General features: G+C 40.6%; 3 protein-coding genes across 17 annotated transcripts in view; 1 reads left to right on the top strand and 2 right to left on the bottom strand.

Annotated features, from left to right (window-relative positions):
* Nucleotides 1–4,814: 4,814 nt before the first annotated feature.
* On the bottom strand, nt 4,815–89,965 carry rgs3a (regulator of G protein signaling 3a). Of its 8 annotated transcripts, XM_037265928.1 has the most exons (24): nt 89,790–89,965; nt 87,382–87,446; nt 85,280–85,330; nt 85,141–85,199; nt 84,463–84,557; nt 84,313–84,381; nt 82,434–82,494; nt 80,978–81,068; nt 73,751–73,818; nt 65,324–65,405; nt 64,104–64,209; nt 63,467–63,899; nt 62,517–62,556; nt 61,895–62,214; nt 61,736–61,813; nt 61,412–61,523; nt 58,602–58,645; nt 49,004–49,138; nt 30,271–31,224; nt 17,505–17,575; nt 9,232–9,333; nt 7,894–7,955; nt 6,641–6,807; nt 4,815–6,567 (listed from the first exon to the last, which is right to left on the bottom strand). In XM_037265928.1, the coding sequence occupies exons 1-24, from the start codon at nt 89,948–89,950 to the stop codon at nt 6,367–6,369; spliced, it is 3,627 nt and encodes a 1,208-aa protein (XP_037121823.1). In that variant the 5' UTR covers nt 89,951–89,965; the 3' UTR covers nt 4,815–6,366. The 8 variants fall into 8 exon arrangements, with proteins under 8 accessions (XP_037121823.1, XP_037121826.1, XP_037121824.1 ...); XM_037265930.1 differs by lacking the exons at nt 4,815–6,567; nt 6,641–6,807; nt 7,894–7,955; nt 9,232–9,333; nt 17,505–17,575 and adding an exon at nt 19,419–19,856; XM_037265931.1 differs by lacking the exons at nt 80,978–81,068; nt 82,434–82,494; nt 84,313–84,381; ... (3 more) ...; nt 87,382–87,446; nt 89,790–89,965 and adding an exon at nt 80,098–80,255.
* A 2,367-nt stretch (nt 89,966–92,332) lies between these two features.
* On the bottom strand, nt 92,333–95,708 carry hspa5 (heat shock protein 5). The gene is made up of 9 exons (XM_037265936.1): nt 95,557–95,708; nt 94,905–95,063; nt 94,595–94,826; nt 94,248–94,385; nt 94,059–94,171; nt 93,590–93,980; nt 93,279–93,516; nt 93,032–93,199; nt 92,333–92,926 (listed from the first exon to the last, which is right to left on the bottom strand). The coding sequence occupies exons 2-9, from the start codon at nt 95,018–95,020 to the stop codon at nt 92,370–92,372; spliced, it is 1,953 nt and encodes a 650-aa protein (XP_037121831.1). The 5' UTR covers nt 95,021–95,063; nt 95,557–95,708; the 3' UTR covers nt 92,333–92,369.
* Nucleotides 95,709–96,544: 836 nt separating this feature from the next.
* golga2 (golgin A2) overlaps nt 96,545–104,407 on the top strand; it is a 10,358-nt gene continuing 2,495 nt past the window's right edge. For 2 of the 8 annotated variants that reach the window (XM_037265526.1, XM_037265524.1), the window contains exons 1-24: nt 96,545–96,692; nt 97,895–98,053; nt 98,335–98,403; nt 98,852–98,995; nt 99,251–99,297; nt 99,449–99,512; nt 99,608–99,667; nt 99,879–99,959; nt 100,313–100,351; nt 100,435–100,497; nt 100,732–100,825; nt 100,910–101,016; nt 101,128–101,186; nt 101,297–101,438; nt 101,538–101,627; nt 101,734–101,841; nt 101,954–102,041; nt 102,312–102,454; nt 102,533–102,751; nt 102,918–103,031; nt 103,354–103,578; nt 103,656–103,755; nt 103,821–103,912; nt 104,276–104,407. The exon at nt 104,276–104,407 is cut by the window's right edge and continues 178 nt beyond it. In XM_037265526.1, coding sequence (XP_037121421.1) covers nt 96,597–96,692; nt 97,895–98,053; nt 98,335–98,403; nt 98,852–98,995; nt 99,251–99,297; nt 99,449–99,512; nt 99,608–99,667; nt 99,879–99,959; nt 100,313–100,351; nt 100,435–100,497; nt 100,732–100,825; nt 100,910–101,016; nt 101,128–101,186; nt 101,297–101,438; nt 101,538–101,627; nt 101,734–101,841; nt 101,954–102,041; nt 102,312–102,454; nt 102,533–102,751; nt 102,918–103,031; nt 103,354–103,578; nt 103,656–103,755; nt 103,821–103,912; nt 104,276–104,407 — 2,535 coding nt within the window. In that variant the 5' untranslated portion in view covers nt 96,545–96,596. The remainder of the gene's footprint in view (nt 96,693–97,894; nt 98,054–98,334; nt 98,404–98,851; nt 98,996–99,250; nt 99,298–99,448; nt 99,513–99,607; nt 99,668–99,878; nt 99,960–100,312; nt 100,352–100,434; nt 100,498–100,731; nt 100,826–100,909; nt 101,017–101,127; nt 101,187–101,296; nt 101,439–101,537; nt 101,628–101,733; nt 101,842–101,953; nt 102,042–102,311; nt 102,455–102,532; nt 102,752–102,917; nt 103,032–103,353; nt 103,579–103,655; nt 103,756–103,820; nt 103,913–104,275) is intronic. The other 6 variants (XM_037265527.1, XM_037265528.1, XM_037265530.1 and 3 more) reach the window with 6 other exon arrangements.

The following is a 104,407-nucleotide window of genomic DNA, read 5'->3' as shown; positions in this document are numbered from 1 at the left end:
CTGATGGGAATCCAAGCACAAGACAGGGGAAATAATTAGCTAGTCAAGAAGAAAATCCACGTGGCATTAAGAAAGATTCAGAATATTTTAATGTTTGGAAAAAAAAGCCTTGCTGGTTTACTGTATCATGTATATCAAAGATATGTAATTGTTTAGCTAGAATGTTTTCTTTAAAATTATTCTCCCTTTTTATTAGAAAAATCCGAACTGGCTCCGTAGTGTAATTCTAAGACCAAAAAGAAATGAGAGGTCTTGTAATAAAAATAAAGCACTTAAAGTTTGAGTGATAACTTGGAAGCAGATTTTTTTTGGAAGGGAATAAGAAGTGTTGAACGTGATAGTCCTAGTCAGATGAATTTCCTCTTCCTTGACAGTGAAGTTTCAAATATGGGGTACCACACTATACTGAAACTTTACAACTTGGGTAGGCATTTTTGGGGTAAGCAAAATTGAATTTTTTTTTTTCAAGTTTGTACTTATCAAGAGAAATAACTTTTACATTTTTCACTACTCTGATGGAATATAGTTTTCTTCGCAAAGGATTTACTCAAAATACTCAAAAACAACAAGTCATAGTAAGGGTACAAAAGCAATAAATTTAACCACAGGATAAGCCACCAAAATATTTTCTTTAGGATATTTAGGTCTACAAAAACCATCTGATGAAGTCAGTTGATTGCAATCCTATTTGCAAAGTGCATTATTGAAGCTCAGTACCTACGACATTCATCATTTAAAGTGTTTGGTTGGAAGGAAAACAGAGTCTGGCTTCTCCCTTTCGATGTCTGTGCTAAAAATAGATTGTGTGATTGTAAAAACAGGCCAAAATCCTCTTGTGGGCCATTTCTATGTCTCTGGGTTGAATGTCAAAACGCACCATGATTTTATCTCGACTCTTACGACCCAGAGCCATGTCAAAGTCAAAAGCTCCCTTGACGCATGCCGACTTCCTTACAGAGCTCCGCGCCAGCAATGGAAACTAGCGGACAAATGTTAGCGCTGCTTTCCAAGACGAGTGTGCCAAGTTGAAAATATTTCACAATAAATCTGAGGCCAGTGTTGTTACGGCCCCCTCAGCTCAGTCAAGCTGGGATGAATTTTTCTCCAGTGTGCCTGACTGAGGAAATCTGGCAGCATTTCATCCACGACTTGACAAATGGATGCCTTTACAAGAGAGGCGAGAAAAATTAATCACTGTTATCTGAGGTACAGCCTCATTGAAGTTGAGATTTACGAATTCTCAAGAGACATACGTTGCTTAGAAATTTTGCACACTCAACTGATTTGGGAAGGGTGCGTAATCTTCTCATTTTAAATTGCATATTCACATTCTTCTGAAATACTTGGCAAAGAAGAGGTAAGATTGTTTATTTTATTCTTCTCCAGAAAAATGACTCAAAACAAACAACACAATCACCCCCAAAATGCAACCAGTCTTACTGTGGTTATACAGCACAACAGACAATTTTAAATAATAAAATCTGTAGGCTACATATCATATTTAATGATTGCATAGTCTCACAGGAATAAGTCTCAGGTGCCTTTCATGCATGATGCTGCAGTGGGATGAGATGGCTCGCCTTCAATTTTGAGAAAAAGCATCTTAGACGAATAATTTTATATCCTTAGTAAAAGATTAGCTGGGCAGCACGGTGGTGCACTGGCTAACACGTCCGCCTCATAGTTCAGAGGTATGGAGTTCGACTCTGGCCTAATTGGAAACATGTATCCTTCCCAGATAACTAATGCTGTGCTATCAAACTTTTTCTCCTGCTAATGAGGGCTGCACATATTGAGAATTTCATTGCTGCTCTATTCTATCACCAGTGTGTTTGTATTGTTTGGCCTCGCTTTCTTTCTCTCTCTCTCTTACTCTCTTGTGTGACATATTACGCACGTTCTGAATCTTTTAATAATAAAAAAAAAAAGCATCACCTCTGAGTGTATTTACTGAGAGGTTCCTGTCAAGGTTGTTGCGAATACAAAGCAGCAGCAACACACACACGCACACACACACACACACACACACACACACACACACACACACACACACACACACACACACACACACACACACACACACACACACACACACACACACACACACACACACACACACACACACACACACACACACACACACACACACACACACACACACACACACACACACACACACACACACACACACACACACACACACACACACACACACACACACACACACACACACACACACACACACACACACACACACACACACACACACACACACACACACACACACACACACACACACACACACACACACACACACACACACACACACACACACACACACACACACAACACACACACACACACACACACACACACACACACACACACACACACACACACACACACACACACACACACACACACACACACACACACACACACACACACACACACACACACACACACACACACACACACACACACACACACACACACACACACACACACACACACACACACACACACACACACACACACACACACACACACACACACACACACACACACACACACACACACACACACACACACACACACACACACACACACACACACACACACAAAAAGGAGGATTTCCTCGCAGTGTAAACACAATAAAATATTACGCAACATTGAAAAGCTGCAAATAAAGATACTAAAAGCCAAAGTCATGGCATAGACCAATAACTGTTATAAGATAAGAAACAGCAGAGGAACCCCAATGCGGCCATATTTGGGTAAAAGACGAAGAGAAAAAGGAAAAACTCATGACAGCTGAATTTCCAAAACACTGGCAGATACGGCGCGAGTGTTTGCACAGACAACAGCAGGAAGGAAATGTGGACAAAGGGGATTCTGGAAGAGAATCTTGACACAGGAACTTCCCTCACTCATAAGTGTGACAATTTAAAGAAAAATAAAATAATGGAGAGAGGGTGAAAGAACACGAGCCAAAAAGAAACTGTGTCAAAACAGATGGCAGATGCTAAAGGAGATTAAGAGCAGCACCGCCACTTCAGACTAATCAACCCCCTCATTTTAAGACAAACACACACAAACACGTGCAATGGCAGCACACAGCTCCAACTGTTTCCGCTAATCCCACCCTGACAACACCCCAAGCCTTCTTGTGTCTCGGCCAATCGCCCAAATCGTACAAAAACAATAAGGAAGACATACAGTCGTTCTCAAACTTGCAAACCCTGGCGCCTGCACAATTAATTATCCCAAGTCAAATAAGGGAATTTTCGTGTTTAACTTTTCTATTTCGTGAATAAAATCCAATTCGATGTTGATCATATCACAACATTTATAATTCAGATTTTTTTCAAACTATTTTATTAATCTGACAAATTGGTTGGTTCGACTCATTCTAAACTTAAAAAGTTGTTGATTGGAAATGCAAATGAAGATTTAGTTAGATTTTCATCGTTTGTCACATTTTTAATTACATTTTTATTTGTCTCATAAGAATTTCAAAAATCATAATTAAAACATCATAATAGAAAAAACAGACCAAAATGTATTAATTTTCTCAGTGATTTCTTGTATTTTTTATTGTATTCAGTATATACGTAATTTTATTGCATTATAAAGCCTGACCAGGTTAGCATGTTATCTTAATCTACACATCTTCTGTTCATCACATCGGCAAATTCCCAGTTTTAAATGTAACAAAGAGCAATGGTGAGGAACACAAAACAGCAGCCCAGTATATAAATAACATTTCTCACTTGATCGATCCTTTTTTAGATTAATGATTGTTAGAAGCAAACAATCATGTCAAACTGTCATATAGTCTAAGAGCCTGCAAATTTTAATTCATAAAGTTGGCTCACAGTATTATTGCCAGAGCCTAATTGTTTCTTAGTTCCAACTTCCTCCTGGCAGGTAGCTGCTAACTTTATGGTGTGATTTAAACAACAAAACTCACCTGAGGATCCCACCAGAATATCCAAATTGAAGGATTGCCATTCCTTCCATATTTGGTGTTGTAGTACCAGGAAGGGGAAGTCAATTTCCCAGCATGCCGAGAAGCATATTAATTACTTCCCAGCATGCTGAGAAGGATTTTTATTAGGGGTTGTCTTGTATTGTTGTAGTGGCAGTAATTAAATGTCAATCATAATGTTAGATATATCTATATAATAATTGTGTGTTTTACTCAGTTGTTGGTTTTCATATTCATCCTGTTGAGTCGTAACTCGTTTGGCACAGTTTTCCCACTGAATGCCCTTGATGCCACAATAGTGGCCGGAAAAGAATTGTTTTAATAAAATGATATACACTATTTTGATGGTCATTTCGATTGGAAACTACTTTCGTGTAGAAAAAATTGTGAGAAATCTGCAGTCAGTCACTGTAAAAAAAATGATGAGTGAAATTTACTTAAAAATAACTAGTCCAGTTTTTCCGTTCAGAAAATTGAGAGTTTTGGAGTTTATTGAAAAACAAATGCTAATGAAGGAATAGAGGGCATGACCTCCGGGTTAAGAAACGGCTGATGTTAAGGGTTCAATCCTCATCACTTGTGTGTTTCTGTTTGTTTTTTAATAAACTATAGTAACATTTATGCAAAATCTCTCCTTGTAAAATTTGCTTAGAATTTCTGAGAGGAAAACCATTTTTTTTCCAAGTAAATTTCACTCACCGTTTTTTATAGCGTATGCTAACTCATGTCATTGCTCCAATGTTTGACCCATCTTGTTGTTTGGGATGTTAGAAGACATCATTGTAAAAACAAATAAAAAAAAGTAGTGCAAGGACAACACATGTTGACTTGTTCAGCTGATCGTTTTATTTTATCATTAGCATTGACACCAGATGCAATCTACTGTTTTCACTTGATACCACAGAAGATGCATTTTGACTTGTAAAGTGTGAAAATGATCGAATGCATTCAGAAAACTTCTTACAAGCAGTGTTATTCGTTATTCGACTGGAATAGAGAGAGAGAGTGGAAAAAAGGGCTGCCATTGTGCCCCGTTCTTGCTCGTCATCTATTTTGTTATTCGTCAACATTAAATGTCATCTTATAGTTTGAGTCTCTTATATTTATTTACATAAATACAGCTGAATCCCACCTTCACAGCCAGTGGCAACCTCCTGTCTATGTCATTTTTTTGCTTCTTTTATCACATCGTTTTTTTTCAAGAATTATATGTACAACCATAAAGTTCCCGGCGGCCCGCTGCCGGGGGGCAAACACACAGTTAAAATCATAACTTGCTTTAAATTCATGAAACAACTTATAGGTTTGTAGAGAGTTTTCACTGTTAAGTAAAACTTAGCGCTCTAATTTTCCTCTCCTAACATATAAGGTTAATCGAGAGCTAAAGCCACTTGTCCCCCCCACCAAAGTAAAAGAACAAACTCATAATAATAACAACAATAATAATAATAACAATAATAATAATAATAAAACATGAAAAATAAAATTATTGCACTTAAATTCAGGACAGCATTGGACCTGTTTGGTGGATAAGAGGAAAGCTTTGAGCCGAGTGCTTTTGTAGGTGTCCAGCCGGCTACCTTTTGACTCTAAATAAATAGGCAAAGTGAAATTTTTCCAAGTTATTTTGTTGTGTATTGCTCAGTATAAGTATGGGAGGAGTGCAAGTTGAAAAGCCTGGAAACAAAAACATCAGTCAGAGAAATTGAAACCATGTCCTGAGAGATGCTTCTTTGTTTATCAGCTACGATTATGTGTTTGAAGGGAAATGGCATTGAGCTTCTCCTCTCGGTCCTTTTGTTCTTGCTGTCAATACGACTTTTCAAGTCTTAAATAAGTCCACCCATGTGCATTCTTTGTCCATATTTCTCACAGTCATTGAGACGGGTCGTAGATGATCCAAAAACAGAGCTTCAATTCTCTTCAAGACGTTGCGGAAACGAAGAAGGGGCGATTTTGTCGTACCAACAGTTCGCAAGTGGTTTCACCATGGACGTTGTTGAAGAAACAAAAAGACTACAATACAAGAAATAAAAAGTGACAAACAGTACCGGACTGTCTTCGTGTCTGCAGGTTGTTGTTGTTTTTCAAAAACTCCGCCCTAAATTCTTCTTTCTTAAAAAGACAGTGATCTGACAAGCACTGAGCTTCTGCCCTCAATTAGTTTTTTTTTTCCATGTTTTTAGCAAACAGTCCATCCATTTGATGAGTAAACTACATTCTTTTGCAGTGCCGTTAGCATTCCTGCAACCACCCCAAAACAAACAAGACATTATAGCAAACAGGATGATAGACAAAACGTAAAAAAAAAAAGGCATGACAGAAGAAACTTGGCATCCCAATCACGCTCTCCTCTGGGGAGAATCGTTTTCCTCTTATGACGAAGAGGACGTCGAAGTGGAGCTGGCCTTTTTTTGGTTGATCAAGTCCAAGTAGAGTTCTGAACGCAGGAAACGGGGGTATGAGTCTTTCTCCATCAGCCCGTATATCCGCCTTTGCGCCAGCTCAAAGCAGGAGCGTGTCACATTTTGCAAGTTGTCCTTCGTGTGATCCCGCGTGTACGAGTCCAAGTTCACCTAAATCAGAAGAAACGGGACGTTAATGGAAAGAAAATCGAAAATCAAAGTGGATACTTGCTTCAATTCTCACCTCTTTACAAGACTGGATAGCGATGTATTCTGCAAAGATCTTCTTTGCTTTGGAAGCCATCTTGGACTGCGACTTAATCTTCTTGTACTCCTCGCACGCCAGCCAAAATTCCAGATTTTCCTCGCTGAACTCAGTACGTAAGAACGCTCTGAAAGCTGCCAGACCATCTGAAGGAGAGCAGTGAGAGAAAGGGAAAGAGGAACGATTATGATGAGGTGGAAGATAAACAAATGGAAGGTTGACTTGGACGCCATGACAACGGCTCCTTGGACTTGAAGAGCCCAAAAATAGATCTACTGGTTTGAGTCATGTGGTTGGAATAATGACACCTCGAAGGAAACAAAGAAAGCAATCTTCCAAACTACAGACCTAATACTTGAATGGTATTATTATCTGCACTCAAAGTGAAACCTCAAAACCTGCACAGAATTCCACGGTGTTAGGAAATAGTGACACATTTTCTAGCCTCAAAAGGTGAGGCATTAAAATTGTTGCTGTTTGTTTTTGTCGATAGAATCCCGAAACTTAAAAGCTGCAAACCTTTTACTGGGCCTTGCAGAATGGCACTAGTCATCCTGGATTTTGCATATTTTATGAAATAAAACATCTTAAGTAAGAACCTCAAAGCTGGAAAGTCTTCAACACGGGAACATTGGGCCTGATTCTTGAGTATTTGCACTAACCCCCTCTTCGACAAAAACAGGTTTTCATTGACCTTGTCCCCGGCAATTACCTCGTACAAAGACAGGGGTGTTCTACACCAACGAGACTGCAGCCTATACAGCTGGTGGACTTTTCAGCGCCGAGTTAATGATTTGAGGAAGACCGCATCTCCGAGAGAGAATGGCAGGAAGCCGAATCTGCCCACACCTCCCCGCCTGCACCTTTCCGTTCCCATGGCTCAAGCAATGGTCTTGATAAGCACGATCCAAGGCAGGCCGGGGTCTTACCTCACTCCGCGGAAGAGAGGAATTTACATGCGGAATGAGGAACAGATGTAGCGATGGATTTACGTCAGCTACTCTGCCTTGATGAATACTGAAAGAGGTGGTGGTCGGGGAATACTTCTAAGAGTCATCTCGGGTTTCTCTGCGGTGCAACCGGGATTAACTTGCTGGCCAAAGACTATGTTTCATGTGTTTGTGTTGATGATGCATGCTTCAAATTTGCCCCAAAGAGTGCACTCTTTGTCCTCTCACTGTACCCAACCACATGCATGAAGAGTTCAAGAGAAATGAATTAAAGTCACTCACATTTGTGCGCCAGCAGCTTGTCAAGCGAGTCCCCCCACTTGAGTGCATCCTCCGGGGTGGGCCTGCAGATAAAAGCAGAGCGGTTCTTGAGTAACCCCATCTCTGCCAGATTCCTCATGGTGTGACCCATTCGCCAGAAACTCTGTGCCACACGATTGAGCCAAAATGCTGCTTCCTCCCTTCCCAGTAACTTGAGTCCGTGTCTTATAGCTCTCACTTGCTGGTTTCTGGATTGTGAGTAGCGAGAGCAACGAGAGCCATGAGTCTGTCAGTTTGACTCCGCCAAGGGGAGGCTTTTATAATCTCAATGAATGGAAGTCGGGGAGGCGGGATAGGAGGGGCTTCCAATAGCCAATGGGGCAATGTTTTGGTAAAGCGGTCTCCTCCCTCGAGAGAATCTGTCTGCAACCTCCACTACAGGGACACTGCCTTTCATGCTCTCTTCACTGCATAAGGAGGCATGTACAGTACTGCAGTTTATCTTTCAACTCAACAGACAATCTGTCTCTATAATGACGAAATATTTGCTATTTGTGTTGGCAACATATTGCTTGAACTTAAATGGTCCGGCTAAATTAATGGCTTTATAAAATTGACAGAAATTTTGGAACATTTACAACAGCTATGCAAACAATCCAAATGTACCTGGTTTGAGACTTTTCAACAGTGATAGATGATAATGTGTCATTATTAAAGAAAATGAATGTTATGATTTTGGAAAACGACTTTGCCGGCACCCTGTTAGATTGACAGATCAAGATTAAGTAAATAAATGTGCGTAATAAGCAACAACACAAAGAGAGTCCAAATTTGGAATCGGGCTCAAAGCTATTAAATTACTTTCTAAAATTGAAATTAATATTAACATATTTTATAATGTTTTCTTTTGTCTTTTTTATTTTAATTTACCTAATTTGTACATTCATTTTATTGTCAGTCACAGTCAGGTTATTAAGACTGTGACGGAGAGGGTCCGAGATTCGATTATTGTAGTTTGTTTACTCCATACACGCTATAAATACAGTCAATGGAATCTTAATCATCTCACGAGAGGATTGCAAGTTGGCAATTGAACGTGAACCACCACCCTCACCTCAACTCTGTCTCTTACAGAAGAAGCAGAATTGTGTGAATATTAAGTCAGATGTTGCATAATGCGTGTAACAACGAGTTAAGTTATATTAAATAATGACAAATAATGGCACAAAGCAGGAAGTGCCTCCCATTCAGCTCCACACACATTTGCCTTTCCGAGACGGCCGTCAAGTCATTGAGACCAATTCTAGACCCGGAAAGGTGGCTCACACGCCCACACATGGTCAGGAAGTGGCCACTTACTTGACTGACTTCATGGTTTTGTCCAACTTTCCGGCTGGGTTGCTTCCCGGAGATTCGTTCCTCCGCCGCAGGAAAGCCAAGCGGTTCTTCATGTCTTTGGCCCTGTTTGGAGAAGAGAAAAAGAATCAGAAGAGTCCCCAAAACATGAGTCTGAGTACCAATCCAGTGTCCAGCGTTGTAATTCCAGTCCATGCAAAATATAAGCTACATACAGCAAGAAAAGATGAAGGAAATAAAGGCAGGCGTACATATTAAGTCTTCAGGCAGTTGCGCAGGAATGATAAGACAGGATATTCCGAAAAGGCGTGTTGTCACTTGCTGTTAGTCTCTCATGTCAGTCATATAGCTAACAAAAAAACCTTCTCTCCTGTAGATGTGCCCCTGACAGGTTCCTCGGCAGGGACTGAGCCAAAGTGACGGAGGAGGAGGAGGGAGACTCAATCCTCACTCCTCTGGTTTGATCACGCCATTCTTCTGTGTGCCCAGAGGGGATGCTGAGAGGGAGCTGACCTACAGGGCCAAAGCCTCGGCGACCCCCCAAATTCATCCGCTGCATCTCACAAATTCTCCTGACTGCCCACCATGACTGCTTCAACTTTTCCCCACTCTTTTACGCATACACAGAGAGAGAGAGAGAGAGAGAGAGAGAGAGAGTCGGGCTCATCACAAGGTATAATTCTCCCAGAGGCCGCCGCCGGAAATGTGCACATTCTCCTAATCCCACGGTGCATGTCCTGGCTTTTCCCGACCTGAAGCACATGCGCTGTAATTGGGATGTAACCTCACTCAACACCCATTTCCTGAGTCCCTGCTTTTGATTTCCACTGTGAGTTGGCAGGCCTGCTAATGGCGCAGCGTGGACGCCAACTGTCCTTCTACCAGCGACCGACCTGAACCAAGATTAACCCCCCAAGGGTTAAAAGGGTTGGGGATGGGAGACAAAATTAAAGAACCAGATTCTCACAAAAATGTTTGGAATTCAGAAATTCACATCCATGCAGTTTTTTAAGGTTTCACAAACAGACATCAACCAAACAATCAATGTTCATAGAGAGATGTAGACATACAAATCTTAAAAAATATGAAATCGTTTTAAGCAAATTCTAATCTTGGCCATAAATATAAAATAATTAAATGAAAACAATATGGCAGAAACTGGGTGTGCCATAACTTTCCATTTAATTCTGAGGCAAAAACAACTGAAGCTTCAACCTTCCCGGGAAAACGATTCACAATCAATTCCCTCTCCTACTGTATACCTCCTAATCCAAAGAAATACCCCAATGTCGATGCAGTGGCACACACGCGCGCACTGCGATGACTCATCGTCTGATTAAAAAGACTCTCATGGTGCTGCATGAATCAGCCTTAAAGCAGATGTGAAATGCAGGCTTGGGCTTTTTCTCTCTTGTGGAAACAACGGGGCACTCTGATGTGAACTATTCAAACTTGTCGTCAGCCTGAGGCATAGACTGTTACCCCGATAATAAAACCTCTTACTGTTAAACAAACTCATAATACACGAGCAGGTCTATTTTTGGGGGTGAGGGGTATGCTGAAATTCTCTCTCACTCCATCTTGCCTTGAAAATATTGTTCTGACCCAACTAAAGTGGATTTCGTCGCTGGTGAGAACAAGCGGTTCAGAAAATTGATGGATGGATTATTAGGAGAAGCTGCTTTAAGGTGGTAAGGATGTGAGGATGATGTCATGATTTTTGTGCGAAGCGAGCATGCTTTTGTTCTGCCATCATGTGGCTGTCAGCAGATATTGCACAATTTAATTTTAATTCCCCACCACTATCTCGGGCAAATCGGCGCCTCATAGGCCTAACAGTAAAGTCTGCATTTTTTATTGACTACCCCTTTTCATACGGAATCCAATATTGCTATTTAATGGAGGAGTTCACACAGTTGTGGCGACTTTGGGAATTCAGATAATTATAAGTGTGGCTAGTCAATGCTAGCCTCTGGAATGGCGATGACTGCTTTCAATACCAAAGGGGCATGGTCTAAAATTGTTAAACAGATATGTACCCCAGTCGGATTTGTATGTGTGTGTGTGTGTTAGAGAAGGGATTGAGTTAAGTATAACTGTGATCATGTGTTTGACCTTGTGATGTTCTTGGATTGTTCTGGATGCCACAAAAGTCTGCATCTCCACTCGATGGGATAACTAATTAAACTCTAAGAATTACAACTTTTGCAGGGCTAAACTAAAAAGATGTCAATGATAAAAAAAAATTAAACTGAATAGATTTGTCAAATTGACATTTTCCTAATTGTTCTGTTGAAATGCAGTGATGACAAAAAAAAGTTCTGGAGCTAAAGAAACTTTTCAGGGCATACTTGCAATCATCCCTGTATTACAAAGACTGGAACAAGCAATGACGCATGTGATAATTAAAACTCAAATCAACACAGCTATTGAGCGCTTGTCTACTCTCAATACACTAATGGCCGTTCCCCAAGTTCTCATTTTATCATAACCCCATTGCATTAAAGCGTTTGAGTTTTTCGTCATTGCTCCGGCTGAGTTTCCTAAAATAGCCGCATTGTCGTCTGATTTCAAACAACACCCCTGCAATTAGCTTAATCTGCTTTACAGCTGGAACATGACCTGTTTGCGATGATCACATTAGCACATCCTGACATTTCAACCCCCGCCGGCCTCCCTGATCGTATTTTCCAAACGTCCATTCATGTCGTGACACTGGACCGCCGGGTTTAGGGTCTGAGCGGGCTTCCACAATTATCTGATGGCTGGGGTCCGCTGTATTCCCTACTTGCTTGACTCACATTCGTTGCGCTAATGGCAGCGTGAAAAGTAGGCTGCACTCTCTGGGAGAGAGCATGCTGTCGATGATGCAGTAGGTCTTAAATGACAAATGTCGCAGTGCTTTTGTTTACGTGACACTGTCTTGAACTAAAACCTTAAAACTTTCCATCCTTTTGGCTATTTGTTTATATGACAACAGCACATTTCAAAGCGGAATTTTTTACAAAACCACATATCTGTATAAATGCTAAGAAATAATGGCTGTGGTTAGTTAAGGCATTTACTACAACAAAGATGGCCTGACATAGTTCTGATGTTTTTATAGCAACTTATACACTTCACTTAAAATTAGCTTGGAAGAAAATTTTTGGATTTCTAATGACCTCAAGATCTCACTAGGTAAGAAACAAGATTAAGTATGTTTTGTTTTTTACCTGATATGTTTTGGCTATACTGATTCCAAAAGGACCGTTAAGAGATGAGAAGGAAAATATTAAAAAGTCATGCAAACTGAGCTCACATTGAAGCAGTGATCAAAACAATAAATGGTAAATGAACTGCACGTATCTACTCTTTATCTACACTGTATGGGGCCCAAAAGACTTTACACCTCACATTCACCCACACATTCATACACCAATGAGAAGCTGCGGCCATGCAAGGCACTACCAGGTCCACTGTGATCAAATTAAGGTTCAGCAACTTGCTCAAGGTCAGCAGGGTCGAGGATCGAATCTACGTTATGGTTGGAAGACAACCACTCAACCACTGAGCTTCAATTCTTTTATTTTTATATGTCGAAACGCTATGACATGACCGTGGAATATTATTTAAATGATCTCCTGGCAAATCATTCCTCTCTGGCCCCATCTTATGCTTCTAATGTCATTTTTAATTATTATTTCCTCACTTATCATGACTTAAACCAAGCAATCAGAGACTGTAGGGATGCACTGAGGGTCTCGCTATGAAGACAATTATAGTTTCTTGGCCAATTATTAATTCCAGTTAGCAACTAAAGTTAAATTGAAGGATTTGAAAATCTCTCTACTTCATGTCAAGGGATATGAAGCTGTCTAAGGCGCAGCTGCAACCTCAGGCACTAAAGTAACTATTAAGTAACTATTTCCATCGGAGCGTGAGCTAAGTTTATCGCTTCTTGTATGTTTTGATGGATTGTACATTCCAAAGAATACTACATCAAAGCGGTAATTTTTGGCAATACTCCATCAAGCAATGTTGGCCGCCTTGCACAGCACCAACTACTGGCCTGAAATGTGTATTGCAGCATTAAGCAAAACACTTTTCGAAAACGCCAAAGCCAAAACTTTCCAGTTATTACTAGGTCGTTGTCATGTAAACATAGCTTTTATTTACAGAAGGCAAACGCGACACCGTACTCAAATCATGTTTGGGCCAGTGTGGTGGGTCAGTGACACTTTAATGATCATTGTTTGTCCTGTTCTTTGCAGACTCCTGCCTAAAGTAGCCAAGGGGCACAGCGGAGAGTGTAATGGAGGCATGGAAATCTAATCACGGCAGAAAGAAGGTCACTGCAATATTCCTAGAAGAACGGTGAAAAGGGGAATTGTCCTTAATTGTATCCCAAAATATCCCAACGCAGCCACGTGCTGCGCGCCTTTCCCTCGATTGACACCCAAAAGGACAAGCTCTATTTTCTGAGTCTCCTCGACACACACATACTCACACAGACCATGTGCATGTTCTATTCTTAAAATCCAGGTTGCTATGATGATATTAATAAAGAAAAAAGGTCTCTAGTTAGAAGTCAAAGCGGCTTCCTATATAAAATAGCTGGGAAGGCCTCACTGGGGAATTCTCCCTTTCCCTTGCTGAGACGGTCAAATGAGATCCACGGTGAGGTCACATAGCTTCTTGTCAATCTTCAAATTCCTGCAGGATGCTAAAAAATGCACACAAACATCCTCATTCTTACCTTTCCAGGTACTTCTCAGAGAAATCGGTCAATCGTGTGAAACATGGGCTCAGATTTGTTTGGCTTGACAGCATGTAAGTCTTAAGGGTGCAGGTTTATTTTGCAATCACATTCCTCTCACCCCCCTGAAGGCGCCGGTGGGAGTCTTTATAGCGCTTGGAGTCAGAAAGAGGCGGAGCCTAACACCACCCATTGACCTCTGTGTGTTTAGAGTGGATAGATTCTTTCCACTAAGACTGTATGTATAACATATACTGACAATGTATTTTGGGGGGTAAACTAATCACTGCGACTTTCAAAGTCTCTTCGGCAAGTGCAAAACAAGGATGCACAGTATTATCATTGCTTTCCACTTGAAAGTGATTTACTTGAAAGATGCCTGATGGGAGATTTGATCATCACGTTCTCTTGATTATTACTGAACAGATTAATATGAACAGATTATTATAATAACGTCTATGATGTGTCTTTTTCAAACTACCCTAAGGATCAAGATTAAATACACTTTTCAATCTTGTTTCTTTGGCAACTCCTACGAACGTTCAGTTTATTCTCATACTTTGTTGTTAGTTGTGAGAAAATGGAGCGTGTTTGGTTCGCTTTGCTTAAGGAAGAACAACACCTGGCCTGAGTCAACACAAAAGAAGGGGGAGAGTGGTCTGGGGTTAGGTTTTGGCAGACATACTGGGGACGGTTTCAGGAAAACAGCTGCACTCCGATGCCCCCAAAAATGAAACGGTTTAAGAAAACAATGAGGGGAATAAGTACAGGAAATGAGGCAGAGGAAGTTGGTCAGACGGGCCTTTACAAACATTACCATATTCCTATAAAAGAATCGTCTCAAATTACAATATGAATAATGAAAACAAAACCAAACAGCCTCTTTCCATTCAATTTTGGGGAAGGGAAGCACAGGTGCTGAACATTTTTAGGGAAATTCCGTTTCACGTCACGATTACCCCGTCTGTGGCTTCACCTAATTCTGTTGACCATACATAAGGATTTGCAAATTAAATTGTTGAACAGGTTTAACATTAAATTGTTTTCCAAGAGGTTTGGGAGGAAAAGAAATCATCAAAGCGCATCCAATACCACAGGATAATCACTCGGAACAATCTTATGAGGCATCCAATAATCAGGCTTTTGTAAACTTTAAATGGCAGCAAGGAAAAATGGAGTGGACTTGGAATATGTCTCTTGTTTAAAGTCAGCTGGGATAGACTTCAGCTCAAGATTCGAATAAGTTTAAGCGGTATAGAAAATGGAAGACGGGTATGATCCAATTCCATTTTTAGCAAGTAAAAACAGTACATAAAATAAAGTTGTAATGAATGGTGATTATGTACATGCTGAAATAAATCAAATCTTTAAATGAATATATTGTCTGGTTGAATTTTGCAGGCAGTTATGCGTTCTGGGAGGCGGTTACTACAAATTAGTCGACTAACATTTCGAGTTCACATTGTACAGACAAACAAAAGGTGTTTCACGTACTTCTCTGTTACCGGCGATGATGACATTATCAAGATCAATGCTGCGTATCTCTTCATTAGCAAAAGCGAGGCATGCGATAGATCAGCAAAAGCTGTTAAATAGGAACACAAGGAGGACAACAAAGACAACCATCAAGAAACCAACTGTATCCTCCGCCTTTATCTTAAAATACTCTGGATTAAGGAAAGATCAAAGTCCTTCAGAATAGAAGGCTTTACGTTGGAACTAATGGATGACAGCTCCCCACGGAGAGTCTAGGTGATTATCACCATCACTATGTAATGTAGCGTCACATGTAATTGGCATCTCAAAGACGTAGATGAAAAAGACACGTGCCTCAGTACCCATCCACTTCCTGCTTCTATTTCTGAACACGTTGCATACTGCGGAGATCTCGAGAATTTCATTTCCTCTAGGCTTTGAGTTTGTAAGATATGTTTATTTATAGCTGCAACATATAGTGCTTGTACTCAAATTTTTATTGCAAGCCTGGCTTTGTAGAAAATGGCTGATGGAGACAAGCAAAGCACTGTCCGAGTATGAGACGTAATTTATGATGTAATTAAAAACATGGGACACTTGAACTTAGTGACACAAATTCTCAAAATGATATTAACAAGCATGTCAAAACAGCAGAAGAAACGGGCCCACTTGTACGTGGAATTTATTTACAGACTCATAAAACCAGAATCCAGTTTTCAATGGGACAAAAGAAATTGGGCTGTGACTTTAAAGCACAAGTTTTAGTGCTTAGAGGACAAATCAAATTTTTAAAAACAAGGGATGTGCTAGATCAATCGTGAGTGAGGTGTCAAATGTATCAAGCAATTTATTTTTTTTAATTACGTATATACACATATAATGACCAGTAATTATTTATTTTACAAAAATATTTGAATGTATTATTTACAATAAATCAATTGGCTATTTAATGAGCTGAGTGAATGAAAGGGTGGGGTCAGTCCCCACACAGTGACAGTGTGAATTAAAAATGTCTCTGCTGTCTCCATATGTGCCCTGTGACTGACTGGCGACCAATCCTGGGAGTAGTCATGCGTTCCATTCAAATCACAAAATGCATTAAGTACAACCCGCAAAAAAGAACAAGCTCCACATCTTGAAGGTGATGATGGTGGTGTGGGTGGGAGTTGTGGAATCTTAATCACTTAATCTTCCTAAGCAAACACAGCTTGTGGACAAGAAGGAGAGAGCATGGCGCTACAAAGCTGCCACTCTGAGCAGATTTTATTGTCCTGCTCGAGTGTAAAAGTGCCTTGGTCTTGATGAAGTGGAGTGTGAAAAGGCTCATTCAACAGCTGATGAATCACTGAGGCGTCAACACACACATACGCATACACACACACACGCACACGAACAGTTTCACATACTGTTGAAAATGTGAGACACACATATGGACGACACACACATCATTTACCACTTAATTAAGTCCATGATGAGGAACCTTTATGACCCTTGTCCTTAAACATGCTTCTCTTCCTTCATTTTGTGCAAAATGTCAAAATACGTTTATTTGAAGAACGACCAAATTTGCCAATATGGAGCCATCTGAGTGAGATGTTTATTTTAGAAATTAATATGAGAACACATACTATCCCACAGAGCTTGAAATAAAAGTGGAAAAACTGTTATGTGCATGCCAGGCCATTAGTTGGCGATGTCACTTTGTCAAGATTGCAGCGATAGGTTTCACTACAAGTTGAGCATGCACAGAAACTGAAATGAAATGAAGCTGATACAGATCTGAATAAAGGAATACATAGATATAAATAGTTGATTGGTAGTATCAAGATTTACATATCTGACAAATGTCACTCAGTGTCCCATTAATAATTGCTGATAACCATTTCATTCCTGACATTGCCCTTTAAAGACAAATGAAGGTATTTGCACAAATCTATCAAGGTCTTGGACAAAATCCAGCTTTTGTGGGGGAGTCACAGCTATAACATACTTGCAAATTGAAACTGAATAAAAGAACATCAAAAGCATACATGCAACAACAAGAAACGACAGGATTACTTACAGGTTCTTGGACTTTTTCTTCTTGGTGCCGTCGGGGCCGACCTCGCAGCTGCAGGAGGATCCGGTGCTGAGCTGGGGGGAGAGGAAGGAGAGCACACACTGCATCATCCGAGAACCTCCGCACAGGAAGAATGAGGGCCCCGGTAAAGACAGCCTCGGTGCGCTCGGACCAATAACACGTTGTTGAGATCAATGATCATTCCATCTATATGATCCCCGAGTGAATATCCCACAGTTGGAAAAAATGTCTACTCTTGGTATGGTTAGCGTGTTGCAGCTGGTGTTTGCAAACAGTGCAAGTCCAGACTGGGCCGATCTGTGTGTGAGAGTTGGCTGTTGATTCTGCTGCACCCCTCCCCTCCTGCTCCTGAGGTTTGAAGTGTTGTGCCAAGACCCAAGCAACATCCCCCCAACAGCAGCCCCACGCCATCCCTCCTGGTTTCACGTTACACTTCACACCGAGTCTGCATTTCGATTGGTTTGGAAGGGAAGGGGAAGTTGCTTCAGGGTGTGGAAGGGGTCACCCACCGCTAATCTGATGGTCTGAAACTGCCCCATTGTATGCGAGCATGGGGTGGGCCGGACATAATGAGCCATTGTATTACAGGAAGCTGAATGTGAGCCCCTGGCCACAGCTGGTGGACAACATCGTGTGTATTATTGTGTACCTCGCTTGCCATGTTTCGGGAATCTCCCCTCTGTATGTTTTCCCCAATAATAATATCAGAAGTAGACCCCCTGCATGCTCATATTGAGTCACTTGAGTTCAAGGGAAGATGACAGGACTGAAACTCAGTTTATGTTACAATACTGTAAATTCAAAGAATTTGACTGATGGGTGGTAGAATGGTTCACAAAGCAGATTTTCTCATCTCGTTTCATTACTTTCATATGTTACAATATTGTAAATTCAAAGAATTTGACTGATGGGTGGTAGAATGGTTCACAAAGCAGATTTTCTCATCTCGTGCCAGTGTCAGGAAGGTTTGGAGGATTCCCTCCTAAACATATGACCACACATGCCTCACGGCTGTAGCTTGACTCCATGCTGACAACAGCTGTTTTTCTTCATTAGCAGGGAAGCTACTAACTTTTTACGGCCGCCTTTTAAGTCTATGAGCCCAGTGAAGGCCCCGCCGGACAAAAAAAACTTCTCAAACACCCAAACGAGTTAAGATTACATTTGTGCTGTTTTTGTTTGAGGCCCCTGTTATCAAATATTGACATCTTCTAAAACACCACTGACAAGGAAGCCAATGCTGAAAAAATCAAAGGTTTGCGCCTGTTATTAATTAAAAATATTAGGTTGTAAAAACTTGTAGTGGACACGACAGACTGTCGGAGCAAATGGAGGAGGGAGTGTTGACTGAAGCTCTAAAAACATTTTCAGACTCAAGTCACAGTTGAGTGTAAGAATGGATGTTGAAGGAGCCATCTAAAAATAAGGGCAAGCATTGACACAGAATATTTTTAGTTTGCTACAATTGACTCTGAAATGCATTTCCAACAATTGGTTAAAATAAAGCAAATCAAATTGATCCTATTAATCACGAAATTATTCAAACATACATTCTAGTCAATATAAATGTGCTTTCAAACCATGTAAATGGAACTTTTGTTGCTTGATTCTTAATACTTAATTCATACACATGCAGATAAACTGTACAACGGTGACAACGCCTCAGTAAGCTACAGCAATAGTTGTCGTTCTTCACAGAGGAAAAATGCTATAAACCTGTGAGTGTTGTTATATTGTCTGTCTACCTGTGTTGTTCCCCCATTTGTGTTCACATATTCATTGCAGGTTTTATAATATTGTCATGTGGCATTGACATTATTTGCTACACAATCTGTGTTGTTTCCAGTTCCATGTTAGCATTAGGGTAATTTTAAATTTCCGTGTGATTTTTTTTTACATACATTTTGTTTGCTTTGACAGTAAATATCAAATAAAAGCGCATTTAAAGCTCGTTTTGCTTTAATTTTTCTTTTAGTTTGATTTTACAATCTTTTGAAATCAGTGTAACATTTCTGTGGTGTCAACTCGTTTTTCTGATCCTCCAGCCTGACACAGTTTTACAGCATTTCATATGCATCCCCAAAGATAAGAAATAGCTAAATCACTTTATGAACTAGACAGCTTCGAATATGATATCAGAGGAACAAGGAACGGGGATCCGAACAGTGGGGGTTTGCAGTCGAGTCAGGTCAGCGCGTGTTCCACTGCCTGCGTGTGAAGACCCAAGGCTTTTTTGACACCGCACCGCTATGTTCCAGCTGGACGGGATCCAACGTGGATAAAAGCACACAGGATTCTGTTAGCGGTGATGTCCTCATTCTTGTGCTCTCATATCTAAATGCACACAATAATGTGTGTTATTATGTTGCCGTATTACATCATGAGATGACCTCCACCAGGGAAGTACTACTTTACATCACTGTCGGATGACAACCAGAAATGTCCAATTACGAAAGTATGGGGTCATAGGTAATGGTGCAAATAAGAAATCAAATAGTCATCATTTTAAACCTTATTGTATGTTTAGTAGCTGAAAGAACTTTTGTGTCAAAGCCAAAATCTAAGCAAACGTTTGTGGTATATTTATGGTTTAAGCCACAGGTGTCAAACCCAAGGCCCGGGGGCCAGATACGGCCCGCCACATCATTTTATGTGGCCCGCGAAGACAAATTGTGCATCAAATTTGTGTGTCATTACTAGAATTGCAAATTGTCTTCACTTTTAATAATATCTTTTTTTTTTTTAATATTTGACCAGTTTTTACTCGTCTGATTTGAAAACGAGTTATTTGTCAGTTTGTTTTGTAGCTTTTACTGTATAGAATATGAGGTGCTCATACATTTATTTGGGTTGACAGTCCTAATGGCTCTCTGAAAGAAGCTATGACTACAATGCGGCCCATGAAACAAATGAGTTTGACACCCCTATTGATATAGGCGATCATGAACATATTTTGCGGGGTATCAACCTATGTTATCCATGGGAGTGTGGGCTGCCTATTACAATATAAAAAAAAATTAGGGGAGAAATAAACGAACAAAATATTTTTTTGTCCCAGTCAAGCGCCAGAACAAAACAAACCCACTGCATAAACACTGACCAGTGAAGCATATAAAAGTCCCAGTCTTTCCTAAAAATAACCATCGTGTGTTTGTGTGCATATGTGCTGATTTTTACAGTCCGCTCACATGCTCGTTTAGAGAGCGTCACAAAACCCAGAACCTGCCAAAACGCACGCTGTGGCTTAAAGGGCCCCCCCCCAAGGCACTCTGCAGATGTTGACACGCCGTTAGGTGTTGCGGAATAGCACTGCAGATAACAGCTTGATCACATGCATACGCACACCTGGCTGTGAAAGAGTGTGAAACGTGTCTATGTGGACAATTGCAAAGTGTGCACATGTGAAGCCAAACACGTTTTAATAATTTGTTGGTCACTGAACACAATTGTGGGGTTAAAATGAGTGGTGCAATATATTATAGTCTTTGTAACTAATTAAGCATGATTAATCACTTTCTTAATGGAATAAAAGAGTTGACATCAAGACTTAACTCAAAGTGCTTTTGGTTTAGGCTTCCTACACAACTACATTAGTGGCTTTTTTGCAATAATGGGAAATATGAAAATATGATGAAAAGGTTCAACCCAAGCTGGCTATATTTAAGTATTTAAAGGAATTTTTTGTCAACTCAAGCATTTAAAATATGGTCAAAACATACTTGTTTTACTTTGTAAATATATTTCAGAACAATGGAAACCTTAAAATACCTCAAACTAAACAGTTTGATGCAAAATTGTACTAGTAAGGTCACATCTGTTTTTAAGCTTGATTTCTCCATCCATCAATTTCTAATTTTGTTCTCACTGAGATTCATAACCAACAAAATTCCGCCATGTATATGTCTTCTCTTCTTTCTGTCAGTTATTGAGGCAGACTAGCATTGCTTTTATTAAAAATGAAACTGTTAAAGGTGAGCTCTGCTGGTGCTGCATGTTTTGCATGAAGGTGATAGCGTAGCCTTGCAGCGCATTGATGATAAGCTAAAGCCTCTTTTTCACGTTGAGCCTCCAAGCTGGCATGGGAAGTTATCGGATTTCCCAACAGTGAGCAGAGCGAGACTTTTAAAACTAGTGAGCATTACATTTTGTGTAAAAAGTAATTGTTAGGAGCATTAAACTGGTGACATCACACACAGCTAATTATTTAAATCGTTCAGATATACTTCAGACATGCCAATGTAAATATTTGGTGAGTTCTTGTGTTTTTATATGCTGACTCCATCTCATGTAAGTGAACCAGCCTTATCATGCCCCCGATACTGCTGAACCGATGGCGAGTCCGGCTTTTGTTATCATGTAGACTGGGGGGCCCAGAGTGTGGGAAAATAAAAATCAAGCCCCCGTGATGGCAATAAAAGAATTTAAACTTATGGACTCAGCAATTGAATCGCTGCAGTACACTGCATGTCAACCACTAAGCATGCATTTCAATAATATGGTTACAATTTGTAGACATTCTCACTCACAAACCTGTGCTAGGGCAAAGGTTAAGATGAAGGTCAATGAGGTTTTCTAACAAAACTGGTCCAAATTACATCTGGCACAACAAAAACTCAACATTCTTATGCTGTTGCCTGCAACAACAAAGCCAATCAAAGAACAATATTTTAGCCGGCGCTCAGGGAAACATTCTTGACCCAGTCAAGCCAAAACAACGAGTCGAGACGTGAAGGAATGACTGTCCGTCTTGCCTTCAAACACGTCATCACACCTCCTCTTCCTTCCTCCTCATTCATTCCACTTACATTTGACCAAAAACGTTGGCGCCAAAGGACCCAAACAAATCATTTTGCTCCATATATGTCAGAAGTATTACATTGTGTGGCATCACGACCTCGACTGGTGAAACACAATAAACTGCCTATCATGCTCATTCATTGAAGTGTATTAAATATTTGCTCGTTTCACAATAGTGTGAAACAATTTCTAAAGGGATTTAGTAGGAGAGTGGCAACACATTCCTTTTTTTCACACCAAATTCATGTGTGAAATCCTGCCATGTTCATTGAAAAGAACCCACCATTGCTTAAAATGCTTATATTTTTGTGGTTTCGTATATATCCTATTTTAGTCTATCAGTGTAGTCGAAAGACCCTGCTGGGAAAAAGGTATTTAAAAAACGCGACCCCTGGTAAGTGCAACAATATTATTTTGCTCATACGTGCTGAGGTTTAGAAACTTTATAGGGCCTTTATTGCATAACGCGTACACGGATCGCGAATCTGAACAAACAAATGAACGCAGTTAGCGTCTTTGGATGATCGTAGCGGCCTCGATAAGATCTTCCTGGTGGATCTTGGCTCAAGGTATAGTAACGTTCTCTCTCTGTGAGGCCTTAACGACTTAGAAAATACAAACTAAAAGTCACTGTGTAAACAAGAAGACCCATCACCAGAAGAATCATCAATCGAAAATACCAACCGCCACCTGAAATGTTTTCAGGCTTGAGAGAGAGCACTCCCGGTGTGTTTGATTACATAATCGCCTTTCGTTGTCTTTGCCACAGGAAATATTTGTGCAACCATTCCAAATAAAAGCAAAATTAGGGGTAAAATAAACCCTTGAGTCCTGGCAAGTATACGGACACACAAACACACACAGTCAGGGGCAAAGCCATGACATTCATTGATTAATATTTGAGAATAAATCTGGTGACAGGATGCTGACTCATTCCATCATCAAGCCACATAACGAAGACACGAACAAAAGGTGCATTGTCTGCAAATTTCTCACTGTGTATGTGGATGTGTGTCTCCGGTTATTCAGGCCAGTCAGGAGATGGCTGCTTCCTGCGTGTCACAGGATGTAAGACATTTGTGCGTCACTTCTCCGAGCTCCTCAAACAAGTGATCAGGTTACCCGGCCCAGTCCCGGAACTGACTGATGCCATCCCGTAAAGTATTCCAGGCGTCTTTGAGGACTTACGCTGACCTTTGTGAGAAATTTTAAGGAATGCCAGTGTTGTCTTGCTGCCATTCCATTAATCCGACCATAAAACCGATTGGCATCAGTAGATTGGGTCGAGGTCTGAAGTTCAGATCTGGGTTCATGTTCTTTACATGCTTGCGTGGGTTTCTATCAGATACTCCGGCTTCCTCAAATCACAGCTAATGACCCGCTAATGACCTCAGCTTACAAACTGATTGGGTTAGCATACATAGAGAAAATAGAAGGCGTATAAAAAATGTACTACGTTGCATTACGCCGCCATCTAACATAAATAAAGGGTCAAGAATGTTGTACGGATGCTTTTAGCTACTTCTAAACAAATACTCAACACAAACAAGGTGCTGGAATCTAGGAAAAGCTGACGTTTCTGGGAAAAGGAGCCTGGATCAGATGTAGGGCATTAAACGGGGAATGTTGTGAACTGCAGACGCCGCGCCACTAATGCACCTGCTCATGTAAAGGTTGAGCTTTCACTGGGTGTAAACAACACGTACCAGTCACGGAACTTCTGAGTGTTTAGTGTCAGTTTAGAGGTGGATTTACAAGTCGTGTGAAATCTCTTGTATACGTACTGTAAAATTCTGAGAATAATAATCATAAAAATAATAATACAAATTTGGAAGGGGAAAGAAGATCCCAAATCAAAGGGGTATATTATGGCTTTATATATTGGCTTTATAAGAAACAAACATTTTTCTTATTGTTTAGATGTTAATACTTCCTGACAAAAACCAAGACTTCTGTTTGGAAGATTTTCTACAATTGTTTTTTTTTATACAATTTGAGACTGAATTGCGACATATGAATGATATCGGGCCAATTATCTCCATACTGATTGTGAGTTTGACCGATGCTGCCTGAAAACATTCATAAACCGAGCATAATTTGTTCCTGTTATCGCTCTGTCTGGATTCTTTGTGTTGCTGAATGGTGACAGAAAATCCAATAAGAGATAGAATAAGAATGAGAATCTTTATTGTTGCAGTGTTTGATCCAAGAGCAGCCGTGGTTGGGTCAGTGATGGAAGATTTCTTCTTTCACTTGTGTCTCCACGTGCAATGACGCCCTAACTAGTTTATTGTCGACAACGCTACTGACTGACCCATGCGAACGTCATGGCAACCACAGCGTTGTATTCACAAGCACTCAAACGCACATGACGCAGCAATGAGCACAACTGCCGTCTGGATTGTCTCTGGCAGAAGGTAAACATCATCGAGAAAAACCTTCGTTGTAGCAGAGACTGCAAAAGTGTCAGGCTAGTAAACAGCAACATATCAGCCCTTACCGCTTGGCTAAGGTTTAATGTGAGCTTTGTTTAACTGAAGTCTGATTAAATGACATTTGGAAGTTTTGTTGTTAAAAACAACGGGGTTGCCATTCAAGTGAATGAAATGTCAGGCATTAGGATTGAGCACTTTGAGAATCTCATGTCACTTACTTTCTGCTTAACTTTTGTACATTTTTTAAACTTGACAGAATTCCTGGTTTGCATCATTAACTCATATCAAATTACTGTTTGTACGATTTTGGATCAATTACTTGTTTTCGAGATTCTTCCTAAATTGAAACTACGATTTCCAACAAAGTGCTTCTTTTTGTGTTTGCATTTTCCAAAGAACTTTAAAAAAGGATTCTGGTGTGCTTTAGTTAAAATGACAAAAGTATACAAAAATTACAGCACACTTAACAACCATTTACTGGTTAAAATCACTTTGTTGGGGGGGGGTCAGTTTGGTGATTGTCTCTTGTAATCAGTTCCATTAAAAATGAAAGAAAACATGATTAACATTAATTCTACTTGTCTGGTTTCCAAAGACATCCAAAATTAGAAAGGGAGAGCACACTTAAGATGTTTACTGGACAAAAGACAGTTGGTGGTTGAATTTATTGCAAGCAGTGAAGTTAAACACCATAAATGGCCAAGCTGTGCAATTGCGTTTTTTCCAGTTTTTGCCAATAGACCCGGCTCACGGGACACTATGTTGACTGTTCGCAGAGTTTGTTCGTGTCCGTAAATATTTACCCGTTCACATTTAGTATTTTTGCGCTGCCCGACATTGATTTGAACTTTTGTCCAGTGTCGGCCTTCTAAGTAAACAACACGTGACTCTTGTGATTCAATTGATCAATTGACTGTTCCAAAACGTGCCGGGAGTAATAAGTACATCAACTCGTAGTTTTTTTTTTTTTTCTTCTTCCCCTTCTAGATCAAACAACTTTAACACTCATCTTCAGCAGGCTATTTCAACAGTTTCCATAAACTTCCAATGAAATGATGGTGGAAGTCTATTTTCATCTACCATCACATGCAGCAAAATGATGTGCAGAGCTAAACCGTGCGGCACATTTGTCTTCATAGAGCAGAGCTGCAGTACTTTACCCAAAAAGGACACTTTGTTAACTGATAATTTTGTTCAAAATAGTTTCCAGTAATTCCTCATTGCAAGTTGATTATATATAACGCAGCTTTGGGAATATATGCATGCAGATGTGTTCAAATTTCTGAACTCGCTTCCAAAAGTGTGTGTGTCGTGTGAGGGTTTTGTTTTTTTTAGACACAAGCAAAACACTTAGAGTATTGTGCAAATTTGAGTTAAACGTCTTGGATGGCTATTGCGGATGCACATTATTATCATTTACGGTTATTAGTAATAATTATTATTGTCAGTAATAGTAGTGGCAGTTCTAGTGTAGTGGTAGTGGTGGTAGTAGTAGTAGTACAGTAGTTTTGGTTAAGTGAATTATTTTAAAATTAAGTTCTCAAAAGATTCAAATAAACCCTTGGCACTGTCTGTATTTATATAAAAAAAAAGCTATAATAACTCATTGAAATGTTTCACCTTGTTCTGAGGCCTCAGAGTAACTGGAGGTTCAGTAATTTGCTTAAGGACACTTAGACACGGTCATGGTCATGGTCAAGGGTTGAAGCCACAACCTTCAGATTGGGAGACGACAACTCGACCACCTGAGATATGCCGCGCTGGTGGGCTGAAGCGTTGTGTGATGATGTGCTTATCACAAAACACGAAATACAATCCAGAGATTGCAATAAGCATCATGAAGTATTCTTAAGCAATTCCCCACTTGCTGCTGATGCTGTGTCATCAATAGTGTTAAGGCGCTTTGACAAGAAAAATGCTAATAAAAAAAAAAACTGTTTTACTCATATTCATTAATTTTGAGCTACTGCATTAAACTTAAAGAAATTATTGCAATCAGTTTCTTCAAACAATCTCAATTGAACTAATTTATCAAGTTATTTAATCAAAGTACCTCCTTCAAATAAATATCATGTACTGTGTTTGCAATAAATGTTCCTAGACACAATTTGCAGACAGGAAAAATCATACGTAGTTTTGACTCTAATATTTGGACAAAATGAGAGGTGGTTAATACGTAGTCACCCTGCAAATGCACGCATGAAGTGTTATTGCCGTATTTACATCTATTTAGTACCACTCATCCTGTGTCATGCCCACGCTGTACGTAAAACAAACGTAACTTACGGTATGCCCACTTGATGTTCCACCCACCTGTCTGGACCCTTGACACCACACGAGGGAATGTTAGTCACCCTTAACAACCTCAAACAGTTTCCACCGTGCATCTGTCATGATGTACGGTATTTACATGTATTTCAAACAAACATTTTACAGCCCATAAACAAAATGTTTACAGGCCATGTTAAGACGTCTCTGCCGTAAGGTCTCTGTGAATGCGGCGTCTTTATAAACAGGAGAGAAAATATGTGTTGTGGGTGGTTTTGTAGTTAGGCCGTATGAAGGCTTGGGATGTCAATGAAAATTTGTGCTACTGCTACAAATACTAAGAAAACCTGTCCACTTCTGCTTCTCCTGTCAAAGATTGTAAAGAGAAGGTGCAGAGAGGAAAAATACAAGGCAACAGAGATGACACTTGAAAAGCGAGACATAAATCAAAGCCAGAGCCAAATTTGCGGCCTCTGTTGATCTAATAATGGCAAACAGTTTATAAAACTTGGTGAGCCAATGGCACTTTAGCGTTTAGTGCAGCAACGCATTCTTACAATATAATTAGGAAAGTATAATACAGGACTATTTTTTTTAAGTAATTTTTCAAATATATGTAATTGCAATAAAAAACTATTCGGAGTCCTTCCTCAACAGACTTTTAAAGCTCTTGTTTGGAAATTCTAATATTTGACCACAGACAAAAAAGGTAAAGTGACATCATTTCACAGATCTAGTAGTATGTATAAATCAATACCTAATAGTACTTTAATATTTACTCAAATTTAATCATTGCTTCAATATTACTTGAATCACTATGTTTTTAATTATCCCATTATTTTATCAGTTATCAGAATTGCAAAATTGAGTCTTTTATTAGAATAAATCTACCTTGGTTTAATTATAAATCAAGCACATAAACAAAGTTGATCATCATTTAATGCATGCCATAGTGTTATATTTGCATGCAAACTGCATACGAGTATGGAAACTTTATACCCCTTTTAAGTACTGTTATTGTTCAAGCAAAATGAAAACATCAAGCTGCCTGCAGGTTGCCATGCATGCATACACACAAATACTGTACACACATATTTACTATCTGCCACAAGCTGTGTATGTGTGAGGGCGACAGATGACATTAAATAGTGGAAACACACTCCTCATATGAGCTGTGCCCATGACGCCAACTGGGGTGGTCCAGTTGGCCTTGGCTCGGGCAGGACCAATCGTCAAGGGCCTTGCGGGAGAAACTGCCGCTTGCTCACATGCACACTCACACGTATACAATCTCAATGCCATTTAAGGCTGTCGAATGTGCTGACAACTCAGCTTCAAAGCGCCCAGATAAGGAGGAATCCCCCGCCTGTGACTAATCCAAAGTGATGGGAGTGTCCACCACATGATGAGCTATTTTCTTGTCATATATAAGCATTAAAGCGACAGGCTTGAATTCACTTATCATATAGAGATAACGGGCTCGTAACAAAAATTAAGGACGTTGCAAAAACATACTAACAGAATAAAAACACAAAAGCCACCATGTTTAACATCTCAAATGGGCTTCTGACAAAAGAGGATGAGATGCATGGTGCCCTCTGTTGGACAAGTAGTGATATTGCTCTTGTGCTGCAGTATCTGCAGCAAGGAAATGCAGACCACTTGGTCAAAGAGGGAGCCCTATTAATATTATTAAATATATGAAATATTAAAGTCATAATTACAGAAAATATGTGACTAAAAAAATCACTTCTACGCTAAAATGAAAACGAGTACATATGTGCTGTGTGACGATTACATACGCCCCTGTTGATTAACTTAAAAATTTGCTGTCTCGAGCATCATGCAGCATCAATTTCCATTAGATTTCCATATGCAGTTAACTATAAATTGAAATATATTTCAATGCTTTGAATGGGCATAAGACATGGGCATTACACCTAAATGTTGTAATATCATTTTGTGTTTTGACGTGTTATACATTAAAATAAACAGTGCCAGTTTGTATTTCCTTTATGCACTTGCGCACTGTTAACACTAGATGTCACTCTTTTATTGAATCGAGAGACGTTCACACGGCGCAGAAACTGCATCAAGTTCAACTAACATATTGGAAATGCTTACCTCTGACATTTTATGTCGAAATTGAGCATTGCATGTTGGATATTATCAAATTATACTGGGGTACCTAATAAAGTGGCAATATTTCACATTGTTTTGTGTGCACGTCAGGGAAGGTTTGGATTTAAGGTTAGATTGAGGTCATGACTGTCTGTGCTTCAGCTGCAACGGGCTCAGGAAGGCATTAGATCAATGACGCATCCCTGCAACTGTCGGAGCACCAGGAGTGTGTGTGTTTGTGGGTGTGTCTGTGTGTCTGTAAAGGTTTCGGAAAGTGCATTTGATCAGCAAGGCAATGTAACTGCAGCAAGACAAGAATGTGTGATTTGTTTCGGAAGGCTGCCATTTCTGTGTGTGCACCTTAGATGAAACTCGTGACTGCTTGGCGCGTCAAATGTCAAGAGCTGAGACTCACGATTGGATCTTGTAAATATGTATTCCCAAAGCTAAATGAAACAAGGTTGCGTGTGTAATATCTGTGTGTGTGTGTTTGATTAGGATATACGTGTGCACACTTTTGATTAAACTCATTTCTGCTTGGTGTCAGGATGTCAGGAGCTTAGGAATGTCAATATGCATCATCACAGCTATAGTAAAATGAGATTCAGAGATGTCTGTGTTTCAGTTTGTGTGTTTGTGAGAGTGTGTATGCATTCACGCATATTCCAGTATGTGTGTGTGTGTGTGTGTGTGTGTGGACTATGACTTAAAATGCTTGGTGCTTCAAATGTGAAGGGCTCAGGAATGTGTTTCGTCAGTGAGGCCTCCCCACAACTATAGGTAAACAAGGATGTTTGTGTTTTATTTTGTACGTGTGTATATGAGGTTAAATCCATAATTGTTTGGTCCTTCAGATCTGAAGGCCTCAGGAATGTGTTTTGTCAATAAGCACCCCCACGACTATAAAAATAACATAATGTGTGTATGTTTAGTTTATGAGTGTACACACATCTTGTTCATGAGATTAAACCTGGACTTTGGCCCTATCTTGGTGGACTGGTGCCTGTGCGCTCTGTGTAGAAACGTGCAGAGCTTCATTTTTGTTACAGCGCAAATCTAGTCTACACAAGAATGAGGGTGTGCAGTCAAGGAGAAGCTCAAACAATCCAAAAAGTGGATATGCTTACCTTCCTTCCTGAGAAGAGCATGCACAGCTGATGCATGGAGCCTCCGTTCTTGGTCAGCTCTTTCTTCAGAGTCTTGGGTGATGGCAGTGTCCATCCGCCTTTGTGGTGCCCGCCGCCCGTCTCCAGGCAGTTGATGGCGTTGTCGGAGGTGAAGCAGGGTGTGCGGGGGTCCTGCAGCAGGCTGCCCTCACTGTGGGTCCGCCGGCGCAGCGAGTTCTGCACGCTGAGGCCCCCGCCGCCGTGCTTCTCGCAGGTGGCGCCCTCTACCATGGAGCGCCGCTTGCTGTCGCTGCGCTGCAAGTAGGCGTCGTCGCTGTCGTCCTCCTCTGAGTCATCGTCATCATCATCGTCTTCATCTTCCTCCTCCTCTTCCTCATCGTATTCTTCTTCATCGGTGTTGGGCGAGGAGAGGGCATCGGCGCTGAAGGAGCGGTCTAGGCGCAGCTCAGGGATGACGAATGAAGATGAGGAGGACGAAGGAGGGGCGTTTGTGTCGGGCAGCTCGTACACGTTGTCCTCGTTGGACACCAGCAGGTGGAGGTGAACTTCTTCTTCTTGTTCTACCAGCTCTTCCAACTCGCTCTTCCTGCTCGCACCCTCCTCTTCCTCATACTCTCCCTCTCTCTCATTGGCCTCTCTCCAGATCTCCATTTCGTGTCCATCCATGCTCTTCCAGTCCTCGCCCTCGGTTGAAGGCGGAGGAGTGGGCGGCACTCTGTGGCGTTCCTCTGACCCGCCTAGGCTACCGAGGGGCAGGTAGACCTCATTCAGAGGGCTGAGGAGCTCCGAGGGGTGAGAACTGCTCAGCGTCAAGGGTTCGGAGGGGCTGGACGGATACAGGCTGCTCTCCTCCCCCTCAGAACTGCGGGGCGGCAGGTGGAGGCACACGCCCCCTCGATCCACCCCGACTCCGCCCAGCTCACAAGAGGGCGCGTCCACCTTTGGTTCCAACATCTGCACAGACACACGAGACACTCGCATAAGAATTCGTACGTTCAGCGACATATCTGCTGCATGCGCCACATTCACAAATATGCACATTAAAGTGACAAGTGTCAGCTGCTTGGTGGTGAAGTGCTGCTAGCATGGGTAAAAATACAGTACAACTGTAAAAAAAAAAAGTGGGACGCATATACACAAAATTTGAATTCCTACCTTTTGATGTAAATACCCTCAAATTAAAGTCTGCAGATAAAGCAAATCTAAAATGAACTGTGTCGTCTCAGCTTTTGCGGACCTAAAATAGCCATCCTTGCGTGCATTTTAAATATCCACAAAATCACATTTTGTCTTCTTTTGTGGATGATTCATAAGCAATATAAAAAAAAAAGAAAACGCAAATGACTCACATTATAGCTGAACATCATGACGTATCTTAAAAGTAGAGTTCTCAATAAAAGAGAAGCCTCTTGTAAAGTTATGACAGCAATAAATGGTCAAAGTCAGACATCATCCATCTTTCTCTATGTGTTAGCTAGACTGAAGCTGTAAATCAACACACCCTCAGCCAAACCGTGCAAAACACAAGCACGATCAATCCTTCCAGCCATATTCACAAAGTGAGCCTTTAACCTCTCCCAGCCCACAGAGCTGTCAGTCGTTGCATTTGAGTGAGCCAACGAGACCCACATGGACCAACACGACTGAAGATGACACGTTTCTAATAAAGATGAATATTTAATGTTCAACACTGTTGTTGTGCAAGGAGGAAAAAAAAAACTGCTGATGCAACGACACCACATGGTGACTCCAACTTCTAAGTACCTCCGACTCATTATCGCTCCAGGAAATTAGATGGCAAACAAGGCATTTTTCTTTTGTGAACGCTTAAGGCGTTATTGCTCACTTGCTAGTAATGTGCATGGTGATTAGAATAAAGCAGTGGAAGATGATTGTAAAACTCAGAAGGTCTTCAAATCATGTGCGTGACCATTAAAATAAGCATGAAAAAAGTGCTGTGCATCAATAGTCACGAGTTCAAACGTTATTTGAAGTGATTTGAGACAGAATATCAAGTGTGACTTGACAGCACATTGGCTGTTGTCCACGGGGCAGCAGCAACTACTTCAGTCAGCATAACTTTAAAGGTATTAAAATCCAGTAGAAAAAAAAATGATGGGCAGCATGGGTTGGGAGCTTGCAAAGCAAAAATGCAGAATTAAAAGATTTCTTGGGCAGCTTTAAAATGGAAATATTGAAAAACTACTTTTTTAATGACTTGCAACCAAATAGGTCGCTGGGGTCATTTTCTTTTTTTTTTTATCTGCTTTGTTGGGAACGACTGAGCTATAATACAACTCAGAAAAATGGTTTACAAGAGTCCATATTTTAATTCAGACTTGATGTTTTATATGGAGGGAATAAAAGAAGCGTCGCGGTATTAAATCGACAACAAATCGATTATCAAATTAATCGCCTTGGACTTTAATAATCCAGTAATTGTTTGGAGATGTTTATAAGTAAAGATTGTCCAAATCTTCTCAGGTCTCAAAATTAATAATTCAGATTTATCTAATTCTTCATGAAAGCAGACTGATTTATCTTTCATCAAAATAAGATATTTGCATGCAGTTACTTTTACAGCCCTAGCGAGGAATGTAAGGTGCAATTGCACTTTTTATATAAAATAAAAAAAGTTTGCATTGTAATACAATTTTGCAATCTTTGAACGTAAAATTTGCGAATGCCTTTGAAAGGCCACCTGAGACAAATACATTAGAGACAAATACAGCTCCATCACCGTCCATTAAGAAGACCCACTTGTTATTTACTGGACTCATGAGTCCATGTATGAATGAATAAGTCTTGCACTGGGTCGAGCGAATCAATTCTCTCTTCTCGGAGCCTCGTGAAGGGGATTCATTGTGGCGATCAGGCTGACCCCTGATGACGCAGCGCGGTCACAAGATGCTCGGCTCTAATTGCGAAGAAGGGCTTTCTCTCATGGGACTGTACAGACTGCTTAACACGGCTCCAATGAGTTTCCCCCAAGTCTGGGACACATTTAAATTTCTTTCCTTTACCCTGCCTGCAGTGATTAACTTCATAGAGCATATTAAATTACACTACAAGTATCCATGGGATCACCTACTATGTTTTAAAAGCTTTTTAATGTATTTCAAGGGTCAATTTCCCCTTTAGTAGAAGCTATGTTATGTAAGCAAAGCATGGCATCAAAGTTTGATGATCATTTTGAGAATTCACCCTGAAAAAAAGGAATAATCAAATGATTGAGATTAGGAACCTAAAATGCATATAATTTGACATTTAACAACATTAACGCTGTATTTAGATACAACTGAAACAATATCCAACCATTTCCAGGGCTACTTTATGTCTTCTGGCTGTTGTCCCGTTTTACGTTGAATCTTTTTATTGTTTTGACCTCACAAGTTTACATTACATCTTTATTTATTACAAGTTCAGCCCCGTGTTCTCGCTAATGTTTGCACAGCACTGCGGTCAGCCCAGGTTGTTTTCATACGAGCTCATGTAAATCAATTTGATTCGATGTTGCGTCCTGCCAGCAGACCGCATAAATAAAACAACACCCGATCGCCACGATCATGCCCTAAAATGTTCACTTATTCTCGCGACAGTGCCTGTGATTTAGCAGGTAGGAAGGAATGTTTGGATTTAGAAGCAATGTCCAAGTAGTAATGTGAATACTAACCGTGTAGAAGTCAGTTTAAAGGAAAGAAAATCCCAAATGAGTCTGAGTGTGTCTGCTTGGGAGGTAATGTCATTACTTTAATTAATAGAAATCAAATGATTGTGTGCATAGCCAGGGTGCTTTTTTACTGCGACTCACAAAAAAGAAGAATAAGCAGATCTTATTCCTGTTTCCTGTTCCGCCTCAAGGTGATCGAGATCTTTCTTCCTCCTCAGCCCGCTACTTAAAGCCCCCTTGTGAGCACACTTAAAGGCTCAATAGTGATGTTACAAATGATGCATGGAGATGTATATTAACAATGAAGTGCACTCGCAGAAAAGAACAAAAGGTTCCTCCAGAGGAATTCAAGCAAGGCAAACGTTCCAGACCACTCATGCTACTTTTTTTTTTGCTTAGTTGAAATGATGCACAACGAATGTAACATAAAAAAAATTCCCAAAATGTTTTTTTTATTTGTACCGATGCAAATAAGTAAACTGTGACCTGTTTTGTGTAAGCTATAAAAGCGGGAAGCAATATTACAAAGTGGTCAATGTGATATTTAGATGTTCCACCTCCTGACCTTCACCTTTTGTCATGCCCTCACTAAAGAGCCTGGGACTGTTGAAGTTATGGTCGGAGACACAATGGAGCCACCTGTCAGAAACACTTGGTCCCTCTCGCACTGTTGCAACACTGGATGATTGTAACTCACGCAAGCTCATGTGAGTGCTCCTATTTTTAAATAGAAATTTTAATTCATATTCAGATCTTCATTTGTTTTTCATCCATATTTGGGAATTTTCTGTAACATGGCAAAAGGCAGATGTTTTGTTTTGTATTTTTGTGGCAAAATAATACAGTACTTATATAAGTGCGACAATGGACGGTTACTATCGTCAACTAAAATAAATTCCACAGTGGAGGGCAGCTGGTTGTCGTGTGTTGGGCGCCACACGTTCATATGTGCAATTTTAGCTAAAAGATCTTTTTTACCTAAAAGCTGTTTAGTGCATTATTTTTTTTAAAGGGCAGACATTTTCAAATAAGAAAGATGAATAGTAATAGGGAAGCAATACTAAAGAAGCTATGCTAACTGAGCTTTGTTCGGACATTTTTAGGGATTAACTGCAAGACAATCTGAGCGGTATTCTTGACAACGACGGAAGAGCTCAATGAGACGCTTATAAAACTTAGAGGGGTTGCACTTTTATGTTGATGGACTATTAAGAGGATGAAGGTCCTCCAACATACTAAAAGACTCGAGGTAATGATCCGATGCTGCGCCTTCGGAAAATAATCTTGAAACACGGGTCAGACTGAGTCCATTAGGAAATGAACGGTGATCACAACATCTCCTAAAGAAGACTTACTCTTTCCCAGGGTGCAATAGATCACTTGATTAGATCTGGATTCTTAAGAATATAGTCATGTGTAATGTCAGCAAATCTCATGAGACTTCAATTCTGTGAGGATCAAAACAAGTAACTCCATCTATCCCCGATTATCTGGAGCCCATCCCAGCAATATACGAATGATGGGCGAGGCACAAACACAACTTGGCGCCAAACAATCACAAACAGATTCAAACCCACGAGCTCTGTACTGTAAGGCAGACGTGATAACCAGTTGAGCACCGTGCCACAATATTATGATATTATATATGTATTGATATTCTTAGCATTTGGTCCATGCTGCCTTATGAGTGGGTGTTGTCAATATTGAATATTCCTTTTGATTTTCTGAAGGTCAAAGAACTTGTAACAAAAATAGAACCGTAGGGTCTCTCCCACAGACACAGACGCACACACACGCACACTCACACACACGGACATGTGACGTCATATGTCTGACCTCTGTCCTAGTTACCATGACAATGAGAGACCTATCCCAGGGGAGCAGCTGTGCTCTACTGTGCTGCCTCCAAATGTTACAACTCCACCTATGAACTGTCATCCAACTTCTTTCCCTTTAAATTATAGCGAGGCACCTCCAGTGTTGCCTTTTATTTCCTGTGGATGTTTCTGAGTCAAGCACAGTAAAGTACAGTAAGACGCATCACCACCAGCCCTCCTCCTTTCACTTTACTTACAGCAACATTAATGGTTTAATGTAGCCACATGCCAAATCTGTGCACAGTCTCAATAAATCTGACTCAACTCAATTAGCAAAGCAGTTCGAAATACAGTCCGCTGCCAAACATACGCTCTCCTTCCACTTCCTCTCGGCCATTGCAGTTGCAACCGTGAAGTCCTTCCCTCCCATACTCCACTTCCGTGACTCCCAGGTGGATTAGCACAAAACTAAGTTGGTTATCATGAATTTGGTTTTGTGATCAGTATAGAGGTTTTTGGACCCAACAGACGGAGTTTCGGAACCAGGATGAGCAGGCAAACTTGTAAAAAAAAATGTTTTAGTGTCAGAAGCTGAATTGTTGGTCCAGTAGCCGAGGGTTCAAATCAGGGTGTCAAGTGCTACTTTGAGTTCGCACAAAAAGATCATGAGACATGTTCATGGAATGCCAAGTTGGAAAGACCCCTGGGGCAGATGACACTCGAGGTTTTTTTTTTTTCAACCAAACATTTTTTTTTAAATCAGTTGAAAGTGCTATTTTGCCAGATGGTGACAGAAGTGGGGTCATGTGACCATCCAAGGTTTACCCAGTTGGAAGGACCGTTGGGACACGTGAGACTCCCTGGCGGGGTTGTCAACCCAGTAGATGAGGTTTTAAATCAATGTTCAAGGTACTACTCCATCAAATTCTGTTGAATGGTATAAAAAAATAAAATAACAGTGACTCCCCCTGATGGTATTTCACCCAAAGAACAGTTGACTCAGACAGACCCAATTGATTGGTGAGGTAATAAATTGAATCGAAACCAAGTTGAGGGTCTTACATTGGTAAATGGCATTAGAAGAAGACTCTCTCAGTTTGAGACTAAACGTGACAAGCCCAACTAGAAGTACTTTTGGGTAGGTGGCGCCAGACAAGCTAGGGATAGCTGAGACATTCAAAATATTGGAATTAAGTCTTTTAGTAGGACAGCGGATCGAAGATTGTGCTTCTCAAGAATTCGGTGGCAAATAATGTCAGAAATGGGATCTTAAAGCGAAATACCAACCCTTGTTATAGTTAAATGAAAGTATACGGCAACATCACGTCACACTTGTGTAAATTGCTCCAATCACTTGAAACTAACATCATCCCAAGCCATGTATACAGTAAATACAGCATGTTCTTCTACTGTGTATAAATATACCACAGGGTGTGTTGACATGGATTGTTCAGTCCATGTCAACAACAATCTGCACTCTGGTGATTTGAGAGCCATTACGGCCGTATGTAATAGTGATAACGCGCTATGGAGGGGCTGTATAGATGATCCGTATAGCGGATCCATCTCGGAATGGACTTATTATATGCACAGCGATGCACCGGCCTCTTTTGCCCCTTGATTTTCACGGACAGAAGAGCAATAAGGCAATCACCATCATTTATCCATCTCGGGCGTCCATTTGGATCGTGCTCAGTGGAAAGAATACGACGGGCAACGGAAGCAGGGTGCAAGAGAACAAGTGGTGAACGGGTCGATGGATCAATAAAAACAAGGAGCTGCTACCATTATTGAAGACTGACATCATAGTTTATGGGAGGGATGTATTTCATAAGCATTATATGTTCGCCGAAGATTTGTCATTCCATCACCGTAAAAGTTTGGGGTGGAGGGGTCCAAGTGGTGTTGGTGTGGTCCAGTGATGCAAAAGCATTATTGATAGACACTGAAGGTTCACTGTGAGAATGCCAATGACGTAACTTGGCTTAGCTACGCGACGCCAAGCAGCTGAGGACAATGTGACCACTGAGTGCGTCTGGAAAAGGCCCTCTTAGAAAGAGAGATCCGCATGTACACTAAATGCGTGTGTGCTTTCAATGAAGAAGGCTTTTGAATCCATCGCATTGATTTCCGGTGTGACATCAAACTGGTCTTCTTTTCATTACTGTCACAATGTTGACAGGATTTTACAGGTTATACAATTGGTCATGGGCGGCAGTAGAGCTGGTTAGCACGTCCGCCTCACAGTTCAGCGAGTTCGATTCCACCTTGCCCTCCCTGTTTGCATGTTCTCCCCGTGCCTACGTTGGTTTTCCCCAGGAACTCCGGTTTCCTCCCACATCCCAAAAACATGCATGGTAGGCTGATTGAGCACTCCATTAGGTGTGAGTGCGAGAGCGGATGGTTGTTCGTCTCTGTGTGCCCTGCGATTGGGTGGCGACCAGTTCAGGGTGGCTGGGAAAGGCTCCAGCATGTCCGCGACCCCGTGGGGACAAGTGGTACAGATAATGGATGATGGATGGACAATTGATCATACATGGGCACGTAATGTTGACTGCCTCTATCTTAAATCGCTTAAGTGTCATCAAGCGTGGTTTACTTGCATAAAATTTAGGCTCCCAGGCCTGCTTTTACTGGTTAAGAGATTTTCATTCATTCATTCATCTTCTGTACTACTTATTCTCACGAGAGTCCCGGATGTGATAGAGGCGATTGGCAGTCTTTGGGTAGTAGGCTGGGTACAACCTGAACTGGTTACCTGCCAATCGCAGGGCACACATAGACAACCAAGCTTACGAAAAGATAAAAACTTTATTTTGGGTTCATTAGAGGCTCTTTGACTCCCCTTTAACGTGAATTAGAAATTTGATTAGTTCATTTTGAACACAGCCATATCCCAGTTATATTCACTTGTGCAACCACATTATTTTTGTTGTTTATTTTCACTTTCCATCTTGAAATGGTATTAAGAAATCTGAATTGAGTTACACAAGTTACTGTTGGAAAAAAATGTTTTCAAATGCTCTATCTTGGTCAATTTTTTACATATAAAAAAAACCTGGCACTTGAAACAGGGTGTGTAGATCGCCCCGTCTCCTGGCTTTGGGGTAGGAATTTACAAAAAAAAATAATTCCACATGCCAGCAGGTGGTACTTGCTGCCATATGCCTCTGGAAATAAAGGCCTGGATTGACTTGTAAAGTACAATAAACCTGACAAAATGGGTCAAATCGAGAGGGAACATCTTTTCTTTGTGTGTGACAAATAGGGACCAACAGAAGGCTCCGAATCGTAACGTTCCAAAGTTAGCACGTAACAAACGGCTCATTTGTTCAAGCGAGCCAGGCGAAGCTGATAAATCACGCTGCGTGCGTGCATGCGTGTGTATGTACAACGGACAGTGTCTCCTATCGATCAAGGACAAGCGGAAGATGAAGGGAGGACACATCTCAGATGCAAACATCTCATCGAAAACATATCTTTGCCATCCATTAGTTGTCTATGCACACGACAAGCAACAAACACACCTTTTGCGAGTTGTCTGCGCCTCCTCAAATAAGAGAATAATCCCCATAATTCCCCTGGTGAGGATACTAGAAAGGCAATTACACCCAAGTGTGCTTCCTCTCCGTTTTCTCCTTCCACTCGCTTGGTTGGCTTTCTGTTTCTCTCGTGTCTCTACCACCCTGTGACATGTTTTAGAGTGTTTTTAATGGCTCTCTCTTAAACGGCTTCATTGTCCCTCGCAGTGCCAGATGGTCTAAATCCAGTGTCACTTGCAGCCTGAGCTGGGATGTAAACAGTTATGAGGGCTAACAAATCTTGTTTATCTCGAAATGAGGAAGAAATATTTGTATTATGCTAAAAAAAAAAAGTAGAGAAGAAGAAGACAAGAGGAGTGATTACATGATACATGCCGCAAACAAGTCTTTTCATAAAATAAGTAATAAGCCTTTATTGCTTTTTCCTTATCTTTTCTGCACATCTGTCCGGTCATATGAACAAACCACTCCCTGCCCGGCAGGGGCAAGACAACACTTTTTCCTCTTGCTCAGACAAGATAAAAAACATTCATTCAAAGGACACCCTTCCTACCTGGCGAGTGGAAGTCGTCCCAAGTTTTACAGTCCGCTAAAAGGTCATGAAAAGCGCTCGGCACGTCCCCATTCAAGTGCCCTACTTCCTTCTCTGTCAAAGTGAGCGTGGAGGTTCGGCTGTAGCTGCGTGCGATTGTGTCAGTGTGGGCTCCTCAGAGAGAGGAGAGGATGGAGAGAAGAGGATGAGGAGGAGGGGGAGCAAGGAATTAGAGGGAGGGGAGAGCGTGTGCCTGCGAGGCAAAGAAGGTGGACTCTTGAGTCTTGGTAACGAGAAGAGACAGTTGAGCACCGAGTAGAGAATGCGTGTGCGTTGTTTTTTATGTTTGGATGCCAACTGGTCTATAATGAACTCAACAGACGCATCCCTAAGGACCGTATCATTACATCCATTGGAGGATTCTTTATCTATCATCAATGTTTATTAGCCTTACATTACCAGCGCTGGTATTTTATTTTTATCAGCAGCAAGGTTGCATTGTTTTACTGGGATATATAAAGGGCCAATTAAGAAAAAGTGAATTCAATTTGAGTTCCTTGCATTCTTGTAGTAAATGTCAATAACTTACTGAAATTAAAAGAGTAGGCATTAAATAATTCATCCATCCAATTTCCATCCATCCATCTGTTCATCCATCAGTCCATCCATCCATCCATATGTCAACTGTTCACAAAATGTTAATCTTACAGTAATAAAGTAGAATAATAGATTTAGCTCAGAATTTGGTGCAAAATAAATGTGATGTAGAAGTTATTTTAAGAAAATTAAGTCATATCTTTTGAGAATAGTCAGAATATTGTGAGACCCTAACATTTTTGTACAATGTGGTGAGAAGTTATAAAGTCCTCCTAGTTTTACAAGAATTTTCAGGAAAAAGCCACAGTAACCAAGTCATAATCTCATGAAAATGAATTAACTTAAACTTGTGTCCTACCAAAGAAGCCAGAATGAGAATATTTGTAGTTTTGCAAGAATAAAGTCGGATTATAAACGGAAAAATGCATAATCTTAAGCGAATACTTCATTTTTCCTGAATAAGATCACAAGAAAGAATAAAACTGTAATACTCACAATAATAAAAATAATATTGTCATATATTAAATTATGCAGGACAAATGCAAATTATTGTGAATCGTCACAATATTTTGGGAAAAATATATCCATCAAGGATAATGGTAATAATGGCAATATTGTAATATGACTATAACCATAAACCAGATGAGTATGATGACTTGATTGCTTTTCTGTTACATAAAAGCATGTTACAATACAGTCTAGTAAACGTCTCCTTCTTCCTCAAGCTGTCATCTGAGCCATGGTCCATATGCATTGCGCAACTATTTATGGAAATGTCTGTAACCTATAATTGCACTGAGTCATAGGTTGCCACCATATACTTGACACGAATGAGCCATTCTGCTCCAATGTAAACAAAGCAGCAATCATCAACAGTGCTTTTCAAATAATAAGCTATAAGTTAGTTTTTGAAATATAGGAGACATATAAGAGTCAAGAGTGAACCACTACACTACCAATAGCCATATTTCCTGCATATGGCACAATTTCGCAATATTCACAATTTATACACTCAGAAATTAACGAATTGAAATCTAGTTTTCTATTAGTTGCATTATTATTTTTTTTGTAGAAGGAAAAAAAACCTCACAGGAACAAGCGCTCCTTCTGTGTCCAGTGACTCTGCACTTGTAATTTTCACTCACAATTATTTATCAGGGCAAACAACGACAATAACACTGACAAGTACTAAATGAACGCATGATCCAGAAAGGAGCAACAAAAACCTAAGAAGCTGAAACGCATTGATCTCTTAAAAAAAAAAAAGTTGCAGCTTTCACACACATTATAGTCCCATTCACTGGAATAACAGTTTTATCATCGTTACACCGACACAGAAGGTAAGACATTACCTTCGACACAGGCATCTGGGCGCACAGTTGGCTGACGTGCAAAGGAGATACACACACACACACACACTGATGTGCAGTTAATCCAGCGTCCCTGTTGTGTGCATGCTGTCCTTTTCTGATGTGCTTTTTGTCTTGTTGGGTTGTCCGGCTCAGGCGTGGGGATCGGTACCAATGTGTGCACAAGCGATAGTGAGAGAGCGAGACGGTGCGGTAAAGCTTGGTGTGTGTGGGGGGGGTCCGTGAAGGACGGAGCAGAGGAAATGAATAAAAGAAGAACAGATGAGGCTGAGGTGAGCGGGGGATGCTTAAGCATCTTGTAAACACAACGAGAGTGAAGGTTATTAAAAGATCAAATGCTCAAAGTAACTCTCCCGAGAGCAAAGCATCCAAGTGTCCTTGCCTCAGTCACCCTGTCTCCCTGTCGGCGAGCTATTTTTAGAAGTTGCAAATCAAAACCGTGAATCAAAACTCACCGAAGAGCAGGATGTTACGCGCGCCCACGAGAAACACATGTTGTCAAGAGTGAGACCCCGACCCGAGGGTGAGGCACGCAAGCTCTCCATCAGACCTTATCTAATCGTATCATGTGCTTGCATACAACGGGCTATTTTAAATTCGTCAATTACACAGTGCATGCTTTTGTTGCCCGCAAAGTCAGACTGAAAGACATCTGATGCCATAAAAGTGATTATTGTTATTAAATTGTTTTTTTCTTCCAGCACGTTGCACTGTCCTGTGAATTATTGTCAACATGTTTTTGATGACAGGGGAACTGCTAATGTGCAAACACATGAGCTTGAAGAACACAGTCGACCAGTTTGTTCAGGTTAAAAAAAGTGAGGTTTTTTTTCAGCTCCCAGAATTAATGGAATAGATTAAATAGATATGCTTCAAGGTCAAACTATTGCCAAGAACCTCATCAACTGTACATGTGTTTTAAAGTAGCATTCTAAAATTGTTAAAAAGTGTTAAAGAAATAAAAAAAGAAATTAACTGTCATTGGGTTGTAAGAAATAGTTAACCAGAATTAAAATGAAGTAAAGTAAAACTACTCACACGAGTAGAGGCATGGCATTTAAAAAATTAAGGAGGGTCAAAAAAACTGTCCAATTTAAAACAATCCAAGCAAAAGTGACTCACTAAAATGTTTGAATACGTCTAAAATCAAATTTTAAATATGATCAAAGATAACCTGTTCTAGGGGCAAACTGTAGCTACTATAACACCTCTGTCAATATTAGAACATTCAAATATTTGAAACTTCCGAGAGTTATACAAGTGCAAAAAGAAGTCAAACACTGCAAAGTAAAAACACATTAATATAAAATTACTCTTCCTCTGATGATGCCTGACAGAGGCCTAGCTAGTTTTAGGAAAACTAAAATATTATCCAATTTAAAAAAGGTCAAATCTGTTAACATGTTTTAAAAATCTAAAATGTTCTATGGTTACCATCACACTTTTTATCCATACTATCCCTGGCAGCCTCTTTTCCCAAAAACAACCAAAGGGGAAAAAAGTTGAAGTCTCACAAGATTTGCTGAAGTCTGGTATGAAATGCTGACCTTCTTACGCAACGTATTTGTATTTAAATGTTACGTTCTACTGAACTAGCACAAATTCAATTATTCCAGCTCAACAGCATGTTTGGCACGGCTTCATGTTTTTCCAGGGTGAAGAATGCATGTAATTAGAATTGAAAGTGGACCGATCTTGTGCTCAGCAACGCCCTCTCGGGGTCGAGCCCGCACGTCCCCGCTCCGAACCCACTCGGCTCGGTTACACAACACACTTAAAGTCGAGCTAAAATAAAGTTAAACGCCAGCCCACCGAAGGGAGGCCATTAATGTTTAAAGACGGTCGGGGGAATTAATCCACTGCTGGGTAACATAACATTGCTGTCCTGGGTTTTCTGTGTGCGTGCGTGTGTGTGTGTGCACGAGCATATTTAGGAAAAGCTAAACAGGACGAGAGACTAAGTGGGCCAAACGAGCAGGGAGAAGATGTCTGAGGAGATACTGTATGCGCTCCAAGCAATAGGAGGTGAACAAGAGACAAAACATTGAGGGATAATTTTGTCAATTACAAAATAAACTTCCAGTATATGTAACCACTGACATGTTCTTGCTAGGACAGAAACACATCGAGTTTGGTCTCACCTACAAGCTGAATTCATAACAATGGGTTACATATAAACCTTGAGCTAATTTCAGATGATTTGTATTCAGATGATTTGTATTCCTGTTTTGATTTTTAATTACTGTTATTAGTTTATTTAGCAGATCTGCCAGGAGTCACTGGTGCGGCAGAATGAATTGGATTGAAGCATTTAATCATGCCGCACAAACTGCTTCTTCCTTTGGGCCCTATTTTGGTAGGCAGCCCCTGTGTTCGGCGTAAAAATGGGTGCATCATCATTTTGGTGTCTGGGCAAGTCTAGTATAGCATGTTTGTGGATTTCATAGGTGATGCGGCTGCTGCGTGTCATGGCACATTTTGCAAAAAGGTGACAAAAAGTAGACTAAATTTTAGACTACCTAAAAGCATGTCTAAGTTGTGGCGCAGGTGACACATATGAATAATTTCATGCCAAATAGTTTTGCATTATTGTTTTCATGAAATAAGTTATCTAATATATGTATAATATATATAATATAAATCTAATATATGTATAAGTTTGTATTCATTGCTCATCATATTTGTATCTAAAACATACGTTTTGTTTGTATGTAATCTTTTCATACTTTTATGTTTGTATTTTTTATACAGATTTTGCCTTTTTATAGTACTTATGCAGTTCTCAACTCATCTTGTATCCCCACTGCATAAACATTATCGCGGTGTGAGGACTCTGGGGAGAAGAGCGGACTGCTTTCTCGAACATTTGTCTTCTTAATGAGCGCCATAAAACAAAAGTGGCCACGCCAGTATATAAACAACTCTGATGGATTGAATGCAAAATGAGAAAAGTTCTGCACTGCTGCTTCAGTGAACAAATGCTTTCGTCTTTTTTTTTTTGTAATGGCCAACTTATGAAGTCAAACTCAATAGTATGTAGTAGGACAAGAGTTGACCAGTTTGTTTGGATTTTAAACCTGGTTTTATTCTGATAAAAATCTTAAATACAAATGATCTATTCTCAGTTAAACCAATGGAAAGACCTACATAAAATGAAAAGCAAATTTTTTGAAGTAGCATTTTAACATTCCGTCACAAAAGTGGAACCTCAAGATAACCATCATAAAGTAAAATCAAAATAAAATCAAACTACCCTCCAAAATTTTTTTTGGGGTGATGTTTACCATTTCTCAATTAATATATATTCCAAGAGAGATGGAACATCTCGTCACACCATATAATCATGCAGTGTTATTATAGTTGCAAAGAAATGTGCATTCAAGTATTAACATGAAAGGATTTTTTTTTTTGCAGCAGCCGTTCCTCAGCAAAAATGTAAATCTAAACCTTGCATCCCCAAAAATAACATGCAGAGGGGGAAAGACGAGTGACGCTAAGCCAAATGCAATTCACCCATGTCTAATTAAAGACAATGAGCAGGAATGTGTGTCTGCAGGAGGGAGGCAAAAGACACTAAGAGGCATGCAAATTACATATTTATTGAGTAGAACAGATGTTTCGAGGGGTTTAATTATTATTTATGTTTCTATCTAATGAATAGCGGCACAAAGCCAAACAGAGGACCCCTGTAGTAAGCAGCAGCAGAAGCACACCTCAACAAAAATATATGAATTAATCGGGATGATGTAAATAGGAATTTGGTTAATTTTCAGAATAGTAATCATATAAATATTCAAAATTATAATAAACTCCCCTTATCCGGTTATATATAGTATGCACAGAGACACTTCAGAGCCGTCAAGATAAGAAGTGTTAAGTTACATCCATGGAAATCCTCTCTCAAGCATTACTCAATACAGATTTAAGTTTCATATATTACTAATGCGAAGGCTCCTCACGCCAGTTATTGATGACAACAACCACCTTGCAAAATGAAAATTAACAGAATGAGTGGAAGGCGGTCTCCAAGTGTCACAGCGACCAACTTTCCTCATTCATGAGTGGAGATAGTCTTGCAGTTCATTATAAACCTATTTTACACTCCAGTGAGTCACACCTGCTCTGAATTTAAAAGGAATAAAAGGTGGTGTTTTGACTCATTAGGAATCAAGTCTGCTCTGTTCACACCCACACCGGCGCAAACACACATTTTTAAATATGTTCTACAAAAATAGTAAAAGAATTCCACCCATATGTACTGTTAGATTTCACTTTGTACTAGAGTTGCACAGGGCATTCAAAAGGATCCACACATTTCTGGCAAGTCGGTAGAATTTTACAACAAAAACCAACGGCAGATGACCCCATGGAGTGGACACAGAGGCTTTCTCCCTCTGATTGTGCATGTGAATTGCACAGTGCTAAAGTTGACAGAACATCAAACAATTTGCCCCTAAGGTAGTGAGTACAAAAGCAATCAAAAGTGAACTAATTTGCAGAGCTGTTCAATATGATTAAGCAAACAGTTCCTCGCCCTGGGGACACTACACATTTAGATCAAATGAGATGTTTCAGGAAGAAAGAGGAGAGAATAATCAAAATGAATGATTGTATATGAGAACGGGCATATGATTATAACTATAAACCAATATCTCACTTGGGTAGTGAGGCTTCAAATGATCAATAAAATATTTATTCTTATAAACACATAATATTGTGTATAAATTTTGTTGTGCATTTTGGTTTTGTTTATGTGACAAGGACAGTGTACATCAATTAACATTTCTGTAGATTCACCAGACTTACAAACACTAATGCTGGTTTTTTTTCCCCTCAAAGCATCATTTGGTGAATGTTATTTTCACACCGACGTGCTCGGCCAATAACGTGCGATCCAAACAAAGTTAAAAGGAGGGAAACACTTCTAATATCGGAGAGCAGATGGCTAAAGTGTGTGAAGAAGGCTGCACGTCGTATGAGCTGGCGCATCCAAACGGATGTATGTTTAGCAGAGGAAGCAAAGGTGAAGTTAACGGAAATTGAATGAGCAAATCAATGGACATTGTCGACTGTTTACATGGCGTCGTAGTGTGCTATAAGACATTTTTAGGGGTACAAAGGTACCAATCTAATTTCACTTAATTTGTTGGAAAATAATTATTAATTATAATATAATTATAACTAAGTATCTTTGTTCACTCATGGCTTCCTGCGAGTATGTCAATGTTGTGTTGAATCAAACAAGACTAGATTTTAGATTTATAAAGTCGACTGAGAGATTATTTGTGTACAGTAGTCATAGTTTTTGTGACATTTTATTTTGTTGTGAGATATAAACCGGGTGCCTCTGCACAATTAAGGTTGAGAAACACAGCAATAGGCCACCTGTCAATATATGATCGATTTACACAGCTTAACATGTTTGCCTGGCTGCCAAGCACACGCTTTGTGCGCTGTTTGTGTTTGTGATTCCCAGCTTGTTGGACCTAAATGAGCCCCTTTTTGGGGAAAAGAACATGAACAGCCCCTGAGCCCCATTAGGTCGTCTACCAAATTTTCAAACACTCCAAACTGGACTCGCCTTGGAAGGAAAAGTAAGTAGCGCCTGTTTCTACATCCACCACTCTACCAAGATAAATAATACTCGTATACATAATAATAATGGTGATAATAATAATAATAATAATAATAAAATAATAATAATATGTATTCATGAGGGCTTTTCTGAGCAGTATGCTATTTATAGGAGTTCAGAACTATTTGCACCTCACGGGAATAAGGTTACAGTGTTCAGTGACAAAGCAGACCAGAGGTGCACGCTCCTCTCTTTCATGTGTTAATAATGTGAAGCGATTCATGATTTGCGTTAACCACCTCTGTGATAAGTGCCCCCATTGTATCAACTGATGAAAATCATTTGTGGTGAAAGGAGGCGTGAGCACTGGGAATGTAACGCAATTTGATTATCAGTAAGTGAAACTGTTCTGCGTTTTACCAAGTAAACTAAACCAAAGAAAATCTCGAGACAGTGGCTTGTGCTCACATTATATGCCCGAGGATGTCAGATATTGTTTGTACAAAGACGCCATCAGCTGATGCAGTTTCAGCTAATTTAGCCAAAGATGAATTTGATATGACTTCAAGTAGAGATGGAAGCGCAAAGCACTATACTTTGTAGTACAAAGGAAGAATTAAATGACAAGTAGCTTTTCATCCACCGAGAGCAGAAATCCTCGATTAAAAGTCATAGAGGTCTAGTTCTGGTCAATCCTTTCAAGTCGAGCTATAAAATGCACAATATATTTCACTACCTAATACTTTTACACTATATTTTTTCATGCATAATGTTATGATAAGTACCATATTTCATCTGTTGTCAAGGGCAATTGTTTTTCTAACTTTCCACATGGCACTACTAAGTGCGTTTTTAGGGGTCATGTTCGGAGCTTCTAGAATACATACTGCACATTTTCAGCGGGAGAATGAATTGTGATTCCAAGTAGACCATTGCCAAAGTTATACTTCTGGATAAAAGTTAGTGGTTTTAAAAAAAAAAAAAAAAAGGAAAAAAAATGCTGATTTAAGTCACAAATGATGACTAACCCCTGACAAATTTAACCTCTATTCATTCAATACATCCAAAATAGTTTGGAAATAAGACAGAATGTCAAGATGTTCCTCTAGTCCAACCCTTTTTCTTCACTGTTTTCTTTGAAGCCAACATCACATTTCCACCTTCTTCTTTTTTCACCACTTACTGTACCTGCCTCACACGCACCCAATTACTCCACTCACAAAGCTGCTTTGCATATGATTTGCTGAGGAATTATAATGCATGTGATTGGTTGGTGTATTTTCTGCTTGCATATATTAACTACCTCAGGTTAGACTGCAAACATCGGTGCAAACCATCTAATACTAATGAGATTGCACGGGAGCGGATTTGGACTGCAGTCTACCGATTGTGGACCTTTGGCCTAAAGAGGAAACACCACAGCTCGGGTCAAATCCGAGAAAAGAAAAAGACAGGAAAGAAGCAAAACAAGAAGATGAACGCAGGCCGCGTCACTCATTAAGATAACATGTGAATGAGCGTGTGCATGCAAATATATGCACACGCAGATGTTCAGATCTTCAGGCCCGAAATGAGTGGGGAGACCACTCATTGGACGTGCCAACGAGGGTTCAGCCAGGAGTGTCCATACCTGGTCAAAATGTTGAACGGCGGGCTCCCTCCTCTGAAGCTGGAGCTGCTTGTCGATGTTGTCCTTGAGGCACTGGCACACGCGATGCTTCTGCTCGGACGAGTACGCTTCCAGGCTGAGCAGGCAGTCGCACTTCTGAGGGTGGAGGGACAAAGAGAGAGAGACGATGGCGAGAGGTGAGCAACAAGACGGGCGGAGGAATAAGATGGCATGCGACTTTGAAATAACCAATCTTGGGAATTCAATCTGTCTCAGCATTTAAGTCAAAATTGACTGACTGTATTTTATAGCTGCTATCAAAGTGAGTTGGTGGGGTAAGATTAAGGACTGGAACAAAAAAATTTGGTAATTCTGTATTCACACCAGAGTGCAAATATTTTACATTAATAAAGAAGCAACTTAGAAAAATCTAGTTAATTCTTAGCAAAACAATACCCCGGAAGTTTGACAATTCCAACTGTCATCATGCATAACGTCACGTGAGACTTCAATTTGGCCAACCATCATTCATTCTGGGCGTAGTTTGCTTTTTCTTTGTCTTTTTTGAGGGTTTCTCATTATTGAAAAACAAGCAGCGTCAACGACATGAGAATAAGCATAGACATAAGCTTTTGTTTATCTTTTCATGTGCCAGTTGAGAATGTTGAGGTGCAAGTTTGACTCGCTAACTGCAAACTGCTAACTGTTATTGCTTATTTCATATCCCATCGTATTCCCATTTGGGCTCACTTTTTATGACACAGCAGCTTGGGTAGAATCTTTGGCAAAATGTGCAAGCATTAGTGAAATTAGATCATGGCCGGAGCGCACTTGAAACAGAATTTGATATGTGGGACCAACAAATCAATAAAGCTCTGCTGGGAAAATGCATGAATCTACGTATTTGACAATCAGTGGTCAAGACAGGGGAGCTGGTGGTCTGAGAGCTTTTCATCCACAAGGGTTTCAATTCTCTTGTGGTTGACATCATGAAACATGTATTGGCTTAAAATGAAATCTGTAATGATGTCATGGCTTCATTTTGCTTCCACCATGCTACCAAAAGTGCCATTTAGCTTCGGTTTACAGCACATTGGAAATGCCTTGCAGGCAGCGCAATCTCTCTTTAAGTACGGGCCTTAATGGGAACAATGTCAAACAGAAGAAGACACAGACTGTTTAAAAGTTGTTATTTATTTGTGGACATGTCCCCTCAGTGTTCCGCTTCTGGCAAAAACATTAGAGTCTCGACATTTTTGGATATAAGTTGGGATATAAATAGCACGGATCTTTGTTGTTCCAATTTGTGCAAGCCCTCTTGAGATCAACTTCAGGGTTATATCTCCACGCTCACTGCCCCGCTTAGTAGAAAATCACAATGCCTTTGCTTTATTTTCATGTTCCCCCGACAACATGGGAATCATCCCGTCCTGCCTGGTTGCTCCCTGTCTTTTTCAATCATCCTCAATGTCTCATCTAAGAGGTTATTCACAAAGTGGAACACAGCGGGCAAAATCCACAAAAAGAATATGACTGCATGAAAACAAAAAGATCTTTTGTGGAGGTCAAACGTGTTAAAACAGACAACAGAAAGCAAAGCATTTATGATATTATAGCAACGTGATGAATTAGCGGCGTCGGCAAAGCAGACAGAGATCAGTGTCAATGTTCTATGAAATCCATCACTGAGAGCCAGTTTAAGACTGTCATGGCACACAGGAGGCTGGTAAATGCGGATCACCCACGCAAGCACATGTACTGTATGGCAGATTCATCACTTCTTGGATGTCAGGTTGCTAATAAAACCTTGAACTGATACGTTATGATGTCATCAAATGAGATTAGAACTACGAGAGAAGGGCTTTGCAGGGAGATCGCCAATTATAATAAAAAAAAACAGTTCTCAGGAGCAAGTATTTGATGCACATGCACCAGTTGCTATATATTGTTAATCACAGCAATAGATTGATTGAATTCGAATGGTGGCTGTAGTTCAGTGCCCAGCTCCTTGTTCGTAACCCCAGCACCAGTCTGAGCGCTCCGCATGAGAAGCTAATGGGTCAAAATCCAATGAATGGTCGCTGGTAGCTGCCATAGAGGTTCTAAAAATAAAGGCAGCATAATCAGATTGATGAAAGTCCTGCCTGTTTGAGGGCCTTCTCCCGAGCCATCTGGCGGATGAGTTTTCAGCATGTCACTGGCGCTCACCTAGCATGAGTCAGCGCTGATTAGCATGCTTTTGCTCTCCTATAAACATTTAGGTCACAAATAAGACAGCTGTACGGTGTTTGATATTATGTCAGTTGTGTGCCTTCAAGAAACGCTTGTTAAATGCCCTTGTTTGCTTTCTTGACAACAGCCGGAGGAGTCGATCGATACCAATTTCAGTCTTGGTGGTAAACAGGCCGAGCCGTAGCCAGAAACTGATACACTGCAAGTCAAAACTGTTTTCAACCTAATTTTTAGTTGGCTGAAATGGGCTTGCTTTTAAGACTTGAAGAACATCTTTAAATAAGGAGATATCGTCAGTGTGTGACAAAATGTGGGCGTGAAATCAGCAGACTCTTCCGAAATTAATAAAAAAAGAAATAAGAAGAAAGCCGTTTAAGAGGCTGCAAACGCACCAGCAACAACATTAAAGGACATTCATAGATCTTTGCCAAGTCCAGGCTATGTCCTCCAAGCAATAACCATCTACTGTGCCACGAAGGTTTGTCTGCTAATTTTAAACATCTTAAGAGCTTTGGAAATGTGTTAGCTATGGTAAATTAAAAGCATACAAATCATTTGAATGGCATGCACTGTAAAAATTTGGTTAAAAAGATAACTGAACAAAGTTTTTGTTTGTTTTTAAACCTGTTTTGTTCTGCTGCTGGGCCATGCAGAATGAGGATCTATATACAATTTTACGCCAGAACAATTTTTCTGTGCAACAGTGGAGTTTCATATTCTACCACTAGTTATTTGTATTATGATGGCTATTTATTAAAAATTGCAGTTAAACAAAACACTGCTTCAATGTTACATTGGAGTCGAATTTATACAGGACAGGAAGGAAAGGACAACAAAGGATAGGACAATTTAAGGCCATGACAGTACAGGACAGGCCAGGCCATGACAGGCCAGGCCAGGACAGGCCATGACAGGACAGGACAGGACAGGACAGGACAGGCCAGGCCAGGCCATGACAGGCCAGGGCAGGGCAAGGCAGGGCAGGGCAGGGCAGGGCAGGGCAGGGCAGGCCAGGCCAGGCCAGGCCAGGACAGGACAGGACAGGACAGGACAGGGCAGGGCAGGGCAGGGCAGGGCAGGGCAGGACAGGACCGGACAGGACCGGACAGGGACAAGAGTCGTGTATTGTAATTAGGGCGTGACCTCACACCAAACACTCTACTTGGTATGTGTCTATTGGTACATGCTAGTGAATTGACCCCATCCCACATACACAAAATATGTTCAAAGAGGGCTGGAGTTGCTGTGCAGGCATGACGAGGACACAGGACCACACACTGCCCAGCCGAGGACCCACTTGTGTTTTGCCGACAGGACACTACCCACTAAGCAGAAGCCTGGGTGGTCCTTACCGGCACCACCAAAACACCCAAGACCTAAGGGGACTTATTCCAAAATAATGTTTTGGAAATCGTGGCAGCAATCTTCTCTCAAGGTAATAACCATAAAAATACACTGTCAACAAGGTCTCCAAAATTAACGATGAGATAAGATTAAAATCGACCAGGAAGAACGCGCAAGAGGCCGACAGAAAATTAAAGGAGCTGGAGGAAATTCTGCAAATCACTGGCCGCGATAGACAAACGCTGCATGTTTGCATTCTTTCTCAATGTGTCTTCAGAGGAAATCTCAAATGAAAAGAAAAAAAAAACACTGCAAATGCTTGGCGAAAAAACAACACATGGTCACACGAAGAGGCGTCATTGCCCATTAGTCACAGCATGATGACTTGTCGCTCCGTCACAATCGGTTTAGTTACAGCGCACCACCATCCCATTGCCTCATAGTCACACAGCAAAGACCACTTGGCATACCACAGCATAAAATGTAATACGCTCTTTGGCTGCTTGCAGAGAGACGCAGCACGATATTTAATGTGTCTTGGAAGTATGCCACTCAACGGGTTTAAGCGGATTCTACTTAAGTGTCATATTAACACGAGCTAATGATGCTAAAGCAGCTAGTGGCTTCTTGAACCTCTTACTAATATCACCAGATGTTGTCTTGCTCTTCAGTCAGGATCACGTACTTATCATTTTCTCTATTGCGAAAGAAAGATAGCAATTGATTTTGAGGTGAATGATATTTAAGGTAGCAAAAAGCCAAAAAGTCACATCACTTTGTATGTTTCTTGATATTTTACAATTTTCAGCCCATTGTTTTTTCATTTTTTAAGGATAAATGTTCTTGGTTCTATCTATCGATGGCTCTATCGATTTTGGAGGAACACAAGATGGATGAAGAAGGAGAGATCAAAAGTCAAAAGTAATTTATGGGATCATCTCTACACAAATCAGTTTTCAAATTGGCTTGAGCTAACCATCACTTAAAATTGTTTTATGTTGTAGCAAGAGCAAGAAATTGATTTGGAAAGATATTGGATCAGAAATGGCCAAGCTTGGTCTTTTTGATTCATCTTGTTGAAAACCTCAGCCTGGATCAATTTTTAATACTATCACGTTCGCCTAGGCAGGGAACATCTGATACCAAATCAGAAAATTGATCAACCACTGTCCACGATCACAGCACATATGATTCGATCTTGTCCAGGGATTCATGTTCATTAATCGTAACTGCCTACCCCGACATGACACAAGGACGAAGAAGCTTCTACCTCTATTGATTCTGAATTAGCGACACACGAGAGCTCAGGTAGTGGAGATCCAATTTAAAACCTTTTAAGCTGATCAATGTCATGATTCTACAGTTTGGGTTATTCTTTTCAACCAATTTGTTTCAAGATTTCAAGCATGATAGTTCCACATTAAAGCAAGTTTCATACTGATTTGAGAAAAATAGCAAATAAAGGTTTGGGTGTAAAATCCCAAATAACTGCAATGAGCAGCTGATGGAGAAAAACAAAGCAGTTCCCCCAAACAATTTCCATAGCAGAGCACAGAATGTAATTTGCCTCCATGTCTTTCCCACACTCTTTCATCTATTTTGAGTTTGTTTGTCGGCCTTTCCATTTCATGGCTGTTTTGTGGTTGGCCTAAAAATGAAGCATGTACACTGGAATGTTTGGCCCTGGGCCCTTCCTATAGACGTCATCGGGGCTGATTAGCACATGATTGGCCCCGCTGGGATTCTGCTATTTCAGTTGTTGCATCTGATCAATGATAGTTTTTTACACTACTTAGTATCATAAACATTCATTCAGTTCACATGATTGTGCCAGTGAGAATGAACCCTTTTTCTTATTCACTGACCTTTTTTTTTTACATTGTTCAAAAATGCTATTTGTTAAGTAATAAAGACCACATACATTCATTAAAACTTCCATTGTTGTCTCCAGCACAGATGCCAGAAACCGTGTGCTGGATGTAGCAAAGCATCCCTCAAATAAATTTTCCATGTACTGTAGCGAGGGACAGTACGTGTATGTGCTGTTGGTTGGTTGGTTATTTAATTATCTAATCACATTTTGAAGGTTGTTATTTTCTCAGTTAGTAGTATTACTTAAAAAGGGAGAGTCTCAAAACCTAGTAGAGAGTGTGCCAAGTAGATCATATTTTATTTATTTATTCATCTTTAACTTGAGGAATTTTCCATTTTTGTCATTACTGTCTACTTGCATTAGGGCAAAATGAGGAAGTGACCCATTTTTCTCAGACAAGGACTATTCATTCACAAAGTACATGAATTAACTCGCTGGATGATTTCCTACTAAAATGTCAAACAGCTATATAATAGAATATTTCATTATAATGAGTTTTTATTTAGTTTTGTTGTGAGCTATTTTTTTTTAAAGTTTTTAAAGCAAGTTTGTTGGTGTGTTAGTTTTAATTTGTTTTTATTTTTTCCAAAATGCTTCATTTAAGTTTGGTTTTCCATTAGTGTTAAGTTGCTAATATAGTAAATGGCAATTCCGGAATGACTGTTCGACCTTCTTTCTTCGGTACAGCCATACGTACGATAATATTAAAATAAATACATTTCAAATAAACCCTGAAGGCTGATGTATGAAAATAATTACATGAAAATGAACGACATTTTTCACTGTGTTGTAAAATGTAAAATGCAGTTTTAGTTCATTATCTATATTTTTTAAAGCAGATTTTATTTTATTTTATTGACGAAAAAAATGTGAGTTATTTAGTTCATTTTTGTTAACTATTATATAACCATGCTAGCCACAGGGGGTTAGGCATACAACACATCTATCTAATACACACTTGATCCAAACATCCTTATAGCTCTAGGAATTCCACTTACATCTGCAGTGTCAGACAGCAGGTGTTGCTCGAGAGAACTGCCCTCCCTGGTCAGCCACTTCTTGGGCACGGTGCGGTCAGCCAAGTTTCCCATGACCACTTGCTCTAACAAGCCGGTGATGACCCTCCCACTTTGGACGCTGCTCGCAAATGCGGCAGACGCCTTATCTCACCGTTTTCACCCTAATTTGCCGACACGGCCCCTATCTCTGCTTCCTCTCCTCTTGCGTCACTGACACACTTACACACACTTGACTTTCCAGAGACCACCCCAATGTCTTCCCGTGGATGCACACACATTTTTCTTTCGCATGCAAATCTGGGTTAGATCTGTTCCGTTTTGAGCGGTTGCTAAAATAAGGTGACCTCCTGCATAGCACATAAAAGAAAAATGAAGGTGAACAGAACAAATTCAGGAGGGGATCGCTCCTGTTCCCGTTCTGTTTTATTGGCCAGGTAACAAGTTTTTGTAGTGAGAGACTTATTGTAAAAACGATGTGTCAATTTCAAGACAGTCAGTTAAAGAGCACAAAGAGAAACACAAACACCATCAAACACAAGATGCCCAAAATTCAATATTTATGTCAAACGTTTTCTTCTTAGGCCCACTTTGACATTCTTCAAACAACATTAATGACACTAAAACCAAATTATTGGTTTAGGTAAAGAAATGCAAAACATATTGTTTTGATTTATTTTTATCATTTTTTATTGATTGTTTGATTTAAAAAAAGGAGCTAGGGGTTGAGAAGAAACTTATTGTCTTCTTTGCCAGCCTGTACATTGCAGGCAAACAACAGTCTCAATGATTTATTTTTAGTACATGCAGCGAGCCACTAAGAACAGATTGTGGGCCGCAAATGGCCCCGAGCTGTAGTTTGGACACCTCTCATCTATTTGGAGTGCATTAAGCACAAGCTTTGCTGAAATCAAAGAGCTAAATCTTTCCTCGTGTGTATGGTTGTGTTTTTGCGTGTGCGACTTCTGCAGGCCAGAAAGTGCAATCGAATTAACAAGTGAGCAATTACATTACAAACACCTCCTGAGGTGAAGGGTCACGGCAACTCGAGCGCTTTAAACTTTCATCTTTGTCCCCGCCATATGAGCCAAATGGCTCAACAGGCTGTCTATTTAAGGACCCTGTCTCGTTCTATCTCTCGACATATTTGCCTCACGCGGGTTTGCTTCACACGCCATCTGTCAGCACCTCTTGTAAAGATTCTGTCATCGCTCGGAGATTAACGAACACTACAAGGGATAAAACAGGTCCTTCTCAAACCACAGTTAGGATAAAGGCACTATCCTACTGTCCTTGCATATTGAAAGGGGAAAAAGGTATTTTGAAAAACAACAGGTATATATCAAATTTGGCAAAAAATCCTTGAATGCCATGCGAATGATCATCTAAAGGAGTTTTTATTCAGCAATTTCGGAAAAAGGGCAGAGCACAGCTGTGGCGAGTACGTTTGTAACTGTACTTTTGCTGCTGCCAATTTTGACCAGCTCTGTCTTTTAATCTCAATGGGTACAATCTGGTTAAATAAATGGTAGATAAAAAAAAAAAAAAGATCTAGCTTGTAACCCTCAGATCATTTGAACCTTATTCATAGAGCAGTTTAAAACCATGCCGTGTGGCAGTCTTTTAAAATTAGAACGATCTTCCATAACTACAGTTTCAAGTACATGTATCGTAAATATATTATGAATAGTGGCTGCAAAGCTCAGATCTCGCAGAGCATTTTAAAGCAAGATCTGACAATTTGACCAGCTTCAAAGCCATTTGTGTGGTACTCCGGCTTGTAAATAGAACTGTGCGGCCATAGAAACCCATTTCGTATCCTAGCAAACATTTTCCATTACTTTCTAATAATTATATTCCTGGAGGGTACCATGAAAGTAGGTTAGTGTATTTCCTCCACTCTAATTGACAACATGCCTCAATTCATCACATCGTCTGTACCGCTTGAATAAATAAACACCTCACCGCAACTCTGAACCATATTTTAAACATCAATTATTTATTTGCAACCAAATATGAAAAATTTAATATGATTAAAAACATTTCAAAACAATTATGACCTTCTTTTCTAATACTCACGTTGCCTTGAATAAACACTACAAAAAACGTATGACATTTTTCTTGCCTAAAAAAATGGTTCTCCTTCACATATTTTTTATTATTATTGTAGTACCTTATGGCACCAAATTAAATTTGTTGCGTTTCTAACCTGGGAGAACATGTCAGACAGATATCAATGTGAGAAATTCCCATTTTTAATTGACAGGTTATCACTTTATGCTTTAGCATTACTCGCATTAGTGTTCAATTAGCACTTGCGTCGGTCCTGATGCCTCTTTTCTTCGAAGTTTCTGCTTGTTTCAAAAATATATCATTATTTCCAGTCATGCTAGCGTCTGGGGGGTGGGGGGGGGGGGCATTCCGGAGGCAACATTCCAGTTCCAGAATGTTACATGAACATGTCTAATCAAATTGTGCCACGGGCCTGCTCCAACTCTCCTGCTCTCCCATGCTGTCCTACGTAAGACTTTTCTATTTATATACTCTTTCCTAATTGGATGGAGTGAAAGCTATGTAGCCACTTCCTTCCTCTTTTTCCAGCCAGTGGGACAGATAGCAAGACTCCTCTTGTTCTGTCTGGAATCCCCAAAATGGAGGGGGGGGGGTCTTTAAAACATTTATAAGCTGCTAATTAGGCTGTGCAGAATTTTGTGTTGTGTACGTCTGCAGCAGTAAGTGTTGAAGGGAGTTATACTGCAATAAAACACTTTTCCGTACAAAAAGATCAATTTGCATAATCTTGGAAAAGAAATCCGCACAAAAAAGCATTCAGTGAGTTACTTGCAGCTAATGACAATGCCAGTTTTTTTTCTTTCAAACAATGACTCCAACAACTACTTGTATATTCTTGACGTACCCTATTTGACTTCTTTTTGACACGCAGTGCACATGTTTTGAAATTGACGGTGGCGCAAGAGGAAAAAGCATTTTCATTAGAGCTCTCTGCTAATCTGTGTGTCTCAGCTATAATGTGATTAACTGCCAACTCTATTGGCTCGGCGTCTGCATACAGAGTCACAAACATGCATGCACACACACTCACACACATACATACAAACACACACACACACACACTGGGAAATGAGAGTCTTACCTCGGTCATGTGAATAAGGTAGAATCGGAGTTCTTCGGCATAATCTGTATGAGAAAAAAGAACATCACCTTAATTACCGCCATTCTGTATTTTCCTTGAATCGAGGATTAAATTCTAAAAGATGCTTTCACCTCAATTAATTGCTGGCTGTGTTGTAGAAACGCCTCATCTAATATAGAAACGTCACTTTGCGACTCAGAAAGAAAAGCCAACTAGCTGCAGTTAGTCATGTTTTTCGACAAGCAGAACAGTAGTATGAAAAAAATAAATCCCTCAGCTCCAGTAAAATCATTCAAATAAGTGACTACCCTTCAGTAAATTCCCACACCCGGGCCTTAAATAAGAAAAACAAAAAAAAGATGAGACCTTCTCAAATAAATTAATTCAAATAAACACCACCTACTAACTGCACTTACCAAAAAGAACAACCCCGGCCGGCACTTGAGGAATGAACAAGAAAAGGTCACGCCACTATTATACAAGACCTCCACTGAAATAAATGAAGTAAGCATCTGAGACTCACTGCTGATGTGTAAATACAGACCAACGGCCTCTATAAAGAAATAAAGAACAAAAGGTAGCACTACCTTTACACAAGCACTTGTCAAGAAAATGATAAAAGCCTCCTCACAAATAAATCAATTTAAATAAATTGGTACTCTCTGAATTTGAGTAAACGCCCCTCTCCCCAGTGACTATATGATTGAATAAAGAAGAAAAGAAAGCTCTACCATCACACAAATATTCGTCAGAAAAATAGGAAAGCTTCCCCATTAATAAATCAATTAAAATAAGTAACAACTGGCATGCCCTGTCATTGAATAAAAATTAAATCCCAGCCTCTATATGGAGAAGATGAAAAAGAAAAATTGAGCTCATTTTCTGAAATAAATACAGGAGGCCCGTCCATAAGTTCATTCAGCTAAACACCAGGTACACCCATCCATCCGTACTATGCAAATAAATAGGCAGTTACGACAATAGCCAGCAGAGGTCACTATTGGATATTTTTACCAGCTGCTTTACAGATTTGTCCCTCATAGTTTGGTTGGCTAATTTGGCTTCATAAGAGGGGGAAAATATGAGATACACCAACAATTATAATTAGATGCATAATTGGCTGGGGATTTATTGTCATGGCAACACTGTCAAAAGAAAACTTCATGGACAGCTGATCATTGTTGCCTGCAGGTTGTGCCTGACCCTTGTTGTTTCCCACGCTCTTTAACATGTAAATATCATGTAGGCAGAAACACTGGACAGCTGTTGTATTGAACTTGGCTGGATATTTTTTTTTGTACACACAAACACAGCATTAACACACACGCACACGTCATAAACAAAAAGTTGAAACAAACACAGTCCCCCACTGGCGCCTCTTTCCTGACTGACGCTGCTGAAGCGAAAAAAAAAAACCCACAATAAAAACAATGACAGGCAGGCAGCAGGGCGGAGATGTGTGTCTGTAACTGTGTCCGCTTTTGACAACACACACATACACATGCACACACGCACACAAAAACAATGCACAAGCAATCCTGAAAGTGTCCCCTGATGACCTCAGATTACGGGACAAGTGACAGAGGTGACATAATTTATTGGGGGATATTTTGTCTCTACTGCACCACATTGCTTGTAGCAAGAAAAATAAACTCTACCCAACAATTCTATTGACTTCTATTTGAGTTAACTTAAACTGGATTTCATTTTAGTTTTATTATTATTTTATTGTCATTATTATATGCCATTCTTGCAGTTATTTTGAATTTTTTTTTATCTGCAATCAACAAATCATGTTAATTATTTTATTATTTTACATTCGTTATTGAATTGCATTTTATCTCAAGTTTATTTATTAAATGAGTTTAAACCAACAAAAGTAATATTTTGTTTGCAATGAACACAATAGTATTTCATTTTCAACAAGCACACATTATTCATTTGAACAAAAAAAATAATGCTATTTATTTTAAATAATTGTATTTGATGTTTTTTCTTCATCAAGAAGTAGTTTCCTGTTTTTTATGCAAGATTTTCAAACAAGATCTCCACACCTCTTTGCCTCTACTTAGTCCAATAGAAAGTCATGCACCAAAGATTTTGGACAGTGTGACACTCATAATAAGGACTTGTGACGAGTCAAAACAATAGAGAACAAAATAACACAATGGTGTTCAATATTATTCATTTGAAACAATGTGCTGCTTGAGGTGGGGGGCTACAAATACATTACTGACCACCCTGTGTGTCTATACTCAAGCCAAATATTTAGAGTGAGTCATGACATGAGGTGCACTACGAAGTGCACTGGCACAGGAGATGACTGTTTACTGGGGACTGGAATGGAAAGACAAAGCAGCAGGAACTCAGCGGGGATGTCGCTCCCTAAATATCCCAGGGCAAAGGAGGGTTTATTGCTAAATGTGATGTTTGCTTTTGCCATTCAACATGTCTCAAACACACGTAAACAAATAAAGACTTTGTTTTGATGTTCTCATGGACGCTAGTGGAGACTTGGTCAGAGACATCGGAACAATCTGAGCCGATCAGGGGATGCTTTGAGAATAATTGTCAATTTTTTTTTTTTTGTACATGTAAAGCCCTTTGCGACTGCTTGTGATTTAGGACTATACGAATAAACTTGACTTGATACAAGTGCCTTTCATGCCCACTTTTTGATTGTCTCATTTAGAGAGGTATGGAACCCTTTTCTGAATTTTGTTATTCACTCATTAAATGGAAACTGTAATTTCCAACTAGATGTCCACCGTCATATTTCCCAGCATGCACTTAAACACATTCAGACATACCATCCTGTAGTCGCAGGTGTCGAAGGTACAAAGGGCTCTGGAGGACGTTACACTTGCCAGGCTCGTCTTCTCTCGTGACCAACATCAAGTCTGTGTAGACAAACACGGTAACCTGCAATAGATAATGAGATGAGAGAACGATCAGGAGATTAATAAATATTCTGTGCACGTAAAATAAGATAATATATATTAATAAAAAGAGGTAGTGGGTGAATTTTATTTATTATTATTATTATTATTATTACGCTTTATATTATTAGTACTTTCTTTAGATATTTTCTTCTTTTTATAAAATGGCATCTAACAGAAACAGGTTGGACTGACCTTGAGCGAGTGATGCTTGCTCTCATGTAAAATCATCTCCTCTGTTACGATGAGAGCTCGACTGCACAGGTCCAGAGGCTGCTTAGAACACATAGGTTGCTTTTATTAGAATTATTATAGCAAATGTAAATTAATGTCATGGACACAAAAATGACTCACCTGAACAAATATGGGGAAAATGAGGATTTTGGGCGCCGAAGAGACATATCCGTAGTTACCATGAGGGACGTGAGAGCGGACAATGGTGCAGTTTTGGTAGTTGGCAAAGTTGGCACTCTGCTGAGGGTAGTTGGGCACGCCGGTACCGGTGGAGGTGTTTTTTGATGTCTTGCTATTGTTGGAGCGACGCAGGAAGCCAGAGCGACTGGAGAAAGGACCGCCTCCGCTTGGACCGGATGACAAGGTTCCAACGCCACCAGCGGAACCAGCGGCCGGGTTTGAGGCCCCAGAGGTTTGCCGCGTGCTGTACAACCTGCTGGCTAAAAGACAAAATGATAAAGATGACAATAAATTCAGAGTGAAAAATGTTCATTTGATTAGGATAGTGACAAAAGCATATTTGATTAAATCTTTCACACTCTAAGCAATTAAATGAGGTGCTGATGGTTAGCCTATCTCAGTTTTCACAGCTTCATCTTTCTGAGTGTGTATTTTTCTAAACATGTTTGGTGTTAGTTTACAGACTACTTCAATTAACGTAATTATTAAGCTGTTTCATTCTAAACTAATAAAAAGAAATAAAAACAAATAAAACAAGGAACAAGATGTACATCTGTCTTACCTAACGTTCCTTGATCCTCCTGATAAACTGGCCTCAAGATCTGAAAGCAGAAAAAAATGGTACATTACACTCGTTTCACACTAAAATAAAATCACTAATGTAGGATTTCATCATAACATGACATGTACTGTAAATGTTGTCATGTCGTCACTTTGCGGAGAGATAACATGAAAGCATTGTTTGTGTTGCCAGCAGTCCTTTCAAAGTAAATTTAGCCTGCACATGTAGACAATGGTAACTACTTAAATGCTTAACACTTGGTATTGTACAATGAACCTATGATTATCATTCATTCTTATTCTCTGAATCATCTCCTGTTTGACTTTGAGTCAAATGTGTTATCACACAGAGACATTTTCACACGATCCACTTCAGCTCAATGAGACACAAGGGGGTGATTTGATGATTATAAAGTAGTTATGGGTATTAAAGAAATGTTAGGCCGGTTAGTTGCGCTCACACAAAAATGCGTTAGTAATGTGTAATTAGACTGTTATTAACTAAGGAACTCATTTGAAACTCATTGCTTTTGAAAACAAGTTTTCTTTATTGATGCAACCACTAGATGCAACCATCAGTACATAGTGTACACAATTCTGGAAATATCCCCATGTGTCATCCATGAACTGTTGCATTAAACATGGTCCAAATAATCAGGATACCTGTGCGATAAATGATGCAATTAATAAACATATGCTTTGTTTACCAGATGTCTTTGTATGGCCGGACATTAGGATGGCGGACTAAGTGCTTTATTGTCGTCTGACGGCACTTCCTGCGTTCACAATAAAAGGAACATTGAAGGAAGCCCTTGTGTAAAGTCACTATCAATTAGCACCAGGGATGAAGGGTAGGGAGACATATCTAGCATGAGCCATCATGTGACCGTGGTGAGGATGAGGAGGACGGAGGAGATGATGTAGATGTAGCCCACCACCGGTCTGCGGTACCTGGCTTCCGGGGTTGAAGGGGGCCAGGATGATGTAGCTGTCGCCGTTGGATGCCTTCACCCTGGTTCCCTTCAGCGTGGCGGTGTGAGGATGCTGGAGGTGCCGCGGCCTGCCGTCCAGCTCCTCAGCCGAGCCGCCCTGGGCGCCCCACCTCAGGGTGCCCACGCCCACGCTGCCGCCTGCGACGCCGTCCGAGCCGTTGACTAGAAGCCTCCGGGAGGCCGTGGTGCGGTGGTGCGCCGGGAGCGGAGGGATAGCCGGCGGGTTTCGACCGGTGCCCAAGTCCGGGGTGCGCCGGCGGGCGGGTGGCGAAGGCGTGTCGTAGTTGGGAATGGGCTGCTTGTAAGAGGGTCGGTGGATGAGACCCTCAAAGTTGGGCTTGGCTGAGGGCCCGCTGCGCCACACCACAACTGTGATCTCATTTGCACTGTTTCTGTGGTCACATGACAGAATTGCATGAATTATTAGCGAAAGAACGCTGTTGATTGTGAATAAAAATAATCCCAAAGTGCTGGAGATGACATAGCTCAATATCAATTTTCCACCAATGCTATCACGGTCTCTATTCGTTGTCAAAGTAAGAATCATACAGATTTGGGATACTATTCAAAGTAAACAAGATGGCGGGTGGTCTTACCTAATGGCATGAGCCAAGTCCGCACATTTCCACTGCTCCACGGGCTGACCATTGAGCTGCAAAAGCGTATCCAGGTGCTGTAGACCCGCCTGGTCCGCAGGGCCTCCTGCCACAAAAAACACAACAAAGACACGTCACTCAAGGTATACGATTTTTTTTTTAAAGCTTGTTTATTCGATTCAAGGAGAAAATGGATGCGGGTTCCCCCTATTAACGGCGACACCCCGCTGCTTGGCTTGATCCTCGCAGCAATCCTCAAAGCGAAAAGATGGAAAACAGAAGGCCACAGGTGACATTATTTTTTTATGACAGGGAGAATTATTCATCAGGCTTCAAAAGTGGATCGATAATTGGGAAATAGGTGCAATATGGTGAAAAAGAGGCTGTTTAAATGCACCAAAGTGAGTGAAAATAGAAGCAGATAGTAAAGCGAACTGGTTATGGGTAATAATAATGAATGGCAATGTGCGATTTTACAAGGAGCAGTTAAATTAGTTTCCACTATCACTCCATTTTACAAATTTGCCAAGGTTACCAAAACTACACATCGTTATGGTACCAGTTTTTGGAAACCAAAGCACATCAGTGAATTTGACACCCAAGGGTGCGGGTGTTGATGTATTCTCACTCATGGTCTTCTCACCATGTGCAAAGGCCACATTTTGGATGCCTTCCATTGATTACTGTATTTTCCTCTTTTTTGTTTCACAGTGTAAAAGCAAGGAAAATCATGGTTCACTGTTCCAGACTGTACCATAGCAAGCTAAAGTGAACATCTATACGAGGTAAAATTTCTTTACAAACCCCAAACACTCTTCAGAAAATGCTGATAAACATGTTCTTTACAGAGAACAGGGAAAATGTGAGAAATATTTTGGGGGAAACTGAAAATACCCAAAAGTTAATTATCTGGCCTGGCACCTGGAGAGGTCCAAGCATACTTTAGGAGGAGGCCGGTGCCCCTCTGAGCCACCCTCTAGCTCCGCCAGTGCACAAGACACAGTGGAGCTGAATTTATCTATATCACAATACGCTCGCTGTCTGCAAAAAGACAATCTGAAATCTTAGGTTGCCACGATTTGCGTGCAATCCTATTCTTTGTTCTACTAAATATAAATAGGAAACATCAGCCAATCAGGATAAAATATTCCAACTCATACCAGAACCTAAACTATACTGCTTGGTAGAAACATGGCTTTGTATTGTTTCGACATTCTTGCCTGGATCAACAGCCTGCACCCTCACAGGCGAATCAGAGCAGATGGTGAATCCGTATCCATCCTTTCCTCGAAGGATGGTCACCTGCAACACAAAGACACAAGCAGATCATCAGTTTGGCTTTGCATGGCCTTATTTGCACTCAACAACCAAGCGGAGGATATGAAAGTAGCGGACTGGCAAGGAAACCAGGAGTAATTAAGCCGATTTGTTTTCGAAGTCCGCTTCCTATGTGAACTGTCTTGACGGCAGTTTTCCTGAGGAAGCCAATTAGCTGAGCTGGTGAGAAAAACAACTCCCACAGAGGGAAGACTGACTTTCTTTGTTCACCACCGCCGGCGGAGGAATGCCTTGCCTCGTGAGGCATTGTCAGGTAACCCGGCTCCCATTCATATGCCAAATGTGTCGCCCTCATAAAAGACCGATATGTGGAAATTCATTGACTGAAAATACTAGGATGGAAATTGATTGTCGAAGTTTGGCCGAAACAATACGAGTTTCAAATTGTCTTCGCCAAGGTCGTTTACAACGTTGCAGTTCCATGTACCCGCTGCCAATTTTCAACTCAATCACATTTCTGACAGGCTTCAAATTCATTTGATAGCCATACGTCCCATTTTGACACTTTGAATACAAAAATACCGGAGATAGCGTGAGTTGTTTGCTGTCCGAGGTTTCTGCGTCTTCTTTTTAGATGTCAAACTTGTGATTTATCTGCTGAATGCATGCTGCACATTTAGGCTTGAGGCGGCTTCTTTTCTTGTCCACAATGTGTTGTTTGAACTGACTGGAGGTGGTGTGACAGATTTACCCCCGGGTGGAGAGAGGAAAGGAAACATCCAGAGATCCAGCCAATATCAGGAGTGACTAAATCTGACCCAGAATCATCAAAGTCAGTCCACGTCCAATTCAGAACCTTTCCACCAAGGTCAGCCACAATCAAAAGTGACCGCTAGGGTTAAATAAAATTGATATATAAAAGGGGAGATTAGCAAAAACAAAATGTATTCTCAACAAAAGTATTCAGTGGCATAATGGAACTATTCAGGGGCCCTGAAGCTTGCAATGACCCTAAAACGTCAGACGCAATTGCAAATTCACGAGAAAGACGGCAAAGAAACGGGTAAGTAACGGGGCAAATTGTTGTGACTCAGCAATCGCAAAAAAAACAAAAACAAAAATCTGACTGACAGAAGCAAGACATTTTGAAGCATCTCAAATAACATACAGAATATATGCGCATATATTGTAGGTAAAAAAAATAAAAATAAAAGTTCTTGGAAGTGGCAAGTGACATAATTGGACATTAAAAAGTAATAATGACAAATTAGGTGCTATTAAGTTAGCCATTGCAGTGCAGTTTACCTATTCATAGACTTCTGCAATTATTAAAATGATTAAAATATCAACCTGCCCACTATGATGGTCAAAGCGTGACCGACCCCAACATATTCCTTTCCACTGTTTTCTGTGGAAAGTACTGATTACAAATCCAAACAAATAAGAGCTTTCACTATATAGCTAAGCACAGTTCAACTATACTCGTATATTCAGGTAAATAAATACTGCAGTGCAAGAATAAAATCATAATGTGAGCTGACAACAAAAGTAAAAATAAAAGTTTCTTCCAGTGTTCATTTAAAATATATGAGCGGAGGGATTAATATTTCAGCAAAATGGACACTGGAAATATGAATGGATGCAAACCATGGGTTTAAACATATCTTGTACACTTTAAGACAGGCTCATATGTGTTCATGCATGAGCTCTGGAGTGTTCCTCTTTTTAGCATTCATCCCTCAGTGCACCGCCTTTCACTGAGCATGGAGAGGCACAGTCGCTAATTGCAATACACCGCTTGTCTTCATTGTGACAGCGTTACGTGTGTATCATTAGTGAGATCCTCCATGCTTTGGGTTGGATTGGAAATCACACATCACTCACATCTCCTGCTTAACTAGTCATTTTCCTCTTCCTCTTGGGTAAGACAATGTTATCTGGGTCAGTATGTTCAGTGAGTGGAGCGCCACACGCACACAGAACTAATGGCGTTATGTATTTTGGTGCTAAGGTTTTCTTGGCCACACATGACATTACGGATACTAGTCTACAAACATTATGTCTGATTGTGTCTTTCAAAGCTGCCGATATGTATCCACAAGGCTACATTATTTTATTTTTTTTAATTGTGACTTACAGTTGTGTAAAAGTTATGAGAAATATTTCTTATGGTCTGACTCTTACACAGCTAACATCCCAAAGGGTATACATTTTAACTGATGACCACACACAGACTATAAATATATAGAGAAATATATAAATACATTCGCAGGGGTGTGCTTAGTTGCTCTCATACTGTGTAGCGTTCTCAAGATGACTGGTGGGTGGGGGGGGGATAACTTCGTTCCAAGACCAACGTAATTAGGTAGACCCCAAGGACCACAAAAATAGCTCCCCAGTAAAGTGATCATTTAAAATTGTTAACAATAGCAGGGATTGGGGCAAATAAGATTTACTTTTTTTTTCATATTTTTCGGGAAACTCTGATCAGTGATTGGCTCCAAAATCCTGATCATGTAAATCCTAGTTGAGATGTTGGGTTTTTTATACTCATCTTGTATCAGAGCTGTACCCTGAGGCGCTCTGTTTTGATCTATTTTGATGTCTGACACACTAACACACACACACACACACACACACACACACACACCTGTGGTAGTCTACATCCGATGCAGAGGTGACACAACCCGTGAATGGTGTGCATCACGCCCCCTCCTCCTCTTCCTCCCGCCGTCCCGTTCAAGTCGGCCGAAAGAACGCACACGCTGCGGCGCTGGCTCTCAGGTCGCCCGGCGCCCTTGCAGCCCGAGTACCTCCATAGCCGCCTCTGTGCGGCCGAGTGCGTACGGGCGGGAATTGGCGCCGCCTCCTCTTCCTCCTGCTGGGACTTGAGCGTGTTGTGGATCATCTCAGCCTCACGTCGCTCGGAATTCTTTTTGTGCAGCAAAAGTCAGATTCCCAGGAAGTTTGTCGCTCAGTTTGCTGAGCTATCTTCCATTCACGATTGGTGGTAATGATGTCATCAAGGTGGTGATCTTCTTCAGTCTTCTTCCAGATTGGTGCTTTGTGGCCTCCTGAGCTCGGCTTGCATGGACCACCGGCGACGCGGAGTCGAGACTTGTGCTCGGGCCACTGTCGCTGCTGGCAGGAGCGCTCATGGGAACTCTTCAGCAGCAGAAGAATAGGAGGAAGTTCCTCCCACCACCACCAGCAGCACTGAACCCCCCATTAACACACACATACACACACATAGACGCACACATGGACCCACGCATACCTCGCCAACCTCCACGGCCCGCATAGATTTGAGTGTCTGCCCGCGATAAGGCCCGTTTGCTTCCTGTGTCCACACTATGAGCTTCTCATAGGTGCCGCAGATGACTTTTACAGATACACACACACACACAAAGTTGCAATGAATGTCAGAGCAACAAGTGTGTGAATGAGATTGAATGATTTTTTTTTTCACGTAATCAAAAAATGCAAGCGAGCACCACTTGTGGGCAAAGGACTGTGACGCAAGTGCGTCCACACTTCCCTCAACCTTTATCCAGACTTGTTTGTTATGTTTTCACCTTCCATATTTCCTCTGCTTTTCCTTTCAAGCCCCCACCCCCTCCCCTGTCGACCAAATTGTGCGGAAATTCACAGCTCTGCGAATCCATGACAATCGCTCCTCCTCCTCTGCCAGTTATCCAAACACCACTTGTATTTTTGTTTTTAATATCGACACCCATGGGAAAGTGGTGGTAATCTGACATTAAAAAAACAGACAAGAAATATTGGCAGCTAGTTAGACTAAATTATTAGTATCTCGAAACTTTTTTCACCAACTGGAAATATTCGTAACAAAAATGTTTCGGGGTCAAAGTGTTGTCATAAAATAAGTTGGAAAGATAATGCTATCCTAACTGCTTTACAGATGTGAAAATAAATTAAACACGATTAATAAGTTGTTGAAAAGTCGTGGACTTGAATGACAAAGACAGGAAATCCTGTCCGTTTCATTTTTGATCAATCTTACTGACTTCTTTGCTAAAATAAACAAACCAGTGCATAACATCACTTGTCATAATCGTTTTCTCTGAACATCCCTTGTTGTCCCTCCTTTTTCAAATGTTGAAGGGGAAAAAAAAGCGACGATAGCTGGACTTTTGAGATTTGAATGTAACTTTTACTTAAGTTTTAAATACTTTTCAAGCAACATTCTTATTTTACATTTTTAAATCATATGTTAACTAAACTTACTATATATGTACATCAATTAAAATCTACACATTCTTCTGCTTTTAAGTAACTAAGCCACTTCCTCTTTCGTAAAAGACCACACGAATATACGAAAGGTGCCATTTTGAAACGAAGCGAGGTGAACTGTAAGATTCTCACAGCAAAAATTAATTTATCATTCTGCATCTGTATCTGTATCCAACTCTGTGCCCAAGTTAGTCATCAAGGCTCTCCTTTGGCTAATGAATCACAAAATGTTCGTGTATGGTTGTGAATGTCCCCTTGTCAGATATCCACACATACAAGACAGCGACTAGTGTGAGCAGGAACAAATCCCTTTAATTAACGGTTTGTATCTTTACATGTCTATCGCTGGCATTGGCCGTCTCGTGGAATGAAACACTGACAGGGAAGGAACAGAAAAAAGGGAGAGAACGTTCCCCAAAGCGCTAATAAAGAAGCTGCGGAGGGCCCATTTTCTTAAGATCCCCTTATAGTGGAGGTAATGGCAGCTTTTCCCTGTTTGCTTTTTTGAAAAGGGGCTAGGGTTACCACGTCAAGCACACAAAAAACACTTTTGTCTTGCTTTCACGCGGCGCTGTTCACCTCTAAATGGGCAGAAGGACGGATTAGAGGGCGAGAAGAAAAGCATGTCTCAGGGGAGAAGAGATTGAAATGCTTGTCTGCCGGCCAGATGAGGCCAATCTGGTCTTTAGTGGTGTGGGTTCACGCTCTCCCGGATGTAAAAAAAAAAAAAAAAAGTAGCTATCAAAGGAGGCGGCGTGCTCACAAGCATTCAAACCAACACGGCAGTTCCAACATTTTGAAGGTCACATTGTTCCAAGTGAGAAGGATGTGAGCCAACTGTCCAAGTGGAAGATATTGCCAAAAAAAAAAAAAAACACCAAAGCGCTTGCTGTCAGATTGGATTGTTAAACCTAAACAAAAAAGAAGAAAGATCAGCAGAGTGATTCGCAAATCTGCCTCATAGTTCTGAGTTTTAGGCTTCTGTTGAGGAGTTTGTTCTCCCTGCACTATGAATGTGAGTGTGAATAGCTGTTTGGCTGGAGACCAGTCCAAGGTGGTTCCCGTCCCTTACACCAAGTCAACTGGGCTCGGCTCCAGCTCACCCAGGACCTTAATGAGGCCAGCACCATAGAAAATGGTGAACTGATGAATAGGAAGTCCATTAAGTCGGGTCGACTGATTAGCAGCATGAGCTGTTTAATAGCTACGAGCTACTTCGGTCATGGTCATATTCTTAAAGCTGGCAGACATCTTCATGATGTTATGAAAATGTGATGTTTTATTGACTGTATATTTTACAGTAGTTAATTTCTTTTTACACTTTTGTGCCATTTTTTGCAAAGCAATGGCGAAGCCCATCTGCACACACAAACATACACTCCCCAAAAAACTGCAATACAAAACTCCTAAAATTTGGAATCCATGCAAAAATATAAGGGACAATACGATGAGTGTGACAATTAAGTCAAGCAACAAATTCTTACTTGTGAGACGCATTACGCTTCATCACAATTTTTGAACAGATAACTAGTTTTATTGATCATATTTTCAGTGGCTAACTTTGGTTAATGTTACTCTTGGGTGGTAAATAAGATTATTAATAAATGCAATGAGGAGGTATAGTGGTAATTTTTTTTATGCATCAACTACTCATTTGTGAACTACACAAAATAAAAAATGGCTCACATTTTAGTTTTGTCTATAAATAAGACATTGGCAAAAAAGTAACTCATAATTTGCAAAAATTCTAACAAGATCTCAATTTTAGAGAAAAAATATGAAGATTGTGAAGTTACAGTCAAGCCACTGTGGCAAGAGCTTTTTACACTTTTTGCAAAAACAATGCAAAAATGTGTCTGAACATGCATTTCATACCAGTCTCATTTGCCATTAAAAAGTATGTTTAGTTGTTTTAATTACTTTTTCAATTTAATATTATTAATATTTTAGTTTTTTTAATATATTACAATTTCAGCAATTGTCTTATTTTTACACTTAAATAACAGAAACATTTTCAAATCATACTTAAACATTGCTTGTGCAGTAAATATCACCATGATGAGCAGTTTCCATTATTTCCGATGGGAAAAATATTAATGTTTCACCATACATATTTTCCATTAAGCAACAACAAACAAATCGAACAGTGTTAGAGTTAACTGTTCTAATATTGGACAATAACCAGAAAAGAGATAATACACAGAGAACTCACACAATTGTGGCTATAGGCAGATAGCAGGCAATCCATCATCCAAAATCAATTACAAATGAACTGTATATAATTGAATTGAATTTGGCTGCTTCTAGTAAACACACACATTCTGCACGTACTGTTACACACACATGGCCAGTATACATCTGCTCTGGGATCTTCGTCAAGGACAAGAAATGACAACTCGCTTAAAGGGTGACTAGGTATCCCACTTGTGCTATGCTTACTTGAAGGAAGCAAAATTGGAAAATAGCGCTAGATTAAAAGAATGAGACCCTGACACATATTGGAGATGTGCACCCCCAATAATATCAAAACAATCTTGGTCGTTCGAGGAATATCCAAACTCTTGCTTCACAGCCAACCTCGCCCTTCTTTGTGATACATGGCCAACAGACAGATGTGTCAAAGCCATTAGCACAGTGACAGATCAGGAGCTAATGCTCGCCGACAAGCAAAGGGATGCAGGGGATTGCGGTAACAAGGGGAGTGCAATGGCTGATAATGTTCATCATGACTCTGCTGCTTCGATCAATTGTAGCATCATGTAAGGAGATACCCTGTATGTGTTGTGTTATTATATTTATTATTTGTTATTACATGGGCTGTGTACAGTCCATTTGCATTATTACTACAGCCAACAGGGCTGGAGGAAAATCCAAAATATTTTTTCTCTACTTTTGATTCAATTTAATGTGCATAAACACATCACAAACAAGACTCAAAATACTGAATATAGTTGTAATATTCTTTGAATAACCTTGTGATTTTATAGAACACATCAAGTGGCCAACACTTCAAGTGTCCAAAGCCCTCAATGAGCCTTGGGTAAATCCATGAAAAACTCATGCGTCATCAGTATAAAAAGCCCAGAAGGATGATGAGCTGTATGAAGGGAGGACCAAGGGCACAGTGATAGCGAAAAAGATGAAAGTCTCAAAAGATTTTCCATTGCCCTCAAATTTAGCCCATGCATGTACTTTGCCCCTCCTTCCACTCTCCCGTGAGACTGTCCCGACACAAACGTCACAATCATCTGTTGCTCTGATTCACGATGAGATATACATAAGAGGGCAAATGAGGGAGGCCAGGAGAAGGCAGCGTCTCCACTCAAACATGATGGTATGAATATTGCTGCTAGAGTTTAATCATTCATTCATTCATTCATTGTCTCTATTGTTGTGCAACCGAGACACTCATACAGTGAGCATTTTTTAACAGTTTGCCAAATGTAGCGGCATCATCAACTACCTTCAGTTTACAACAGAGTTGCGTCGGAACTTGGAAATCACTAATCTACACAAAGAAAGTAGTTAAGTCAGAAATAGAGTAAATATTTGTACATGAAAAATATTTCTAGGCTATTAAACAAGCAGATGAAAAACAGTAAACAGTAAGTATGGCGGTCACGTGACACGTGAGCATGAATTAGTCAATAGGCTGTCATAAACAGAGGACCGGCCTAGCATCCTCGTTACATTACATGTACAGAAACTTTTTTTTTTTAAATTCAAACGAAAAGGGACTTGCATTTCTGCAACAGCCTTGTCAGGTAAACAATTCAGCTTGTTTCATGACAAGCCATCATTTCGCTTCACATTCGAGTCACATGCAAACAGGCATCTTGACATACATCGTCATGGGAACATTTTTTCCATTTCATTTTTTTTTTTTCTTGTTATTTCTGCCCCATTCACCATTCAACCCCTAAAGACTGAATTCAATTAGTTGCCATGGTCCGGGAATGTGTGACATGGAACTTAACACAGCCGCTAACTTAGTGAGGGCGTGTTTATGCATGATGAGTTTCTTGAATACCGACCCCTCTAAGAGGTCATCAGTCCTATCAGCTGTGACTATGCACGCATTCGAAAACGTAAATGAAAAGAGGGGCGCTACTCACCGTTAAGCATTGCATATTCTCAGGTTGCTGTGTCTCAGGGGCAGCACCATGGTTCGACAGCACGGCCTCTGAAATGTAGACAAAGGAATCACGGGCTGACACTGTGCCTTTGGAGCACATTTCAGCTGCCACAAAACCACCTTTGGATGCAAAAGTCCCTAAAACAGTTCTGAGAGTCCATAAAAAAAAAAAGCGTCTCAGATAAGGGGAGGGTAATTGATGTGAGCACTGTCCAGCAAGGACTGTGACTTGAACTTCTCAACGCAGACTTTGGTAAAATCCCACAAGATGCGAGGATCTCACAAAAGTGCCCAAGAGAGGAGTGCAAGGGAGAACAAGTGAGAGGGAGGGAAGAGGAGGGAGGGCTGAAGAAGAGAAAAGGAACTCCTCTCTCACTCTATTATCCGTCCGTCACAGAGCTCCTGGGAGGGTTTCCATGGTTACAGGAGACTCCCGCCTCATGTGTCCCTTTTAACTAATGCTCAATAAAGGCTGCATTCAGCACGCTGGCCACAATGTGGATTTTTCCCTCGATGCCTATTCCGTTTCTGTGTTTACAGCTCGTCGCGTCACTTTGTTTGCCTCTTCTTACAAAGTTCCTAGTTGACTTCCCAAAGATAAGGCAAATCCATTCAAGCCATCTTTTCCGAGTGCCACGCCCTTTTCGGTCACGTCTCCATTAATTGACTGAGATGGGATTGTATCACCTCACCAAACACTTGATTAGATAAACAGATTTTTTTTTTTTTTGCATTTCCAGTAGTCTATTAATACATATAAATGATGTAAATAAACAAAAACTATTTTAAATAGTCTGTCAGTATTTTCATAATGTGGCCCAATACATGTTATTCCTCATACTTCACAAACTATGTACAATCCTGCACAGTCACAAGGGAACTGCATATAACCTACCACAGGCAAGAATATTTTCAGGCTCTTTTTTTCAAATGTTCTGTATCAGCACATGCTCTCACATTGGCAGAAAAATAAAGATTAGTTCTAAGAATATATTATGACTTATTTTTGATGCCTTATTATATATATATATATATATATAGGAGTTATTTCAATGCTTATTTCAATGCCTTGCCTTTGATGGGAACGAAGACAACTATCCAAATAGTTTCCACACGTCACTAACTAGCCAACTAGCTGTCCCCTGTTTGTCAAAAAACTTAATTATCCTCTAACTAATCCAACTTTATTGTCGGGCAGAACGAACTACACGATCACCAAGAAAAAATATTACAGGCAAAAGTGGGTTGCAGAAATGTTAAGTTCAAAATACTTGGCACTTGTAAAGTTCAGATGCAGCCAAATGCCGTGCACACTGACAAAAGAAAATTACACACATCCTTTTCTGACAAGTTTTGGGCAAAGCCCAGAGTACATGGTGTAGTCTCCCGGCTGCGGTCTCCATGGAAATGCAGAAGATTAAACAACAACAAAAAAGAAGATTCCATCTGAATCAGAAAACGTCAGGGGTCCGGCAGGGAAAGAGAGCGGGGGGCAACCTGGCTGGCGTCAGGCCCAGGAGTGAAGCCTTTTGTCTTCCTAGGACATCGGGCACGATGGCGTGGAAGCAGCTGGAAGCATGACTGACATCAAAACAGAGGCAGAGTCGGAGCGACAATAAACGGTGGAGGCAGCGGCCAGTGGGAAAAGTATACACGGGAGGGAATAAAAGGGGGAAAGGGAAGATTAGAGACAAAAAAAAACAAAGAAAGGAAATAAAGATGTTGGCAGTCTTCCAGCGTGAACAAGTCGACTCGACTCTTGTCAAGACCACTCATCCACTTGACACTCGCTCCCACTTTTCACCTTACGACAACAGCAAACAAACAAACTTTTGATGGATAAAGTGGAGACTTGTAGCTCTAGACATCAATCAGTAGATTAGAGCCAATGAATTAATTAAACCGTTGACTTTAAAACAATGGGCGACAAGACTTCTGTTTCGAAAACCAACTAACTGGTTTGATTTGAAGAGTGGGAATAGCAGCTACAGCAACCACAAGTAGCAATATTTTTTTTGTAGTCCTGTTGATGGTACAGTAGTTGCGATTTTCACACACAACTAGCTAAAAAGACAATCACCTATGAAAAGTGACGCAAATGTGAACTAACAATGCATATTAACTTCTGTTGGCTGCTTTGGAATGTCTATGCCCACGAAGCAGGCAACTGACTCATTTATCACATGACGGCGCCATATTAAAAGACTCTCGGGCATGCCGTGTACGATCAGCTCACGCTTGACACATTTCACTTGCAGTGCCGACACAGCCGGGGAGCATCATTTCAACCGTGTCACGATGGCTTTCAAAAGACATGAAGAAAAAGGGATGATGATGATGATGCTCAGGCGAAGGCTGAGAAGGGTAAAATTGGTAAATTAGGGCAATAGAATAGGGAATCAGACAATAAAGCTAAATGCAATCAAAGTATTAATGAGAGGATAAGGTGAAATAAAAACATTTTAGAAAAAAAGAATATGTTGTAAAAATTTTGAAATATAAATGATTGATATTTAAGGCAACAATGTTAGAACAACATCGCAGGCAAGTTGTTTTTTCTCATATGTCCAAATGGGGGTTTAATAAATTGAATAAACCTTCTGAAAACTCTGACATCATTGTCATGAAATGCAGGACAGCCAATCACAGCAAAATTTAAGTCATACAGCAGAAGAAAAAACAGAAGACACGAGTTCCAAATACAAGAAAAATAAAACAATGAGCAACGCTGGATCAAATATATGCTTGCGGGGGTAAAATAAACAGGAAAGATAAACAATGGTAATAAAAACATGGAATAGCCTATAACTGATGACAACCAGGTGGGTGCACCAATAAGCGTGGAAAAAACACAGACATTAAGTCCAAATCAGCAAAAAAGGGCCAAAAATATTAACATGAAACAGAAAGGCCACCACTAACATAACCAGACTAAAACAAACGAGACTGCTTTCCCAGGCTCATTTGTCCATGTGTATAATAGTGTAATAAGCTAACAGTCGTCCATTTCTTTTAGAAACAGGCATTTTTAATATATGCACGACGGGGGGGGGATCTGCTCACACAGCAGCAAGCACAGATGAGTACTCTAAGTTCCCACGCCAAACTGCGAGTAAAATGTTAGAAGGGAGCTCCTGCTCCATTTATTATTTACAATACCACGAGCACTCCACTGATATTTGTCATTACAGCGGAATACGGGTGCTTCGTTACTGACGTGCGTCTTCTAAAGCTTGATTTGAATGTGTTAAATTCACCAATAAGATGGATAGCCTTCAAAGGGTTAGCAAAAAAAAAAAAAAGAATTGCCATGTCATTTTTCTGCATTTGAGGAATGTTTGGCTGCCATTCACGCACAGTTTTTAAGGGTACCGCCCCTCGGCACACGCTCAATAGAAGTTAAGGAGGCAGGGTTTTATTGCAGCCCTACGGTATAATTAGTTGTCATCGTCTGGAAGATAAGGAGCATGCAGACAGAGTGACAGTTTGTCTGGGACAAAAGAACTAAAAAAAAAATGGCCTCTTGAGCCTGCTCTCTCGGTAGAGTATTTTTGTTTGACATTTTGTATATTCAGAGTGGAAAAGTGATATTTAATTTCCAATATTGTTGTATTATATTGTGTAGAAGGAAAGTGTGGCAATTTTGTCCAAAAAATTTGATTCTGAGTAATCAAATTTTAATCAGCACTGAACAGCTCCCCTGACCCAACTTTGAATATGCAAATAGTTATAGTCCTGTCCGTCTATTCCCAACCTTATTTTCATCTGCTCGACTCATTTGTACTGCAAGATTTAACACTGTTGTTTTGTCATTATAAAGAACCCCCCTTTTGCCCCATGAATATAAAACGCTCAATGCTCATGTCTTACATTAACTAACCCCAAACCTACTGACATATATATCAATGTGTCAGGGTGGTGTCATGCTAGCTGACAAAAAAAGATATCACTTGTTAAACTTATATTAATGCAATACTGCTGCACTAGTAGTCGTATTTATTATAATAAAATGTTATATTTATTTTTGTCACATTTGAATTTGTAAAGGTACTTTGAACTCTCATTTTAATCTTTTTTGTTAAAAAAAACGATTATTTTAATATTCATATTTTATGAGGACAGTTTTTAATCAGATAGGCATCAATCAGTAAGTTAATTATTATTATCACTCCAATTCATTAAATCCATCGATCGTCCTTTGTCAACAATGCTGTGTGCCGCGCCGCAGTTCAAATTAGTCCACAGGCCCATACAACGATATATAAACTATATTTTAAATAACTATCACATAAACAACAATATTATCAAACCAGTTGTGTCACTCCAAATCATTAAATCCATCGATCAAATTTCTCGTCTTTTATCGATCGTCCTTTGTCAACAATGCCGTGTGCCGCGCCGCAGTTCAAATTATTCCACAGGCCCATACAACGATATATAAACTATATTTTAAATAACTATCACATAAACAACAATATTATCAAACCATTTGTGTCACTCCAAATCATTAAATCCATCGATCAAATTTCTCGTCCTTTATGTCATCCTGGTGACAGAGGACATGTCCAGAGGATATGGCGCTTTAAAGTGTTAATTACTTTATTTGATTTTTTCTCTCTATTTTTCATGTTTTGAATATGTTCAAGATAAAGATATCAAAGCATGTGAAGTGATCAACTATACTAAAAATAACATGTGGTCAACTATACTTGTAAGTAAGTGATGTGTTAATGATCAAGTAATAATTTGTGAAAAAAAGTCGCTCCTGAGTATAAGTCGCCCCCCCACCCAAACTATGAAAAAAAACGCGACTTATAGTCCGAAAATTACGGTATTATACTTCTTTCCAATTGCCCCACAATCAAAAATTGTCATTCTTCTGAAACCAGACAGCGTCCTGCCATTGACTTTGTTACATATAACTTTTAGCATTTGTTCTTATGTTTATACTACAAACCACAACCACAATAATACAATCAATTTGATATGACATCAAAACATTATTTTTCTGATTTATTAAATTATAAGCGCATATTTTGCGGCCCAGTGGAGTGCAACTCTACCGGTCCTGGCCGTCACACTCCGGAATTCACTCCTGCACAATTACTGTTTAGACTGCAAATCATCATTGGAATAAACATTATGGAGGTGCAGTGCTAGCTTATCTCTAAACATTGTCACAATAACGTAACAGACTAAACACTATCTGAAAACATGGTCCCAAAGATGAACCAGGAAGGCATGTACTCACACACACCGTTGTATTGTACTAAATGGGCTTTTGATCATTTCCGTGTTTGTGCACGTCATTGTGCAGCAGAGCCATGGCCTATATTCTGCCAGCTGGCCTGGCAATATTCAAGTGCATGAGTTTGCACACACGCCCCCCCCATCCCCAGCCCCTTCACTAGAGAGAGCGCGAGAGAGACAGCACACTGGCATATGAATCTGATGAGACAGTAGTGGGGCAAGTATTACCACTGCATGAGCTGATCACAATCTGAAGCCAGATGTGCTTGTTTTCAACTGAAATCAACTTCCTCTGCTGCTCCACTCCTATCTGCATTATTAAAAATATCTTAACATGTAGAAGTCCGACTAACCCTTGAACAAGCCTTGCTATGGTCTGCTGTCGCTGCCTAATCCCGTCCCAGACTTCCACTCGAGGGAAAACTCGTTTTAAAGTTGCATGAGATGCAGAGTAGCCGGGTTCGGCCAAGCACAATCAAAAACTGGAAAAGGTGTCCGTCAGCCCGTGAAATGAGTAAACCATGATAAAAACAAAACCGCCACTTTATGGAGTGGATCTGTACTGTGTTGAGATGTAGTAGAAGAGCAATACAATTTTGTCAAATGCCAATAGACATTGTCACAACGGCAACAAATTTGTACCCAAATAAGACTGTGTGTGTATATATATATATATCATTATTTATCCTTATGTTCATTACTGTGGTTGCAGTTTCAATTGCACTGGGATTTTTTTCAATGTTTGGCTAGCTTGTTAACAATCAGAAACAGCCAAAATTAGTTTGAAACAACTCTTGGATCTCAATCCATTGTGCAAGAACAGCTGTTTGAAGAAGGTAAACTAAGCTGCTTAAAAGGGGTCAGAGGGTTATGGCGGTCTCAGGCGGTGGTCGAAAATGGGGGAAAGAATTGGGGGTAAAAAAAAAAAAAACACACAAGAGGGGAGTGAGCCTGTGATGACTAAAAGGAATTAAAGATGCACAAAGGTGGATGAGGAGGAGGAGGAGGACTCGAGGCATGATCTTAAACGATTTTGCAACTTTACTTCTGTTGTGCAAAGAAGATAATAGTACTCACCTAATGTAGGCTGTCGTCACTGAGGAGCCTCATAAACACACACACATACACACAACCATCATGCACATCAAAGTGTATGGAGTGAATGGGACATCCACACCAGTAGCGTGAGCGGAGTAGCACAGGAGTAAGCTCCGTGTTGCTCTATGGCGAGTGTGACGCGGCGGCGGGCTTTGGTCCAGAAACCCCTCCCTCCCCCTCTCTCTCTGTAGTCACTCTCCTAAACCCTCACTTTCTTCCCCGTTTAATCCCTGGCTTAAACATCCAAAGAAGCCACAGGCCCGTCACACATACAAGCAAGAATTGGCAAATATTTATCCCTAGAATGTGCCCTTGATAGCAAATATGACTATTATACTACTATAACATACAAACTCATTTTATAATTACATATTATTGACAACGTATAAGTTAAAAGATGCGAGCGTGGTTTAAGAGGCAGCGTCATTAAACACAAAAAACAATTCTATTTTGGTATTTGGTTTTCTTTTCCCCCCTCAAATTCCTGCTTTATAGCGTGAGGAACCATAAATAGGAACTTAAAATTGAAGACATACATGCACACCACACAGTTCACGTGTCAGTGGAACCGTTTGATTTATCACAGCCGGTCATAAAATGTAAACAGTAGACGTACGTCATCACGCAGCACAAAGTTGCACTCAGTTACTGCTGCACCTGTTTTTCCATTTGTTTGTTTTAAATTTACAATCTGCATAGAAATAAAAATATTGGTGCTGTATGTGTTTTAACATAAAAGATTAGAAGCTTAGAATTTCAAGTTTAAAAGTTAAATTTGACATGCTTACCATATGTGTTTTTTTTTTTTTTGTTTTGTTTTTTGCACAGTGCTGTCGTTCATGATATGAAAAATTCTTACCGGTGTCATGCGAGTTTTCTTCTGCAGGCACTTTAAGATGTTTCCTCACGCCCACTTCCTCCCCAAGCAGGTAGTACCATCCACGGACCTCCTAGCGCCGTGAAAGTTGATAATGCGCATGTCAGCATCAAGCTGGAATATCTAAAGCATTAAGAATGGACAGATACACACACAGATCGATATAGAATTTCTCAAGGGCCCACGCAGTCACTATGCACGATCCTTCAGCTTTTTCCAGTTGCTGATGACCATCTCTGAACACCCCCCATCCTCCCCTCTGCACTTCTGCCTTGTGAGCCAGATGGTGTGTGCAATTCTGTGTGTGTGTTACATAAAACTATCCGGGTGGAGGGAGCAGGCGTCTGATTTGTAATATGAATGATGTGGACACACTCATGCAAAAACAAGGACATTGCCGTCACAAGGGCATACGTCATCTGACACCGACACACGCACATACACTGGACACAGGCATCCAAACAAGCGTGAGCCCAGTCTCATTGTACTAAATAATGCCATGATGTTGACAGTAACAATAATCTCCGCTTTAAAAGCATCTTAGCCGAGTGGACAGATTTCTGCAGGCAGTGGGACACAGCAAAGGGGGGAGGGGAGGATGCTACAGTATGCAGGGAGGGATTTACACTATTATATGATATTATTTCTCCATTGGTTACCCTCCAAAAATCTAAAAGGTTTAGAAACGAAAAACAAAACAAAAGAGAGAATGTGAAAAAGACATAAGACTTGAAAGCTTACTATGCCATGAAAAAGCTGCTATCTACAGGACTGTCTCAGAAAATTAGAATATTGTGATAAAGTTCTTTATTTTCTGGAATGCAATTAAAAAACAAAAATTAAATTAATAAAAGGCTTGCAATATTTCAGTTGATGTGTAATGAATCCAGAATGTATGACCTTTTTTTTTTTTTAATTGCATTACAGAAAAAAAAAAACGTTATCACACTATTCAAATTTTCTGAGACAGTCCTGTATTTCTGCAAATTAATTTAAATTAAAAAGTAACATTGCTAGCTTCTGCTGTAGCTGCAGTTTGGTTAGCTTCTCAGACCAACTCGTCAACTTGAATTGTGATGGTGATAACAAGGAAAATCTATCCCCTGTAAACTTTCTAATCCTATTATATGATATAAAAATATTAAGACACCCAACAACAGACATCCCATAAAAATTTGAGATGTCATCATTCCCTCTGTGAGATGGAACTAACACAAGAATTGCGCGCGTGCAAGTATGTGGCTTAACATTGGTAACCCCAAAGTGTTTGCTCTCGAGCATTAAGGCCACTGCCAATCATTCACATTGCACTAAATTGTTAGATTCATGCTCTGGTGGAGACACGCACTCCATGCCTTTCTCTCTCTCCTACACACATGCACACATAGAAAGTGTGAGGAGAAGCTCTACGGAGCGTACCTGAACTGTGTGAACTCACCTTGTGAGTTTGCATGAGGGAGCGCACGCCGAAGCTCATGCACCCCAGCAGCACACTCGTCCTGTTTAAACAAAAAAAAAAAAAAGACACGAACAAAATTGAAAACACATTGCTCAATGAGGCAACTTCACCGTGGTCTAAGGTTTCTTTTCACTGACACGAGGTTCAGCTCTGCTTTTAACCTTTCACAGATACATCCAATGCAGATTATGATCACAAAAAACAAATCTTGCTCTTTGCGTTGGGATCAACCTCGGTGCCATTGTGTTCAATCAAAAGAAGGATTGGCCATGTATTTGGGGGCCAGGTAGAACAAAACAACAAAGATTCATATTTTGATGTGGTTTTTCAAAGTGTGTTGCCCTTGGATGAATGAAATTGCACTTATTCAACCTTTTTTTCTTTTCAATACTCGAGTGGGACAAATGCTATTTATCAAGCATATTCGGTAGACACAGGCTCCCTTCTTTTGGGCGGGCAATGAAAATTATTTTCATTGGGTTATCAGTCTCCATCATTAGAGTATTCATTATCCATCAACATGCACAGATTAAAAAATAATTAGAGTAGCACTTTACATAGTGGGTACCCTTAAAAAATGTGGTGCATTAACTGCTTATAAATTAGTTATAAATCAGCAATAAGCATGTTAAAAGCATGTACTGGCGGCTCAAAGTAAAGCTATTACTTCGGATAATAGGCAGTCTTGATGACAATGCGGATGATGCAAATGTTACCACCATATCGAATGCGGCAAAGTAGCGCGATACTATTTTAGTTTAATGCTTCACTTAGATTTAATTATTTTGATCTATGTGATCCTGCTCTGAAATAAGTGGGAGGGACTTAGTTTTATGATCCATAGAGAAGAAGTATTTTTCAGTAACCAAAAATATGTATCCGATTTGTGCAATATTCTTATGAATTCTCCTCGAGACCAGCCTTCTGCTTTTAATAAATCCAGTTCTTTGGAATGCAGTCACTGCAGCAGGCCTCAGAAGAATATTGCGGCTGTTACTCGTGTCTCCTCCTAATAAATACCAGTAGACGTTTGGATGGAATGAGGCTTAATTGCTTCCCAAAGAGGAGCAAATCGCTTTTAATCTGTGCCCCAGAAACGGCCCAAACCAGGGACCTTATTTATCAAGCGTGCATAAACACAAAAGTGTGCAGCACAGACCTCACCAACAAGCCAAAATCAAACAAGGGATTCCCAAACATAGTTTGAGTCAGCTTGCACCAACACACAATAAATTAAATCTATCAATGCAGAAATAATCTGCGATGCACAGGGCCTGGAGGATTTAAACGCATTTCATTTGTTCTACAGAATTGCTCTGTGGGTGTGCGCCTCCAAGCAGGTGCTGAGGACGGCTAGCTGAATGGATACAGTAGTGATGGCACGTGTCCCCAGTTTGCAATATTGCTAGCCTCACAACATGCTTGTCGTCCTCCAGTTAAAAATAATCCTCATCTGTGGGCCGTCGCACGATTTTAACCATTGAGTCTGATTTAAAAAAAATGTTTTCGTCTCCCACATCTTTATTGTTGTTGTTGTCAACAGCTGAATTAATTGTTTGTGATTTTTCTTGTTGCAGGGAAATTCTGAATATGTTCAAAATTCACACATGCACGCACACACACACACAGACACACACACACACACGTGAATCATGGTATGTCCTATTTCCCTGGCGTTGACCCTTTTCCTTTCTGCTGAGGGAGAGGTGACAAAGCAACACATGCACACATACAAAGAAGAAAATGGCAACATTAATTATTAAAATAAATAAAAAAGTAAAGGGTATTTTGCTGCTCTGGTAAGCAAATAAATGCATTTCAAGAGGTTTTTTTTTTCCTGTAACCTGAGCATGCATACCTGGAGGCGCAGTAAGAGTTCCACACTGTGAAGAGCAGTCGCTTGTGAAGGTCCTTGTCACATACCACACTGTTAAATATATATATAAAAAAAAAAAGTCACGTCAGCATGATGAAAAGTTCTATAGGAGTAGATTGTGTGTTTGCTTACAAGTAAAAGGTGTGTAGGAAGACAGGATTTTTACACTGACGGACTATTGCCGTCTTCTGCCGCTCTCTGTGGTTGCTGTCTGGTAACATGCCCACCTGACAAAACAAGTACCGGTAGTTCTCAAAATAAGTCACGTTACAAAAACTGGCAACATTTTTAGCTTTGGACAAGAGAAACACCCTGGGCTGGTGGCCAGCCAATCGCAAGGCACGTCAAGACAAGCAAGTCACATTTACAATTGTGGACTTGTTTTCAATTAACAGATGTTTTTGGAATATGAGAGAAAGCCAGAGTACTTTTATCTAAAAAATTAAATTAAGGTAAACTAGATTAAGGTAAATATGAAAGTATCAATCAAATCTGAGCTTTAATTGTATAGATTTTTTAATGAAATTGCTCATAATTTATATAAGGTGTGAGGATGATACTGTCCCTTCAAGAGCCCACCATTCATTTCTAAAAACACACACAATTTATGGCTGACCAGTCATAAAGTAAATTATAGGCCTTTAAATCTAATTTTGACACCAATGTGGTGTTGGTAATGAGCCAGGATACTAAAAAGTATTCCCCTTGAGTGATGACACATCATTGTGCAGCGTTCCAGAACTGCGTAAAAACAGCAGTGGTACAATTCTAGGATGGAAATATAAAGCCCAATTACATTGCATATCATACCTTTACATAGGAGTCACATGACCCCTGGTGCCCATGCAACATACCCCGTGCTTCCAAAACTGTCAACAAAAATGATTGAATGTCATTTTTAAAAATCAAAACTTAGTAATATTTTGAGAGGAAATAGAACGGAACTCACCACTTACAGCAAGAACTTCCTGTTCTTGGATGATTGACAGCTTTAGCTGACCTGCAGAAGAAGAAGAGTGTGAAGATTGCCAACTATAAATGAATGTTGCTGGCGTGTGCGTGCGTGCATGCATGAGTGTGTGCGTGTGTATCAATCATTTGTCTTGTCTCATGTCCTCCCAGGCAGATACACGTCTCGCCTTCCTTCTCCTGGTCTCTCAGTGCTGTTAACAACCATCTAAAGCCTTGTTGACCATGTCGACATGGCTCACTGCTAACATTGGCTTTGTGCCGCTCGTCTAAATTTATCCCGCTCCGAAGAGCCCGGGCCTGCACTGATAACGCCGCCGCTACTCGCACGGCTGGGTACGGGGGATGTTTGTCGTTCCCACACTGAGTTTGGCATGTGGGCATATGGAAGAACAAAGCGGGAATGTCGTTTTAAATGTCTTCCTACATCTGAACTGCTGTACTCAAAAGACTGTTATGAAGCAGCCTCGAAGAACATTCCCGGCAGCACGCATAAGCGGCCAAGCAAAATGGCTAAGTGGCAAAGCAGACTGATTATTCTCATTAGTTGATGATGAGTTTAAAAGGGAGCATGCAGTTGGACCATAGTTGGACTTTTTTCTCTGAAGACAGCTAAATGGTTTCCTAATGTAAGCAACCTCACACATGACAAAAAAAAAAAAGTCATAAAAACAATGGTGAATGTTCTCTACGCTTAAAATGTGGTGCAATGAAGACTGACCATTAGTTTTTTTTCACCATAAACCAAAGGTATGTTGTAGTACCAACACTGACCTGTGAGAGGCAACAAGCCAAAAAGCATCTAGATTACCAGAAAAATACAACAAAAAATGTAGAAAGAATTCTGTCGAATTTAGTAGACGTTTGCAACGTTCACCTCGGAACAAACCTTGTGGAGAAAGACAATATCACCCAGTGTGCATCAAATATCAAACTAAGAGTCAAATCATTGCTAAACAAATAATTCATATTATATTGTAATTGCCGATAAAGCGAAGACATAGTGACCTAGATTCATAACAAGGAGTTCCTGTCACCGTAGCCCCCTGCAGTGCCGCATAGAGACCCTGTCGGAAATGGGATGAACCATTTACATCAAAAAAGAGGAAGAGGAGTGCCTTTTCCCCTCTTTCTCCACCTTGGCTTTTAATTTGCCTTTGCTGCTTATTTGTCACATTTACATATGAAAGCAAAGCACCCCACCGGTATCCAATGAGGCCAGGCCAAGCGGACACTGACAGCCTTTATGTGATAACAAAAAAAATGCCTTTTCAGCAGACAGAAACATCAAGAAGAAGAAGTGAACTCTATCTGTGTTTTCTGTGAGAACCAAAGTAATTTGGGGTAGTTCAGTGTAAAGAATTTCAGACAATTATTTCTGTGTATTTGGTCCAAACGGGAATTAATGGGAGGAATTGTATTGATTGTATTTGGTAACATTATTAACTCAAGTCCTCTTTAGAACCTGATCAGATGTGAAAACACACCCAAAACCCTTAAAGCATTAACAATTGAAAAATAGCCAATATGACTGTCACGCACTTTTTAGCCTGCTCTATAGTCAAAGTTTATTTAACTATTTACTGGTGCTGTGGCAAATGGTGGGCAATTGTTGCCAGTTCTGGAACGAATAAACTTTAAAAAGCACTGGTGAAAGGTTGAGTGGACTGGACACTATTTTCTGTATGCTGAATTTGGTAGTTGCATTGAATCAAGGTTTCACTATTTTGCATGTATTGCAAATGACAAGCAGTGTGACTAAAAAGCCACATTTCCTTCTGATGTTTTTTTAATCCTCTCCCACACGGCCATTAAAGCCAGCCACAGTCATAACTACTTTAAAAGATCCCATCCATATTAATAAGTGTCAACAGGTAAATACTGGATAATGGATGAGGCTTTGCTCTTTGGATAAACAGTGCAGGTGTGGATAATACCCTCCATAAATGATGCAAAGGGCCACCTCATTTGCACATCGAAGGATGAATGGCCAGAGATGGTGCTCTCATTGTGACTTTTCATAAAGAATATATATACTATTGATTAAAAAAAAACAATTAAAACTTACACAGTAATGCTTACCATGAGTGGTCAGCAAGAAGGACGGCGCTTTGGAGAAGCTTCCAGATGGTTTACGCAGGGAAACCCTAAAAGACATCACAGAGAATACGGCTGCAAATGAGACTCCAAGAAATTTGATGCTTGCTGCCAGTGCGCATGTGTGTTTGTGCATGTGGTGCAAGTGTGTCCCATATTACCTACAGAAATTCCATCAAACTCAACTGCTTGTATCAAGAATCCTATGCGATCAATCTGAGGTCATCGAGAGCCAATAAGTAAAGTCAGTCAACACAATCTGCAACATTTCTTAATTCAAACTATCAGGAATGGTTTGAAAAAAAATATGTTTAGGCTTAATCAAACCAGTACAGCCCATCTTGAAAGTGGCTCTGGATCTTCATCCAGCCTGGCTATGTCATGAGCTGTAAAATGTGGTATGGCCAGTAATTGTTCACAGACACATTTTCAGGAATAGGCAGATATAAGATTTTCTTGGTTGGTATATTTCACACTGAACACCCTGAAGAACATGCAAACCAAATAAAAACTAAATATTATATTACGTCTCTTTTTCAAGCACCATGAGAGAAATAAAACGTGCAAACAACAGATTAACAGGCAAAAACATGTTTTTAATACGCACATTAAGTCAGTGGTGCTTGTGTCTGTAATGGACAAAAACGGTGATTAGGTTACAATGCTGTAATCCATCCAGATTAATCATAGAACGATTTAACACACCTCTGGGTTCAAATGTGAGTCAACAGACAAAGCAGCTAAGTATTATTTTGATATGCCACCCGGCGACAGTGTACAAGTAACCCCCAGATGAACTTGATGTATTAATACTCATGTTGCTAATCCACCCACCCACTTCAAATACAACATAACCTGGGGATGCAATTCTTGCTGACAAAACTCATATCTGCATGTATCTCTTCTTTCCCCTCTCGTCTAGTTTCTTTTCCTCTGGATCATTAAAATATAATCATCTTCCTTTTTCCGCCACAAAAAATCCCCCATGGTCCATCAGGTTCTTATCAGTTGGTATGAAGGGCAAACAAAAGGAGAATTATCCTGCATTTCCTTGAAAGGAAACAGGTTAAGATCCGCTTAACAATCTTCCCGTTTATCGTTTGATCGTACTGGGCCCACAAATACACACAGAGCAGGAGGAGAACGTGCTGATCTTGCATATATAGCAGAGTCAAGGGTGAGCAGGGAAAACAGGACGTGATGCTCAAAAGGGGGACTGGACTGAGATGCATGGGCCTCAATCGTAAATTATTCTACTGCCAAGACAATTGCACCACTTACCGACCAAATATGGAACTGCACCATGCATTCGATTAACTGAACGTGTGATTTTGAAAATATGAACCGTACAAGTTATATTTCTCGTTGATAAAAATATATAAGTCAAGGTGTTAGAAGAAGAAAAAAAATCGTGTCAGCAAGTCGGAAATGAGGGTTTGCGTCGTGCCATGAACCCCTTTACGTCGTGCCATGAACCCCTTTACGTACGTATCGTTTAACGTCACAAAAGTGAAAGAGATCCACAAACATTACATTCATTCTTGCAGTTGTATTCGCCCAAGCGGCCAAAGTATCGGTACGTCACAGATGCCTTGCAACATATTCAATATTTAGCACCCGACTGGCAGAAAACAGATCAACATCAAATATGAATTAGTGACAGGTATGATCTGATTTTTCTAACTGGTATAAGGGATGCTTTAAAAAGTAGAACGTCATTTTCTGCTTAGACGCGTGGCACAGCCATGTAGAATAATGGGAGTTTCAGCAGTGTTTTTGAGATTTGTTTATTCTGTGTTTTGCACAGAATTTTTGTAATTCCGATTAACGCTCTGGAAGTAAATGCAGCAGCGGTCTCTGGACGGAAGTAGGAAGCGTCAGAGATCTTCTATCAGAAAGATGTCGCAACTTTTCATGCACTGAAAACTCGTACCGGACCGATGAAAAAGCCTCTTACATTAATATATGCGATGTATCATCGAATAAACAATATTTTAAAACACAAACGTTGTCATAGTCGAATATATTTTAACAATATGACAGCAGTAATCTTCATACAGAAATTGTGTGAGTTCACAGCAGAAGCGATACGATTGGTTGACGAAAACTACAAGCCTACAATCTCTCATGTTTCAAAACTAAACAGTAGTTTGCTGGTTCATAGCAACGCGCTGCTAACGTCAGTAACAATTGCAGGGAATCTGTAAATGGGTTAATCAGGAGTTGATATATTTTGCCAGAAGAAACATGACTTTTACAATACACAGCTTTTTGATTTCTCCCTAGTTAGATCTACGGCCATGGAGCTTCTCCCAGTGCTGGAAGCTCAAGAAAAGCCCAAACAAGGAATATGGTAAGCAGCAATATTAGTTTGGTTGCATACATTTACTAACCTTGTTTGCAACCTTGTTGCCCTTTTAGGTATTCCTTGGTACCGAGTGGGAAACCACCCGGCGTGAGCGTGGGACACACCTGCACTTACTGGTCTGGAAATGATGGCAATGAAATGATCCTCATCGTTGGGGGAGCAAATCCTGGTGGCAGCTTCTCGCATACACACGCTATAAATCTAAGTACGGATTTTAGCAATTCTCTCATTTAAAGAACAATTATTTACCCAATTGCATGTATGTTCAAAGCACAGGCAGGAAGATTGTTAGCGATTAGTAAACGGCCAATCAGATTGCTCAGATGTCATCCCTTATCCTAAAATATATACAAATTAATGACATGTTTTTAATAACACATTTGCACTGTTGTTTTTTGTTTTTCCTGAAAAAAAAAATATTTAGAAACAAAAACTCCAAACATTTGGACATAAATATTTTTTATTGACAACCTTTATATAATTAAGATTGCAGTATAAGCACATATTTGTGATGTCTTGGCATTACTAAAAGATGTTCAGCAATGAATCAATCAATGCAGTTTTCTTTTTGAGCATTTATGATTGTCTTTTGCTATATGTAAACTGTTGTTGCAATAACCATCATCTCTTGACCTTTCTAGAGTGTCTTGAGTGGGATGCATTACCTTGGGAAGGTCTAAAAGCTCGATATGAGCACTGCACGTTGGTGCCCGAAAGCCCACCACAAAGCTTATGGGTGTTCGGGGGAGCGGAGCAGAGTGGCAACCGCAACTGTATCCAAAAAATCAAAGTAGCAGGTAAAAAAAAAAGACTTAGTTTCAGTACCGTGATACAAATATGTCTACTGATGTGATCTACAGAAAGCGAAGCCCACTGGGAGAATGTGACAGTAACGGGCGAGCCCCCCAGTCCAAGGACGTATCACACCAACTCGGCCTGTTTGGGTGGCTCATTATACGTGTTTTCTGGTGGGGAAGCAGGTTCATCACCAGTCTCAGACCAGAGACTTCACATCTTTGATACCGGTCAGTTTTAGACTGACTTATTTCCACACATCAACCACAGAAATGTGGATATTTCAGCATGATTGTGGTCTTCCCAGTGTCTTCCACCTGGACGCAGCCAGAAACACAAGGCGCACAGCCGCCGGTCAGACACGGACACGTTATAGTGGCAGCAGGCTCAAAGATCTACATTCATGGCGGCATGGCGAATGATTACATCTTGGATGATATGTACTCTCTTGATCCAAGTAAGACTGTCAAATGTATGCCAGTGAAAATAGTAAAATGAGATTTTCTTTAAATGCTGATTCACAAACTATGGTTGGTTCTGCATCGTATAGCATGAACCTAGGAGTCTGACGCTGATGTCATTGATGTTTGCAATGTAAAGGTAGTATGACGTGGGAGTTGGTGCAGCCCGAAGGAGATGTTCCACCTGGCGTGGCCGCACATTCGGCCATGGCACTGGGAAACAACATCTACATCCTCGGTGGGCTGACTGCAGACGGAGCCAGTAATGCCATGTACACATTCAACATAGGTACAATTCCTTTACATCATGTACTATTCAAACACAACATGGTTTAATTCAGTGGTGCATGACCTGTTTGCAGAAAAAAATAAATGGACCCTAATGGAATTTGAGGGAGATTTACCCCCGAACCGTCTGGACCACTGCATGTGTTTGCTGCCATGGAAGGTAGAGGGTGTGGGAGATTGCGGTGAAGCGCAAAGAGCCAATCCAGATTCTGCAGCCACACCGGCTGCCGGTCCTGAGACAGTACACTTGGCTTTTGTATTCGGTGGAATGGATACACAAGGAGTCATACACAATGACTGTGTTGTAACTGTGGTAACATGATGGGCTGTAAAGGAAATAAAGTGAAAAGAATTTTGAATCAAACATGCATTTTAGTTTTTTTCCAGCTCTTCCCACTAGGTGTCGCCACAGATCAGTTAACAGAAAGTCTGAATTATCCCATTTAAAAAAAGAATGTTGAAACTCATAGGCATAAAGGCAATTTGAAATAATTTGTCATATGAAATCCTGGTCAATATGTGGACTCAAAACGTGTCAATGTTTGATGCAGACAGCAGATGCAGCAAATTTAACATACTAAAATATGGCAGGGATTATTCACACTACACCTTTGTCCTACTTTCATCAGTACACAAAATGTGTCCTTAAGAAATAAAGTAGAAGCAACTTATTTTCTATGAAACATTTATTTCAATGTCTTTCATAAACACAACAACCAAATTCAATAAATAACTTTTAGCCTTGAGGAGTCATTATGACAGCCTAACAATGAACAATAGTGCTCCCCACCCCCCCCTTCCCCCCTACTACTACATGATCCCCATCAGGACTGCCTGAGAACAGCAGCAGTGAGCCTTGAGAATCCAGGCTTGACAAATCTCCGCCCACTGGCGAAGAAAACACCAAACGAGCTTAAACTCGCTTCAAAGTCTTTCGGAAGATTCAGTATGGCCGCCCCTCCCTCTCGTACAATGAGTCCCATCATCAGTCCAATATGTACATCAAGCTGTTACTTTTTTTCCATTTTAAAGCGAGTGACGAGATCATCATTTAAACCTGCTTACAACTCATCCTTCTCTTCACCGCCCTCTGGTGGTGGGCCACCCGCACTGCCATAAAGCTTACTGATGATAGGTTGCACCACCTCCTCCAGCTCCTTCTTCTTGGCCTGGAATTCTTCCAGATCGGCCTCCTGATGGGACTCCATCCACTCAATCTTCTCCTCTACGGCCTTCTCGATGACCTCCTTATCTTCATCTGACAGCTTGCCGCCGAGCTTTTCCTTGTCGCCGATCTGGTTCTTCAACGAATAAGCGTAGCTCTCCAGCTCGTTGCGGGCGTCGATGCGCTCCTTCAGCTTTTTGTCCTCGTCGGCAAAGCGCTCTGCGTCGTTCACCATGCGCTCGATGTCTTCGGGCGTCAGTCGATTCTGGTCGTTGGTGATGGTGATCTTATTCTTGTTGCCCGTGCCTTTGTCCTCGGCTGTGACTCGGAGGATGCCGTTGACGTCGATCTCGAAGGTGACCTCGATTTGCGGAACTCCGCGTGGGGCGGGTGGGATGCCCGTCAGGTCAAAGGTGCCCAGCAGGTGGTTGTCCTTAGTCAGGGGACGCTCACCTGAAGAGAGAGACCAATGCAATTGAGATCAAGTTGCAAAGATGGCCTATTTTTTAGCCTGTAAGTTCATTTTGCAGAAGCCCTGGGCTAAAACATCCTTCTTACCTTCATAGACCTTGATGGTGACAGTAGGCTGGTTGTCAGCGGCCGTGGAGAAGATCTGAGACTTCTTGGTGGGCACCACAGTGTTCCTGGGAATGAGCTTGGTCATGACTCCTCCCACAGTCTCAATACCAAGAGTAAGAGGGCACACATCCAGCAGAACCACATCACCTGAAAAGAAGAGGGAACGATTGAGTTAATGAATTTTAAAAGCCATCGGGGAGCCAAACGCATCATGGCGACAGTTTACCGGTGTCCTCCTCGCCAGAGAGCACGCCAGCCTGTACGGCGGCGCCATAGGCGACGGCCTCGTCTGGGTTAATTCCTCTGGAGGGCTCCTTGCCATTGAAGAACTCTTTCACCAGCTGCTGGATTTTGGGGATACGCGTGGAGCCGCCAACCAGAACAATCTCGTCAATGTCGGACTTCTTCAGCTCAGAGTCATCCAACACCTTCTGCACGGGCTTCATGGTGGACCGGAACAGATCCTGCACAGCACAAGATATGTATTAAAACGGTTGTCAGATCATGATCACTCCTTAACAGGTTAAGGGAACCTACCATGTTGAGTTCCTCAAACTTGGCACGGGTCAATGTCTCAGAGAAGTCCTCGCCCTCAAAGAAGGACTCAATCTCGATGCGGGCCTGGTGCTGAGCAGACAGCGCCCGCTTGGCCTTTTCCACCTCACGGCGCAGCTTCTGCACAGCACGGTTGTCCTTGCGCACATCCTTGCCAGTCTTCTTCTTGTACAGCTTGATGAAGTGCTCCATGACACGCTGGTCAAAGTCCTCGCCTCCCAGGTGGGTGTCGCCATTGGTGGCCACCACCTCGAACACTCCGTTGTCGATGGTCAGCAGCGAGACGTCGAAGGTGCCGCCGCCCAGGTCGAACACCAAGATGTTCTTCTCACCGTCCTTCTTGTCCAGGCCGTAAGCGATGGCGGCAGCAGTTCTGCAGGAAATATGCCAAATTTAAGGACAAAGAAAAAAGACCTAAGGGCAAGTAGATAATTTATCATGCTACACTTACGGCTCATTGATGATTCTCATCACATTGAGCCCGGCAATGGTTCCGGCATCTTTAGTAGCTTGGCGCTGGGCATCATTGAAGTAGGCGGGAACAGTGACCACAGCGTGAGTGACCTGAGGTAATAGAACTTTTATTACAACACCGTTTCTCATGAAATTAACATGTCGCATGTGTTATATTTTTAGGTACCTTCTTGCCCAAATAAGCCTCAGCGGTCTCCTTCATCTTAGTCAGAACCATAGCAGAGATTTCCTCAGGGGCGAACGTCTTCATATGATTACCGCCGATGTCAACCTGGATGTGAGGCTTGGTCTTCTTGTCAAGCACCTGAAAAGGACCGTAAAAAAAGAAATGTTAAATGCACAGTAATACATTATTAACATCAACAATTGTTACACAGCATTCAATACTGCCAATATTGTGATATATTTTTTAAAAAGTTAACTATTTGTGCTGCTAGATTGATATTGCAATGCATCTTCTACTGAAATAAAAGTCATAGCTGGCAATATTCTTTCATATACTTATGATAATACCTTAAAGGGCAGGTACTTGATGTCTTGCTGCACAGAGGAGTCACCCCATATACGACCAATCAACCTCTTGGCGTCAAACACCGTGTTCTCTGGATTGGAGGTCAGCTGGTTCTTTGCGGCATCCCCGATCAGACGCTCACCCTCACTGGTGAATGCCACATAGGATGGAGTGATGCGGTTGCCCTGGTCATTGGCGATGATCTCAACACGTCCATTTTTGAAGACGCCGACACTGATCGGGGGTAAAATTGTCAATATTAGTACTAGAATAATTATGCATCATCATTTGTTTTAAATGCATCCGTCTTACCACGAGTAGGTCGTGCCCAGGTCGATTCCGATGACGGTTCCCACACTGTCCTTCTTGTCATCATCGTCAGTATAGACGGTGCTGGCCAGAGCCAGTAAGAGCCACACGAACTTCATTTTGGGTATCGTCTTGTTGCGCCCCTTGAAAAAACGAATAAAGCTGCACAGGGAGAAGAAAAAAAAAAAGAAAAGAGTGGCGTATAACTGCATGTCTCCCAACTTGTTCATGAACGTTAGCTTCTAGCCACACTAAATGGAGAAGGCTCGAGTCGCGTGGATCGACGGAAGATTTCTTGAAATTGAATATAAACATGACAATAACGTAAAATATGTGGGTCATAAGATTTTCCTCTGCAATAGGCATCCATTTTCATTACAGTACTTTTTTTTTTTACCCGAGGCCGGTAGTTAGCTAGCGGGGTTAGCTTGTCCGGTAAGGGAAATAATTCTAAAAACATACTACATACATACATGGAATTGTTATGTCTTAAAATGGCAAAATAAATTAAAACCAACAGTTGTACCAGAGTGCAACACGACAGAACAGTTCTTAAGACATAACAGTACACGTGCAATGTTAGATTTGGAAACAAAAAAACTGCATTTGAACTAGATTAAATGAAAGTACGCTTCAAATAAAATATTGAACATACCTTAGTCTTTTAAGTGAGTGTAAACTTGGAATGTAGTCAAGAATTTCCGCTTGTCGCTAGTTGAGATTTTGTCAGTATTCTTGTCTAGTAGATGTGATAGTGAATGATGCGACCGCTGCCTCTATATAATCAGGCACCGCTTCCCAATCGTGGAGGCCAGCGATTGGACGAGAGGCTGCGCGTTGGAACGCGCCGATTGGTTCCGTTTGGCACGCTGGCCGTTGATGATTTGTACGTAGAAAGCGTCTATGACGACATGTCTAAGTCATCGCTGATTGGCTGGACTGGGGACGTGGTTTGTGCAGTTACACGCCACTCATGATAACTGGCTGGTAGTTTTTTTTTTTTTTTTTTTTACACAAAGGTTAGATTCCACATTGTAATTGATATCCCTTCTCGGGCAATCAAAGTTGACTCACTGCAGTGAGTAATGTTTAAACATTTCAATGGAAAAAAATAATCCTGTGGATTATTTGTCACTGCATTAACTGCATGTTGTTGCATCAGATGATTTATTTGGATTGTTGCGTAATTACATCAGAAATACGGTACTGCATGACAAAACTTTTATTGATTAGACTTTCATGAATTTAATCAAAACTCAAAACGTGAACAAACAACGGGACACATCAAACAAAACTGTACTGATAATTGTATTACTGTACAAGCAAAATTAGTATAAATTATGGCTGCCAAACTACATCTATACGATGATAATAAAAATATAATATTCAGTATGTGTATTATGTGACATAAATTACAAAGATGGATGGATGGATGGATGGATGGATGGATGGATGGATGGATGGATGGATGGATGGATAGATAGATAGATAGATAGATAGATAGATAGATAGATAGATAGATAGATAGATAGATAGATAGATAGATAGATAGATAGATAGATAGATAGATAGATAGATAGATAGATAGATAGATATAATAGTATTCATGCCCACACACGAACACACACATAGAGTATAAGAAACAAAGTTAAGTGCGCCCTCTAGAGACCTGGACCACATCAGAAAAGCAAACTGATGACGTGGTTCGTCCGGGCCGTCGTCGATCACCACAGCAGCAGCAGGATGGCCGACCAGAGCAGGCAAATAAAACTCGCCGCAGCCAAGAAAAAGGTAAAATGTAACCCGATTATTCCGCTATGTTTTAGAGCAACTATTATTCTCCCCCATTTCGTGCTATTTTGTCACGATTGCATATATCATTCCACGTCTTCCGACCTCTACGGCCGACGCTTATTCTGCCTCTGTCGGTTGTCTCGAACATCGATGCCCAAGAAAGCCCGGTGCTTTATTGAGGCCTTTGCTTTTTAACATCAACTTTTCAATATTATATTCATCGTTTTTATTTCCAAGTGACATTTTTACCACGCGATACCATCTGAATTGTTAGCGATCGCTTTCTTCCAGGCGTTCAAGTTGCTTTTTCGCTGACAAAACTAAAACGTGTAACCCGTCGTAGCGGAACGTGCTAACTTAGCTAATTTGAAATGAGCAAAACGGGGAAACTCATGACAAGGAAGCGATGTACGAGTATAATTGTGTCAATGATTCGTTTTTCAGATTATCTTTTGTTGGTCGATCGTAAGTTCCAGTGACACCGATAGAATGACGGGGAGTGTTTTGACAGCTGACAGCCCTCTTCCCTGTCCCGCAGTGTGTTTGGCTTAGGCGTGTTTGCTAGTTACAATATTCCATTAAGATGTGCGTCGTTACCTTGTAGGAAGTCACTCTGCCGACATTTGTGTATATTTATCTGTCTTGTGTGATATTTTACTCCTATCGTCAGTATTTCAAACTTAATAGGCACATAGACAAATAAAAAATAGACGGACCAGCTCTGCCTCGCTTCGTTTGAAACAGAACCTGATGATTAACATTGTTTTGGGACAAGGTTGGGTGCATTCTTGCTTGCATACCTCTAACCTAGAGCCGCCGGTCGGGATGATTACATTTAACACACCAGACAGATAGAAAACCTCAGGCACGTAAAACAATTCTGCAAAATAAAACCCATCCAGAGATAATATTTAGTAATACAGCAGATACAGTGTTTAAATTATCTCCATAAAATCATGGCAATACACAACACAACTTTGTTTCGTAGATACTTAACAAGTGGATGACAAATTGTGTCAAAGCAGATTGAAAATCTGCGAATAAAATTCAAGCATAAAACAAGGTGGCTTCTTGATGCATGCAGATTAAATGATAAACACGAATCGCGCTCTCAAGGCTGCGACCCTCTCTGTAAACAAATTAAAGCAGAGCAAATCACATCATTTTAAATCACATCTTTTCTTTCACGTGTTGTTCAGCTCAAGGAGTTCCAGCAGAAGAGCACTCCAACCAGTGTTGGAGGAGAAAAAGGAGTTGGTGAAGGAGTTCAACCTGGTGCAGGAGCCAAGAAGAAGAGGAAAATGAAGGGACCCAACCAATACGATGCAACCTCCATTGACAGAAACTCACCAGACAATGTAAGCCCGGTCAAGCAGCATCTAATTTTTTGCTTCTCCTGCTTTTCTACTTGATATTCAGTTTCCTGTTGTTTCTAACACTTACTCCAAAAGATAAAATAAGACAAGAACATTATATTAAGACAGTAGACTCATATACTCAATCGCCTTCTATTTTTTGGAACTTTTTTCCTAGACAACTTCCTGTGTGGAATCCTTAAAATGTCTGCCTCCTACGCTGTTTTGTCATTCTCTTCTAAAGATTTCCTCTATTCCCTTCCGTTTCTCCCTCGTGTCTCCAGTTTGACAATATTCTCAAAGCACTTAGTCAAAGCAATGGAATAATCCTGCCTGCATATGGCAAAAGTCAGGTAAGCTCTATCTATCCTTGTGTCTGCTCTACTTTTTTTGTATGCTTTCCTAACGTCCTCCTCTTCTTGCTCCTCCTCCTCGTGTTTTTTTTATGATTGAAGCGCACATTCTAACCGACTTCTTAAATGAATGGTGCACAGAGCACGTGCCCAGCTTGAGGTTTTGAGAAAATGCTGCATTCATGTACCCCCCCCCCCCCCCCCCTCCTCTCCCCCACCATGCATTTTAAATAGTAATGATAGTTTGGATAGGCCAAACACATGCATGACGGTATTTTGAACAGGCTCCACAAAATAAGCTTGTCTCAAAAAAACGGCTGGCAAAGTGCTTCATGTCTCGTGTTTTATTATATGAATAGCATGTTGTCAGTGCGCATAAAAGCTTTTGTGTTGCTTTTTTTTGGCGTCGCCATAACACTTATATTGTTTTGTGTACATGCCACCTCAGACCGTTGCCGCCATGGAGACCATCGCATCCTCTGGTCCCCCTCCAAAGGCCGAGCTCGACCGGCCCTCACCCATGTCTAACGCTACTAGCACTAACATTGCTACTAACCTTCAGAGTGCCGGACACCACACTGACATGCTGCAGGTGTGTCTCTGTCATGGAAGCTCAAACCACAGTTTCATTGCTCAGCATCTTAATAAATAGGGGAAAATAAGAATTTGGTTGAATTCACCAGAAGCACGAAACAAAGGCCCACAGCAACAGTGGACAACAGTAGCGTTGTCTAGAAGATATTGTTTAAAAGAAAAAAATACGGAAGCCCCACAGTCAATCATTTGTGTGCTGTTTTATTTTTGGGGTGTGTTCATTGTTGATGTTTCTTTTTTTTTTTTTTTGCAGGACTACCCTGACACTAATGGCAATGAGAGTTTATCAGAGGAAAATAGGTAGGTTGGCTTTTTTATTTCACTCAAGTCTCACAGTATGATGAAGATTTTGTTTTCTAAAGCTGAAGCAATTGTCCCTAAAAAAGAAAAAAAAAATCAGGTTACCTAGAAGCAACCTGGTTTTTTATTTCAAATTTCACTTATTCCACAGACAGCTGTCTTCCACAGAGAGCTTGCGACAACTCTCTCAGCAACTAAACGGCCTGGTCTCTGAAGTACGTTGCTGCAACCTCGGACAAATACAAATCTGACTTAATTCTTGAATTTTTTTTTTTTTTTAAATTAGGTTCTTCCATTTTTGTGATTTCAGTCATCTGCTGCACACCTGAATGGCGACAGCGCACCATCCATTGGCGAGAGAGAATTAGACGTATGACGGAATGTTAATTATTTTTCACACATTCCATCGGTCACATTTTCTTTTTTTTTTCACCACATATAAAACTGCTATCGTTTGCCCTTGTGATAAACATTTACAATTGTTTCTCCTTCCCTATCCTTTTTATTTATCGTGTGCCGCAAACACGTTATCATTCTCTTCCATGTTTCCCTTCTTTCCCGGATGCATGTGTACACGGTAGAGCCGGAACCAGGAGCTGTCTGCTGCCCTGGAGTCCAGCAACTTAACAAACTCTCAGCTCAATACCAAGCTTGACCAGCTGGTAAGAAGCTGCGTGTGAGTCTTTGAATGCCCAAAGTGCACGAACTGTGTTGCATGTCAACTTTATGGCACGCCACCTTTAGTATCCTCACTAAAATGGTTACCCATGCACGTAAGTCATGCAATTCTCCTCCCCTCTCCCTTGCTGAATGCATTTCTCCAAACAGTTACAAAAGTGTACTTAGCTATTTGTATAGCCCGATAGGAGAAGAAAACACATCCCAAACACTGGTAGATTGTAAAGTTGTTGGCTTAGCTAAAAAAAAAAGACCAAATCTGATGTTCTGACATTAACTTAAATTTCTTAGTGTCACGCTGCAGTGACGATAGCTTGTGATCTTTTTACTTTCTCAGGCACAACAATGTCAGGGGCTCACAGACCAGCTGCAGAAGGTCTTTATTTGCCTCTTTATCTTCATTCCCGTAGCTCCTCTCATTCCCGGATATTCATGACAATTGCATTTCTGTTCATTCAGGAGCGAAAGGAATTTGAACAAAAGTTTTCAAAAGAGCAGGGAACCATGCGGGAGCAATTGCAGGTAAATTCTCATATTCGACATGACTTTTAAATCTTTGTATGGTGTAGCATTTAATGCTATACGGCTTCAACCAATAGAATCAATGCCTTAAAATAAAAATAAATTCTATGCGCTAACGATTTGCATTTGTTTAGTGATTGGGCCTAACTAACTGAAAGTGTAATGACATTGCAAACACAGTGATTGATTCAGGGGGCATCAGACAAATCGCCGCATTTTATTTCATCTCCCAAGGTTCACATTCAAACCATTGGCATACTGGTGTCGGAGAAATCGGAGTTACAGACCGCACTACAGTACACGCAACAGGCCGCGCGGCAGAAAGCAGGTCGGGGTGTTCCCACGATGTTTGACCTTAACAAACAATCCCTAGTGGCAAGTCCTTTTTGTTTAAATGATGTTTCATGTTCAGGAGAAGCAGAGGAGCTGAATAGCCGACTGCAGTCAACAAAGCAAAGAGTGTCGGAGCTTGAGAGAACACTGTCGTCCGTGTCGACGCAACAGAAACAGTTGGAAAAGGTAGACACAGACAAGGTTCAAACGAATCAAAAATTATTCTTTGCTTCACATATAGCTCTGTGACTCTTCTTTCTCTTGTTTTTTTTTTTTTTTTTTTTTCTTTCCCGCCAGCATAACAAAGAGTTAGAAAAAGAGAGAGACGCCCTGAGACTAGAGGTATTTAAACAAAAGTAAGTGAGATGTTTTGGCAAAAGTTAGTCCCATTTTGCATGTGTGTTTGTAAAATAATCAAAGACCAGCAAGAGACTAAAAAGCTGCACGCAATTTTTGTTGTTTGCAGCAATTTAAGCGACGAGTCCAAACAGCAGCGTTCGGAGCTCTCAGAGCAGCTAAGGCAAAGAGCGCAAGAGACGGGAGCATTGCGGTTGGAGGTAGAGGATCTCCGCAAGAGGCTCGAGATCGCCGACCTCATGTTGCAGCAGGTCAGTTGGACCTTCATCAAAAATTAGAATTTTGTTTCTTATTTGTATTGTAATGGGATTCTTACACGTCTCCATTGCTGCGTTTCTTTGTTGGCCCAGTGCTCCACCCAGTCGGATCCCAGTAGTGCCAACCAGCAGATCCAATTACTGCTGGAAGAAAAGCAGCAGATTGAAGTTCATAACCAGCAGGTTCAGGCTTGTTTATTGTGTAGAAACCTGTAATACCATTTGTAGAAATTGCTGCTTTTCCTTTGCAACACATTTGACTTTTAAAACCTTTTTGTTGTTCATATAGTTGATGGAGTTGGTTGCTCAGCTAAAGACGGAGAGAGACTGCTATGCGGAGCAAATCCAGGAGGGCGGCCGCATTTGGAAGGACAAAACAGAGCAGCTGCTGACACAAGTAAACCACACTCAGATTTAAAGGAGACCTGATATTAGCTTTGAAAAAATATGCGAATGCCAAATTGTAAATATGCGTGGTTAATTGTACAAATGTCTTGTCCATCTTGAAGGTGTCACTGGTTGCAGAAGAGAGGGACAGAAACATTGAACGAGTTCAAGAACTTGAAGCTGCAATCACAGAGCTAAAGAATGCCGCAGGTAAGCTAAAATGGTTACTGTCACATTCTTTAATATACAATCGGTTTACTGCAGTTCTCAAATTTGAAAAATGTCGTTTATCACTGAACGACATTAAATCAGGAGTAAAGTCAATTGCAACTAATATTTGTATGACATAACACTTTAGGTCATAACTATAACACAATGAAATGAAACAATATGGCTCCTTTTTTTTTTTTTTTTTACCTTGAACCGCTTGTATAGAATTTTTGCACGGACCTAAATCTGTTTCTTGTCCATCTCTTCCAGCAATACTGTCCCAAGAGAGCAAAGACCAAAGCGCAGCAGAACCGCAATCCTCAGGCCCCTCAGAGAGCGAAATAGCTCTACAAGAAACACTCAACACTCTACAACAGGAAAAGGACGCTCTCGATGAGCAGTACCAGTCCCAGGTGTGCACCGATATCTAGTAATTTTTTTTACCCTGAAGTATTTCCAAGCATCTTCAAGACTGCAATTTCTCCTCACAGCTCCGCGACAATGAGCAGCTGAGTCGCCTGTGCTCAGAGCAAGAAGCACACCTGGCGGAACTGGAGCAGCAGGCGGAGCGCCAAGCCCAGGAGGGCGACGACCGTCGCCGCATGCTCGAAGACGTTCAGTCAGACAAGGCGACCATCAGTCGTGCGCTCACGCAGAACCGAACGCTGAAAGACCAACTTGCTGAGCTGCAGAACGGCTTTGTTCAACTGGTGAGTTTTTTTTTTTTTTTTTTTTTAGCTTCAATGTTTCCCAACTGACTTGTACACCCCGGATTTATTTTAATTTTAGGATTGACGAGGGACACATAGGCTTAGTTTTGAACGAGAGAGATTGCTACCTTTTTAATCTGAAATATTTGTGTCTGTTGTTTTGCAGACAAATGAGAACATGGAGCTGACCACCGCCATTCAGTCAGAGCAACATGTTAAGAAGGAGCTGGCGCGCAGAATGGGCGAGCTTCAAGAGCAGCTGCACAACGTGAAAGAGCAGGTTCGCATCATCTGCGTCACTGTTTGCCAAACTTTTTTCAGCCAACGTACACATTCTACATTAAAAGAACAAATATACCTAATGTCCAAACCACTGGCAGATGAACAAACATTTGTACTAAATCTAAAAATCATTTTCTGCCTCATTAAGTGAAATGAGATGATTGAAGGACCTGGTGTTTTTTTTTTTTTTTTTCCTTTCCACTTCACACATGTGTTTCAATACAATCTTTAGGAGTCTCTGTCCTCCATTGTTATTGTTTTTCCATACCAAACATTTATCTCAGATGGTTGTGCTAATTTTGGCTTTCTCCTGCTACCAGCTGGAAGAGAAAAACAAGGAGGCTCAAGGTCTGGCCGAGCAGAGGGACCAGGTGGCGGCCCACTTGCAGCAGTACAGCGCCGCCTACCAGACACTGGTCTCCGAGAGGGAGCAGGTCCACCGGCAGTATTATACACAGAGCCAACTCATGGACCGGCTGCAGCACGACGAGTCTCAGGGCCGCGCTCAGCTGGAAGTCAGCCAGAATGAATTGAAGCGAGCACAGGTATGTAAGCATGTGCTTCCCAATTCTTTTCTGGTGAATTAATGAAATGACTGCCCCCCCCCCCACCCCTCATTCAGGAGTATTTGGATAATTTGGTGAAAGATAACGAGTATTTGAAGGCTGAGGTCAGAGAGCTGCTCAACAGTTCAGCTTTAGCCATGGCACCCCGAGATGAAGGTTCGTATCATTAGCAATATCAGTAAAATTGTTTATTAAGACCTTTGATATATCATGTTGCTCAGGAGACGGAGTGGAGAGCCAGTTGCCTCAAGAAAATATGACTGAGTCATCCTCCATCATCATCCCGCAAGATTTTGAGAGCCAAAAAGAGATGGTGAGAAGAGTATTTTCCTAATGTATTTCCAACCAGTGGATCAAATACCTAAATCACACCCACATTTCGTGTAAATTGGCATGTTGACTTCCAGTTGGCATGTAAAAGCATTGTAATAAAATAGGAAATGTTAAAACTTGCAACTGAAAAGGAGAAAAGTAAAAATGTCATTGCCTTTTTGACCTCATGTGCCACCTAACCATTGAATATGGTTCTATTACGCAACCTCAGGTTATCACATATTTCACGACAGCGTGACCCTTGTAAATACTTCACGCATTGCCATGTATAAGATCCATTTACGTTGAATGTAGTGTAACTGGCTTGTATTTGACTTGGTGACCGATTTCCCTGCCTCTGCAGGAAGAGTTCATTCGCGATGCCTTGGCTCGTTTGGAGGCCGAGCGGGACGAGGCCAGGAGGCTGCTGAGGGAGGAGCAGCGACTCCATATGGCTGCAAAGCACCACACTGCCGTGGCTCTCAGCCTCCAACAG

The sequence above is a fragment of the Syngnathus acus genome, chromosome 12 (assembly GCF_901709675.1).
Source record: "Syngnathus acus chromosome 12, fSynAcu1.2, whole genome shotgun sequence".
In the NCBI taxonomy this organism is placed as follows: Eukaryota; Metazoa; Chordata; class Actinopteri; order Syngnathiformes; family Syngnathidae; genus Syngnathus; species Syngnathus acus.
This window is presented reverse-complemented; position numbering and strand designations above follow the sequence as displayed.

Coding starts and splice junctions, on each gene's coding strand:
- rgs3a (XM_037265928.1), bottom strand. CDS start 89,950: ATGCGAGAAGCTGCCACCAGGATTTGCTCCCCCAACGATGAGGATCAT. Junction 84,382..84,462: donor TTCCTACACACCTTTTACTT/GTAAGCAAACAC, acceptor TATATTTAACAG/TGTGGTATGTGACAAGGACC. Junction 9,334..17,504: donor AAGAAAAAGTCCAAGAACCT/GTAAGTAATCCT, acceptor TTCTCCAAACAG/GGCCAAAGACATGAAGAACC.
- hspa5 (XM_037265936.1), bottom strand. CDS start 95,020: ATGAAGTTCGTGTGGCTCTTACTGGCTCTGGCCAGCACCGTCTATACT. Junction 93,981..94,058: donor ATGAGAATCATCAATGAGCC/GTAAGTGTAGCA, acceptor TATTTCCTGCAG/AACTGCTGCCGCCATCGCTT. Junction 92,927..93,031: donor CACCATCAAGGTCTATGAAG/GTAAGAAGGATG, acceptor CTCTCTCTTCAG/GTGAGCGTCCCCTGACTAAG.